At 53.1% G+C, this 136,385-nt stretch overlaps 8 protein-coding genes, 4 long non-coding RNA genes and 1 other non-coding gene across 26 annotated transcripts; 7 read left to right on the forward strand and 6 right to left on the reverse strand.

Moving 5' to 3' along the window:
* Positions 1-1,971: 1,971 nt before the first annotated feature.
* LOC144382135 (uncharacterized) lies at positions 1,972-4,535 on the reverse strand. The gene is made up of 3 exons (XR_013448560.1): positions 4,408-4,535; positions 3,826-3,929; positions 1,972-2,585 (listed from the first exon to the last, which is right to left on the reverse strand). It is a non-coding gene; the product is annotated as an uncharacterized LOC144382135 (long non-coding RNA).
* A 7,226-nt stretch (positions 4,536-11,761) lies between these two features.
* HOXC11 (homeobox C11) lies at positions 11,762-14,400 on the forward strand. The gene is made up of 2 exons (XM_036124184.2): positions 11,762-12,443; positions 13,698-14,400. The coding sequence occupies exons 1-2, from the start codon at positions 11,762-11,764 to the stop codon at positions 13,928-13,930; spliced, it is 915 nt and encodes a 304-aa protein (XP_035980077.1). The 3' UTR covers positions 13,931-14,400.
* A 9,435-nt stretch (positions 14,401-23,835) lies between these two features.
* HOXC10 (homeobox C10) lies at positions 23,836-28,990 on the forward strand. 2 transcript variants are annotated; one of them, XR_013449215.1, is made up of 4 exons: positions 23,836-24,676; positions 25,310-25,354; positions 27,127-27,307; positions 27,867-27,967. XR_013449215.1 is itself a non-coding variant. In XM_036124188.2 (2 exons), the coding sequence occupies exons 1-2, from the start codon at positions 23,926-23,928 to the stop codon at positions 28,142-28,144; spliced, it is 1,029 nt and encodes a 342-aa protein (XP_035980081.1). In that variant the 5' UTR covers positions 23,836-23,925; the 3' UTR covers positions 28,145-28,990. The 2 variants fall into 2 exon arrangements, 1 of the variants encoding a protein (XP_035980081.1); XM_036124188.2 differs by lacking the exons at positions 25,310-25,354; positions 27,127-27,307 and having other exon boundaries at positions 27,867-28,990.
* Positions 28,991-32,578: 3,588 nt separating this feature from the next.
* Positions 32,579-36,062, reverse strand: LOC118555808 (uncharacterized). 2 transcript variants are annotated; one of them, XR_013449216.1, is made up of 3 exons: positions 35,034-36,062; positions 34,608-34,683; positions 32,579-33,782 (listed from the first exon to the last, which is right to left on the reverse strand). XR_013449216.1 is itself a non-coding variant. In XM_078076069.1 (2 exons), exons 1-2 carry the CDS (start codon positions 33,878-33,880, stop codon positions 32,853-32,855), a joined length of 936 nt encoding a protein of 311 aa, XP_077932195.1. In that variant the 5' UTR covers positions 33,881-34,587; the 3' UTR covers positions 32,579-32,852. The 2 variants fall into 2 exon arrangements, 1 of the variants encoding a protein (XP_077932195.1); XM_078076069.1 differs by lacking the exons at positions 34,608-34,683; positions 35,034-36,062 and adding an exon at positions 33,875-34,587.
* Positions 36,063-37,797: 1,735 nt separating this feature from the next.
* LOC118555817 (uncharacterized) lies at positions 37,798-38,611 on the reverse strand. Its single transcript, XR_004927168.2, has 2 exons — positions 38,474-38,611; positions 37,798-38,039 (listed from the first exon to the last, which is right to left on the reverse strand). It is a non-coding gene; the product is annotated as an uncharacterized LOC118555817 (long non-coding RNA).
* Positions 38,612-38,954: 343 nt separating this feature from the next.
* Positions 38,955-42,114, forward strand: HOXC9 (homeobox C9). The gene is made up of 2 exons (XM_036124195.2): positions 38,955-39,501; positions 41,208-42,114. Exons 1-2 carry the CDS (start codon positions 38,964-38,966, stop codon positions 41,450-41,452), a joined length of 783 nt encoding a protein of 260 aa, XP_035980088.2. The 5' UTR covers positions 38,955-38,963; the 3' UTR covers positions 41,453-42,114.
* Positions 42,115-43,625: 1,511 nt separating this feature from the next.
* On the forward strand, positions 43,626-69,464 carry HOXC6 (homeobox C6). Of its 8 annotated transcripts, none has more exons than XM_078076083.1 (3): positions 43,626-44,083; positions 67,212-67,557; positions 68,264-69,464. In XM_078076083.1, exons 2-3 carry the CDS (start codon positions 67,404-67,406, stop codon positions 68,593-68,595), a joined length of 486 nt encoding a protein of 161 aa, XP_077932209.1. In that variant the 5' UTR covers positions 43,626-44,083; positions 67,212-67,403; the 3' UTR covers positions 68,596-69,464. The 8 variants fall into 8 exon arrangements, with proteins under 8 accessions (XP_077932209.1, XP_077932201.1, XP_077932206.1 ...); XM_078076075.1 differs by lacking the exon at positions 43,626-44,083 and adding an exon at positions 55,900-56,240 and having other exon boundaries at positions 67,258-67,557; XM_078076080.1 differs by lacking the exon at positions 43,626-44,083 and adding an exon at positions 55,900-56,240 and having other exon boundaries at positions 67,258-67,557; positions 68,288-69,464.
* On the forward strand, positions 48,102-51,712 carry HOXC8 (homeobox C8). Its single transcript, XM_036124196.2, has 2 exons — positions 48,102-48,617; positions 50,015-51,712. Exons 1-2 carry the CDS (start codon positions 48,182-48,184, stop codon positions 50,305-50,307), a joined length of 729 nt encoding a protein of 242 aa, XP_035980089.1. The 5' UTR covers positions 48,102-48,181; the 3' UTR covers positions 50,308-51,712.
* Positions 62,699-70,036, reverse strand: LOC118555816 (uncharacterized). Its single transcript, XR_004927167.2, has 2 exons — positions 69,686-70,036; positions 62,699-63,145 (listed from the first exon to the last, which is right to left on the reverse strand). It is a non-coding gene; the product is annotated as an uncharacterized LOC118555816 (long non-coding RNA).
* A 1,622-nt stretch (positions 70,037-71,658) lies between these two features.
* On the forward strand, positions 71,659-74,079 carry HOXC5 (homeobox C5). The gene is made up of 2 exons (XM_036124200.2): positions 71,659-72,253; positions 72,971-74,079. Exons 1-2 carry the CDS (start codon positions 71,800-71,802, stop codon positions 73,183-73,185), a joined length of 669 nt encoding a protein of 222 aa, XP_035980093.1. The 5' UTR covers positions 71,659-71,799; the 3' UTR covers positions 73,186-74,079.
* A 3,185-nt stretch (positions 74,080-77,264) lies between these two features.
* Positions 77,265-94,199, forward strand: HOXC4 (homeobox C4). Of its 5 annotated transcripts, none has more exons than XM_078076071.1 (4): positions 77,265-77,329; positions 91,306-91,423; positions 91,572-92,683; positions 93,015-94,199. In XM_078076071.1, the coding sequence occupies exons 3-4, from the start codon at positions 92,080-92,082 to the stop codon at positions 93,365-93,367; spliced, it is 957 nt and encodes a 318-aa protein (XP_077932197.1). In that variant the 5' UTR covers positions 77,265-77,329; positions 91,306-91,423; positions 91,572-92,079; the 3' UTR covers positions 93,368-94,199. The 5 variants fall into 5 exon arrangements, with proteins under 5 accessions (XP_077932197.1, XP_077932198.1, XP_077932199.1 ...); XM_078076072.1 differs by having other exon boundaries at positions 92,074-92,683; XM_078076073.1 differs by having other exon boundaries at positions 92,144-92,683.
* An 8,190-nt stretch (positions 94,200-102,389) lies between these two features.
* Positions 102,390-102,496, reverse strand: LOC118555846 (U6 spliceosomal RNA). The gene has a single exon (XR_004927184.1). It is a non-coding gene; the product is annotated as a U6 spliceosomal RNA (small nuclear RNA).
* A 12,849-nt stretch (positions 102,497-115,345) lies between these two features.
* On the reverse strand, positions 115,346-117,048 carry LOC118555822 (uncharacterized). Its single transcript, XR_004927174.2, has 2 exons — positions 116,572-117,048; positions 115,346-115,775 (listed from the first exon to the last, which is right to left on the reverse strand). It is a non-coding gene; the product is annotated as an uncharacterized LOC118555822 (long non-coding RNA).
* Between the last annotated feature and the right edge of the window lie 19,337 nt (positions 117,049-136,385).

Genomic DNA, 136,385 nt, shown 5'->3' on the forward strand with positions numbered 1-136,385 from the left:
CCCGCCCAGCCACTCGGCCCTGAGCACCCTGGGCCTGGGCGCGCCCCGCGAGTTTGTGGGAGACCTGGAAGAACAGCCCGAGTCTCAGGCGCTGCCACGCTGCGGGGACCAGGCCTCTCTGCTAAGTGCCCTCCCTCTGCTGGGCCCGTGGCGTCCCCACAGCGGCCGTCCGCCCTCCCGCTGGGCTTCTCACCGCCGGCGGCGCTGGCCCCTAAAGCCTGTGCCGCCTCCAGGAGCCCGACACCCGAGGCGAGGAACTGGGCTCACAGGCGACCAAACACAGCCGGACCTTCAGCCAGTGTGGCCCAGCCGGCTGCCAGTGGGTGATCCCTCCTCTCTGAGCCAGAGCCACTTCCTGGAGACCCGGAGACAAGGCTTCACTTTGTCAGTTTCCACGTCCCAGAGTGGAGAGCTTCCTTCGAGGACAGGTCTGCGCGGATGGAACTCGCCGGCGGTTCTTGCTAGGAAAGTTCCCTGTGAAAGATGCATGGTCCGTATGCGGGGCATGGGAAAGATGTTTCAGAAAACACACACTTGGCGGTACAGCCAACATAAGGGATACATTGAAACAGTCTAAAATGCACAGATATCTATATTACATGTACATACTGGGCATGGAAAATATATTTCTCTAGAAAACATACATACAGAGGCACTTTTATTTGTATGGGAAAGCAACCTTCCGGGAAAAGGTTACACATAGCATGGATAAACACCACTTGTAAAGATTCATTTACATAAACGGTACACTTGCATATATATCCTACACAGGGAATATACAGTCCTCATCGATTGAGCTACATAGATGTATCCATTCCATAGGGTGTATAAAATCATGCATGGAAAATGCATCCAGATATTAATGTGTCCACATAAAAAGTCCATGGAAAATACATCATATTATTATATATACACAAATTGAGTATCTACCCAATGTATGAAAAAATATGTTCTATAAATTAGTTTGTTTACATGGTGTGTGCGTACCAAATACATTGCAGTACATTCTTTGAGCTCACATATTATTGTATTTATAATACACATCTATTTGGCTATCTTACAAACAGTAGCAGGAGGAAGCTCAGGCATTGGCAATAACAATCTCCACCAGCTGAGCCTCTTTTCTGTCTTTCTGTTTTTCTATTATTTCCATCTTTTAAAAACCCCTTCTATGTCTATATGGATTATTTATATAAGTGGTCTCCTATCTCAGTTTCCCTAGTACATCTCTTGCCAAAGTCAGGGTCTATATTTAGAATCCCAAGTCCTGTTTGCAGCAGGGTCTGACTGCATAATCACAGGCTGTATGGAATGAGCATTATATAATTAGGTTACCCCTGTGTCTCAGGACTTGTTCTTCTAGACCTAAGATAAATATATTAGAGACTTACTCTAGGCTGCCAGTTAAGAAAGGGGGGGGTGGGGAGAAGAGGGAAGTGCAGTGACCTGGCAAGTTGTGTAACAGGCAGGTTAGGGGAAAGGCAAGTTCTAGGTGTATGCTGGGCACTCAGGGTTCCTGAAAGCCAAAGTTTGTTTAAATTTTTTAAAATTTATTTTTAAAATCTCCAGTGGAGAAAGACGCATGAAATAAAGGCTGGACCTGGTCTCCTACGTCCCTCTCAAACCCCAGAGCAGCCCCACTCCCTCTCAGCTAACCAGGAAGAGGATTCTAGCCCACCTAGCTCCTCAGCAGCGGTTAGCATCCTTAATGCTGGCCGGGTCTACACCGGCAGCAGGGGAAGTTTACCCTGGAACCCAAGTTTTTCTCAACAAAATCCACTAACACTTTTGGAGAGGCAATAATAGCCGAAAGCATTTTCTGACCCTGAGCGAACTCTGTTTTGGCCCCGGAAAAATGAGTCCCACTTGGGTCTTTCTTTAGTAGCTAAAAATCCGAGACTACCTGACACACGCCTATAGAAAAATTCTTTGAAAGACAATGCACTCACACCCCGCAGAGATATTGTTTATGGGTTCCGTGTAGACACTGCCATATTTTACTGTCCAAAGGAATCAATTAATTAGTGCCTCGCCAGTCCCCGCGCCGGCCGCTGCTTGGCTGAGCGTGAGCGGCTGAGATAGATGTGCGTGGCCAGCTCGCTGGTCTTGTTAACAAGCCTCGTCATAAAGATGGAGATGATAAGGAGAGCGCGGAAGCCCTGGCGGCCGCGAGGGGGGGCTCCGAGGGCCAGCCCACAGCGTGTGGGGCAGCGGCGGCCGGCCGAGTCGGAGCCAGAGCCCTCGCCGGGGGCTGCTCCGGCTTCCGCTGCTCGCTCGCGGTATCCAGTCTTCTCCCCTTCTGGGGCGTTCACGCTGGGACTCGGATAATTCCCTCTCTTCTCCGCTCTTCTGAATTTTCCCTTTGCTTCATCAAGCTCCAAATTAAAAAAAAAATTTTTAATAAAAATATGTAAACCTCTGTCTGTGAGTGCCTGTCTTGCTCTCTGCCACACTTGTTCCGAGACCGGCTGCCTCCTTTCCCTGCATTACTCCGCGTGGTTTCATCTCTGTCTGGAGCTCTCTTCCCTCTCTGGCTTCATGGTTGCTTTTTCTACCAGGTTGGTACTGGCTCAGGCCCCAGTGAGCTTGTAAAAAAAATAATAATACAAATAACCCCTGGTTATCTTGCGGCAGAGTTAACACCCCCTGATAAGCCAGACCCCATGATAAAAAAACCCAACCTTGGATGTAATTGCTGGTTTGGGTTGCAACACTTAATTCTGTTTATTCTCACCAATGTGCATACTTAACGAAGAGATATTGATATTAAAGGGCAGGGGGGAATTAATTTTACTTTTATGGTCATCTATTAAGAGCATAAGATGGTCTGAGTCTCCTTTAAAGGGACCCAAAAAGGGGGGAGGGAGAGAGAAGGAAAGGGAGGGGGAAGGGAGAAATATGACTGAAGGCGAACAAAGATCTTTGCCTGAAGACACAATGTAACACTAGACAGAACTATAAAGTCTGGGAATGTAACAACGCAGGACCCTCTCAACTTCCCCCATTTGGAATCCTGTCCCTTGCACTTCCTGCTGAAATCCCAATCCTGACTACACAGCAGTATTCAAGGAAGAATTCATGCAATTATCTGGATAATTGTAGGGAGAGAGAGAGAGAATGAGAGAGAGAGAGAAATCATTTCCCTTTTATTGTCTGATCCTCTCTGGTGTCAGTGCAGAGGAGGGCGGGTGTTATATGGGATATGGAGGAAAAGGAGGTAGTAGGGTCTCCCCATGTCACCCTAAGACCTACAAGATGGCTACTCCTGAACCAAGAAGGTCCAAGGCAGGAACTCATAGATTCTTAAGAGATTTTGAAAGCTTCAGAGATCCAGTTTCATTTTCCAAAATATTTGTTTGGTTTTACTTTGTCTGTATAGACCTGCCTCATCTAGTATTGTAATTATCAAATAATAGATAATTATAGGGGTGTCGATAATATCATTTATTTTATAGCCGCACAAGATATGATTAGAGTTAATGTCAGAGGCTCTGTTGGAGCCCGGAAGGCAGCAAGAGGTAAGGTAGAGAGAGAGGCCAGATTGTCTTTCTCTTTCCTATTTTTATGTGTGTGTGAATCTCCAGAAATCCCCAATTCTCTAAATCCCCTCCCCAGATGTGTTAAGGGAAATCTCTACAATTTTAGGGGTTGGGAGCTCAGAGAAGGGCAAACAATTTGGTACTTAAATCTCCCCCTTAGTCTCAGGGCCAGTAGTCTCTGCTCTCCCATGTTCCCCCACAATGAAGGGCTTCACCCTCAGTTCAAAACTACTAAGGTCACAGAGACTTGGCAATTTAGGCCAGTGAGAGGAAGACAGGGTCTTACCAAAACCAAGTTCATTGTCATCCTCAAGTGGGCACTGGGTCCAGAGTGAAGCCCCCTTTGATCCCAATTTGGCCTTCTTTCCTGGACTTCTTCCCCAGAGACACCTGGATGGGAGCAGAAATCAGGTTAGGGCCCTGGAGGTTGGTTGGGATGGGGATGGGGAAAAAACTGAAAATCTGCTTTCTTGTTTCTGGGATTCAGAACACCAGAAACCAGAAGCCTGGGCGGGGGCGGGGAAGGGAGAGAGAGAGAGAGATTGTGGTAGAGAGCCAGGCAAGAGAGAGTCAAGGGAAACCATGAAACAGGAAGACAAGAATAAAAGGAATGAGTGAAAGAAAAGGGGCAGGAGGAGAAACCACAGGGAATAAAGGAAGGAAGTAAAAAGGAAAAGCTAGAAAAGGAAATAAGAGAAGAAAAACGGAGGAACATTTAAAAAAGGAAAGAAAGATTTGAAAGCGGAGGAGAGGAAGGAGGGAGAACAGAGGCCAGGGTCTGCCGGCCGTGCGCTCTGCCAGGCTTCCTGCAGCAGTCTGGGTGGGCGGGGGGCGCCATGACAAAGTGAAGGTCAAGTTAGCATCGTACCTTATAAGGAAGGCGTAGGTCCTCCATTTCAGCCTTTCTTTCTGCCTGGACATGGCCGTAGCATTCCTAGGCTTGTAAACACTGGACTCTTTGGGGCCTTAGAAAAAAGTAAAGACCCCCTTCCTTCCTTTATTGGGGGTGAGCTCCACCAGCTGGGGGAAGCAGCGGACAGAGAAGTCAACTAATGAAGACTCTGGGAAACTTTTCTCTCCTTTTCTCTCTCTCTCTCTGGCTCCACTCCCGCCAGCTGGGGCTCCCTCCCTCCCTCCCTTTCTCCCTCCCTCCCTCCCTCCCTCTCTCCCTCCTCTTCCCAGCCTAACGCCTCTTTTGCTCTCTGTATCTCTGGGTCTTCCAGTGTCTCTCGCTACTGTGTGTAACTCTGGGCTCCGTCTTTCCACACTCCCCTCCCCTACTGGAGACTTCTAAATCCGTTCCATTCCACCAGGAAAAGGAGCAGGACATAAGAATTGGAAAGAAAATTAGCCATCACAAAGAAAAGTTCATTTACAGCCTAAATGTCTATTAAGATTTCCTTCTGAAAATAAGGCGGTACACTCGGTAAGGAGGAGAAGTGAGGCAGCGCCAGGGGGGAGGGCTGATGAGGTAGGAGGCTTGGATTTATTTATTTTTCAGATCAAGAGGCGGAGAGAAAGGGGGAGAAGCAGGAAAGCGAGAGAGAAGCGTTTCAACCCGGCAACTAGCAAAGGAGGCTGCAGCGGGTGGGACTGGGAGCAAAGCGCGCGGGCCGAGGACCCGGACCTGCCGCCGCGATCCTCGAGCACTGAGCGGGCTCAGCCTAGGCCCGGGGTGCGGAGAAAGGAGCATATCCGAAATCTGTTGGCCTGAGAAGTTGGGGAGAGGCAAGGACGGAGGGAGGCAGGGAGAGACAGAGGAAGACGGCGCCGCAGCGGGCCAGCCCGAGGGCAAGTGAGTTCCGGAGCTGCGGGGGCGGTGGCGACCCCGGCGGGCTGCGGGCTGGGGGCAGCGGGCGGCTCAGCCGAAAGCCAAGGCGCCAGAGAAAGGAACCTGAAGTGGAATCCTTGATCTTTTCCCTGCAGGGTGGCACTGGGGGAGAGAGGGAGGGAGGGAGAGAGAGAATATAGCGTAGGGGTGTCTGTGAAGGGCTCACCTCCTTTTTCCTGGCCCTGACAGCCTGTTTTCTCCTGCTCTGTGCCCACGGAGCCCTTTTTAGGCCTAATCGTTGCTTTTCTAATGGCGAGGGAAGGGAGAGATGCTCAGGGCAATTCTGGGGACTTCTGGTTCAATCTGATACTCCACAAAGCCCTCATTTTGTCACCTCCGCCCTTCTCAACTGGAAACCAGCCTCTAGGGTCAGTCCCCTCCCACTTTACCTACCAGGCTAAGGTGCCTAAGGGCTACTAGGGACCCGAAGGAAGACCTGACACCTAGGTGGGAGCAGCCGGGAGCACTGGGGGTGGTCAGTGGAGCTCCCAGGCCTCAGGGCCTAAGAGCCCTCCCACCCTGCATCCTGATAATGAAAAACAAAGGGGGAGGACTTGATTATTTCTGATGGTGTTAAAGGATCCAGGCTTAGAAAAACAGCATCTGACCCTGAGCTCTAAGGTGATAGGCGTCTCTCCCACAGACATTTAATCTGGGCAAATGTCCCACTGCCTGAGCTCCAGGGGCTGAGGAGGTGGCCAGGGTGAGGACATTTGCTGCCAGAAAGCCCCAGGGAGGGAGCGGCAGGCCCCTTTGGTATTATCTAGAGTTGTGTGGAGAGTATTTTAAAAGGTCAGAATGAAGTGGGGAGGCCCTTTCTGATGTCCCCCTCAGCTCTGAGAAGGGGAGCCCCAGGAAGTGAGGGAGTTTATGAGCTGGGACATTTCCCCCTAATGTGGGAAAGACAGAGATAGCCAGACCTCATCCTGAAAAAATGTGTTTTGTGCCTGTGACAGAAAATTGGTAGCTGCTTGGGAGATTTCTGGACTTTTAGGGAGTAGAGCAGGGCCAGACTCTGGGGCAAGGCAGAGGCTGAGGTGTGATTTAGGGTAAGTGGAGGAATCTAAGGAGTAAGACTAGAAAGGTATCACCCAAATCCGTTTCCTCGGAGAAGACACACACACACACACACACACACACACACACACACACACACACAATGGGCTCCAATATTGAAAAACACCAGATGATCTCCTTCGAAGGAACATAAATAGGCCAAGCGGATGCAGGTTAATAAAACCTGCAAAAACCCAGACAGGAATACTTAAAATGCCCCAGAAACAAAGCACACTGTGACAAATTCTCACCCAACACACAAATCCATGCACCAGAATGTTCCCAGGCACAGAGAGACCCTCCCCACCCTGCGCCTCCCCACTTGGACACTCAGGTGTACCTGCCCAGCTCCAGGAGCACACACAAATCTGTGCACTTTCCTAAACTTACACACAGAAACCCTTGGGGGCAAGGGGCAAGCGCTCGGCGGCGCACACACCCCCCACCGAGCCAGACCCGTGTCTCCTGAGCCTCAATAATGCACGATCCATACCCGGAGATAAAAGTCTAGACAATAGACGGCTGTTTATGACAACGGGGCTCTCCAAGTTTGGAGCCAGGCGATAAATCTCTGGTGAATCTTCCTGTAACTCAACTTCTGGCTGTAGTGACGAGAGAACCACGGAGACCACAGAGAGAAAAGCAGCAAAATGCGAGAGACTTTTAAATCGCGAGCAGAAGGCGACTTCCCCGCTGGGGCAGGAGAGGGCAGGCGGCCACACTTGCCCCACATGGCGCGTCCACACTGTGGAAGCTTTCGGATCAAGCTTCAGCACACAGGCGAGTCAGGTTTCCTGGCCCCCCAGAAATCGGGGCGAAGTGTACAGGCAGATGGTGGGGCATGGAGGCTGGAACAGACCCACAAACCATTCTTGCTGCAGGCAAAGGGTCTTTTTTTGTTGGTGGTGACCAGAATCTTCCTGCTATGCGTCACCTGAATTTTTTCATCCCAGTCCCCCTCTTCTCCCTAGTGTTCTCTCTCTTTCTCTCTCTCTCTCTCCACCCCCCCCTTTTCCTTTTTGGATTGATGGGCTGTTCCCTTTTGCATTTTCGACTCAGGCGTCTGATTACAAGTAAAGAGCCACTGAAGTTCATCTCATAAAAATGCCGCGAGCTCACTTTGATCTGCGCGGACTGGGTCCGAGCCTAAGTAGGCGCTAAAGCCAGGGAATGGCGGCTCGGGCCAACCGGCCTCCGCTTGGCGGCGGGGCGGCCAGAGATCCGGGTGGCCCAACAGGGCAATCCGGCCCAGAAAAGACATTTCTGTGCTGCTGCAACTGGGTTTGGACACCAAGGTCCAATAGTAGCGGCTCCAATTCAGACTGCTTTTAAGACATTTCCTTCATTTTAGAGCATTTGGTGAGGGGCCCAGTGAAACTGGCTCGTAAAATGGGACTTTTATGGGGAGAAATGGGGTCGCGTTGCTAGCCTCCTGGGACAATCCCTCAGCGGAGGAAGGTGGGTGGGGCTGTGGGGGTGGAGAAGCTGCCCTTCTCCCTCCCCCTGTCACTTCCAGGAGCCGAGGAACCTCAGAGCAGCATCCACTGGCTTGGGTGACCTGACTTGGGCCCTTGGGCTTGGGGCGATGGCCAGGGCTGAGGAGAGGTGGGGGCCAAGGACCAGCAGTCCCAACCCCCTCTAGTTCTTTGGCTGAAAGTGAGATGTGTCCTGGGATGCAAGGTAAACCGCTGGCCTAAAAATCCCCAAGCACACTATAGAGGGATTATTAAACACCCCCGATTGCTCTAAGGGGAGAGAAAGATGTGCAAGAAGGTGCGAGCTGATTTCTAATGAGGGTTCATCCTTGTGGGCCAAGCCTCCGAGCGCTGAGGTTGTCCACGCGCCTAATGCTTATCTCTTACTGACTCCACATGGGACTGAACTTAGAGTCCAAGCCTGGAGCTCTAATGGTCCCTCTTTCTCCTCTCTGGCTTTCCCTCTCGGTGCCTGGTCTGTGGGATGGGCCCCTTTCCCTGGTTACCCCAATCTGCTCTCTAGAATTGGGAGGTGGACAAGCTGCAAGGCCAGCCAGCGCTGTGTGTGGGGTCTCGCATGCGGGGATTCAGAATTCAGAAGATACTACCCCCTTCTGAAGCCGCCTCTGGTGTCCGCGTGTGGAAGGGAACGTCACTAGATCTGTTTTGGTCCTGGCCAGAGTACCGCATCAGCTGCTTGGACCGAAACGCAGCTGCCTGGAAGCGGCCAGGCAGGCAGGCGGGCTGGAGGTGCCGACTGAGGCCACCAAGAACCGGTGAGCTAGGCAGGATGGCCCTGCCCTGGAGGATTTCAGGTGAAAGATGGGACTCCAGGATTGTGGAAGGGCCACAGGCACCCATGAGATGGGGGAGGGGAAGCCACCTCCCGCCAGGGAGTGGGGCTTGCCACGGTTCTTAGGAACTGATTTGGGACCACAGTTGAGTCTCATGTTGGGGGGATGCACTGATGCCCTGGGGTGCAGCCTGGGGCAAGCGCCACAATCTATGCTTTGGAGTGGTCCTGGACTGAGGGTTGGGCAGGGAAGTGGCCAGCCCACACTGTGGGCATTTTTGCCCATCAATACCTTGCTGACCTCATTGTCCAGGGCCTTCTTTCCTTGACCCTGGCAGCAACCTCCAGTTGCTGGGATTTTAAAAAAGTTGTTGAAAAATTAAAAGTCGGACCAAAACTAGGAAAAAAAAATTGAACTTCATGCTTTACTTTTAGGGGGAAGAATATTAATTCTCAGAAGCCTCTGTTGGGAGACCTAGAGTTTCCTGGACATCAACTTCTTTGACATTCTTTCTTGCCTTCTTTTTTGTTTCAAGGAAATAAAGCCGCCCCTGGCTCCTTGCAGCCGCCTGGCTCACTTTTATGGTGGCCCTGGAATAAACTTTGGTGGTCAAATTCAAGTGCTCAGGCCCACAGCTGGCTCCTCACAGGAAGCGTACCCCTCCCCACTGTCGGCCCCTGCAGTACAGAATTTGCCTTGGGGGCTTAGGCCCCACATCGCCCTGGAGACCAGGATGGAGAAGGAAGCAGGGCCCTGGGGGAACTGGGAAAAGCCGAAGCCGAGACTCTGAGCTCTTATCCCCACCTCTGCAAGGGATAAGGGTACCTCTCTCTTCCCTCTTGCTGGTTCCTATCACTGTTTGGAGAACATTTTGCTTCCAATAAACTTGAGTTTAATGAGGTCAGCACGAACCCCATAAAAGCCATAGTCCATAGTTCCCTATCATTATAATTAAAAATGCTAGCCCCAGGTCACCCTATAAAAAGAGGTAGAGGAAGGAGGAAAGCAACAGATTTTTCTTCTTGCAGCTCCTCACTGACGGAGAAGTCCCATACTTGAGCAAAGCCGCAATCTATTTCCTCTTTGCCCTCATTTAAGATCTGGCCAGGACTAAAGAAGGGCTCAGGAAGTATGGCCCACCAAATAATGGGTAGAGGGGTATCCTTGGGTATTCCAGAGCCACCCCAAGAATGAGACCCGTGGCCATCGTGGCTCCACTCCAGGTGATGCTCTAAAGGCTGAGCAAATTTGGGAAGGCAGGAGGATTGAGAAGGAATGGATTTGGGGAGTTATATCTGGGGACATGAAAAAATTTTTTGTGTCTTCTCCATCTGGTTTTGGGGCCTCAGTACGTGTCACCAAGCTCAGCAAGGAAAATCAAATCCAAATAGTATTTGTAAAGTAGAAATCAATTTTAACCAAGAGTTAGGGGTTAAAAGAGGGTTTGGGCTATTTCTGGCTTTCCCTGAGTCCTTGCAGGGCTTCAGTCCTCCCCTCCTGCCTGAACAAATCATGCCCTGGTAGCTCCTCTTTGGATCCAAGGTTGCTTTCTGCTTATGGCGATTGCTCTGGCCGCTTGGATCCAGTCCAGAACCTTTCAATAAAGTGATTCTCAGCTGCCTAGATGTGTCCCATGGTGCCCAGAGGGATGAGAGGCGAAGGAGGGCAGAACCACTGAGTCCACCTCTTGGGCCACAGATGTCTAGGAGGCTGGTGGACATGGAAGAGGGCAGGGAAGGGCTGAGAAATGGGAAAGAGGCACCAAGGCCTGCCTACAGCCCCCTGGGAGCAGGGCTGGGGGCCTCCATTAGGGAGTGGTCCTTGGCCCTGCCCTGCCCACCCAGGTTCCTCAGCTCCCTTCCACTCCCCTGCTAGTCTGTCCAGCAGACCCACACCTGGCCCCACTGCCCACCTCCCAGCCCCCAAATCATTCAAGGATAGGAGCCCCAAACCCAGCCCCCCCATATCCTTCCTGGACCCTGACTCCAGGCTTCTTTTCGGCCCCCAAGCTGAGGCTGAGCCCCGAACCCAAAGGACCCAGACAGAGAAAATACATGGCTCTCATTCCGATCTTTATCTTTGGGGTTTGAGATTTCAAAATCCACAGTGGATGTAGCTTTCTGCACATTGATTGACAATAAAGGCAGGCATGAAATATTCACCCAGGGCCACTCTCTCATACTAAATATTTAACACAACATTAGAGAAGGTTTTTCCCAGACTTGGCCAGGCACCGGCTGGGCGGCTGGCGCACTGCTTACCACTCGTTTATGACTAATCTGAGTCCCTAGCCACGGGCAGCACAGCAGAGCCAGACGAAGTTGGGACCCTGGCTCCGTGCTGGGCTGCCTCACCTTTGGTAAACTTCCCATACTCTTCTGAGGAGTCTCTCCAAAGGGGAAGGGGAGTCCTGACACACAGCCCTGGCCAAGAAAAGAATGGACTTCTTCAAACTCTTGTAAAGAGGCGCTGGCCCTCTGCGGGTTGGCGGGGTAAGAGTCCTTGAGAGTTGGGAAGGATTCACATCTCCCGCGGAACCAGGCGGTGGGGAAAGAGGTCTTCATCCCCACCTCAGTCTTGGGCTCATCATCCCGAGGAGGCAAGACCCCCCAGAGGTGGGAGCCCTCCTCCTTCCCTCAATCCTGGGGTGGGGGGAGAAGCAGCTAGAAAAAAAATACAATTACCCCCTCCCCGCCACCACCGCCCCCCCACCGCCCATCCCACCGCCCACCCCACCCCAACCCTCTCTCTCCTCCTTTGCTCGCTCTGTGGAATGGAGAGGAGGGGAGTGACGAGAGAAAAACGAATACAAATCTGCAATTGATTTTCATAATGTTTCTGCGGTGTTTGCAAACCAATCGCCTGAACGTCCCCATCTTACCTAAGAGAGAACCCCTCCTACGTCTGCGAAGTGCTCCGAACTGATATATGACAATATCTACTTTGGATCACGTGCTCAGGGAGAGAGACTAAGACGGATAACGCGTCATCTCGCCTTCCCAAATTTTCCCCCCTCGCTAGATCGGGTCCAAAACCTCCATCTGGAGCCGGCAGGAGAAGAGAACGATGTTTAACTCGGTCAACCTGGGCAACTTCTGCTCGCCGTCGCGCAAGGAGAGGGGCGCTGATTTCGGCGAGCGAGGGAGCTGCGCCTCCAACCTCTATCTGCCCAGTTGCACTTACTACGTGCCCGAGTTCTCCACGGTCTCCTCCTTCCTGCCCCAGGCCCCCTCTCGTCAGATCTCCTATCCCTACTCAGCCCAAGTGCCCCCGGTCCGGGAGGTCTCCTACGGCCTGGAGCCATCCGGCAAGTGGCACCACCGGAACAGCTACTCCTCCTGCTATGCGGCGGCCGACGAGCTTATGCACCGGGAGTGCCTGCCTCCTTCCACGGTCACCGAGATCCTCATGAAAAACGAAGGCTCCTACGGCGGCCACCACCACCCCAGCGCCCCGCACGCAGCCCCCGCCGGCTTCTACTCCTCAGTCAACAAGAACAGCGTTCTGCCTCAAGCCTTCGACCGTTTCTTCGACAACGCCTACTGCGGGGGCGGCGACGCGCCCGCCGAGCCCCCCTGCCCAGGCAAGGGCGAGGCCAAGGGGGAGCCTGAGGCGACCCCGGCCTCGGCACTGGCGTCCCGGGCTGAGGCGGGGGCCGAGGCCGAGGCCGAGGAGGAAAACACGAATCCCAGCTCGTCCGGTTCAGCCCACTCGGCGGCCAAGGAGCCGGCCAAGGGAGCCGCCCCCAGTAGGTAGCAGCGGCCGGGACGCAGGCGGGCAGCGAGGGAGGGAGCGCGAGAGGGAGGGCGAGAGCAGGGGGGAGGCGAGGGGAGCGGGGACGGCCTCGTGTTTTGGGTCAGTCCGATTTTATGTGGAGTTTTATAAGCATTCAAAGGATTTTATTATAACCTACAAAGCCCTCTCTCCCAACGACTCGACTTTTTACGATGGAGAAGGGGTGGGGAGGGAGGGAAAAGGGCTCTTTGGAAAAGCCGGGTGAACCCCCCTCCCCGTTATCTCCCTCGGTCTGTGAAATTTTTAAAAGCGCCACCATCGCGAGCGATATTAACTTTGATCGTGAACTTAGAAGAGCATTTAAGGAAGGATGGGGAGCCGGGCTGCCGGGGGGTGGGACGGAGGGGAGGGGTGGAGGGGGAGAAAGGGGAGGGCGATGGAAAGACAGGGAGAAACTCAGAGAGGGGGAGTGGTAGGGGAGAGGCAATGGAGCAGAACCTGAGACCGGAGAGGCAAGCCAGGACTGCTCTGCTTCTTTTAAAAACTATTTTTGAAATGTTCAAACTATGTGTTCACGGGTCCTTGAGCAGAACCCCAGCAAGCCGGAAGTCATGGCGACAGGGGGTGGGGAGAGGCGGCTCAGGGCTCCGCGCGGCTCCAGGCCCGGGTCTCAGTGTTTCCCTGCGGTCCGCGGCCTCGGCGCCGGCCTAGCCCGGTAGCGTGGAAGGCGCGGCCCTCCGGGCGTCCCGGGGCGCCAGGGCCCCCGGAAGCGGCTCTCGGGTGTCTTTGGTGCCTGCTCGCTCGCTTCCTCCCCGTCTCCACACTGCTCTCGCCAGCTCTCACTTCTTCGCGCCTGTTCTCCGCGGTCCCCCCAGATTTCTGCGGGAGGGGTGGGTGGGTGCTCGGAGCCACTTGGAGGGCAGCGCAGGAAGGGGCCGAGGACAGCGGTTGAGCCGGCGGGTCCCCCGGACGCACTTGGCCCGGCTGGTTTCCTTCTTCCCCGGACTCCACCAGCCGGGGCTCTCGCCCGAGGGGAGGGGCGGTGACCCCGCGGTGGCCGGGGATCGGTCGAGCCGGACCTGGCGGGGGGTCCCGGGCTTGCCCCAGCACTGCGGCCCGAGCGGGGAAGGCAGGCCGGCCTGGCGGGAGGGCTGCCTGGCGGTGGGGCTGGGAGAAGGGCCGCTGAGCGCTCAGCGGGCTGGGGTCGCCCGGGTCTCACGTGTCTCTCTCCCCTCTCCTCGCACTTGTCCCCTCCCCTCCCCTCCAGACGCCCCCCGCACCCGCAAGAAGCGCTGCCCTTATTCGAAATTCCAGATCCGGGAACTGGAGCGAGAGTTTTTCTTCAACGTGTATATCAACAAAGAGAAGCGGCTGCAGCTGTCCCGCATGCTGAACCTGACGGACCGACAAGTGAAAATTTGGTTTCAGAACAGAAGGATGAAAGAAAAAAAACTAAGCAGAGACCGGCTGCAGTATTTCTCGGGAAATCCTCTGCTGTAACCGCAGACCGGGCCCTTTACGGGGAAGGGGGAGAGGGGGAAAATTATTTTATTTTATTTTTATTTTTTATTTTCTAACTCGCCTTCTTTCCGCGGGTGGAAAACTGGACTGTGGCCAGGGCTGGCTCCCACTGCCGTCGCCCGCACTTCTTTCTGGAACCTCCTTCACCTTCCTTCTGACTCGCTGTGGGACAGGGACCGGGCCTGGAAAGAAGGTGAAGGGAAGTGTCTAACCCACGGCGAGTGGACATCGTTGGCGCCGAGGCCAAGACTCTATTTAAAAGAAAACACACCTCGCGACAATGTCTTGCTGCTCGGATTGGGTGGGGGAGGGGCGACAGTAGTAGGCGCCTGAGCGAACAAATCCTTGAACTAAAAGCCTTCCCTTGCCCAAGTGATAAGATCTGCTAAGACACCGTGTCTGCGAGGGGAGACTTCTTGGGCTCCCCACCCCTACCCCACCTCGCCCCACTGCTAGGGGGCAGCTAAATGTGATCCTGCCTTGCTGTGAAATTTCTGTACCTTCGACCTGGTGTTAGGTGTGCAAAGTCCGTGTCCTACCTCCGTCTGCGCCCAGGCCCCGCCTGAGCCTAGTTGTTCTCCCCGTGAACGTGTAGAGCCCTCCTTTGAAATTTCTTAACTGGTGCATTGAGGTTTCCTAACCTATTTCCAAGCCGTGCCCCACTCCATGGATTTATAGCTATAGTCTATGCAGTTGTTACCTCCTTTTTTTTTTTTTTTTTTTTTTTAAGGCAGAAAAAAAAGATTAGGTTGGAGGAGGCAGGAGGGAGGTGGGATTGGGGGCCTCCCCCATGCTGGGGCCTGAATTTTTGTAAATAAATTTCACAAGCATTTCTTTCTACCCAGAGGGGATTGGGGTGGGGGGGAGGACTCGCCTGGAATGAGATTCAAATCACCCATCTCTCTCCATGAGCGTGAGTGTGCGTGTACGTGTGCAATCCCCACCCTGCTCCCGTCCCAGAGGGATTGCTGTGAATTTTTTTTTTTGGTGGCAAATAAAGATATTTCATTCTGTTCAGTATTATGATTTTATTTGACCCTTTTATTAGCCCCTCTCCTCTTAAAATCCTCAATGCTCCCAAGGCGGAGGAGGAGAATGGTGGGTAGAGCCCAGCTGGGGAGGACAGGCGTGTGAAGGTGAGGTAGGCCCGAGCTGGTGGGCCTGCACCCTCTCCTCGCTGGCAGGGGCAAGAGCGTGGCGGTAGCGTCGTCCTGCTCTCAAGCTGAGGACATTCCACGGCTACTCTGAACGCTCTCTTCTCTCACGTGCAGCTCGAGCTGCGTCCAAACGCCCAGCAACGCTTTCCGTTTAAGTACACGTTTGTTGTGGAGTTAATTGTAACCATCATCGAATTTAAATTTATAGGAATTTTCTTGGCTCCACCACCCTCCCGCCAGATGTCTCCGTCTGTCGCAGTTAAATGTGCAGGGTTGAGGGTAGGGCTTTCTTTTTTTTCTCTCTCTCTCTATGAGAAGACTGTATTGGAATTTTTATATACAGTTTTGAAGGAGGGAGGGGAGAGGAGGGGAAACCAGCCCCCTCCCTTTCCTCACCGAGGCTGGCCCCTGAGGGTGGGAAGGTGGGGCTGGGCCCCTTCCCCTCAAGCACAAATGGCCAGGTTCCTCCAGACACAACAAGACGCTAGACTGGGGCCACCCTGATGTTTGTACATTGGGTCTCCCAGAGTAGAAAGCCCCAGAGATTTGTTTTGTAAGGGGTTGGCATGCGGTGGGGCACTGGGTAACTGGGTGACCCTTGGGGACATTCGCCATACCCATCTATATTTGCTGCATGAGTTTTTGGTTTTTTTTTTCTGTAAAAAGATAACCATAGTCCTTTCAAGTGCTTTCAGCGAGGGCCCTCTGGCAGTCTCTGTTCCAAATTCGTTATTTAGGGGCAAAGATTTGGAACCGGTTTCTCTCATCTTTTCCCTCTCTTTGGAACTGTTCTTATATAATTCAAAGAAAATGTTTTTGTCAATAGGATTCTGTGGAATGACAGACAAAAGCACCCCGATAATGGGCAATCACATCCAGGCTCCGGCGTTGTTTTTGATGACAGGGATCCATGCAGCTCAGCTGTCTGAATCTGTAATTCGTAAATGTGAGTCTTGAGACAAAATCTGAAAGCTAAGGTGTATATAGAGCCCCACAATTCCCTTATGTGCTCCCACACAAGTATTTTAAGTTGGTGTGCCTCTGTGCACACGGGAAGGAATCTTATATGTATGTTTTCGGCCTGTGCTATGGAGTAAACCTGACCCCATGCACATCTAGGGCTTGTGGCCTCTGTGGTGTGTAAGCACCGGCAGTGTTCATGAGTGTCAGCAAGAACGCAGCTGAGGGCGCTGTGTGTGTGTGTGTGTGTGTGCGCGTGTGTGTGTGCACGCGCAAGACCTCTCTCGGTATGATATTTATCCCCTAGTCATATCAAGGAATATTGGCATGCTGGCCATGTTTCCTATAAAATAAGATGGGGATAACTCTATTAAGCAAACCTGTTTTTAGAGCAAAATGTTAATCTCCAAATGGATTAGGATTTTGGAGAAAAATATCTAAAACCCACAGCTATCACTTGCCCTGCAATATGCAGCCCAGAAAAGATCCCTGGCCCCAGAAGGGATTTCGGAAGGCCGGGGGTCATAGTGAAAGAAAAACAAAGGCTTCTATGACCCAGGCCCAGGAACCTGCCCGTCGTCGACGACCCTCTAAAAAGAGAAAAAAGGGGTCTCTGTCCCCCCAAACAAACCCATCTTCTGGCCCCTGGGATGTCCAACCCCCCTTGCACTCTGGGCTCAGCCTCTCTGGGTAATCCCTTCCAGCCAAGGCGCTGCCCTGGAACAAAAGAGCTTCGTCTAGACGCCGCCATAAAGCACCCCCCATGCCTCTAAACCCAGTTTCATTTCGCCCTTAACGACCCAGTCTGGCCTGTGTTAGAAAATGCTTCCGCTCTAAACAGTAAACAAACCCACAGTGGATAGTCTTGGCTCCCCCAACACACCCCAGACCCCCACGCCATTACCCTCTTGCCCCGCATTTTCCCCCTCTTCTCCTCCAGCTTTTCTCAGCTCCCAGTTCCCCAACCCCCTCCCCCCCCAGTAAATAAACCCGAGGCCGAGTTCAAAGTTTCTCGGAGCTAAGGAGGAATGTTGGTTGTAAAAATCCAAGTTTATAGCGCACGTGGGAGTTTACAAGGGTATTAAGTGGTGTGGGCTGAGAGAGAGCACTCTGGGCCCCTCCCCCTCTCACTATGGGCTTTAGGGGTACAGGGAGAACCTTGGGGACTTGAAAAGAGAAATGGCTTGGGGCCAGCCTTGTGTTTGGGGTTTCTTTGTCCCTTAGACCCCTGGGTTGCTGAGGAATGGGGATACAAGGGCCCCTTAGAAGTAAGCGCACACAGGCGCTTCTGAGAGCAAGCCCACAGGTTTTAGATGTCCCAGATGGAGAGGGTGGGCAGCTCTGCTTTGGGAAAGCAAGAAAGTTACAGACCAGGTGTCTGAAAGGTGCACAGACATGGGGATACCTAGAGCCTGTTCTCAACCAGAGGGAGAAAAACTACCTGGGGCTAATTTCTCGAGTGGGCTGAAGGCAGAGGGGGATTTTCTCACCCGAGCAAAGAAGAACTTTGAACTTCAAGAAGTCAAGGGCGCCACCTCTTCCCTTTCCCCGCCCCCTCTCAGGAATCTGTAGGGCAATTCGTTTCTGGGCCAATATTCCCTCAAGGGGGCAGTCCCTGGGGTTTCCTGGTGCCCCAGGGCTGGATAATACTGTTTGCTGAACCCTTCCTGCTCAGAGCCCGCCAGAACCCTGTGCACGCGACTACACTCTTTATTATTCATATAAACCTTTGGAAAAGGCAATGCCCGGGAAGTTTTTATAACTTTGTTTGGCATAAAAGTTTTACAAGATTCCTCCTCCTTTTTTAAAAAACTTTAAGTTTTGGTCTTGCCATGGAATGAAAGCTCAGGATCTTTAGGAGGTTGTGGGGAGAGAGGTTCTGGGGCCCTGGTGGGGGAGGTGGTGGCATCTGAAGCTGCCTCTCTCTGCCTAAGGCAAAGCAGGCTGAAGGCTGTTGTCACTCTTTTCCTGAGGCCCACCTTGGAGCGAGCTTTGGGGTCTACCAGCTCACAGAGGCCACAGGCCTGCAAGAGAGTCCTGGCCACTCTGTTCTTGAGACATACCCTTGCAGACCCCCAAAGTTGGGCAATGTCAGCAGGACCAGACCTTCCCCATCACTCCCTCTTGTTCTCCTGCAGGCATCATTCTCTCTCTCTCTCTCTCTCTTTCTCCACACACACACACACACACACACACACACACACACACACACACCAAACACTCCCTCAACCCACCACACAAAGTAGAGACCCATAACCTTGACTCAGACCGCCAATTTGAGAGAGTCTACACACACCGCCTTGCATCCCTATTTCTTGCAAAGTCCACAGTGGGTTTGAAGAAAGACAGAATTCAAAACGCCAAGAAATTCCTGCCCAGAGGTTCAGAGGACTGCAAGACTGCAGTCCGGAAGCACAGAGAACAAAGGTGCCCATGTGGGGACATGGCTTTGCGTTGCTAAGCCCACGGGTGACCCCCTCAGATCTTGACGCTCATCTGGGACTGACAGAGCCCCCACTCCTTCATTCCCCCTGACTCCAGCCTTGGGGATGCCACTTCGGCTCAAATTGAGCCTATTTTAATGTTCAGCTCTGGAGGTCAGGACAAAGATGGAGCAACTTGTCCAAAGACAGGCCTGGGGGACAAGCCTCCTTGGAGGTAATGGGACCGAAGGTACCTGAGCCCTGGGACCGCGTGCCTCAGGGAGCCATCGGGGCCGGTAGGAATGTGCCCCCGCACCAGGTTTTCCTTCCCTCTGATGGCAACTGCTGAGGCCTGGCCGCCGGCCACTGCAGGCCTACACTTCGCCTTGTGAGGAGCCGAGTTATTAAGGCTGAAGGCCGGAGAAGGTCAACTCCAAGCCTGAGCAGTGAGGCTGCGGAGAGATGCACCCGAGCCTGGGGCTTTCTCCTCCCTGAGCTCTGCACAACAGAGAAAAACAAGAAAGGCTAGGGGGGACCGAAAGTCAAGGGGGAAGGAAAGCAGTGAGGAGGAAAGAAAAGAGCCAAGAATAAATTGTGTCCTAAAGAAAAAAGGAAGAAGGAAATGAAGAAAACCATGAATTAAAAAAGAGAAAAGATCAGGGGAAAAAATGAAGGGAAAAATGAACTGCAGGAAAAGAGAGAAGGAAAGAGAAAGAGAAAGAAGCAAATAAAGAGAAAGAAGGATGAAGAAAAAAAAGGAAGGAAGGAAGAGAGAGAGAAAAAAGAAAGAGAGAAAGAGGGAAAAAAGATGCAAAACGGATCTTCGTCGAAAAGGCATTTAGCCGGTAAGGGAGGAGCGGGGGTTTTCTCCGAAGCCAGCCAGCCCAACCACAGCCCTGACTCCCCACTGGAAACCCAATCTACTGGGGCAACTTGGGAGCAAATCACTAAAGTGGGGGGCCAGGCTTCCCCCCACCAAGACATCCTCCCATCTGTTTCCTTCTCTCAGAGCTTCTTTCCGAAGTGTTTGCTGTCTGGTTTCAATTCAGGAGGCAAAGTTAAATAACTGGCCGCCCTTCGGCGGGGCAAGAATGGAGTTGGGCTGGCGCAGGTTTATCAGACTTCAGGATGCGGGGATCGTGGGGAGCACGTCTCTTAGGTAAAGGTGAATATTTGTGGCTGTGTGCGCACAATGAAGCGCAAGTTAGACAAGTACGGAAACGGTAAATTCCGTAGCATCTAGGGGCAAATGTGTACAGCGTCCAGATGTGAGAGGGACTCTGATGGCGGGGCTTCCAGGGAGGCTGAGAGATCCGGAGTAGACCAGAGGCCCTCCAAGGGTCCTGGGTCTCCCATGTCTCTCTTGTACCTGTTTGAAAATCTCTCTCTTGGGCTTCGGAGCATTCTGCAGTTTGCCTGGTATTTCCCTGTCCCAATTCAGTCCGGGCAGAGCCCGGTGTTAGTGAAGGAGAAAAGCAAAATTTTCCTTCAAGTTTTGGGTTGAGAATAATTTTTCTGGGCCTCCAAAACAAGAGGAAAAACGCCTGCAACTTTCCCCGCTGGTGTGATTTTATTTTCCATTTCACTTGAAGAGATAGATTTCAATACACCAACTTTACTATTATTTTATTTTATTATTTTACCCCAAAGGGAGAGATGCTCTTCCTTTTTTTCACTCCACCTTTGGAATTTTCCAGATGATTTCTTTAACCTGTTGGGGAAACTCTCACTTTCCTTGGAAAACTCGGGGTGTTTCTGGGGGCACGTTGAGGGCTGGCGCCAGGGAAACAGCCGTGGTTCCTTTCTGTTCGTTGAGCACTATATTTTCCTTTTTCTGTTTTCACATGGGGACCCCTAGTGCCCCAGCCCTCGGCCTGCCCTCTGGAACCACCGATCTCCTGGAATATGCAAGAAGCGAGCAAGGGGCACCCACCTCCGCTCTCTGGCTCACAGTTCTACAGGCAGCAGGAGGCCCAGTCCCCCGTCTCTGCTGTCCTTCCAGGTTCGGGGTACCAGGAAGAGTGCCAGGACACTTGGGGTGGGTGGGATTGGTCAAGATGTAGGTGCAGGCTGAGCCCTGTTTTGGCCTGCCGCCCCTGGATTTTCACAGCCCCAAGTTGAGGCAAGAAGGGAACCCCCGGAGCCAGGCATAAGCACAGGTCTCTCAGCACTCCCAGAAAGTTGGGAAAATGGTTTAACAGGCTGAGTGTAGCCATACAGACTTCTCTTGACCCCAACCCAGTTCCTCAGGGGCGCAGGCCTGAGCGTCTTGGCTCTGTGGGGTAGGACCGGTGGGTGCCTGGCAGCGGCAGCAGGCGGGATGGCCGTGGCAGCCCGAGTGCCTTTGAACGCCAGGCCGGGACAATAGGATGGAAACGGCCTTTGCTCGTGGCCTCGGGAAAGACCGAGCCCAAGGGGGCAGGGCTGGGACCCACATCCAACTGTACTTTCCTGGACCCGCTCAAATGCTCCCCTCGCCCCCTCCTCACCCTCACGTCTTCCTCTCTTTCGCCTCCACTGCGGCGGAATCCCAAAGTCTGCAAAAACCCAAGTTATTCAAGTCTGCGTCCGCTCTCCGCTCAGGGTCTTGTTTAACAGCTCCGGGTTTGCGTTTATCCTGCGTAATTAGAAGCAAACATTTGTCCCACCGGGGGTCCCACTTAGGCTGATGAATTTGATTTCTTTTTTCATTAATGGGCCGTGTTTATCATACTTCTAATTATTTCAACTTTAAACACTATTCGTTCTTGTGAGGAGGTGAGAGCCCAGGCGGGAGGCTCCTTCTCCCGGGGGGATTATTTCCATTAATAATGGCAAGAATTCTGAAGCTGCTCCAACCCCTCCCAGAACTGAGGTAAAGGAGTGAGTTTGGGATGGGGGTCGGGCTGGTAAGGAGAGACAAGTCCTGAGGCGGAGGGACTCTGCTCCTCTCCTGTTGGTTCCCCAGCTTAAGTCTTGGGGCTTGCTGTTTTTTGAGAGGTAATCTGGAGTTTGTCTTTTTCACCCTCCGCCACAGCCCTCGCCCCCTCCCAGGCTAGGCTCAGATCCTTCCCCTGTGAGGAGACTCTTGGTAATCTTCCACCCCCCCAGCCAGATCCCAGCCTGGCCCGGCAGAGGCTCCAGGAGCCCTGTCCCGGCCCCCAGCTGCTAACACCGAGAGAAAAGTCAGGAAAAGCTAGGGTTGACCAAGCGGTACCTGGGTGTGGAAGGGAGGGCCCAGCAGACCCCCAAACAGGGGGCAAGGGCAGGGGACTGGGATGCCAAACTCCACGGACAGGAACACCAGGCGGGAAAATAAAGGAGATGTGAAAGAGGGGGGAGGGAACCCCCCAAAGCCATATAATTCTCAATTGCTTTGGTCTTTAATTTCATCGCCCCATAAATGAGGAAATATCAGTTCCCATACTAAATTTTTATCCCCGGCTGATAAATATGACGGGGAATTTTCGTTGGGTCCTCGTAAAAGCGAACAGTTTCGATCAAACTGGTGGGGAAAGACTTATGCAGATAATACAAACAGAGTGGCCATAAAGTCTCTGCCGTTTCCCGCGGGGTGGGAGGTGGGACAAATGGCTCCCTGGATTGACGGCTGCCCGGGCTGTCCCAAGTCTTGTCTGGGGCCTAAACAGCCTAACCTTGCCCCGGCCAACCCCTGTGCCGAGCCCACGGCGACCCCTGCAAATGAAAACACAAAACCATTTCTAATCTCCCCTGGCTGGCCCTGCAAGTGAGTCACACATTACACATTTTCTGCCAGTGTTCCCAGGGTCCACGGACCCCCGTGCCTCATCTCTTGCCCCCTGGATGAGGGAGTTCCGTGGATTTCCTTCCGAAATCCTTTTCTAGCAGCCGCGGGCTTGGGCCTCTCTAGAAGCAATCCAGCCTCCGCACTCCTCCACGCCAGGGTGCCCGGAGCACCGGTCCTTTTCTGGCCAGGCTCCAGCCCTTTGGAAAATCGAAACCCGAGGCTTCGTCCATGGGAAAATGCGGGGCGACCGGAAAGACAAGTTATTTTCCAGATTCCGTTTCCTGAGGAAGGGGTGGAGAGTTTAGTTCGCTTTGGGAGAAAGGCGATGGAGAAACGGAAAGAACTATTTAAAACATACCTTGTCCCTTATTTCTCGTTTTTCTTTATTAAAAAAAAAAAAAAAACCACACAAACACGCTTGTTCCTCTTCTCCATTCACAAATGCTCCCCAGCTCATTCGCTCTGTAAAGGACACTGCTCCGGGTCGGATTTTGTCACATCTGGTGTCCTAGTTTCCCGTGTGATACGTGACTCCCACAAACCAGCCGAGGCCCTGCAGGTTCCCTCTTCCTCTCTGGGAATATTCCCTGTTTTAGTGGGGGCAAGGTCAATTGGAAAGCAAGGGCCGCCAAGGCCTGGAGCAAAAAAGCCGAACCGACTCCAAGGCCAAAGCCTTCCAAGCCCCTGAGATGGTGACCCAGGAGCCGCCCACTGCCAGGCCCAGACTGCATTCCCGGGTCGGGGAGCCGGCGCCTCTGGTCTCTGGCTTCCTCCTTCCTTGACCCCTAGATCCCCTGGAAACCTCCTTTAACCTCCTGGAGCAGCCCTGAAGTGATGGTGACCCCCTCCCTCGTCCATTCCAGACCCTGGAGATTCCCCCCTCAACCCCCACAGGGAACTTGTAACTCAACCAGCTTCCATGAAGGGAGGTCCCCGAACTGAGCTCCCAGGCCAAGCCCGGCGAACCCGGACGCAGGAGAGCAGAAAGTTTAGTTCTGTTTGGGATTCCTTAACTTTTTCCTCCCTTTCTCTGCCCACTGGAGCCCTCCCCACCCTCCGAACCTCACCCCACACCCATCCCAAGGAAGAAGCGAGGGCGAGGGCCAAGGAGAGGAAAAGAAGAGGTAAAAGAGAAGGGAAGAAGTACCTGAATCGTGTCTTGACCTTTTAATTTGAATTTGACTGTTTTGAGCCCCGAGTTGCCTTGCTCTCTCCCTCTCTCCGGCATGTCCCCCTCTCCGCCCCACTCTCCCCAACAGTTACAGGCTGGTTCCCGGATAAACAAACCCCATTCTCCCTAGAACCCCCCCACCCTCCTCCACCCCTCTCCTGCCCCTGCCGCCCGGGGGGCGCTTCCTTTGTTCGCGGGGAAGGGTTCCGGCGCCCCTACCCCGAGGCGGCTGCTAGGTGGCGCTGTTACTCCACGCTGCGCGCTCCGCCTGCCGACAACTTGACCCCGCTGACGTCACGGCCGTCTGAATCATCAAGGCCATTTTCAAATCCCATTGGTCTAGCCGTCACATGGTGAGGACCGAATGCGCGGATAATTATGGAGCTGATATTTCCCCCCCCTCCCCTTCTTTTCCCTCCCGCCCCTCCAACCGCCCCCCCTCCCGGATGGGGGAAAAAAAAAGATGTCAGCTCCTCCGCTGTAGTATTGCTCCTTAAAAACCCCTCTCTCTGAAAATGACATGCCCTCGCAATGTAACTCCGAACTCGTACGCTGAGCCCTTGGCTGCGCCGGGCGGAGGAGAGCGCTATAGCCGGAGCGCAGGCATGTATATGCAATCTGGGAGTGACTTCAACTGCGGGGTGATGAGGGGCTGCGGGCTCGCGCCCTCGCTCTCCAAGAGGGACGAGGGCAGCAGTCCCAACCTCGCCCTCAACACCTACCCGTCCTACCTCTCGCAGCTGGACTCCTGGGGCGACCCCAAAGCCACCTACCGCCTGGAACAACCTGTTGGCAGGCCGCTGTCCTCCTGCTCCTACCCACCTAGTGTCAAGGAGGAGAATGTCTGCTGCATGTACAGCGCAGAGAAGCGGGCGAAAAGTGGCCCCGAGGCAGCTCTCTACTCCCACCCCCTGCAGGAGTCCTGCCTCGGGGAGCACGAGGTGCCCGTGCCCAGCTACTACCGCGCCAGCCCGAGCTACTCCGCGCTGGACAAGCCGCCCCACTGTGCCGGGGCCAACGACTTCGAAGCCCCTTTTGAGCAGCGGGCCGGTCTCAACCCGCGCGCCGAACATCTGGAGTCGCCCCAGCTCGGGGGCAAAGTGAGTTTCCCTGAGACCCCCAAGTCCGACAGCCAGACCCCTAGCCCCAGTGAGATCAAGACCGAGCAGAGCCTGGCGGGCCCAAAAGGCAGCCCCTTGGAGAGAGAAAAGGAGCGGGCCAAAACCGCGGACTCCAGCCCAGACACCTCGGATAACGAAGCGAAAGGTAAGGCTGCCTGGGCCGCGGCGGCCCGGCTGGGACGCTCGGACACTTGGTCTGCGTGGCCGGGGCGGGGGCAGAGGGGAGGGTTGGGCCGAGGAGGCCCTGGACAGTCCAGGGAATGCGATCCCTGCTTGCGACTCGTGTCTGCTGAGCGCCAGGCTGGTGGCGCGTCATTTGGCTAAGGAAGGTAAGCGGCAGAGTGGAGGGGCCGGGCCGGCAGCGGCCGTGGGCGCCGAGACCCGGGAGTGGTGCGCACCGCGGCAGCCTGCGGGCGCCTGCTGCTGCCCAGGGCTGATGACGGCTCCCGGGCGCTTGCTGGCTTTGGTTTGCTTGCTCTATGGTGGTGACTTGGGGGGCTGGTGTCCCTCGTTCAGGTCAGAAGCTTGCAAAAAGCTTAAAATGGCGATCTTGGGCCAGGGACTAGGGAAGGCTTGGGAGAAGGGGGATTTCTCTTTACTGCGTTTTCCCAGTAGAAAATTGTTTCCTTCGAAGCGCGATTTGTTGTTGTGGGTCTGATTTGCGTGTGTGGTATGGGCTCCTGCGGTTTGGGCTCGGCCGGGGGGCCTCGGGCAGCGGGGGCTGGGGCGGAAAGAGGTGGAGGTGATGGGCTGACCGCCACGTCCCTCCCTCCCCCAGACGCCTGGCTTGGGGACGGCGTTGGAACAGGGCATTTGGAATGTTGTAAGTTTCTTGTCTCCCCTGTTAAATTTCTTCTTCTTTTTCTTTTTCTAGTTAAATTAAAAAAATATTTTTTCGTTCTTTTCCAAAAGCAGCTTACAAATGAGTGGTTGGGAAATTTCTGTGTGCGTGGCAAGCGGTTTTCTCCTGAAAGGGAGTGTTGCTTTAGTTGGATTTCATTGTGATTTTGCCTGGAAAGAGAAAGCCTAGCCAGAGTTCAAGCTCAGGGTTCAAGATTCATTTCTGTGGCAGGAACTGGGGGCCTCCAGGACCTTTCTCTGACGCCTGGAGAAAGAATGTGGAGGAAATGGGAGCAGTGGAGGGAGCCTGAGGGGACCGACTTCCCCTGAAAAGTTGGAGCAAAAAGCATCAAGAAAGGCCCAACTGGGAGGAGAGGAATAAACCTGTTTCCCATGGCACTGACTACTGGAGGCTGTATATAAGTGGGGCTCATTGGGTGTAGAGGCAGATGAGATCCTGAGAGCTGAGCAGACTGGGGGTGGCCTGGATCTTGTGGCGCTTTGTATATGGATGCGGCGCACACGCGTGCCTGGCGGCGACCTGTGTCACACTCACACACACGCCTCTCGCATGCTTCGCGCACACTCACGCATGCCCGCTCACACACACACACACACACACACACACACACACACGCACTGTTTTGGCGGGCAAGGGCAGAGCCTTGCTCTCTTGGGTCTCCTTTGCAAAGGTGGCCTTGGCAAATCAGCCCATAGAGAGCCCAGCCAGAAGATGAGCACGGGTGTGTTCATGAGGCTGAGAGAGAGAGTGAGCTACCCACACCCACGAAGCTTCCCTGTGACACATGTGCAGCAGGAAAGCTTTAGTTTTGTGCCCTCTCCGCAGACCCTGAGCTTTGTTGGGAAAGAATTTTAGGGTAGGAAAAGCTGCGTCCTAGCCCCACCACAAGCAAAGTCAAGGTTAACAAGCCTACCTCCCAACTCAAACTGCCCCCATTCCGGTAGGCTCCCTTTTCTCCCCTGCCCTCCCCACAACAACCTAAGCCCTTCCACCCCAACTAATCCCTCTCAGTCTGCACTTTGCCTGTGCCCTTCTTGCCTCCACTCCCCCCCATATGGTGTCTCCACCAGGCCAGAGGCAAGAGGGCTTTTGGCCAGACTTCCCAATTTGTAATTTCTCCCTTCCCCCAAAACCCAACAACCCCAATGAGAAAACGAGAACCTTTAAACAATTTGGCAAGAGGCTGCAGGTGCAGAGGCAGGAGCAGAAGTAAGAACATTCAGATGTCTTAAACTACAGCCTCAACTTTGCCTTTTTTTTTTTTTCCTGGTGCCTCTTGGTTCCCCTAGGGCCCCTGCCTCACTCCCCATCAAGATGAGATCCAGGAATCTGGCAGTTCCTTTTGGCAAAGGGGGGAGATAGAGTATAGAGCCACCAGCAGCCACCTTTGCAGGGTGCCCTTCTTGGGTCTCTGGACTCTGGTTTTTTTTTTTTCGTAGAAAGGATGGCCAAGGGTTCTCCTGCTGCTTGAGGAGCAAGGCTGGTCCATTTCAGCAAGAATGTGTACCAGGGAAAGAAGCTGTCAATAAGATAATGGGAAATACACACTAAATCCATAGCATCTCCTTCTATCAATAGACACATGTGTACATATGTGTGTGTGTACATTTGTGTAGGAGTGTGTATCTCTACAGGAATATACATGTACATACAGGCATTCATATCTATAGAGACTAGATGGAGATTTCCAGGAGGCTGCATTTCCTCAGGATATCTCTCTCCCTTGACCTTAGGTCCTATGGCTAGGGCAGTTGTCTGAGGACCCCTCAGCATGCCCCAGAGCTGTTGCCCCTGACCTCCGCTGCCTTCACAAGCAACCCGGCTTCAGCCACTCACACCTGGGGGAAATGGCCAGGAGAGGAAGAACTGGCAACGGGAGATTGAAAGGGGCAGAGTTGCTCTGTGGCACTTCAGGTGGGAACAAGGGCTGGGGGTCTGGTACAGGGACAACTGTAATGGCCTGTGGCCATAGGGACTAAGGCGACGTCCCTCTGTCCCTCCACTGAGTTGAAAGGGGTCAAAGCTCTCTGGGAATTGCTCTAGGCAGCAGGGTGCACTCTGCAACCCCGTCTGGGGCCTGGGAAGCGCTTTTCCTTCTAGTTGGATTTTTCCAGAACTGGAATGGAACAGAGAGGAGGGAGGGCCTGGTGAGGTTGAGAGCGCCCGCCAGGGTCAGGAAGCTGAGGGAGAGTGGGAGTACTCAGAATCTGCTAGGTCAAGGTGGATTTGGGTCATTTAATTAATAAATGCTTTGGAGGCAAGAGCTTTCTGTCTTTCCCCATGTAAGTCTAGACCCCAAAGAAATTCTAAGAGCCCTGAGCCCAAGAGGACCCCACCAGCCAGGCCTGTGGGGTGAGAACAGCTCCCCTGTGCTCCCTGAGCCGCCCCCACAGCAGGCCGGCCAAGGCTGCAGCATGCTGTGAGGGTTTGCCTCTTCGAGGGATACTTATGTAAATAATGTTATTTTTAACAGAGGAGATAAAGGCAGAAAACACCACAGGAAATTGGCTGACAGCAAAGAGCGGAAGGAAGAAGAGGTGCCCCTATACTAAACACCAGACGCTGGAATTGGAGAAAGAATTTCTGTTCAATATGTATTTGACGCGAGAGCGCCGCCTGGAGATTAGCAAGACCATTAACCTTACAGACAGACAAGTCAAAATCTGGTTTCAAAATCGCAGAATGAAACTCAAGAAAATGAACCGAGAGAATCGGATCCGGGAACTGACCTCCAATTTTAATTTCACCTGAGCGCGCGGCCTCCCCTCCCCCTCCCCTCTCTCCCCACTCCTTCCTTTCCCCGCCCCTCCTCCCTTTGTGCCTGGTGGTATATTTTTTTTTTCCTCCCTGAGTATAAATGCAACGCGCCTGCAAAAAAAGGCAAAGACCTCAGACTCTCCTTCCAAGGGACCTATGGTTTGTGCTGCGAAGATGCATCCACCTCAAGCATGAGAAATGGGGTGCCGGGGTGTGGGGTGTGATGTGCCCGCATAGATGAGGGTGGGAGTGTGGCTGGTGTGTGTGTCAACCCCTCACTCACCCACGCACTCACACACACCATCCTGTCCTCCATGCAAAGTTAAGGTCGAATCCACCCGATCATAGGGGGAAAAAGAGGGAAAAAATCAACCGGAGAAGGTCTGTAATCTCGCAGAGCACAGTCAGAATCGCTCCTTCCTTGCTGCATTTCCTCCTTAGGATAATAGACGTTTTGGAAAGTTCAGCTAGTGTTTGTGTGTTTGTCCTAGCGCCCAGCGCCTCCACCAAACCCTCTCCGTGTCTTTACCTCCCAGTTGCTCTGAGAATCTGCTTGAAGTCTCGTATTTGTACTGCTTTCTGCTTTTCTCCCATCCTCCCAACACCCCACACATTCCCCCCGCCACTGACACCTCAGAAATTCCATCCAGAGGAATACAAAAAATTTTAAAAATTAAAAATAGAACATAGTGAAGCAAAGACAGACTGCCCCTCCCCCTTTAAATATCGCCCTGTCCCTGTCTGGGAGTTGTGTTATTTAAAGATATTCTGTATGTTGTATCTTTTGCATGTAGCTTCCTTAATGGAAAAGAAAATCCTAATAAATTTCCAGAATCGTAATGTTCAAATGGGTGGTTTTTTGTTTTTAAGTGTTTTTTAGCAACACCCCCACCCCAAAAGAGACTGAGTGTGTGGATGTGTGTGTTTTGTGTTCGACTCATCTCCTAGAGCCTTTCTAGAATGTCTCTTGGCGGGTTTAATGTAAGTGAGAGACCATAACGTTGATTTAAATATTATCCAGGTGACCACAATAAGTCAAGGTCATAAAACAGTAATGTCAGGACGGTCTTGGTGCGCGCGAGAGGTGGATTTTATGATCTGCAAATATAATGTGGTGCTGCAGTAAAAGATGCATTTAAAGGTGACTGGAGGAGGGAAAGAGGCAGAGAGCAAACTGCAATCTTGAGGAGCAGACGGATCTGATTGCCTGGGGTGCTGGGCCAGGCGCACCCCACCGCGGCTGGGGGAACCCCAAGAGCCCCCCACCTATCCAAAGAGAGGAATAAACTTAACCGCCGGAGGGGGACGAGGAGCTCAGCCACCCCCCCCCCCACCTCGACAGCAGCAGCAGAAGCCCGGGCGGAGGCAGGAGGAGGAGGCGGCGACAAGGTAAGAGAAGCGGTTTCTTGTTCTTCTCTTGGCGGCGGAGTGGGGACCAGCGGCATCCCCAGGTGCCCGGCGGGCAGCGGGCACAACAGGGAGGAAGGTGTTTCGGGTGTCCGAGCCTGCTGAGAGCCCAGGCTTGCCTTGTGGCCGCTCGCAGCGGAGGGCAGTGGCCGGGAGCTCCTTCTCCTCCCCTCCCCGACCCGCTGCCGTGGGGTTCGGCGGTTAAAGGGGTAAATTGGTGGTTTTTGGCTTCTTTCTCTGCGCGGGCACTTAGGGTCGCCTCGAGGTCGACGCATGGATCTAGATGTCGCTCAGTCTGGTCGTCTGTTGGGGGAAGAAGAGGGAGGGTGGGCTTGAGAGGGCTAGAGCTTGAGGCTTAGGTTTCCTGCTTTCTGCTGGTTTGGATCTGAGCCTTATTCAGGCTCTCGGTCCCCACGCTCCCTGGCTGCGGGGCTTTGCCAGGCAAGTGGCCTGATTGGAAGAGGCTCTGAAGCACAGGCGCCTTGGTTCGGCCACCCATAGAGGCAGGGAAGCAAAGCAGAGCTGAGAGAGGGAGAGGATCAGAGGGAATCCAGGAGGAGAGCACAGGAGAGCCAGATGGACAAGACAGGGGACCCAGCTCAAGAGTGGAAGGACACTCCAGCTTCCCCCAGGGCCAGAGGCAGGGGAGTAACTCCACTGTGGTGCTGGGGGCGGGGCGGGGGTTTGGCAGCTGGAGGTCCCATTTCACCAGAGCTCCCCTGAGCAATTTGCTTAGACCAGAGGCTGTTGAGGCAGTCAGACCCCCTACCCACCCAGCCACCCAAAGTCGACTCTCTAGTCCTTAGGGAGGTTGTGGGGGCGGAAAGGGGGACGGGGCTGAATTTCTTCCTTCCCCAACCCCCTTCCCTTCTCCTCCCGATAGATGCAAAGCCGAATCTCCCGCCCTGCTCGCTCAGCTGATCTGTGGCTTAGGTAGTTTCATGTTGTTGGGATTGAGTTTTGAACTCGGCAACAAGAAACTGCCTGAGTTACATCAGTCGGTTTTCGTCGAGGGCCCCAACCCACCTACCCCGCTCCTTCCCTCCCTAGTGGGACTGCCCCACAGCCCCCTCCCAGATAGGGCAAAATGGGTACGGACTGAGGAGGGCAAGCTGTGACTGGGGCCGCAGGACAAGTTTGGGGAGCCCCGCTTTATACTGTCCACTCCTCAGCCTGTCCCAATCCCTGTGACTGAGGGAGAGGAGTTTTTCCTGCAGCTATTGTTTCCTGGGCCCAGCTGATGGAGACAGACAAAGAAAGTCTAGCCAATTCCAAGGAAATTGAGGAATTTGAGTAAGAGGTGGCCTAGTGGGCCAGCTCAGTTGGGCAGCAGGGTGGGGCAGGATCAGGAGAGAGGAGCACAGAAAGAGAAGGGAGTCTCTGGAAGGGCTAGCTTTTCTCACCTGCCAACCTCCAAAGACAAAAACCTGCCTCCAGTTGGCTGGGGCTGGAGCTTCCCCTTAGACAAGTGGAGTGCCTTGTGGGGGGGAGGGGTTTCCAAGAGTTGGGGAACTCAGAGCACCAGCTCAGCCACCTCCCCTTCCCTTTCTATAGCTCCATCCCCATGAGAAGGGCATATTTAGGGTATTAGTAGGTTAGAGGAAAGCCATCAAGTCCAAGTAGAACCCCCACCCCCCCACACACCCTACTGGGAAACATCAGGGCAGGAACCTGGCTCTAGTCTCTGTGTAGCTGTCTGTGGCCCATACGCCTTGGCCTGTTGTGTCTCTGGCTATCAGGCAGCTGCTTGTCTTTGCGCTGTGTGGAAATGTCTGGGTGAACGGAGGCTGCCAGCGCCCACCATTACCATATTTTGTTGGGAAGGTTGTTGGCTGATGCCAGGGGGAGGAGGGGAGGATAATGGAGTAAAGGAGAATCTGAGCAATGTGAAACTTCGCAAAGCTTCTTCCCCCCTCCTTTCCCCACCTGGTTCCTCAATTCTGGCCCTGGTTGCTAGAGAGAAGAGGCTTCTCTGCCTGCGGAGAAAAATGGGAGGGGGTCAGGGAGAATGGGGAGATACACCCCTGTTCTCAGAGAGACTGGGAAAGAGAAAGCCAAAAGAAGAAGGACAGGCTCCTGGTTCTCTTACTTTGGAATTATTATGATTATTAAAACATTATAAACTTTGAGACAGGGGAACAAAATGATGTCCCTGTTACAAAATATATACACAGAGTTATATATTTTCACAGTGGTCTGCTGGGGGGATGTATCTAACCTTGTATATGAGTGTGGGTCTCTGTTGCTCTATCTCTGTCTTCTCCAGACTCTCTCAAATTCCCAGTATATTTTTACAAGCATACTTTGTGTATTTTTTTCTCTCTCTCTTATACAAAGAGATTTCTTTTGACCCCAAGGAGGCTAGAGGAGAAAATGGGAATAGAGCCTTTCTTCTCCCTAGCTGAGTTTGTTAGTCTGTCTTTCTGTCTCTCCCCCAGCCCTTTGTGGGAGAAAATAATCTCTTCCCTTGAAGGGAAATGCTCAAATCTCTCTATGGCTCCCGGGGAAATAGGGAGGTTTTCAGAGAGGAAGGCCAGCTGGTGCGAGGCAGGCAGGGGCTCCCCTGGTTGGGGAGCCCCTAACAGTCTCTGAGTGTTCAAGCTGTCAGAATCACAGGGCCAGTTGGAGTGAAGGGAGTCCCAGGCAGGGGCGGGGTGTTCAGGAGTGCCTGGCTTGGAGAGAGTGTCCCTGATGGGCCGAAATTCACCAATGAACGACTTTTGAGCTTCGGGTCTCTCTCTGCCCCCATTTCCGTTTCAATGTCGGTGGGCTTCTGGGGGGGTGGCCACAGAGCCATGAGTCTGGGGTGTCCCCCTTCCCAGATCCTGGGGAATGGGGTGAGTTCTCATCGGGCCAAGGTGAGGGGCAGTCTGGTGGCCAGAGTCCACCCCGGGGCCCTGGGACCATAGATTATGGCTAAAGCGATGGTGATTATTTATTCGCTTCGCTGGAAGGGAGTCTTCAGAAGAAACAGCGTGAAGAGGAGGGAAAAAATTATCTCTCTCGTCTGCGGATATTAAGATGGATTTTTATTTCTTAAAGGACCCTCCCCGCCGAGAGCGCATAAGCGTAAACTTAATATATGCTCCGCAGCCCAACTCCAGAAATCGCAATAAAAGTTAAAACCTCCCCTACTGGTTTTTTTTAATTATGATATGGGAAAGAGGAGCAGGATTTATAGAGCTGAACTCCCGGCGTGTGTGTTTAAGACTTGCGGGAGACGGAGGAAAAGGCAAGAGCTCGCCAAGGAGAGCCTTGGTCTCTGAGATAACTCGCGGGCTGCTGGGGCTCCGGCTTAGCCCGGCCGATCCTCTGTGGCCTCCCCGGCACCTCGGCTCCCCGGCTCCCCGGCACCCTCCGCCCTTGCCCACGGCCTTGCCTCGGCTCGGAGATACAGCCTTTCTCGGGAACAGGTGAAGGGCAGCAGCGGCGGGGGACTGGGGGCTGCGGGTGGGCACTGGGCTTTGTGTGGGTCCCGTGCAGGGGAGGGGGTTTGCAGTCCGGGGCAGGGTCGCGGCCCGAGGGAGGCCCGGCGGGCGCCTTGGCTAGGAGGGGTGTCCGACCCGGCGCGAGGGCTCGGACAAGGTGGATTGTGTGTGGACTTTGGCCGCAGACGGAGCAGAGCGGGCTCCGGGGCGGAGGCCAGCCGCGAGGCGGGCAACCGGATGTTGAGTCTGTAGGAAGGACCTTGAGGTCTGTGTGGTGTTTGGGCTGCCGGGGGGCGGCGGCCCCGAGTGTGGAGCGCGCAGTGCGCGGGGCGCGGCGGTCCGCGTGGGCGAGGCAGCAGGCCCCGCACACCTCTGCCGCTGCAGGGCCGGGTCCTGGGCGTCTGCACAGAGGCCGGCCAGTGGTCAGAGCGTGGAAAATAAACGCGGTTAAGGGTCTTTCTTTCTTTCTTTCCCACATAAGAGGTCCTTTCTTTCTCTCTCTCTCTCTTTCGGAGATACCTGGATTTGGTCCAGAACAGGTTGCCCGCGGGAGGGCCCCGCGAGCGGCAGCGCGCGAGGGAGGGAGAGAGGGAGGGAGGGCGAGAAAGAGGGAGGGAGGGAGGGAAGGAGGGCGGGCAGCGGCGGCTGCGGTGGCCGGGGCTTCCCTCCCCCGGCGGGAGGCGGCTGCCCTGCATCTGTGGCCGTGGGGAGCCGAGGAGCAGGTAACGAAGGCGCTTCCCGAGGCGGGATTGGACCAAGCCAGAGGGACCGAGTCTTCCGGGTCTCTGCCCAGCGCCCTGGAGGGGAGAGAAGGTAGGGAGATCGGCGCCCGCCCGGCCTGGCAGAGAGGCCTCGGGAATGTTGAACCTGTATTTGATTTTAGGCTCACACTCATGTTGTGAGTCTGTCTGCCTCCGGAGACGCGGTTTGCCTGTCTGTCTGTCTGTCTGAGACGTCCCAAACCCTAGGCTCGCCTTCCAAAGGCTGAAAAAAATCGGGAAATTTCGTCGGAATGTGCACTTTCATTCATTGGATTCTCTGCAACTCAGCGGGGCTGGCTGCTGCGCCCCCAAGTTGGAAGGGAGCTTTCCTCCAGCTTTCTGGTTGCCGGATCCTCTGGTTCCCTCCGCCATGGACTGAGTTTCTGGCTCCAGGTTCGCGGGTTGCCCTGAGGTTTGAGGCCAGACAGCTCCTAGTCTGGCAGGGAGGGCGGGGGAGAGACTAGCGGCTCTGGCCCCTTAATTGTACTTCGGGCCCGTATTGTCTCTCCTTTCGCCACCTCGGCTTCCTCAGTCTGGGCTCCAAAGTCACTGCAAATTTCCTTGCGACACACACACATCACACAAAGATCAGGTAACAAGGCGCCCCGAGCCATGGGGGCTTCAGGCAGAGAGCACCCCCAGTTCTGGGGCCGCTCCTCCCTCAGCCACTCCCCAGGCTGGGAAACCAGACCGGGTTGGGGGAGCCGGAAATAGCCCCGTTTGCTGCGGGGCGGGAGGGCGGGGGGCCGGCGGGAATGCAGGCCGTGGCGTTGAGAGGGCCACGTTCACAGGCCCTAGGGGTTTCACTCCTGCTGGGCTTAGGGCCCTGACTCCTGGCGTGTAGGGATCCCGGATACCCACCTGGGGTGGGGGCAGGACGCGGTCTCCTCGCGGCGGGCCAGGAGAATTCAGTTTCTGCTTCCAGCGCAGGCCTTAGCTAGGAGGAGTTGTGTGTGGGTGTGTTTTTCCCAACAAAGAGGGATCAGGAGCGAGAAGGGGGGAAAGTAGAGGGGAACCGAGGAGGGGGCGGGGAGGGGGAGAGGGCAGCCGAGAGGTGAAATGAGCCCATTTCAGGGGGAGAAGGAAAATGAAAGCAAATGGAGCACGGCCTCCTCCGCGCGGGCGGGTGCTGACGAGCCCGGGGAGTGGGGCTCCCTGCCTGCGGCGGCTGGGGACCGGGAAAAGCCTGTTTTAAATTTAATCCGAACTTGACGGTGTGGATTGAACCGGAGGGAATTTAAATCACTAAGAGGGAGGCGCAGGGCAAGGGGAGGGGATGACTCTAACCTGTCTGTCTCTCTGTCTGTCTGTCCTTCGCATGATGGTGCTAGCTTGGTTGTGGTCGCAGCTGTGCAGGTCTGAGGTGATGGAGTAAGGGTGCCCCTCCCCCTTAGGGGGCTCTCCTGTGCCTAGTGAATTCTTCTGGGGTCGGAGGCAAGCTCTAAGAACCAGAGTGAATGCAGAGCTGCAAGCTAAAGCTGGGGTATCCGCCCCCCCTGCCAACAGGGACTCCCTGTGTCCTCCAGTCCCTCGGGTTTGCCCCATCGGTGCTGAGGAAAATTGAAGGGCGTGCTGGGGGGTGACAGGGAGTCTGGGAATCTGGCAGGAGATCCAGCAGGAGTAGGTGAGCCTGGAAAGACAAGCCCCTCCTTATTGATGCCCCCACATCCACAGGCCGGGGTTTGGGGCTAGCCTGAAGTTCTGCTTCAGAGCCCTGACCTGCCATCCCACCTCCAAATGCAGAGACGAGGGGTACAGCCCACATGCAGTTGTGGAACCCGAGGGACCTCGGCCTGGGGAACTCAGGGACGCCCAGCCCCTTCCAGCCCCCCTCCTCGGGACTGCTGCTCTCGGCAAGGCCTAGGCAAACCGGCGCATCGGTGGGGAGGGGGCTGTGGGCGAGGCCTGCTTCCTGATCCACAGCTGTGTCTGGGCCTGAGTGGGGAGGGTCTGAGTTCGCGCTCTCAAGCAAAGGCGACAATCTCCCCTCAGTTTCACGGGGAATTTGATGGCAGCAGGGAGCCTGGGCCGGGTGATCCGGGCTGCCCCGCTGCGGCTGCCTCTGCTGGGTGGGCAAGCAGGGTGGGCAGGCGGCTCAAGAGTTGAAAAAAAGGTAGTGGCCAAGGGGCGTAGGACAGAAAGGGGCATCTGTTTATAGCCACTATGTCTGAGGGGCTCTCCCAAATAGTAGAGACCCATAGGAAAGGGTCTTTAGGGGCGCCTTTCTTCTAGGAAAACTGAGGTTGGGGCAGATGGGCCCGGTCGACTGGCAAAGACGCAAAAGGAGGAGCGGGGCGTGAGACCTTCTCCTTCATCATGTCTTCTTTGCTCCTAGACTAGAGCGTGGCTCAGCCCCCAGACGCCTGGGTGGCTGCCTGGGCTGAGATGGGGTTCTACATCCTCCAGAGGCCTAGTGTACCCACCCCAGCAGGTCGCCCGGGAGGGGCAGGAGAGGAGGCCTCTTCCTCCTTTGTGTCCGGACAGAAGTGGCCGCCGCGCCCGGAGCCGGTCCCGCGGCAAAGGCCCGGCAAGCCAGCGGACTGCACAATGCCACGGCTGCTCCCAGCTCGCGCCCTGCCCCGTCCTGCCTGCCTATCGCCGCCCTTCCTCCCTCTCGCTCTCTGCACGCCTTCGTCTCCCTGCTCTCCCTTCTCTTTTCATCTTGCCCCCCCTCTTTCCTTTAATTCTCCCCTCTCCTTTTTTTTTTTTTTTTTTTTATCTCAATCCTCCGTTTTCTTCTCTCTTTCCCTCCTTCCTTCCTCTCCTTGGGCCTGGCGCCGTGTTTCAGTTGTTACGTTTCAGGCTCAGTCTCTCTCAGGCTCTGTCCCCTGATGTCCTCTAGGTCTCTGCCTGGCCCCGGGCCCGCTGAAGGCTACACGTCTCTGCTCAGTGCTGCCAGCAGCCGCCCAAGAGCCGGGCAGGGTCCCCAGCCGCCAGGGCTGGGGGAGGTGCGGACGGTGCTGGGGATTTGGAGAAAGCCTCGGTTCCCTCCCGTCTTTTCCTTGAACTAGTGAGGGAGAATTTTTGATTGACAGCTAACCTGACTCCATCAAGGCCAAAGAGATATTCTGTTTCTTGCTGTAATTTGGATTTCCCACACCAGTCCAGTCCGGGGGAGGGGAAGACAATCAGAGCTGAGGGCGAGGAGGCTGAGGCCCCGGGTTGTCTATCCCCAGCCAGGCACTTCTCACACACCCCCCGTGGGTCGAAATCCCAGCCCCGCTAGACCGAAAAGGAAAGAACCGGAGAGGGGGAGGAGCAGGGACTGGGGAGGGGACTTGGAAAGCTGGGGTCAGTGCTGCGAGCTGCAGATCTACCCTCCCCCCCAACTTTCCTCCCCCCCCCATAACACACATGCTACACTCTCTGGGACACCTCTCTCTAGCCCTCCTCCACCCCAGAGGAGAAAGGTCGACAGAGATGCAGGAGAAAACCATCCTCCACCCCGGCCCCCAGCGTTTGGTCCCCTCCTGGGGACAGGAGTGGGAAAGAAGGGCAGGCGTCTCCTGTCTGGGAATCCTTGTCCTTCCCTGCTGCCTCAGAACCTGTGTCTCAGCCTCAGCTCCTGCCTATTTCCCATAGCACAAACTGGGACTCTCCTCTTCTGACCCTGAAATTGCACCCCTCCTTCAAACTCACTCTGTCTTCCTTAGGGTGCATCGTGTCTCTGGGGGATGTCACCTGCCCTTCTCCCTACCCCCCAGCCAACCTCCCTGCCCCCCTCTCTTGCACCCACACTGAGAATTTCCTGCTTGCCAAAAGCCCACCTTTACTAAACCACCATGGGGCAGTCTGATGGAAAGCAGAGGGCTGGGCGACAAACCCCAAATTCAAGGAGGAGGGTAGCAACAAACTTATTGGGGGGAGGAATCGAAGTTGTCTGATCTTCCCTACAATCACACTGCCCCCTCCAGAATTCCTGCGTCCGACCCCAAAGAAATTGCTTTCTCCCATCCCTCCTGCTTTCTCCCATCCCTCCGTTGCTTTTTTTCCCGTTCCAAAAACAGCCTACAATTTTATTTAATGAAAGACACATTTATGAACAATCAAATGATCCTCATAAAAATTTTATTGAAGGACGTAAAAACAAGCTACTTGCCCACGACCGAGGTCGCTCTCTCTCGCCTTGCCCGCTCTCACCCTGGCTCTCTGCAGACAGAGCCCTGGAGTGACTTCTTTTGGGGGGGGGCAGGGTGTCGCAGAGATGGAGTTGGGGGCAAAGGAGGGTGAGCAGGAAGACAGGATGGGGACGCCCCACTTAACTTGTGCTGATCTCTCCTCCACTTCTTCAAGCTGGCAAAGAAAGATAAATAGATATAGACAATAAATTTAAAATAAAGGAGCTTGCATATCTGTGCCAAAGCAAAGAGAGGACTTCTGATGATAAAGGTGTATGAGGTCCTGAGGTCCTCCCCCTCCCACACGCAGACCACCTTCCCCAACCTGCCCTACCCCAGATTTGGGGGGCTGAGTTGGCCAGTGGCAGAAGGACGCTCCCCTTTCCCTCCTTCCCTCCCTCCACCCCAGCTTCCCCAGTCCCCTCCCACACCCTCCCTCCCTCGCTGCTGCTGCTCCTGAAAGAAATACATACATACACACTATTTAAAAACGCATTTTTAAAAGCCACGTTCCGAACTGACAATCGCTGATCTCGGCTCGCGCAGAGACTGCGGGAGCGTCGGGGCCGACAGAGACGGATTACGTCAAGAAATAGTTCCTCCACCTACCTCGGCCGGCCTCTCCGCCCCTGCGGGGCTCCCGCGCCCAGCTCGACCCTGGGGGTCCGGGAACCCTGGCTTCGGGGACTGGCATTTTCACCCCATTAAAAAATCCTCCAGGGTGGGGGGGCTGCGAGAGGCCATCTGCTTATGGGTGGACATGGGCAAGGGGGTGCTCTGATGAGATACGAGTTGTCCTGAGGGGGTGGCCGGTGCCTGGGGTCCAGAGTTCCGGACCCCCAGGAAAACATAGGTCGCGGGGATCAGCAGAGAGAAGGGGGTGGGAGAAGGGAAAAAAAAAAAAAGCAAGGAAAAAAAGCCCCTGCGCATTGATCCGCGCCGTATTTTTGGGTAAATACGATCACGTGGGGGCCGGGGAACCAATGAGCTGCGGGGAAAAGGCTGGAAAAATAATTACCTGCCTTGATTGTTCTGTGAGCAGATAAAAAGTACATATACAGTTCATACAATAATCTTATGTATGTAAAACCCTGTTACGATGTCGGCGACGGGGCCCATCAGTAACTATTACGTGGACTCGCTCATCTCTCACGACAATGAAGACCTCCTAGCGTCCAGGTTTCCGGCCACGGGGGCTCACCCCGCCGCCGCCAGACCCAGCGGTTTGGTGCCGGACTGTAGCGATTTTCCGTCCTGTAGCTTCGCGCCCAAGCCGGCAGTGTTCAGCACGTCGTGGGCGCCCGTGCCCTCGCAGTCGTCCGTGGTATACCACCCGTACGGCCCCCAGCCCCACCTCGGCGCCGACACGCGCTACATGCGGACTTGGCTCGAGCCGCTGTCCGGCGCCGTCTCCTTCCCCAGCTTCCCGGCCGGGGGCCGTCACTACGCCCTCAAGCCGGACGCCTACCCCGGGCGCCGCGCCGACTGCGGCCCGGGCGACGGCCGCAGCTACCCGGACTACATGTACGGCTCGCCCGGGGAGCTGCGCGACCGCGCCCCGCAGACACTGCCCTCGCCCGAGGCGGACGCGCTCGCCGGCAGCAAGCACAAAGAGGAGAAGGCCGACCTGGACCCCAGTAAGTTGGGAGCAATTTTCCTTTACAACCGGCGCGGGAGGGGAGGGGAGGCCGGGCGGGGGGAGCCAGATTACAGCCCCTCGGAGCAGCGCAGGGAGCGCGGGAGAGGGGCGAGGGCGAGGGGGCGAGGACTCAATAAAAGCGAATTACCTTGGGGAGCTTTCAGGGGCAGGAAGGTCTGAGAAGGGAGCCCAGGGAGCCAGGTTGGGAGAGGGCTGAGGGGGGCTCCTCTCCCTGGAGCTGGCTTTGACGAGAGACCCCCCCACCCCACCCCCAGCCCAGGCTTTTTGGCTCAGTCTCTACTTTCCAAGAAATGCAGACAGGGCCAGGGGATGGGGTGGGGGGCGAGGTTCATTTTATGGTTTGAGGTGGGATTGGGGGAGAGATGAGGAGGACACTGGGGACAGAGAGGAAATACCCCAGGGAGAAAAATCACCCCTACCTCCCAGCCAGCATGGGGGTTCTTACCCCGCCAGGGATTCATTAACCAGAAGGTGCATGGACTTCTTCTCCCCCCAGGAGCACTGGGTGAGGGGTCTGGGGGATTTCACAGCCTGGGAACTTGGAGAAATCAGGACTTCCAGAGTTGGGGAAGAGAAGTGGGGTCCCAGTCTCCTTAAACTTGAGAGCCCTCTTCTGAGGGTCTGCAGGAAAGAGGGTTGAGAACCGGGCTCAGGGATGAGGGATGGGGGGGGAGCATCTCCCCAGATTAGAGAATTATACACACACACACACTCTCTCTCTCCCATCAAGGAGACTGGAGCCTTCTGAGTATTGCAAAGAAGGGCAGGGGTAGGTGGGGGGGGGGGCAGGTGGGAGCTGCTGGGCCAGAGAAAGGGGAAAGAAGGGGAAACAGCAGGGGAGGGGGTGCAGCCCCTGGGTGTGAGGAAGTGTCTGGGGGAGTCCCAGGAGGCGGCTGCAGGAAATCCTTTCCTCCAGCCCCATAAGGGGCCAGGGCCTAATTATACCCCTCTGAAGGCTTCCCTCCTTGCCCTCAGCTACTCCCATAAACCTGAAATTGGAGGCTTGGCTCCTGCAGAGCCTGTCCTGGGGTTGGCAGGAGGAGGGCACTGGAAGCCTAACAGGGAAGCTAAGATATGGGGGAGCCTGTCCCAAGGCCAGTAGGTCTCTGGGGAGAGGAGAAAGGCTTTCCCCATTCTAGCATCACTCTGAGAATTCGCTTCAGCAGGGTTGAACTCTGAGAGCGGAGCCGGGCGCTGAAGAGGGTAGTGAGGGGCTTAGGGACTCTCAGGGTCAGGAAACAGAACTGCTGAAATTTCAGGACTTGGTCGTGGGCTGGGAGGATGGGAGGGGGCAGAGGAGGAGGGAAGTGGGGAGGAGAGAGACCTCGCTATAAAAATAAAAAACAAGAGAGAGAAGCGTTTATGGGCCTATGAAACGGTTGGGAATTTGGACTTTTTATGAGCATATTCTCGAATTACTACTCTTGAAGCTGAGGACCAGACTGGAGGGGCTTTGATAGCTTTGATTTCCTATAGTTTTAGGTGCTAGAAATTGAAGAGGGGGACAGTGGGGAGGGGGCAGAATGCAAAAGGAGTCAGGGAGAAAATTCCCAAAGCAAAACGTGTCCAAATTCAGGTTCAATTATTGCATTTGGGGAGCCTGGCTAAGTCTGGGGGTAGGGTGGCAGGGCTCCTGGGCTAGAAAGGGGCTCCACTGACCCCTGCCTGTGTTTGGCCCTCCAGGCAACCCCGTGGCCAACTGGATTCACGCCCGCTCCACGAGGAAGAAGCGCTGCCCCTACACCAAGTACCAGACGCTGGAACTGGAGAAGGAGTTTCTCTTCAATATGTATTTAACCAGGGACCGTCGGTACGAGGTGGCCCGGGTTCTCAACCTCACCGAGCGGCAGGTCAAAATCTGGTTTCAGAACCGGAGGATGAAGATGAAAAAGATGAATAAAGAGAAAACCGACAAGGAGCAATCCTAAACCCTGCCCCAGCCTGCTGCCTCGGCACAGCCAAGGGAAAAACAAAAAGCCCCACAAAAATACCCCAACCCAGGCGGGAGAGAGCACGAAAAGAAAAGGAAAGAGCAAGATAGAGAAAAGCCAATCAGCTTAAAAGAAAAAAAAAAGGAAGGGGAAAAGGAAAACTCTTGCGATTTGGGAGGGTTCAGTGTTGAGAAATTGGTGTTTTAGAATTAGTTCTACCCAGCGAGGAGCAGGAGGCGGGGAGAGAATCCGCTTTCTCTTCTCCCAGCGCAACTGAAATAAATAACACACACAAATGTGATTTTTTTCCCTCCTTTCTTCAGAGAAGCCAGTACTTGAATCGCTATATTTCTATTTTGTTTCTGTATCGTATTTGGTCCGGGCCATCCCTCCCCAGGCCTGGGGTGCTCTGCGTGCAGATTTTGTACAAAAAAAGACACCCACACCCACACAATAACAATTCCCAGCCCAGGAGCCGAGGGGCGAGGGCCCGGACCGTGCCGCAGGCTGGGTCGGGCGCGCAGGCCGGCGCCTCGGGCTTGTACATAGCGGTGTTTCTCCTCATCCCCAGCGTCCGTCCTGTAACGTGCTTCTGTTTGTTATGGTTAGAACAGCTCTGTGTTAATATATCGAAGTCACTTAAAAAACCAGAAACCCAACCGCATCCAGTTCTCGTTATTTCTCCTCCCTGTGGCTCCCAGGCTGCTGTCGTGGAGGAGGCAAGTGTTCAGTTCCTTTGGGGCAAGCCAGAGCCAGGGAAGGGGCTCCCTCTACCTCGGAAGGGCAAGTGCCTGCCGCTGCTCCCCACGCAGGGTGGGGTGGGCGTGAGGGCCCCAGGGCTGGAGTGGAGGCTGCTGAGGCCCGGGCCCAGCTTGTGCCTGCCCCGCCGGCTGCCTGTGAGTTTCCTGGTAGCTCGATGGAGTCCAGGGGGTGGGGGGTGGGGGCATGGCATGAATGGTTTTCCCTGGCTGTAATTAATTGTAATAATTTATGAGTACACGAGATCGGAGGGAAGAGATAGGTGAAGATGAAAGTTGGGTGCTGGGTGAGGGCCCGGGCTGGATACTTGCCTGCCTGCATTGGTGCTTCGAGGGATGGCTGGGAGGGAGGGAGGGTGTGCGGTGAGCGGTGAACGGTGAGGGAGAAGGCTGAGCAGGCCTCAGGGAGCCGAAGAGGCACTGGGGACTGCGTTGAGAGTAAAAGAAGGGAGAGAGAGAGAAGGGGGAGAGGGAGGGAGAGAGGGAGAGAAGGAAGGAGGGAGAGAGGAAGTAGGGAGGGAAGAAAGAAAGGGAAGGAAGGAAGGGGGAGAAGGAGGAAGGAGAAAGATGGCAAAACCAATACAATCTGAATTAGATTTTGTTTCAACTTCTCAATGCATTCTCAGCTTCTCTCTCTCTCTCTCTCTCTCTCCCCCTCTCCTAGTTCTCTTTCCTTCTCAGTCTCTCTCTCTCTCTCTCTCTCTCTCTCTCTGGTGGTTAGTTTGAATGTTGATTTGGGGGTAATAGGGTTATGCTGAGTGGCTGCAGCGTTTCTGGGGGATGACATGGCCAAGGCCTAAGGAAGCTGGTCAGGGATTAGCCTGGAGTGGGGTGTTCCCTGATGGTGGTGGGACCCCAGGCATAAGAGTAGAGGCCCATATGTGCAACAGCCCATTGGGGCTGGTCAGTGGCACTGCACCCCAGAGCGCCTTCCCCAGCGCCGGCAGTTTTCATCTGCTAATCAGAAGCAGACACAAGCTGCTGGGTATGCCTCGGCCCCGGTGCCCCCTTTCTCGGAAATCCCCCAATCTGGAAACTATTAAACTCAGACGACTTGAAATATAGCGCTTTAATATCTCAGACTGCCCATTCTGGCGAGGGTGCAGGGTGTTGTTCTGAGTACTTGGGGAATACCACCATAAAAGAAAATCATTGGGGATCCCAGTCCTTCTGCAGCTTCCTCCATCGCATGGCCTTACAGGATTGGTGAGGCACTTGGAGGGACCAGCCCCTTCCCCATCATTTGAATCTCCTACCCCCTCCTTCCATTCAACACTCCAATTTCGGGGACTGGAGGAAGGTGGGAAGGCACAAACATTTTGTTTCAATGATATTTTGAGGGGGGCAATCAAAAGTCGCAAACACTGGTTTTCCCAGTGGCTGAAGCACCCTCTCCTCTTTTCCCACTGAAGAGACCTCCTCCCTAATTCCAGAAGCAGTTGTTTCCTTGCTCCTTTTGAATGCTGCTTTGCCTGTAGTTTATCCTCGTTTCTCAATCCTCACTCCCCTCTTTGGCCATTTCGCTGTTCTGGGACCCTGGCCTCAGTTTCGCTCCGGGCAGAGGCCAGGGCACCCGTGTCCCTGGGTCCTGACTGCCAGTCCTGACTGCGGGGACTCAGGCTTTTCTCCCAGACCAGGCTCCGCCGCGTTTCCGGGCCTCCACCCCGCCCCTGCTCCAAGGCCCTGTCGCCTCCCCTCGTCCGTCAGCGCGGCCTGCTTCCTGCAGCCCGCCGGAGAGCGGCCTTACTCCGGACAGGAAGGAGGGCCGCAGGGCTCGGGGCTCCGAGGGCCCTGGCGAGAGCATGGGATCCAGAGCAGGCCCACCCGGCCCAGCCCACTGTTCAGTTCCAGCTCAGCCTCCAGCCTGCAGGTCAGGATTGGATTCCATTTTTTTTATTTATTACAATTTGTGAATTAAAACCATAACACAACACACATCTAGAAAGAAACGAAAGCTGGCGGGGTGGGGGGAAAGAGGGGCTAGCAAACGCCCTTCTGCCCTAATCTTCCCCTCCCACCTCTCCTCTGCTCCTTTGTCAGAATCACAAAACCCTAAAGGTTGTTCCACTTGGGAAGGCAGCGGATAGGTACATTTCCGCAGCCCCGAAATGCCACTTTTATGGCGTTGTTTGTCTCCCTGCGTTGGATTCTGAATGGGGCCGAACAAAACAGCAGCGCGGAGCTGGCTAGACGTCTGGGCTTAATTGTTTTATGGTTTAAATAAGGTGGACACTCTTTCCTTTGAAATCGGATTATAGGAATGTTTTGTCTATGGCCCACGGAGAACAGGACCTCACTGGCTGGGAGGGAGAGGTGGAGAGAGCGCGCGCATGAGAGAGAGAGAGAGGGAGAGAGGGAGAGGGGTGGGTTACAAACCAGGGGGCAAACAGTCGGGAGAAGTCAGCGTCCCACCCCAAAGTCCTGCAGGCGGCGGCGGAATAGGCGGTGCGGAACCAGCGGCAGGGTAAGAGGAGCGAGGAGTTTAGGGTGCGCGCCGCGGGCAGGAGGTCGCGGGAGCCTCGGAGCGTGCATCTGCGTGAGCGGAGATGTTCCGAGCCCAGAAATGCGCCTGAATAGGGGGGAGATCGCAGCAGGTCCTTTGCACAGTGTCTCTTAATGCGGGGAGGGAGGGTGAGAAAAAGAAAATAGTGTGAAACCTTTGAGAAGGTTTATTTGGAGAGCTTGGAAAACAAAAGGACAGCGGCCCCGGGGGAACTTCCTTCCAGGGACCCCTCTCTCTCTCGCACCCATTTGGAAACTCCTTCCTCTCACTTCCCACCTTTGGGCCAAGGCTGGGACCTGCTTGCTCTATCTGTTGGCTTTTTCCCGGCCGGACTGCATTGGAGCAAGTGGACGCGAGGTGGCGCTGTTGCTCAATGTTAGAGGCGGCGGCGGTGCCCCTGGCTGGCCTGGCGGCACTGACATTTGAGGCCGGGCCCGGAGGAGCAGCGGGGAGAAGGCCCCGCGCCCCGGCCCCAGCCCGGCCCCACTGGCTCTGAGCAAATCAATCCTCTCACCTGCGAGGTGTAAATAAATCGCGAGTGGCGGCGGGAGATGGGCCCTCGCTCTGGCAGCAGGCTCGAGAGGCTCAGGAGGGCGGGCGTCGAAAATAATCGCTTTGCGAAGGAGATAAGCACCAAGCAGGCAGCGCGTAATTAACACAAAAAGGCAGAATGACCCGGACAAACGAACATAAATCCGTGGTACCTAGGAGGGCGGAGCAGGCCTCGGGGCGAGGGGCAGAGACGCCCCAGCGAGGATGACTGCTTGCAGTTCCTTTATTTCCAAGCTCCGGGAGCGAAATCAACCAGATACGTGTAAAAGAAAAAAAGGCGATCAAATGAAAAAAAAAAAAAAGAAAGAAAGAAAGAAAGAAAGAAGGAAAGAAAAAGCGAGGGACCCCCAAAAGGGGAAATCGAGTCCAGCCAGGGGTTTCGGGACTGGTGGGCTCTCAGAGCAGACGGTGGTGGCGGCACACTCGGGACAGTCGCATTCCAAGACACAAAGGCCTGGAAGAATAGCTCTGTGGCAGGGTTTTCGCTGGACCATAAAATGTCGAGATATCCCCCCACCCTCTAAAAGATAAGGCACAGGCCCCAGAGCGGATCTGGCCTGCCGAGCCTCCTCTTTCCAGGCAGGGAAGGGAAAATATTTATGACAGTCCCCAATGACCCAGATGCTGGGAACCCAGAGCCCATCTCGTTCAGCTTGGTACTCTGAGCAGAGTAGGCTCAGAGAAGCCAGGGCTGAAACCAAGGCTGGAGCTTGCTCTGGTAGTGGAGGAGACCCCTGTCATGCCCCCCACTGTCCTGGACCCTAGGGAGGCCTGCAGCCCTGGCACAGTCCTCTTCTGATCCTCCCCTCCTGCTGCTCCAGGGCCAGAGTTCTGGACATTGCAGAGTTTGGGCAGTCCTTAATTCAGGTGGAGGTGGGTTCCTCCATATTCAGGGATCCTGGAAGTGTCCTTTGCTGGGGCACCAGTGACTCTTCTTTGGGAATTGGCTGAGAGTGGCCATCTTCCCAGCAATTATTTAGATAATAGAGGGACTGGGTGGAGGGTGTTATTCTACACCATCCTTTCCTGCACTACCATTCCTTCATCCATCCCCAGAGCTGGGCTCTGGCTGAGGAAGAAAACGATCTGGTTTTCTAACAGCCTCCTTCCTCATCCAACCCTGAAACCCCAGGATGTGGAAAGAAAATAGGTAGCAAAATTTTTTCATGATGCAAACAGCTAAAGAGGCACGTGTGTTTGTCAGGTATCAGTCCCCTGTGTGCCCGGGTTCACAGTGTCTGTGAGGTGACAGGGATGCTTCCGGGCATACATGATGGTTGAGGGAGCATGCATTCGACGTGTTTCAGGGTGGGAGGTGGCACATCCAGGATGTGTGTATCCCAAGTGTGCCCCACTATTGCCCTGTGTACAACAACCTCACACACCGCGGAAGGGGAGGACCGGAAAAATCCTTCTAATTCCTCTTCCTCATTCGTATGCACACAGCACACGTATTCACAGCTCTCTCACTTTCTCCCTTTTCTCTCTGTCTCTGTTCAGCCCCACATAACTGTACACACTTATGGCCAGAGAAGGGTGCTGATGGACTAAGGTTCTTTTATCCATTAGAATTACCTTGAATTTACCTAGTCTTGGGGATAGAGGAGGAACCCCCTAGAGAAACTGTGGGTAAATATTTAAAGAGGGTCTGTTGACAGTTCCCATCCACATCCTGGCCTGGGCAGCCTGCCTGGGGAAGTAGGGGGTGCAGTGAAGCCAGGGGGCCCCTCCAGGCTGAGCTGGCATTTCCTATAGGGCTTGAGTATGTGGGGACAAGTAAGAGGCCTGCTCCAGTCCCCTCCAACCCAGATACAAATAGTCTCCCGAGAAGAAACATCCTGGATCAGCCCAGCCGGAAACCAGGGACCCGCCAGCTGCCCTCTCCTCTGTCCCCATAAACTGCTTGGCTCTCAGAGCCCCCAGCCAAGCTGCAGGGCAGCCCCGCCTGGGTATGTGGAGTGCGCCCCACCTCCAGCCCTCTCCTCTACCCACGGCAGGCGGGCAAGAGAATCTTGGGGATGGGGGAAGATGGGGCAGCTTCCCACCCTGAGGAGGGGCAGGAGACGTGGAGGGTTGGGATGCCTGAGGTATTTGGGGATATGCTGTGCTGACATGCTTGCCCCTTCTGAGTCCCAGGCTTAAGGACGCCCTGGGGAGCCCATCTTTTGGGTTAGGGGACCTGCTCTCTTGCTGGCATTCAACTGCCTGGGGGGAGGGTCTTATACCTGTTGAGGTAACCTGAGTTGACCTGCTGGCTCAGGTGTCTCTGTCTGAGAGGAAGGGAAGGGGAAGAGGGGAGAGGCACCTTCAAATCTGAATGCGCACCTTGGAGAAGCTGGCCCCAACCGTTAGCTGGGGCTGGCTCACCGCTCCCCCCCACACACATATACCACACCCCCCTCCCTCCCCCTCCCTCTCCTCCCCTTCCTCCAGGTCCCCCCAGCCCTGAACCCCTCAACCCCCCGCCATCCCTCCTTCTCTCTCTCTCTCTCTCCCTCTCTCTCTCTCTCTCTCTCTCTCTCTCTCTCTCGCCTGTCTTCATGTCGTGGATTGATGAACGCGAATCGCGTGTAAGCGCCGCCACCGCCGGGAGTCTGAGGAATTCGCCTGGGCTGTTAAAGGAAAGAGCTAAGTGCGAGAGCGCGAGCTCTACCTACCGACAGTGAAGAGAGCCGCCGCCGCCGCCGCCGCCGCCGCCGCCGCCGCCCGCGCCCGCCGCCGCCCGCGCCCAGCCCCGGGAGCCGCGCCGAGCCGGCCGGGCCCGGCACCCAGGCGCCCCCCCACCTGCCCAGCCCGGCCCCGGGGAGCCGGCCGGCCCGGGGTTCGCTCCCGGGGGAGGGACTTTCGGGGGGTACCGGGCGGGGGGAGTCGCGAGCCAGAGGGGAGGGGGCGGCGGGTTTTCATGTGCCCAGCATGAGCTCCTACTTCGTCAACCCCCTGTTCTCCAAATACAAAGGCGGCGAGTCCCTGGAACCGGCCTATTACGACTGCCGGTTCCCTCAGAGCGTGGGCAGGAGCCATGCGCTGGTGTACGGGCCCGGCGGCTCGGCGCCCGGCTTCCAGCACGCCTCGCACCACGTCCAAGACTTCTTCCACCACGGCACCTCGGGCATCTCCAACTCGGGCTACCAGCAGAACCCGTGCTCGCTGAGCTGCCACGGAGACGCCTCCAAATTCTATGGCTACGAGGCGCTCCCCAGACAGTCCCTTTATGGGGCTCAGCAAGAGGCGAGCGTGGTGCAATATCCCGACTGTAAATCCTCCGCCAACACTAACAGTAGCGAAGGACAAGGCCACTTAAATCAAAACTCGTCTCCCAGCCTCATGTTTCCATGGATGAGACCCCACGGTGAGAAGCCTTTTCTCTTTCCCCCTTGGTCTCCCGCGCTCCGGGGTCTTCCCCCCCTCCCTTGCCTCCTTTTTGTCTGCCCTCGCTTTCCCTCCTGGCTTTGGGGTCTCTGCGGCCCCACCCCCGTGCCTGAGTGGGTTTCTCGAGGTTGGGAGGTTCAGCTGGGGGTGGGGCGCGGGGCTCGCCTGGGATATTTGGGGGACTGGGGTGAAGGTGGTGTCTGGGCGCAAAGGGTTAAAAATCGTTTTCTCCACCTACTGTCTGTCTGTCTGTCTGTCTGCCTGTCTCCCTGTCTGTCTCTCCCTCTTGCCATCTCTAAAGTCAAAGTTGGGGAGGTGGCTGGGCAGAGGCCCGAGGACCCTGAGGTTATCAGCCTTTGGAGCAAACCAGTCTTTCCAAAAGGCAGAAAGCCTCAGTCCAGAACAGTGGCCAGGCTGTCTTGGGGGCGAAGGGAGACCCCTGTTTCCCTCCCCTACCTGGACCAGAGGGTGACAAGACCCCAAGGACAGGTGCCTTGGCTCTCTGGGGTACCCACTGCCTCCTCTCAGAGAACTAGCCTTAAGGCCACCACCCCAACTTTGCTTTAGTTCCCTCAGTTGGAGAGAAGAGAGGGAGCCAGAGAGGAGAGAAAAGAGTGCAGGAAGGAGAGGGGCCATGCAGATTAGAGGGCTCTGGGGTCCAGAGGACCCAAGCATGAGCTGCCCCCAATCAAAGGTTTATGGGCTTTCCCTGAGACCTTCAGAGTGGCTCAGGCCATGAGCCCCTCCAAGGGTGGCCTCTCATGGCCCAATTTCGAAGTAAAAGGGGAAGCGAGAAAGCGACAAGTTCCAGCGGGGATGGCCCGTGATTTATTTGCTGGTCTCCAGTTAGCAATCAGGCCAAGCAGTGATACATTCCAGGAGATCAATTATTTTTCTTCCTGGCAAGGCATTAAGCAGAGAGATTTAAGGAGGGGGGCAGTGGGCAGAGCCCCTCTTCTTTACCCCCAGACCTTTTTCCTTTCTTTTGGAAACAGACTCTGTCCCCAGCTATGCTCACCAAATGCCACTCTGTACTTGTAAACAAAGCTGCAAGGGCCAGTTTCCTGAGACTGCAGGCCTGGGGGGGGGGCGGGTGGGAGAGGGGGAACTCTGCAGTGCTCCCCCTGCCCCTGCCATCCCCCAGTTTCCTGATAGACCCTAGTCCCTGCCCCCACCCCCACCCCACCTCCCAAGGTGAAGCCAAACCAAAACAAGCCCCCAAAGTTTCCTGCCCTTGCCTGCTCCCTGCTCTTGCCTGGTCTTCAGGAGGGAGGAGAACTGGGGAGATCACAGGGGAGACTTTAGGGGAGGAATAGTGGCAGGGGAAAGCCGAGCCCCCACCCAAACATAACCAGATTGGGGTTCTATTCTGTCCAGCTCCGGGGCGGCGCAGCGGAAGGCAAACTTACAGCCGGTATCAGACCTTGGAACTAGAAAAGGAGTTTCTCTTTAATCCTTATTTGACACGAAAGCGCCGGATTGAAGTCTCTCACGCCCTGGGACTGACTGAGAGACAAGTGAAGATCTGGTTCCAGAACCGAAGGATGAAGTGGAAAAAGGAGAACAACAAGGATAAACTGCCCGGAGCCCGAGATGAAGAGAAGGTGGAGGAAGAAGGAAACGAGGAAGAGGAGAAAGAAGAGGAGGAAAAGGAAGAAAACAAGGACTAAGCAAAAAAGAGAGACCCCCCCCCCTCCCTTAGCAACTCCCTTGAAGTTTCGTTTTATGGTAGCGGATAAATTGAGAAGTTTACGACTGTCATTTGCTTTTATAGAGAATAGAATGACACTCACAACTCTAACTACCTGTCAGATACTTGCAGCTCTGGTTTTATTACCTTTGGACTTCCCCCAATCTTTATTTGTTTGGGGGCTGGAGGGGGGGAGACCGAGACACAGCGAAAAGTTTGGACTCTGTCTCAGTCCTTGCCCCAACACACACACTTGTCCCTACCCCCACCCTTCGGAGTCCTGCCTGGATTTTAAGGTCTGAGACCTGGCCTCTTTGCCCCTCTCTCACCCCTTCTTGCCACACTCCCACCTCCCTGCTTCTCTGGTATTTATTTTAGAGGGGAGCCCTCTCAAAATGCGGACGAAGACTTGTGGCTTTGTTTTTATGCTAGGATTATGTATTAGATTTACTTCTTTTCCAAAAGAAAGGAAAGAAAAGTGAAGGAAGGAAGGAAGGGAAAGAAAGGGAGATGTTTAAAGAAATTTTTAAAATGATAGCAAGGAATATCCCTTCTCCCTCTCTGGGGCTCCCCCACTTAGAAAGACCCCCTTGACTTTCTCTAGAAACCTGGTGGAAACCTGAAAGAGATGCGGGTCTCTCCCCTGCCCCCCTCCCCACGGGGTAGATAGGAGCCTGCAGTCGCCGCTGAAATCCTACCTAGCCATCCCATGGTCACTCGGGCCCATGCCTTCCTCCCCTTCGCTGTCTGATTTCTGTTGTTGGGCCCAGCTTCCTCTGAGCTGCACTAGTATTAGCGCTCAGAAATCACCATAATCATGAAAATAATAAGAATGATAATAATAATACTGCTAATAAATCTTTAACATACTACCTAAAGGGAACCTGCAATAATCATGAAAAAATAAAAAAGAAATTTTTAAAAATCCTAATATGCAAGAAAAAAAGAGAAAAAGATTAAAATTTAAAAAAAAGAAAAAAACCTCCAACGTATTTTATCACTACCTATAGAAAGAAATCCTGCTTTGAGAGTATTCGTAATGCGGTTTTGTTGTCGTTTGTTGCTGCTTATTTCACTAAGAAAAACCCAACAACTAAGACTGCCTAGCCCGCCGGTCCTGTGCGCTTTTATTGTGCTTCTAACCCCAGTAGAGTAGAACTAAATTGCACTGAATGTATAGTTAACTCTGTCTTGAATTCTCTGTTTATGCAATGTGCTCGAAAGAAAAAAAAACGTTAAAATATATCTATAATAATAATTTTTGGTCATTTGTCTTTATGTCCAGCTATGAATGTAGATTTTGTGTCCTGGCAGCCCTGTTCCTGGTCCAAGTACTTTGTATTGTATACGTGAGTCATAATAAAAAAAAAAAAAAAGGAGAAAAAAATTTGAAGCTGGAATGACTTGCTTTTTCTCCAACGCCCCCCTCCCCCCCTCCAATTCTCTACTCCTCCTTTCCTCCTTATCCTTCTTTCCCAGCACTGTGGAAAAGGTCTCCGTCACTGATCTGACTTTGGCTGGAGGAACTCATGTGGAGAGGTCCCTAGGAGTTGAGAGGGCAGGCTGGGCAGGGAGGGCAGGTGAGAGGTGGGGGAGGTGTAGAGGAGGAGGAAGAAGAGCAGTATGCTCCAAGTATGCTCTTGGGAGAACCTTCGCTCCAAACAAAATGGGTTTCTAGATGCCAAGATCCCAATGGGAAGAAAGGGTCTCCCCACTTATTCACCTTCCTCCTCCTCAGCCTTGGGCTGGGCCCAGACAAAGAATCTGCCCCCATGCCCCTCCCACAACTAGGCCTTTTTCTTCCAAGGACTGAGGATGAGGCAATGGGGTTCTTTCTGATCTCCACATGCCCCTCGTGGTCAACCCTGGGCACCCAGCACCCAGCACTAGAACAGTGAACAGGGTGGGAAGAATGTGAGGCTCAAGGCAGCCTGGAGGACTTGGCTGGGGGGAAGATGGCTAGGGGTAGGGGATGAGGAAGCTTCAGCCTGGGGGAAAGGGAAGGAGGGGAAGGTGAGTGAGTTGGTACACCAAGCAGCCTGGGTCCATGTTCTGAAATTCAAATTCCGTCAGCACAGAGCCATCACTATCACCCAGGCCGCTAGCATCTACCCCAGCCTCTGTTCTGGCTGTTCCAAGCCGGCTCCCGGCTTCACCTTGGCAATTGGGCAGTCTGCCCTGCCCTCATAGTGTGGGCCATTGGCCTGGGGGTGAGGAGGATGGGCCTGCTGAGTGGACAGTCCTCCATCCCAGCCACAGTAGGGTAAAGAGAGTCTTCATTGGACTCCTCATTCCCCAAAATAAGGGGTTGAAGGCTCAGGGACTCAGGGGGCAAAGGGGTCTCTCACTCCTCCCCGGAGGGTCCTAGGCAGAGAAATCTGTTTATGCTAGTAAGATTCTGGTCAAATAATACCAAATTCCAGAGATAGGAGTTATCTGACTCAGTCAGGAGAAGGGGGAAACGCAAGGAGATGGGATCTTCTGGTCCTTAAAACCAGATCCCCCAAAGACTGAAATATTTTTGACGCCAGATCTCCCCCCCCCCACCCACTCCGTCAATGTTTTTCCCAGACTTAGGCCCAGGCTGATTCTTATTTTGTGTAATTTCACCCGCATCTGGGTCCCTGGCTCCCTCGCAAAGTGGTCGTGAATACAGGATTGGGTCAGGCATCCTTGATATGGGACTCCTGCGGTCGGAGAGAGGCTGCCGATTGGAAGCACAGGCTGCAGGCAGCCGGGAACAGCTTTGAACAGCTCTGGGGGAAATCTTTGGAAACCTGGGGTCCCTGCTGTGAGCCGTTGCGCCAGCCAGGTAACCCCGTTTGCTGCGGGAGGCACCCGCAACCCGCCAGGGAGGCCCGAAAAGAGAGCATTTCGCTCCGACCTCAGGCCTTCCCAGGGGCATCCCTCCAGACTCCGAGGGCCGGCCGCGGGCCGTTTCATTTTTTAATGTGGAATTATGATTGCTATTAATAAACATCGCCGACCCGTAGCCAAGTTGCTTGAACCCTACACTAAGTGGCTCCGAAGGACCTCGCCGAATTTCCCCCACACCCAATGCCCCATTCATCCCTGGCCCTGCTCAGCGATGCCCGTGGCCCCAAGCCGGGCGTCGGAGGGCGGGGTGCGTCTGGCGCCCGGCATCGCTTGAGATGCGAAGCCTCGGGTGGGCCACACCAAGAGAGCTCCAGCCGCCCCTTCCTGCAGCACCCGCTCCCCCACCCTTTCTGCCCACCGCCTCTTTTTTCTCGTTTGGAGAGAAAAGGAGGTAAAACCCGTTTTATGGGGGAACTTAATTGCGAGCGGGATGCGCTCTCTTTAGAAACGCGTCCTCCCAAGTGCTCCCGCCGTCCCATTACCGGAATGGGGACCATTCGGCTGCAGCAGATAGGACTTTCTCCCATTCTTTACTTTTTTATTAGCCAATCAAAGTGGCTTCCGAAAGCTATTTGTGATTTGTGAAAAATAGTATCTTTCAAAATGCTGAGTTGAAGCATCTCGCTCATTTCGCCTTGAATTTATTATTCTAATCTCAGCTGTAGAGACGGGATAATGCAGCTATTAAGTTGGGGGGCAAATTCGTTTCTCTGGATTTTTTTTTTTTAATTCTCGGCATTTTATCTCCCTCCCCACTTCATTGCAGAGGCCAAGGGAGGTGCGGGCCTGCAGGGGACCTGGGGGTGAGGGAGGTAGTGCGTGCTCTATAGGGCTTTGGGGGGGACCCTAGGATGGGAGAGTGGTTTGGCCTTCTCCAGCCTCATCTTCCTCAAATGAGATGTCCCACTGGCTGCCTGCCGGCTGCAGAAAGTTACCTCGCCCCAATTAGACCGAACTCGGGACAGGTTGTGCCACAGACGAGAAGTAAAATTTCCGGTGAGCAGCCCGCAGCGCTGTCCCATTCTCCCAGCAGCCCATTGTGAAAAGCTGCGCCAGAGCTTCCTTGTCGTAATTTTTAACTACCTGTTATAAAATTTATGGGTGGGTTTGTAAAAGAAACTAGGTCTCTGCATCCGGCTGAGGGAACTGCTTCCCTTACTGAGGGAGGAAGTTTGGGGAGGGGATGAGGGGCCCCCTATTGGTTGGGGTGGGGCACCCAGCCATGGATGTCCCCCGCACCAGCTCCGTGCGGGATCAAGGGGAGAGCTTTGGGCCTTCAGATCTCCAGCTGGTGACTCGGCTGGGCTGCGACTGGTTGGCAAATAGTCTCTATGGGGGGAATTTATTCTGGGGTCCCCCGCATTGGATTCATCGCCAAAATTATGGGTCTGGAAAAAGGTGGGAAACACCTCAAGTGCTCAGAATTTAGCACAGAAGGTGAAATTTGGGAAAAGATAAGTTTCTTTCTGGGGGGAGGGCCTCCAAGGTGTATCCCAGCTGCTTGGACACACAATTTTTCTGAAAAAGGCAGGTGGGTGCTGGTCACCTGACAAGATAGAAAAGGCTTCAAGCTGCCTTGCACCCAAAGCAAGGGGGTGGGGAGTAGGAACCAAGATCTTGGGCCTTAATTTTATTTTTATTTCTAAAAAGATTGGGAGTAATCTGCCATCTAAACCTAGGAATTGAGGAGACCTGAAACTGGAGATGGTCTAGGAGAAGGAAAAATGTCATTTTCTCTGAGAAAGGAGCCTGGGGATGATGGGCACTTTGGGGGTTCTGGTGGCTGCCCCCAACTCTCACCCCTCCTGCTGCATGGGCAGGGCTACCCAGTACGGGTCTAAGCCCTCTCCGTTCTTCAGACCACGGCCAGGTCAGGCTTGGTTATGAGGCTTCCAGCCGCGTGTCCCTCTTGTTCCTGTCTGGGGCTGAACGGGGCCTGCCAGGGCTCCCCACTGGGAAAGATGTAGTTCTCTTCCTAGAAAAAAGGGTAGGAGTTGGGAGCGCATCCCTTCTCAGTCCCTTCACCCCTCCAGCCGGCACTGCACCACCAGTGCCACAAACCTTTGCAAAGCCTCGCTTCCCCCAGATCCAACCTTAATACCTCATTTATATTAAGAAAAATATTTAAAATTCGGTATGGCAAAGGGAGGCGGCCGACTCAGCGCCAGAATCCTTCCTTTCCTCCTCTCGCGTCCCCCTTTTGCCCTTTCTGTGCTAGCCTGGAGCAGCCTGGCCCGTGGGGAGTGGGCGGTGGGTGAGGGTGGGGTGGGGGTCGGGGGATGCTCCCTCTCTGAGAGAATTGGGTAAACATGGCGACCGCGGCGCCCATTTGCACACGCTACACAAATGCATCGCATTCCCGGTTGTTTGCAGAAAATTTACAGCTGAGTAATAAAAGTTTACGATCGACTCACAAGTTGGATTGGCCACAAGAAGTCATGTGGATTCCATCCATGAACGTGAACTTTTTATTGTGGTTTGTCCGTTCGGAGCGCTCCGCAGAACAGTCCTCCCTGTAAGAGCCTAACCATTGCCAGGGAAACCTGCGCTGGGCGCTCCCTTCATTACCAGTATTTTTTTTTTTATTAATCTGATTAATAATTATTTTCTCCCCCCATTTAATTTTTTTCCTCCCAGGTGGAGTTGCCGGAAGCTGGGGGCACCCGGGGAGGGGGGATGTGGAGGAAGGGGCAGGAGTTGAGGGCACCTCTCTCTCCCTTCCCGATCCTCTAGCCCCCCAAGGGGCAGGAGGAATGCGGGAGCAGCAGTTGAGATAGGGAGCTGCAGATGCCTCCGCCCCTCCCCTCTCCCAGCCTCTCCCTCCTGCCCCCTTCTTGCAACTCTCCTTAATTTTATTTGGCTTTTTGATCATTGGGACTATTTTTTTTATTTTTAAATTTATATAAAGTATATATGTGTGTATGGAGCTGAGACAGGCTCGGCAGCGGCACAGAATAAGGGAAGACGAGAAAGAGAGTGGGAGAGAGAGAGAGAGGCAGAGAGAGAGAGGGAGAGGGAGAGTGACAGCAGCGCCCGGTAAGTGTTTCCTTATTGGTTCAAATATGTAACTAATGGTCCGTAGCTGGGTGGCGGTTTCAAGATAAGGACAGCAGCGGCTTGTCTTGGTTAGAGAGGAGAGGGGGGCTGGCGAGAGGGTGGGCGTGCGGGCAATTAAGGGGAGGAAAAGTGGGGGGAGGATTGGGTTAAGCTGTAATACGGTAGTGTGGGAAGTGTGTTGTCCTGATGTCACTGTGCGCCGAAGTTGGGGGTGGGGGGGGAAGAGGACTGCGCCTGTGGGGCTCAAGGCCGGGGTCTAGTGCGCTGACCCGCTGCCTGATGCCCACCCTGTCCTTACCTATTATAGATCTGCGGCCTCTTGGCTAATGGGACTGGGACGGAGGGGGCCCGGAAGCTCAAACTCCAGGGCAGGAGAGAGAACTGTAGGTTGTAACCATTGCCCCCTGAGCAAAGTCAGCCCCCCAACGCCCAAACAAACTTTCCAGAGCCCCCTCCTTGCCCGCCGCCCCCTCCCTCCCAGAGAGCGCCACCGCGAGAGCTCACACATGCGCAGTGCGGGCTCAGAGCCGGGCGGCTGAGCAGGAAGAGAGCGCAGCTAGGCTGGCGGCGGGGCCTGTTAATTGGCAATTAGGGGGGAGGCTGTTGGCTGGTGCGCGTCAGCGGAGGAGAGTGCGTCTGCCCACCCCCAGCTCCCGCCCCCACTCGAGCGGACGGAAAGATGGGAGGTGCCCTGCACTGCGGGTGGATGGGTGGATGGGTGGGGGTGGGGGACGCGGTACTCAAAAGCCATCTTGTGCTTGGAGAAAAGGGGCCAATCTGCCTTCTCTCACCCGGCCCAGCGTCCCCCACCCCCAGCCGCGGCCACCGTACCCGGGATACCCACTGGGCTGCTTCACCCGCCTCGCCTGGCTGCTCTGAGCTGGGATCTGCCTTGTCTGGGGCGGAGGTGGGAATTGGGGAGGCCCCAGGCTGGCTGGGGACAGGCCCAGGCCTCGCTGGCGGGGGCCTCTTGGGTGAGTGGAGGCAGTGAGGACTCAAGGCGTGGCTCGCTCGTGGGGTAGGGACGTCAGAATCGGGCGGCCCGGAGGGTCCTGGGCGCTCGGGATCTTCCTAATAATTGGTGCTAATGGCGTGTTGTATGGTCTTAACCCGACACATATGGTTTCATAACACAGTGGCTTAATTTCTTCCAAATGTACGTGGCCCTGAATGTGTTGCAGTTTGATATATGACCCCGCCCTGCTCCCTGGCCTGGGTCCGAGGCGGCCCCTATATGTGTGAGCTTCTGTTTATAAAGGGCGATGCACACACAAACGCTTACACACCCAGGCAGACACACCCCAGAGCTGGGGGAGGGGAGCGCATATTCCTGGAGAGGTCTGAGAGTCTGGGGGCCAGACTCACCTTCAATCCGAGCTAAGAGCTGCCCCCCACCTCCAATCCTCTCTGGAGGCGCGACTGGGCTTCTCCGCCAAGCCCGAGTGGGGGAGGGGAACGCTCCTCGATTTCCTGTTTAAACCCTGACCCGTCGCCTGGGGGTGGCGGGGGGGGGGGGGGGGAGGAGGTTGGGAGGGAGAACCTTTTTTTATCAAATTCTTAAAAACATAATTCGACTGCATTCAAATCAAACCCCTTGGGTCCGAGTTGATGGTGAATCTTCTGTCCCCTCCCCCCCACAATCCCCTTCCCTTCCTCTCCTGCCCCCCCAAAATTCCCGTTTCATATCCGACATAAAGGCCTCTGAGGTATTGTCCCGGGGGAAGAAATGGCATTTTCTCTCCCCCTTCCACTCCCCCCCCAATAGGACTTGTGTGTCGGCAGAGGCGTCTGCCGAGGGGCTAATTTCGCGTTCCTTGTTTACGATCGAGAAAAGCGCTTGGCTCTCCCCAAATGGGCCCAGCCCGCCGCCTGCTCAGGCTGCCGCGCGCTCTCCCGCCGCTCCAGTGCGGCCCAGGGCCTGACGCCCCGGGTAGCCATGCCGCGGCCACCGAGACCCCGAGGCTGTGGGACCTGAGAAGGGCAAGGGGAGTGCAGTGGGCCAGTGGAGGGGCCCCCGGAGGCCTGAAAATGGGAGCCTTTCTCCTGGCGTAATGTGGGAACCGCCGACCGGTGAGGCCTCTATTTCTCTCTTTCGCCTGTATTTTGTCTGCCCCCGTTGTCTGCCTACCCCCCCCCCGCCCCTGCAGATGGCCGCACTGACTAGAGGGGGGACACAAGTCTCCTTTGTTCACCCCCCCAAAAAACAGCTTTCGGTGAAGGCCACTCAGGAGAGTGGGGATTCACCTGGGGTATTAGAGGGGGCCCCCTCCCTTCGGAGGGGTGGGCCTGGGTAAGGCTGGGGTATTTATCTCAGCCTACAGGGATCTGAACAGATGTGCTGCCGCCGAAATTTCAGGGTGCTAGGGTTCATGGGTGACGGGTTAACAGCACCATCCTGAGGTGTCCTTATATAATATTTTTATCAATTGATTTTCTGTCCCTTCCTGGCTAGGGTCCTGCAGGCCCCCACGTCCTTCACCCCCTAGATCCTCCTCATGAGGCAAGAGGGATGCAGAGAAAGAATAAAAGCAGTGACTGACCCTGGTTTTCCAGTTTTCTAGTCTGGCCAGGGGATAAATCCAGCCCCAAACGCCAGCCCCTTCCTTCTCTCCTTACTTTCGATTTTCTTTCCCTTCTTCCTCTCCCACTCTGGTGCGCAAACAGACGCAACAAGAGGGGCCACCAGTGAGAATCCTCAGCCTCCTTGTAGGCCAGATTCCCTGTAAACGTGGTCCTTAGTGCAGGAAAGCACTGGTGTGTATATCTAATAATAGCCAGAGCGGCTGAAAATAGAATCTGGCCCGAGGACTCTGCACGCCCAGGACTAAGTCTGGGCAGAGGCACTGAATCTGTGGGTCAGGTTCTGGCAATATTCCTTGGAGCCCAGGGTTCCCCTCTGAGTCCACTCTTTGGGCACCTCAGGCCTGCCCCTTACAGGCTTTGTCAGCCCTGCCACGCACTGTATTCTATGCGCCAGTTCCTAGCTAAGGAGAAATGGGCAGAGCAAACCCTTTCTCTCCCTGGTCTGACAGTTGTGATCCCTGGGAAGAATGCGAGCTTGTTTGGAGAAGGCGGCCTTGTTGGGTTGGCTGTTGTGTTCTGAAACCAGGCTTGGTAGCTTTATACACTTATTATATACGGGCTCAAATGTACAGGCTCCGACTTATGCATGAATATATATAGACTCATATTTCCTCGGTGGTTAATTGTATATTACCATGCTTGTATTCGCTCAAACACCTTTTTATGTGCATGCAAAATTTTGTTAGATGGGATCGGGCTCAAGGAGGCATTGGGTGCACCGAGAAGGCCCTCTGTGCATGCTGTCCTGGAAATGTGTGCGTGCTGGAATCGGAGTATGCGGGTTCCAGTAACCGACGGATGCCACAAAGGCTTTCTCAGACCTTATTGCCTTCACTGTCCAAGCAGCTGGGCTGGGGAAATATTGAATCCCTTCTGCTTTCTCTCCACACCTCCCCCCAGACTTCCTCAACTCAGAGGCTGTTTACCAGAGGAACACTGTGGTGTTGAAAGTGAGTTTTGTGGGAAACTCTTTTTGTGGGTAAGGTAGACCTTTGGAGCAGTTCTGAGCAGTTGGCTAGGCCCTGGTGCTTGCAGCCTTGCTGGGACAGTGAAGGAGATCTGAGTGGTTAATAAGGTGGCCTCTGAGCAGTGGTCTGAGGCAGCTGTTGGAAGAGGCCGGTGGAGAAGGCCAGACGGAATGCGTAGGGGTACAGTGAACATCTATCCCCACTCCCGCCCCTGCTCAGCGGACCCCAGATTTGCCTGTGTCCTCTGTGGGGCAGATTAGGGGCTCTCTAAGCTCGCCAAATACCTAGATTTGGTTACTGGTGGGACTTCGTTTTAATTCTGTCTCTGCTACCGAAGAAGCTGGGGAGAAGGCTGACAGGGCAGCGCCGGAGAAGCTGGGTCTAGCTGCCTGTGGGCCTGGAGCACTGAATGTGCGCCGCGGCTGGGAATTCCCAGCCTCCCTTCCTAGGCTTTCTCCCTGCCGGTGCCAGGAGAAGACAGAGCAGGGGAGAATATGAATGTCCGTGAACCGCTCCTGAAAGAAAGTGAGGACAGGAAAGGGGCTAGTGGGGTTTTCCTTCACTCCCTAGGCAATCAGGTTCCTCCCAAGACTTTCCTGTCCAGACACGCTGCTGCGGGTGCGGAGACGTGCAGCTTTCTTCCAGCTTCTCCTGCCCGCACTGGGGGCAGCCTCGGGCTTTTGGACCGCGGCCACGCCTGGGTGCTGGGGTGACACTACCCCCAAATTGTGCCCCTCACCCGGCCCACGGCCTCTGCCACGGTGGCTGCGGCCGCCCCTGTTTATTGTGTCTGTGAGTTGTTTACTTGTTTTGTCTACTGCCACCCTGCGTCAGAAACCCGCCAAACCAGCAAACTCACCCAGGAGAACAAAGTGCGGCGCTATCCTGTGCTCCCTCCCCTTTCCGGCACCCTGCTCCCGCCATTACCTCCTCCCTCACTCTTCCTTTCCCAGGGGAGGAAGCAGAACTCGTCCTAAAATAGGGCAGCTGTTTATAGGGTTGGGGGAATTATGGGGACACCATAAACCTCCGGGTGTCCTGGCGGTAGAGAGACTTAGAACCGCCCTCCCCTTGCCTCGGGCTTTTCTTCCTTCCCCCTGGCAACTGCTTGGTTAAGGGGGCCACAGTCATTGAGAAAGCTGAGTCCCCCTCACCCCACTCCTCCACTCCTTTCTGCAGGAGTTTTCCCTGAGACACAGGTTGTTGGGTTTTAAATCAGGGTAATGTTGGCAGATTCATAAAACTAGATAAAGCATGTCGTTCTCCCCTCACCCTCCCTTCTCCTCAGCCCCCCAAAATAGCAGTGAATTTAAGCAAATCCTACAAAATTAAATTGCCCCTTCGCTAAAGATCCTATAAATCTCCAATCCCGCCAGGTGTAGAGTCGGAGAGGCTGCTGTTCGCCTCTAATTTTGCTCCTGGCTATCAAATCTAAAAGAGTATCATCGAAGTAAGTAATATTCTTGTTTCTGAAATTAATTCCCCCCTCCCCGTCTCTCTCTCTCTTTTCGCCAGTGCAGATTAAATGGTTCTCTCAGATCCGCAAACAATAAAGGATAAAATTATTTATAGGGAAATGAGGACGATGTTTCATTGTTGGCTTATTGTTCCAGAACGTAGTAACATTTTATTTTCAAGGGAGAGAACTTAGGCCAGGGGAAAAAGAAAAAAAGTGAGGAGAGGCAGGGCACCCCCACACAAAACTCCTACTGTATATAACTTAATATGACGTTTACCATTTCCTCATGACAACTCACTGTGACGTCATAAATGCCGTGCTCCTGAATTTTACAATTCTCTTAAACCTCCAAAGTGGGTCCAAGCAGTGCTTAGTGTGGAGGAGTATAAGAAAAGCCAGGAAGTTGGGGATCCTTTGGCCCCATTCTGGGGACCAAAAATATTCTAGATTTTCATTTTTCCTCCTGGGCCAACCAGGGCCACTTGCTTTTCCTCCCTGAAATGTTACTCAGCATCTGAGTTCCCTCCCCATTCCCAGTGGGGATGAGATACTCGTCTGAGGTTCTCTTCAGCTGATATTCAGCTGCGTGGGACAGAGGTGGGACGCTTGGGGGCCAAGCCCCCAAAAGCCAGAAATGATTTCTTCCAATGATGAGCCCAAAGGGGCTCAGGGCTGAGTGGGACGGGACAGAGATGCTCGGGATCTATTTTACTTTTGAACCTTCAGTTAGTGAAGTGAATTGAGAAGCTAAACAAATAACATTGTGGGAGTGTGCGTGCTGATGGGAGCAGCATCAACTGGAGTGGTGGTAAAGAAAGGTCAGGCAGAAGTCTGGAAAGAGAGAAGGAGGAGAGAAAATGTGACGGGAGTTAGCAGAACCTCCCCATGTACCTTTCTTCTCTGTTTAATTGCAAATAAAGCAAACGCAGCTTGGGCAGCCTCTCAACGTCTTAGGTCAAAAGAGAATTTGCCAGCCCAGGCCTCAGAGGTGTTTGGGGCAGTTCTCAGGCGTTTGACATACCCCATCTGGCCTTGTCCTCCTTCCCCCTCCCCGACCCCCAACTCCATTTAGCTGGCCAGCCTGGGCCCTGTCCCCAGAATATAAGCACCCCCAAATGGGATCCATTTCCGGGTTGGATGTGTTAAATTTCACCTTCTCCAAGTGTCTCCATGCCTGAACTTTGAAAGGAGGAGGAACATTCTGTTTTGGAATGCAATGTGTGTATGGGGAGGTATGTGCTCAGACTACTTCCGCCACCGTATCTATGAGAAACTGGAGGCTCCTTGGGTGAGCTATGCTTTGGTGTCCCCAAGCAGACCCAGTTCCCCGCATTCAGGTTCTCTGGCGGATTTGGAGACTCTCTTTGCAATCCTTTTACTCCGGATTCTATGGAGATCAAAGGAACTCCTACACAAAACACTGGGCATTTGGAGTAGGATTTATTTTTTAATTTTTAAGTTAAAAAATTCTAATCATAAGCCAGTCGGGCCAACTGAGCAATCGCTCTAGAACAGCAAAGCCTTAACCAAACAGTGCGGTTGTAAGGTGAGCTGAACAATTATTGAAACTGGGCTTTCTCTCTAAGAGGGGTTTCAGCCCTTGCCCAGTGGCACAAAAGGGGCTGGTGGAGCCACCGCCCTTCCCCTGCTCTCAAAATCAAGAATTGGCAGGGGTGAGTGGGGCAGCTGCAGCGGCTTCCAGGCAGCCAAGTGCCCAGGCCGAGCGCTGAGTCCTGCGGCTCCGGTGTCCAGGTCCTTGAGCAGCCTCCGGAGGTGCCGAGCAGTAGTTGGTGGCGCCGGCAGCCAGAAATGGAGTGTGTGTATCTGTGTGCAAGGCTGGGTGAGTCACAGACATCTGCGCAGAGTTGGGGGACCTAGGAAAAGAGAGAAGACTGGCAGAACACAAACTAGCCAGGACCTCTGGAAAAGATTGTCCCCCAGTAACCATTCCAGATCTCATCCCTCTCACTTCAGATACCCTTCCCCAAGAAATTAATATATTTTCCAGGGCAGAGTGGAAAGCAAAGGCAGACAAGAGGAGGCCTGCCCACGAACCCCTTCCCAGCCAGAGTCCAGTCACACCCACCTTCTCCCCAGTTCAGAGCGACACAGGCTCCCAGCCCCTGGCCTGGAGCAGGCTAAGGCTGGGGTAGGAGCGCTTGACTCATTCTGGGAAACCTTCGAGTGCCCAGCCTCCAAAGCACCCCTTAGCCTTGGGGACTCCAGGCCAGTGACTACCCCCCCTCCCCGCCCGCCGTGCAGGCCCATGGCGCCTGCAGTAAGTTCCTCTCCTATAATTAGCGCTCATGAGAAGCATGTGTTTTGGACTGGGGAGATGGGGGGACTGGAGCAGCGAATGGCAACTTTCCCCCTTTATTCCTTTTCTGTGTTTTCTTTTTGAATTCTGTTTTCGAATCCACTAATTACAGCTCCGAAAGCGAAAATCTGCTCTCGCCGCCAAACCCCCTCGGAATGCCTGATTCTGGAGGCCCAAGGGGCAGAGCTACTCGGAGACCTGCGGGCCTGATGGGGGTGTTCTCTGATTGCTCTAGGCTTGTTTTATAGAAACAAAGAACAAGTCCCCCCCTTCCCAGGACTTGTGCATATTTACAGAGCTCAACTGCAGTTTTAATAAAACATCTGTTCTTGCTTCTGCTGATGAGTTTCCATAATTGTTTTCAGACAAATTTAACCGGAAAATATAAATATATTTAGAAAAACCCAAGTCCCAGCTATCCCCCCATAGACACTCGTTCTTTCGCCAAAAAAATAAAATTAACATAAAATGAGAAAAGGAAAATACAATCCAATGGAGGGAAGATCAGGCTCATCTGACCTGCTCTCCCCCCTTGGAGCGAATCCTTCCAGCAAATTTCAGCTGCATAATTAAAGATCTGACTGAAAGAAGGAGGCTTCTTTTTTTCAGGAATGGAAGGTGATGGGGGAGAGTATGATGGAAATTAATTTTGCCAAAAATCTTTAAGCAGTGGGGGAATTTATTTGTATTTCTGCTTCCCCTTCTCTCCCCCTTCCAGCATTTCTGCCTTTTTCCCCCAGCAGCTGGTTTCTGTTCATTATAAATCGGCGAGACCTTTCAGTCTCTGCCCTCTGTTTAGGGACATAATAAAACACTTAACTTTCCGGGGCTGAGACTTACATTCGGCTCCTCAGGTCGCCCACCCCCGCGCCCACTACTTTCAGGCCCCAAAGGAGACTATCCCCAATTTTGGGTCCCCCTTTCCCCTCCAGACTTTGTTTAGGAGGGGCTCAAGGAAACCCAGGCATCCTTGCTGGGGGGGCTGCAGCACATGCTTCCCCAGAAGCCCCTTCTTTCTCCTAAGGTCCTTCCTTTCCCCAGCCCCCAAAAGAGATCTAAAAATACATAGAAAATCAACACTCATTGAAAGTGAAACCTCATTAAGACATCCTATCTTCCATCATTCAATTTGTTGTACATTGCAACATTTAATATCTTGAAGGAAATATCACTGACATGATTTATCCCTCTAGCAATCTCTCTGAAATGGGGGGGGGGATGGAGGGAATTTACTCTCTCTTCCGGCCTGTTCTACGTGTTACACTGCTACCCTTAGGGCAGAAGTGAGGCTGGGAACTCTGAGAGCGGCTACTTGTGTCCAGGGGTGCGCTGACTTGTTTCTTAGCTCAGCCCCCTGGGTCTTCCCCCCCTCCCCCTAGTTCCTTCTCGCTCTACCTCTTGCCCTCCAGGGGGCCTGGAGCCCCAGCCAGCTGTTGAAAACCTCTGTCCAGGCATGCCATGAATTGGAGGACAGCTGGATTCTAGAGCAAAAGGCAAGTCACGCTAGTGTCTCTGTTCATATACCTGCCATGTCACCCCCTAACCAGACGACTCATCTCCAAATTTCTTTCTTAATTTGGAACCCTCCTCTACCCTTTCACTTTTATCTCCTTGAGCAGAAGAAAGTATGGTCCAAGAGGGGGAACATTTACAATGATAGGGGTCTTCCCCCGCCCTTTTAAATACCAACAAATTTCCCTCCTTTCTGAAGGACTGGGGCTGTATTTTTAAAAGCCAACACAAATTGTCCAGCAGGAAGACTCTTCAGTCCCCTAACGAGGTTCATGTATTAACTAACATGTTGTCTCCACCAGCTCCTACACACTGTCTGCTTTTGGGTTCGAAACTTTATTTTTCCCCCCTAGCGACACTCCAGGGAAACCTTAACGTTACAGAAGATGAATAAACGAGTTTTTTCCCAGCGTAGTCCCGTTTATGGCTTTATTGCTACCCATTGATTACTCCGCTTTGTTACACAGAAGGAAAAGATCATAAAATCCGGAGACATCCGGGTTCTTGTTATAGTCAGCCCCCCCCCAAAATGGTGAGGAGAAAATATGAGCTTCCACTGCTCCCTTCGCTAACCCCACTGCCCCCTCTTTGTCAGCTCAAAGCATTTTCAGCTTATGTCACGATATCAAATTAAGTTTGGATTAATCAGGAGAAAAACTCCATCTGCACACCTTCCGCTGTTTCAGTTTGCCCACTGCGGCTCCCTCAGAAGCCTGGAACTCAGCTGCCTTTTCCTAACCTTCTCTTCCTTTTTCTCAGCCCCAATGTGGAGAGAAAATGGGGGTAGGGGTTGCTGAGAGGCCCGGCTCCACCAGGTGTGGCTGGCCCTTGAGTGAGAGCTCCCCAGGAGCCCTTTGCTGGAATCTCCCAAGCCCCAGAGCTCAGGTCCAGGGTGCCTCCCTTGGCGGGGCAGAGTCCGGAGGGGCCTGGGGGCTTCTGACTTGTGCAGGGGCTTGAGCCTGCCAGACGCTCACTGTCCTTCAGAGCCCCACCAGCCTTCTCTTTCTGCCTGGATCCTATGTGAATTACCCCACCGGCCCTCGCTGGCTCCAAATCATAAATTCTCACCAACATAAACAGGAGTTGATGTGTCTAGAAAGACTCTCAGAGTTCTTTCTTCTTCCTTTCTTTCTTCCTTTTCCTCTCTCTCTCCCACCTTTTACTTCTTTCTCTCTCTTTTCTATTGTATTTTTATACATTTTTCCCTTTTAGGCAAAAGTGCTGCAAGAGTTTCCCCCAAAAGGGTGTTCTGAGAGGCAGAAGGGGGCTAAGAGGATGAAGAAGCAAATGCATGGCCCCTTTGCCCACTTCAGCTCTGCCACTGTGTCCTGAAGTCTCATCCTTACTCCTTTAGACCTCCTTGCTCCCTACATTTCCCTTCCACCTAAGACTATCAGCCACACTCTCCTTCCTCTGAGCACCATGTTTTATGCAGTTTCTTTCTACTTTTGATTTTTTTTTTTAATTTTGGGGGGGGAAAAATACTGGTTTAGTGATGAGGACTCACTCCATGAGGGTCAAACTAGGATTTCCTGTAGGATTTCTGGGGATTCCCCCTGAGCTGGGAAGGGGCTCTTCCCATAGAGAAATCAGGATGTAATTTTAGAAGGGGGGGGAGATATAAAAGATGAAATCAGATTGAAAATAGAGGGATTTCTCCAGACCTGGCTCTGGCCACAGCACAGCAAAGTTAGCAGGGGCTGAGAGATTTCCTAGCAGTGCAGCTCTTCTTCCCTGGGCCCCAAGGCCCTGCTAATGCATATTCACCCTTCTTCACCTCCAAATCAGTTCCCTAACATATATATTTTAAAAAGAAATCTAAGTCTTACTTTCAAAGCACACACTTAGTCTCAACTAGGGAATCAACAGAAGCAGAAGCGATTTTTTTCCCCCTTCTTGACATCTGGCTTGCGATTGGCTGGAAGGGGGTCAGCTGACTTTGTCATTTTGTCTGTCCTGGATTGGAGCCGTCCCTATAACCATCTAGTTCCGAGTACAAACTGGAGACAGAAATAAATATTAAAGAAATCATAGCCCGACCAGGTAAAGGCAAAGGGATGAATTCCTACTTCACTAACCCTTCCTTATCCTGCCACCTCGCCGGGGGCCAGGACGTCCTCCCCAACGTCGCCCTCAATTCCACCGCCTATGATCCAGTGAGGCATTTCTCGACCTATGGAGCAGCCGTTGCCCAGAACCGGATCTACTCGACTCCCTTTTATTCGCCACAGGAGAATGTCGTGTTCAGTTCCAGCCGGGGGCCGTATGACTATGGATCTAATTCCTTTTACCAGGAGAAAGACATGCTCTCAAACTGCAGACAAAACACCTTAGGACATAACACACAGACCTCAATCGCTCAGGATTTTAGTTCTGAGCAGGGCAGGACTGCGCCCCAGGACCAGAAAGCCAGTATCCAGATTTACCCCTGGATGCAGCGAATGAATTCGCACAGTGGTGAGTTTTACAGCTCCGAGATATAAATTAAATAAACTGAACTGGCTTTATGACCGGCTTCCCTAGAAGAACGGGCGGAGAGAGTTTTTTATGGCCCCATAAAAACAATCACGCTCGTCTCCTCGCCGACGCCGAGACAGGGCCCCCTCTTCTGCCCCCTCTGCTCGCCTCCCGCTTGCTCGCAGGGGCCTGGCCCCCTCGGCCCCTGACGGATTAGAGGGCTCCAAGGCAAACTGAGGGGGCAGGAACAGGGCAGGGTATGAGGGGAGGGGGCAGGGGGTGGGGGAGCCCACCCAAAGTCGAGTCAGGCTGAGAAGAAGGGAGGAGGGAGAATAGGGGGCAGAGAAGTGGGGAGAAGTTTCCAAGGAGCTAGGGTGCTTGGGGAGGTGGGGGAGCCCAGTTGTTGAGAAATGGGGCCCTCATCCCCAGTGTTTGGGATTTTTCAAAAACCAGTTTTTAGACTTACAGCTTTCTGCCTGGTTCTTGCCCCCCCCCCCCCACCTTTCTTTGGGACACTCACCTACCAACATATGGTGGGGGACTGAATGAAGTTGGGCTCCTGGCTGTACCCCCAGTGGGGGTGGGGCAGGGCAAAAGGGAGAAGGCTGAGGTCCGAGGGGGCCCGTGAGCTGCTGGCCAAGTTGGGAGGGTCAGGACTTTGCTAGGCTAAATCGTCTACGGAGGATGCCTCGCTGATTGTTTTTAGTGTGTTTTGTGCCCGGATCTCTAGGGGTCGGCTATGGAGCGGACAGGAGGCGCGGTCGCCAGATCTACTCGCGGTACCAGACCCTGGAACTGGAGAAGGAATTTCACTTCAACCGCTACCTAACGCGGCGCCGGCGCATCGAGATCGCCAACGCGCTCTGCCTGACCGAGCGACAGATCAAAATCTGGTTCCAGAACCGCCGGATGAAGTGGAAAAAAGAATCTAATCTCACGTCCACGCTCTCAGGGGGCGGCGGAGGGGCCGCGGCCGACAGCCTGGGCGGAAAAGAGGAAAAGCGGGAAGAGACAGAAGAGGAGAAGCAGAAAGAGTGACCAGGACTGTCCCTGCCACCCCTCTCTCTCCTTCTCCCTTGCTACCCCCCCCCATTCCCTCCTAATCACACACTCTATATTTATCACTGGCACAACTGATGTGTTTTGACTCCCTAAAACAAAATTAGGGAGTCAAATATGGACCTGAAAGTCAACTCTGGACCCCCTCCCTCACCGCACAAACTCTCTTTCACCACGCGCCTCCTCCTCCTTGCTCCCTCGCTAGCTCGTTCTCGGCTCGTCTGCAGGCCCCTTCCCCCGCCCAGGCCTTGGGGGCTCCGTCCCTGAACCTCGCTTCAGACTCCACAGATCTCCCTCCAAATGAGACTTGGCCTCCCACCCCCTCGGCGCCTCCACCCCCGCCCCTGCGCAGAGAGCCGGCTCCCGGGCCGGGGCCTCCGCTCCGGGGCCTCAGGGCCCGGCCTGGCAGCCGCGGAGAGCGGGAGGCCCAAGGAGGGCGCGTCGTGGCCCCACAGCAACCCCCAGGGCCTCCCCGCAGCCCCTGCCCGGCCCCTCTGCCCCAGCAAATGCCCAGCCCAGGCAAATTGTATTTAAAGAATCGTGGGGGTCATTATGGCATATTACAAACTGTGACCGTTTCTGTGTGAATATTTTTAGCTGTATTTGTGGTCTCTGTATTTATATTTATGTTTAGCACCGTCCGTGTTCCACTCCCATCTTAAAAGGGGGAAAAAAAAAAAGAGGGAAAATTACAAAAAGAGAGAAAAAAAAGTGAATGACGTTTGTTTAGCCAGTAGGAGAAAAAAATAAATTAAAAAAATCCCCCTCGTGTTACCCTCCTGTTTAAATCCGACCTCTGGATCCGTTCTCGAATATTTAATAAAACTGATATTATTTTTAAAAGTTTATATCGGGATTTCTGTTAATTCGCTCGTCCGCCGGCCTGGGGTGAAAGTTGGAGCAGGCTCCGAGCGCTCCCGCGTCTGCCCGCCGCCTGCAAGCCCCCAGCCCCCTGCGCTCGTCTTTCCCGGGAGCCCGGCGCAGAGCCGGGGCCTCCCCGTTCTCCTGGTGAACGCGCTAGGGGGGCTGGGAGGCCTCTCTGGGCTTCCCAGCGGAGCAACACACTCACCCCGCAAAAAAGGCCGCATAGGATCTCGTTGGGGGTGGGGGGTGGGAAGCCTGGCTTGCTCGGATTGGTCTCCAGCCCCACACAGGCCTTTCTTCCTGCCTGTGGTAGTCTGGGGTCCTCGGCTTCTGAACCCCGAGCCCCCAAGGGCCAGAAAAGAAGCATTCTCCAGGCACCGGGGTCTCCCCCGTCTACTCCCCGGAGTGAGGAGGGGGGCGCCGCGTGAGCAGCCCCCAGCCAGCGCCAGGCCGACTGTTGCGAAACGTGGCGGAGGCGGAGAGCCGAGGGGAAAGAGAAGACCGCGGGATTTGAGCCCTTCCGCAGGGATTGAGCGATTCAAGGACATCTCGAAAAAGAAAGCCTGGAAACTGAGCCTGCTCTGGGACTCCTGACAGGGCTGGGACAAAATTCCTTCTTCCTTACAGCCCCAGTCCCAGTCTGGTTCCTTACTCCTTCGCCTCTCAAACTCGGCGGGTGAGGAGCTCAGCCAGACCCTAACCCTTCCCCAGCTCAGGCCTTCTCTCCTTAAGCCCAGCCAGAGAAACCTGAGTGGACCTAGGGAGTGAGGTAGTGAGGGGGGTCTCCCGGAGGGAAAAAATCCGCCAGAGTTTTCCAGACCTTCCAGATCCCCGCCAGCGCCCCCTCCAGCGCCTCCGCCAGCGGGGGTGGGGGGTGGGTGGGGGGGTCTGGAGGGGGGCGTCTCCTGGCAGGGGCGGGGATTTCCTGGGGAGAGGCAGGCAGGAAAGAATAAGACTTGGGGCTAGGGGAGGGGGCTCGGAAAGGGGCCGAATGGCTGCGGAGCCCCTGGCCGCAGGCTGTGAAGGTTGCCCAGGCGCCTGCCCTGCCCACCTCCTCCATCCCCCACCCCCAGCCAGGTCCTTTCCACGCCTCCAAATAGCTCAGAAATTGCTCTCCTGCGGACCTTCTGTATCTAGGTCCCTGAAAACCTGTTCCAGAGGCCTTTTCCAAAAAGGGCACAAAACAGGCCTTTTCCTCTGCCCTGCTCATATAATATTTGTGGAGGCTTCAATCTTGCTTCTCCATGCCCTCAATTAACATCTATTTTCTATCCCAAATATCTGGCATAGAATACACAGGGATGCAGAGCAGTCCTCCAAGCCCATTGTGTCTGGTTCTATACACACACACACACACACACACACACACACACACACAATTGCCTAGTTGCCACTCTGGGATCCCAGCATGGTGAGGTCTACTCAACTCCCCCCGGATCCTCACCTCCAGGCTCATCCCAGAGTTCCCAGCACTTTCAGCTTCCTGACCCTCCCCCCCTATCTAGTTCTGTCCACCCAGGACCCCTCCTCCTCTGAGCATCCTGTCCACCTCTCCAGGGGTTGGATTCGCTTCCCCAAGCTGACAGTCACCTCCTCAGCAGTAGCAGGGCCTTGGGGCCTCCAAGGAGAGGGACCTCGAAGCTTGGTTTAGAGAACCTGAGGTAAATCCCTTGGGATCTCCAACTTGGCCAGGGGCCCCCCTACCTAAATCTCCTTTCCTCAGCCATTTTTGAAGATTGAAAGGCTCTGGGGGTGGGGAGGCAAGGCTATCCGTTAGTTTTTGTATCCTAAACAAGACCTCATCTTTCCTTAAAATTAAATACCGTTTAAAAGGCCATTTCAAGGGTTTGTTGCAGCAACAACCAGCTTCTCTACAGGGTAGAGAATCCAGCGGTCTGAAGGCGGGCCGACAAGCCAGGCTGCAATTCCTCCAAGTAGGCACCAGGTGTCGCTGTGGGCTCGTTGTCCCGGCTACCCCCCAATTTCAAGAACCATTTTTTTTTCTCCCCCTTCTCTCTCTCTTTCTCTCTCACTCCCTCTCCCCCTTGCTTGGGCTTTGCCAACATATCAAGATGCGTTTCGCCGGCTTCCATCACTAACCTCCCGGAGGTCATCAAGCCAAATTTATGAGTGGCCGCTTGAGTCACGTGACTCTATTTAAGGCTCCCTTATTTGGGAAGAGCGCATAGGATAAAGAAAGAGATATCTCCACCTATAAATTGTGCACTTTGGAGAACAAAAAACCCCTCAACTTCAAAGAGTCACAAATCACCCTTAATCAAAAAGGGTGCAGAAATTTTTTTTTGGGCCCTCCCCGCCATGAGCTCCTACGTAGCCAATTCATTCTATAAGCAGAGCCCCAATATCCCTGCCTATAACATGCAAACTTGTGGGAACTATGGATCGGCCTCAGAGGTGCAGGCATCCAGGTACTGCTACGGTGGATTGGACTTAAGCATCACTTTCCCACCGCCTGCGCCTTCCAACTCTCTCCACGGGGTAGACATGGCTGCCAACCCCCGGGCTCACCCCGACCGCCCCGCCTGCAGCGCCGCGGCCGCTCCGGGACACGCTCTGGGCAGAGATGAAGCGGCTCCTCTGAACCCCGGGATGTACAGTCAGAAGGCGGCTCGCCCAGCGCTGGAGGAGCGAGCTAAGAGCAGTGGGGAGATCAAAGAGGAGCAGGCGCAGACAGGGCAGCCCGCCGGACTGAGCCAGCCACCGGCCCCGCCACAGATTTACCCGTGGATGACCAAACTGCACATGAGCCACGGTAAACTTTAGGACTTCATTTTGCGCGCTCGGGTCCGCCTGGGTTTTATAGGCCATGCGGGGCAAATAAAGAAAAAAAACCTGCGGCCATAAATTTTACGATCCAGGCATCAATGGCTCGTAAAACTGTCCACTAAAAGGCTTAGAGGCTGTGTGCGCCCAAATTTACGACGACATAATTGGATCATAGGAACAAAACGTGTATAAAAGGCAATATTCAATTTTTGGGGGAGAGGGAGGGAGTTAAAAAAATAGAGGGATCTGAAGGGTGAGGAGCGCGGGGCTCCAGAGCGGGGATCCCCCCGCGGCTCCCTCCCTCCCTCCCCTGTGGAGCCGGCTCGGCCGGCGCTAGCCGCTCCGGAGGATTCCAGCGACTCGGGAGGGGCGGGAGGGGGGTCCCCGGTGCTCGGATCTCGAGGGTGCTTATTGTTCGGTCCGAGCCTGGGTCTCCCTCTCCCCCCCACCCCCTCGGCCTCTCCGGCTGCTGAGTGAAGGCTGCGGCGGAAAGTTTCCTGCCAGGGCAGAGGCGCCTCTCCCGGGGCTAGGCTGGGCTAGGCTGGGCTGGGCCGGGCCGGGCCCGCCTGCGGCCCGCTGGGCCTGTCCTGCCCTGCTCGCCTCCTCTCCCTCCGGCGGCGGGTGGGGGCCTGGGCTGGGGTCGGGACGCTGGGGCGCTGCACGCTATTCACCCCTTCCTGGCTTGGGGGGCTTTATATTCCAGAGACGGACGGCAAGCGGTCCCGAACCAGTTACACGCGCTACCAGACCCTGGAACTGGAAAAAGAATTCCACTTTAACCGCTACCTCACTCGCCGCAGGCGCATAGAGATCGCCAACAACTTGTGTCTCAACGAGAGACAGATCAAGATCTGGTTCCAGAACCGCAGGATGAAGTGGAAGAAAGATTCCAAAATGAAAAGCAAAGAGGCTCTTTAGAGGCAGCAGGGAGGCCCGCAGATAGCGCCCCAAGCCCGCTTTGGTCCCCGCGCCTTTCCTTTTCGGTTTTCCTCTCTCTATATTTTGGGGAAGGGCGGGGGCTGCAGCACCGGCTCGGGGCCTCACAGACAAAAGCGCTTTCCCTTGGCATTCCGCATCCCCACCGACCCCAGGTTCCTGCGGGGCTGTCCGCGCCGCGCGGACTCCCCTCAGTTCTGCTCAGCACCGGGGGGGCCCAGGGCAAGCTCCGCAGGGGCTCCCCAGAGGGCTGCGGGAGACGGGCTGGTGCTGAACGAACCGGGCCTGGGCTGCCTCTCAGGCTCGCAGCCCCAGAGCGGCCTGCGGGAATTAAGGTGGGCCCTGCAGGGGCTCCAGGCCCCACGCCCCGACCCTCCGGCCTCCCCTGTCCTTTGTTCCCGGCTTAGGCTGGCCAGGCGGCTGAGGGCTGGTGAGAGTGGCTATGCTTGGGGGAGTCCGGCGCCAGACTCGGGGTGCTTCGTTGTAGCGACTAAACTCCATGTTCGGTTTTTTAATGATTTGCATATGAAAGGGGGAGATGACTGAAGGTCTGCCTAGGGCCCCCTTGGTTGCCCTAGGCTCTCCAAACCTTCTCACCCATCCCTAAGCCCGGTAACCTCTCCAGCCTGCGCCCTCTGCATGCCCTCTCAGGCCCCTCCGCCTCAGACCACTAGCTAGCTCAACCATGGGGGTTCCCTGCCACTGGACCCCAGCAAGCAGTCCTACAGGTTCCTGGCTGCCCACTAGTCCCTGCCACGACTCTCTGTGCCCTCCTGCCCCATCGCTGTTGTCCAACTATTTATTGACTCCAGGTCTTTCCTGAAACTATATTTTGTCATATCAAATAAAGACAGAGAACAGGACTAAAGATGCAGCGGTGCCTCTCTGTTTGGGGCATGTATTGGGTAAAAGTGTCTAAATGGGCTATGGAGTATAGGGGAGGCCCATAGCCTCTCAGCCTCTTTTTAAAAAGAATTTTTAGGAGCTTCTAGAGGGATTGAGAAGAGGGAGGTGAAATTGAGCTCCTTTCCAGATCCCTGGTTCCCAGATGGGCCTTTGGGGAAAGGGGAGGGCACCTAGGCAGTCTGTACTGGCTTTTCCCATGCTGTGGCTCTCCAAGGCTTTCAGGCCTCTGCACCCCATTCCCACCTTGGCTGGGTGGATCTGAGGCCTCTAGACTGGCAAGCAGCCCCCACTGCATGCCAGAGCTAATCTGCAGGGCCTGGGGTCTCCGTGGCGCTCATACTCTCCGGCCCCGGACTCTGAAGATCTTTCCCAGAGCTCGGTGAGGGGCCGTGCTGGACATAGAGGGAGAGCTGAGCCCTCAGCCTAGAAGCCCACTTGGTCCCAAGAAGGATCCTCAGAAAGAGTTGGTACTGCTTGGTAAAGGGGTCTGGGGGAGTTGGAGGAAGTGTGTCTCAGCTTTTTAAGATCCTGGGGGAGATGGGAGCAAGGAGGGCAGCCTACAGCGTACCTGCCTGGCAAGAAATGCGCAGACTGTTTCCCCCACTTCTAGGGCCTACGGCTATGCAGGACAATTAGCTGGGAAAGGAGCTGCATAGACGGGTCCCTGAGTCCTGTCTGTTTGCCATCATTTGTCTCAGTCTCTGGGATTTTGTGTGGAGGGGGAGGGTGGGCTAAAGGGAAAGGGGAAAAGGCAGATAATTCAGGTGGTGCCGAGGCTGGCTGAGGCCCACGCTCTGCTCTGCTCCAGGCTCCTGGGATGGGATGGGGGAGGAAGTACTTTATAGGAGAAACAAATGTGGGAAGGGTCCATAAAACTTTACTGCATTTCCTCTCTCGCCTCCCACAACGGGGGTGATTTCCTGGAGCCAAGCCTAGGCCCCCCACACTGGAGGAGGGTGCGGTTCAGGAGCTGGGCTAGAAGGCTGCTCTTACAGCCAAGAGGGAAAGGGAGCAGAGAGACTCTGGGGAGGGGCAAGGGGAATATTTATGATTATTAATGCTGATGCTCCTTGGATTTATTATAAGGACTGACTTCTCTGCATCCCACTGCCTAAGCTATCCATCTGTCATTTTTTTTTTTTTAAACCCAGGAGTCTTTCCTCACCCCGTGCCTAGCACGTAGGAGGTCTCAACAAATGTTTATTGATCTGTGCCCATTGCTACACCCTTCCTTTCGGACGGCACTCAGGCCAGGTTAGGGCACTCGTTGCGTCTCTCCCTGACTAGCACACAGCAGTCTGCCCAACCTAGCAGCACCTCGGCTCCCCTCTCAATCTCTCTCTCTCAAATAAAATGTGTAATTTTCTTCAGGGAGTTATTTTAATTTTTTCTCCATGCTGAGTAAAACTATTGGGCAAGCGGTGAAGCGTGGAGAAGCACTGGCGTCTCCAGTGGGTAACAGTTAACTAAGAAAGAGGCCGTGGCGCCCGCCATCACGCACTCCAGCATCCCTGGCTGCCGAGGCCCGGAGCCTCCTCCCCAGGGGACGCACCGCCCCAGGGGTAGAACCAAGGGCTTGGCCGGGGCCCGGGGCAAAGTTGCTCATACCGGCCCTGCAGGGCACACCAGCCCCACCTGGCACGGAACGCCTCCTTCCTGCAGTGTTAAGGCCTCTTTCCCTGGAGGAGCTGGAGGATTGACTCAAGTTGGCCAGGCTTGGGTAGACGCAGCCTCGCCTGCCTGCCCCCGCCCCTCCTGTCAGTCTGCAGGCCTGCCCCAGGCCGCAGCCTCTGCTTCCCCGGCCTCAGCGGCCACAACCTAGCCAAAGGCCTCGGACGCACTCCCCGACGCTGGGGCTAGGTACACCCCACACCCTTGCTTTCTCCCTGAGCGGAGGATTCTGCTTTGAAGCCTGGGGGGGGGGGCGGGGCAGGAGGGGGTTCTCCCACCGGCCAGCTTCCTGGAACAATCTCCAAGCACCAGGATTTGACATTGCTCTGGGAAAGTTAGTGGAGGGGCTTCTGGGTCCCCAGCAGAGACCATGGAGCCTGCCTCCCCACTTTGCCCTGAAGCCCACCCCCTCTGGCAGCCAGAAAAAAAAAAGGGGAAGAAGCATGACTTACCTTCCCGGGGGAGTGGGAAGAGGGGGACACGACCCACTCTGAGCAATTAGAGGAGAGAGGAGGAAAAAAAAATAGGAGGAAAAAATATCAACACGACCTCGAAGGCGACAGGTCCTTATGGAAATAAGTAAGTAAGTAAATAAATAAATAAGGATCCACCCTCTCCCCCCTCCCCACCCTGCAAGGGGGGTGTGGGGGTGGGGCAAAGGAGCAGCACAAGGGCTTTTTAGTGTAACTGAGCATTAGAGAAATACGCACGGCTTCTATGTGAATTTAGGAGTTTGAAACTTTTGGAGGTTATTTATGTGAATGGCCCGAAGGCAAGCCCGTGAGTGGCTCTTGGGGGACCACGTGATGTCATTAAACCAAGTTTTATGGTGTAGGGAGAGCTGACAAACCCACAATATATTTACATCATATATAATCTTAACTGTCCAGCCACGCAGCTGCTGGTGAGGTTTAATGCTAGGACAGAGGGCCTGGCAGTTAGAGGGGATTACGGCGCTGGGGATGATGGTGAGGGGTTACATCTTCGCAAATGAATCCCAGGCGAACGCTGTAAGTTAATTTTCTCTCTCTCTGACCCTTTCTCCCGTTTACCTAATCCCCCTGCCCCATGATAGAAGGCTGTTCCCACTCAGTAAGGGGAGGGGAAGAAGGCCTCCCTGGGCATTCCCAGGCTAGGGTGGAAGAAGAAGAGTAGAAGCCGCTGGGAGGTAGGAGGATGGGGGAGCTTGTCCCCTCTGACCAGCTCTCCCCTCCCTGCCCTTTATTCCCTCCAGCTGCAAGTCAACTGCGGTAAAGAGAGGTCTGGGTTCTTTAGAGCTTTGCCAGGTCTCCCTGACCCCCTCTCCCTCCTCAGTTGGGAAGAAAGACTGCGGCAGACACATGGGTGTTTGGTGTTTTGTAAGAGTGTGCAAACTGTAGGCGCAAGCGCAAAGTGCCTCTGGGGCCCCCCAGCCTAGGGAGGGGCCAGTTCAGCCCTTGGGCCAGTGGTTCAGAGTCCAGGCAGCTGCAGAGGGAGGCCAGGAAGGAAGGCTTTGGGACTTCTGGCCCCCAGGCTGCGACCTGAAATGGCAGAAAGAAGCATCTTAAAGGTAGCTGGTTGAGCCCAGAGAGTCCCAAAGCATTTTCTCTTTCCTCACCACCAGGCCTGGTGGGCAGCTGTCCCAGCGTCTGTAGTCTGGGGTCTTAGTCCGCCTGGGGCCAGTGTGGTTTCATGCCTCCCTCTAGCTGTTGGGGTCTTTCCTGGCATTCCCAAGCCCTTGCCTGAGGTAAAAGTAGGCCCCAGAGACCCAGAGGTTCCCGCTGTGAGTGGAGTATAAATGGGTGGGAGAGTGGAGGCAATGTCTTTACTAGGCTGACCAGGAAAGCCCCCCAGCTCTGGGGAGAGAGTGGCCTGGGGGTGGTGGTGGAGCCATCAGGGCCCAGTATGGGCATGGAGTTCTTCAGCCAGTCTCAAGCTCGGCCTCCCTAAAGGTTTCTAGGAAGGAGCAGCCCAGCGTCAGGCACGGGAGGCACGTGTCCTCCACACCTGCAAGGCACCCCCCTCCCCATGCGCCACCCAGAGCTAAGCCAGGACAGGACGATGTAGAAACTCAGCCTCCTTGAAGGGGCCGACCGAATGAACTGAATCTGACGGGATTGCAAATCAGGGCGGAAGGCAGGCCCATGGAGAGCGACTGGTCCAGGCCAAGGGAAAGGGGAGGAGAGCGGCGGGGGCGAGCCAGGTCTGCGCCTTCCCAGAAGGGAGAAGGGAGGCCTGCCCTGGGGCGCGAGGGGGTCTGGACGCCCGCTTCTTGGAGAAGTGCTGTTGGGGGACGGGGGGTAGGACGCGGTTAGTGTGCCCCTGCCGCCCAAGGGGACTGAGGAAGAAGCAGGACTCAAGCAGAGACGGAGAGCCCAGGCCGACTCTGGGAGGGTGAAGGGGAACAGAGACCCAGAGACATGGGCGCGTGAGCCGATCTCCAAGCCCGGCTCTAGCCGGCTCTCGCTTTCGTGAGGAGCGCTGGCGCGGGACCCGGGCGGGGCCGGCTGGGCGGGGGGGGGGGGGGGGGGGGGGGAACTCCCCGATGCCATCCCTCTGGGGACCCCTGTTCCGCACCAACATTGGGCCTCCCCACCGTCGTCCTCCCCACTCCTTTATTTCCCGGGGAAGCGTGAGGATCCTAGAGGATCTCCCCAGGAGCCCATTCCAAAAGTTAACTCTCAGTTTCTCCCTTTCTCATAATCAGCCCTCTCCACTCTCCCCTCCCCATCAGTCTGTGATTTGGGGGGTTTCTGGAAACTTTCCATTCAAGCCTCAGGGAGATGGGAGTTTTCCTTGCTCTCTAACTTGACTCTTCCCCTCCCGCCGGCTCCCCAGGGCTTTAGGGAGCGAGTCTAATGGTCTTCAACCAAGAATTTAGCCATCCCACACCCAGGCAAACTCGGCCTTCCCGTACTCCTGGCCAAAGCGCAGTCCCATGGAGAGGGGTGTGTGTTTCTGTTTTACAGATTTACACAGCGTCTCTTGGGGGGTTCTATGACTTCCTCATCTCCTTTTCTGTTTCTTAGGCTCAAAAGTTCCATTTAAATATCACCCCCTCTTCCTGCCTCAGTAATAATAGATCGTCCTTCCTCTCAAATAATGTCTGGGCCAGTTTTTTACTGTTTTGTAGGACAAATACATAAATGGAAGAAAGAAAATATAAATTGGGCCTGAGACTCTTGGTTTTCCATCCCGCCCCCCCCCCGCACTCGATTTTGGGGTCTTCCTGGAGCGGGAGATGGGCGATCAATCAAGTGCCAAGGTGCCCCAGTCAACCCGGGAAGCTTTTAATTTTGTTCCTAGGTCTTTAACCCTGGAAAAGGTCAAACAACCAATCAGAAATGGGCTAAGCAGGGTCACATGACCCCCACCAACCAATCAGCCAAAAAGTACTTGGGTCTCTGTCTCGCCCTTCCCCTCAATTCCTCTTCCTCCATCCCTCCCTTACCATCCACTTTAGCTCCTGGGTCCGCCCTATCTCAGATACACGAATGGGAAAAGCTATGCTGAGAATATTCTAGCCCCTCCCTTTGTCCCTGAACTAGTTCTGGGGAGTCTTTGGCTTGCGCCCTCTGGTTCTAACAATGTGCCTCGCGGTCAGTCTCAGTTGTACAGGGATCTGAAGTTGTGGGGGTGTCCTCTGGATCATTCCCATATTCGCCGCTGAGATCCTACCCAATTCACTGGGCTTTATAGATGTGGACTCTAGATCAGGGTGTACAGTAGGTGTGGATATGAACTCCAGACCCGAATTCAAATTCTGACGGTCATCATTCCCTAAACACCTACCTTGTACCAGTTTTCATTCTCTTCTGATCCTCCTGGGGGCAGGTGGGGGCGATTAGAAGAGACCTTTTTTGATTTATCTTTCTGGAAGTGCCCAGGAGCCATTAGCTTTATCAAACGACCTCTGATGTGGTGGGGGAAGGGAGCAGAAGTGGAGACTTTTTGAAAGTTGTGTTTGGTACCTTTAGTTTGTTGAATAACTTTGAGCCAGTTGACAAAGGGATTTGGAAAAAAGAGTGAGCACAGAAAATCAGGACCCTCCCCCGATATATTATAAACAGTTGATGAATTTAAGTCCCTTTCCTTTACATCATCATCATCATCATAAACAACTAAGTGATGATCCTGTGTTCTGGCCAGTAGCTACCAAAGGACACAGCCACTGAAGGTGTGGATTCCTGTGTTTGTGTTTATATGGGTTAAGTCAGAACAAGCAGTGGGTGAGAAACTATTTCTGAGCAAGAGCATCTGATGGCACAGAAGCCGTGCATGTAGGACAGATGTGCCTGTGTTTCCTGAACACCTGGGCTGGGCCCTGAGCCAATCCACCCGTGGGTCCAGACCCAGACATTTCTCCTTCCAGTACCCTCAGGTCTCCAGGGTTTTGTTCCATGGTTAATTTTATGGTTGAGTTCCCCTTCCCTCCCCTTCTCCTCTTGATCTTCTACCTCCTTGAGATGACTGAAGGGCAGGAGCTCTGATGGCCTATGTCACCCAGACCTCTAAATTCTTTTTGGGGGCATCAAGTATGCAAGGGTGGAAGGAATAAGCCAGTATGAGCTGGGCTTTGTCAGTACCCCTCTGCTCGTTAATCTGCTGAGTGGGCCTGATTTGGGGACAATGCCACAGGACAGATGGGAAGGATTGGGATGAGAAGTCAGAGGAAGGGCAGCTCTTCTCAGAAGCCAGGGAGCCCCCACTTCCCAAGTCAACTTCAACCACACTGCACCACTGACCTCTTTCATGAGTTAGAATTAAAGCACGCACGTTTATTTTTCCCTGGTAGATGGTGTGGTAGTCTTTGAGACCAACCTTCACCTCCAGTGTGGATTTCTCACACTGGAGTTTCCAGATCTCATGAAGGGTGGAAAAAGAAAGATGGGAGCTTACTTCTGTCCAAACAGACACTGGGAAGAGAGATTGTATTGCCTCAATCCCTCCTAATCCCCATGTGAACTTTATCTGTCCCTTTGACTCTCCCTTTCTGTGTACAAATGATTTGGGCTGAGTTTTTGAGCTGAAACATCGTGATCCTAGGCTTCAATTCTCTGTTTTCTTTTGCTGGGGATGCAGAGTTATTCTGAGCCTCCTGCTCATGGGACTGGAGACCCTGGAACTCTTTGAGATGGAGAAGAGGGACAATCCAGATTTAAGACCCCAAAGCTAAGGCTTTCTGGGTTAGAGATTCAATTTAAGGAAGGAACTAGACCACTGGAGGGCCAAGAAAATCGCATTCCCTTTTATTGGGTCCTTGTAACCCAGACTAGTGTGTCTTTATATAACTCTTGGCTGCTTTGATGGGACTCCAGAAACTCAAGGTGTCTAGACTGAGGAACTGGGGTGATAGAGATCTCTTTGTCTTTGAGTCCTACAGAACCCTGGGATCCATCTTCCTCTGCCATTCCTCAGGGTCACCGAGGGGCAAAAGGAAAACAGATACCCAGGAGGATTCACTCTGTGTGTGTGTGTGTGTGAGAGAGAGAGAGAGAGATGGGGGTGGGTGGGTGGGATGCAATCTGGGACTTGGGAAAGTTGGGCAAGGTAATCCAGGACCTTGTTCAGTCTCTGATGACTAGGCCTTAAGATCTACAATGAGAAGTTGAATAGGAGACTTATGCAGGAAGGCAGCTTTTTCTCTACACCTGACACACATACAGAGAAAGTTCTACCATGATCTGCAGCCCCACATGGGCTGGGTAGAATGTGTGGGCTCAGCTACCTGGTGTTCCTTCAGGACTGCAGGTGTCACAGCTCTCAGAGAGGTAGGGCAGGCTGGGTTCTGCCCTTGAAAGATCCCTACATCTCCCAGCCCCTTCCCCCAGACCAGAACACCACACCGGAACACACAGAAGTATATATATGTGTGTCCAAGTATGGTATGAAAGAGAAGCCCAGGCAGAGTACAGTAAACCAATTGACTTGAACCAGCTTCCCACTCATTGTCCTGCCCCATTCTTCCCATCGATTCAGCCTGGAGACCATTTGTCCTCCCCGGCCCACCCCTGCCTCCTCAAGCCCTGTGTAACTGTTAAGTTTCCTCTCTTCTGCCTCCCTGGAAAACCAAGACCCTGGAGCAGCCCCCACAGATGGTGACAGCCAGGCTCTTGATGACCTTTAGTGTCCTGTTGGCCTGTTAGTTTGGGGGGGTTGGAAAGCAATGTGGGACTATAAGACCAAAGCCCTTATCTGATCCAATCCTCCTTTTACTTGCTATTCTAGGCTCAAACTCAAACTCAGGGCTGCTTTTTTGCTCAGTGGGGGAATTTTTCATCTAGTAAATACTTCTTTAAAAAGTCAACTTTCTGGAAAATCCAGTGTGTGTGTGTGTGTGTGTGTGTGGTATGAATGAAGGGAGTAAGGGTCAGGTCCCTCATTTTAGATTGTGTCTCTCCCCCTCCTCTGGGTGGAGGATGGGGGCGTGGGCTGAGGTTTTATTGAGGGTGCTTTTCCTGTTAGGAGTAGAGACGGGGTCATAAAAGCCTAGAGGAGGCTGTTTTGATCTGGTGACTTCTCAGGAAGTAGCATCTGAGGTTTTGCTTTGTAAATCACTCTCCCCCAAGCTGGCCAGACAGATTGGATTGCACTTCCCCAAGCCCACCTGGGGCCCTTCCTTACCTCCCTTTCCCCAGTAAACCAAAGGAGAAAAATTAAAGGAAGTCCAGAGCTTTCCAGATCCTATGCCTCCAATAAGAAAAGGACTCGTTGGTGATTTTTCCTGCTCAAAGTTCCAGATTTAAAAACCATGCAACCTTGCATTTTTCTTTTTGCCCACACCGACCTCGGTCCCCCCAACCGTTCGATTAAAAAAGAACTAACATAGAAGGCAATCAGCTTCTGAGCCTGGTGGTTAATACTATGACTCCTGGGGACTCTACCATGACTTCTGAGTCTGCTATTCCCCTGTGACCCCATTCCTGAGCCCCAAACCCTTTCTTGGGAAGATGAGACTTCAGGTGTATAGAGAGCTTTTGAGAAGAGGCATTGGGAGTGAGGCGTATAGAAGAACCCATGTAGCACCGAATGAATGGAGGAAACTCTCTACAGTCTGTGACCGGGTTTTATGTAATTAAGATGGGTGCAGGTGTGTGTGTGAAAGCCCACAGCCTTCTCACATCTCACAACTCACTGCCCTAACGCTGTAACCGAGCTGTCTCCAAACAAAACCGCATTTTACCTGAATAGCTCCATTTTGTAATGTTAATGAGCCTTGCCCCAAAGACACCCCAACCTCCCACGGGTCCCTCCATCCCCAGCCTTGGGCTAGGGAGCTGAAAGGAAAGCAAGTAAAGAGCTCTCTACCTCCATCTCAGTTAGGGACGCTTTCAGGCCCAGGGATCAGGGCTCTTATCCATCTCCGGAGAAATGCCCCCATACGCTGGAAATGAGGCCATAGATTATATGAAGTCCTGGGCCTCTTAGCACTTGCACAGGCTCTAGTTTACCCTCATTTGTTTCTCAGAGAAGTCTGGGCTGGGACATCCCAAGTCCACAAGCACTAGAGAATCTCCCTCATTCCTAGGACTCAATGCAAATACACATATCATTATAGAGAGCTGAGCAGTTCAATAGCTACCCACGTGAAAATGTATTTATAGATCAATCTATGTCTATATAACAGGATGTATGTTTTATATCACTCTCTACTCCACATTTAAATGCAGGTATATAGATCTTTAGATTTATAGATCCACAGTGAACATACCAGTCCTCTGTCGAATTCCTGTGTGCGCATTACCAATCTTTCTGTAGTGGTTGGATGTATACGCTGGGATGTATTGGTACAGCTCTCTCTAAACATCTAGATGAATATTTGAGGTTTTTTTTTCTCGATCGGAAAGAACTATGTGTGTATTGCTCAATCTCTATTTTGAAAATTTTATCTAGATTTATGCAAGGGCCTTAACCCATAAAATAGCTACATATCGAAGCTACATATTTGGAGATCTTTATGGTCTTTGCAGTTTTGCTGCAAACTTAAACATTTGAGCATATGTTTAGAGATGGTTCCATAATACATATATCTATATGTAGGGGCATAGATCTCCCTCTGGAAGGATTTAAACTTACTACATCTCTCTGTCTATCTCTGTGATCAATAGAGACATCAGGCAGGTGGGGATGGAGAACAAATATCTCTTGGATGTTTTGCTTATTAAAGTGAGCAATTCTGTTGCTATCTCTAAGGCTATCTCCAAATCTAGTCCAACTGAGCCATCTGCCCCCTCGAAAACCCACTGTGGGGACAACAGCCTCTCTCTCCAGGCTGTCCTGTGCCCTGAAGTCCCAGCCAGGCTCCCCATCCTGCAGGATCCCTCAAGACAGCCACGAAGGAGAAGGGGAGAGAAGAAGGGGAGGATCCTTCAGCTCGGCTCCTCTTGGCTCTCAGGGTGGAGAGGCTGACAGGGGCATGAGAGTCTTCCCCAACCCCAACTGGGCCTTTGGATTTTGGGGGAAAGGGTGCTTAAGTCCTTGACGGTTTTTGTGGGGTGCCCAAATGGTGCCAGGGTCTCTGCCCGACCCCTAGGTGCCCCCTCCCCAATTGTTCTTGGTGCCCAGGGCCCAATTAAGCGGCCGCAGCGCTGCCTGCAGCCCGCGCTCTTACGGGCGGGGATTGATGCCTCCGCGGCTCCTGTATATCATTTCCAAGATTTTTTCTGTCCAACTCCTCGGCTCCTTTGGCTTCCGCGGCTTTGACTAATGATTGCTACAGATGCCAACGTCTCCAGAATCCTAATAACCAGGCAGGCGGACTCTTATTTACCCGGCAACATTGCTGCGTGGGGGTGGGGGGCGAAGGGGGTTGGGGTGCAGGGGTTGGGGTGTTGTAGGTCGGAGGACAGGGAGAAGGTTGTGACCAACTCAAGTTTCACCGAACTCCTTCCCCAGTGAGAAAGACATTCCCAAGTCCCTCCTCTCCCTGAGGGGGTAAAATATAATCAGAAAATGCTGCTAATAGTAACTCATGGCTTGCCTCATTGGAAGGGCTCAAAGAATGAACCGGACGTGGGAGAATAATCAGAGAAGTGTTTATTAGTTGTAAATAGATGAGAGAGTAAGCGGAAAACCAGCGGTTTGGGGAGGAAAGAGAGTGTTTTCTTCCGGAGAGAGAGACGGGGAAAGAGGTCCCCCACGGTGGGCGCAGGGGCTCCTTTTCTTTATTCCATGGCTCCCCCTTGCTCTCCCCACCCCAGATCCACACTTGTCTTAAATGCAAGTTCCTTCCCTCTTCCCCGTCCTTCACCTCACCTTCAGTCCCTCCGGCGCAGGGGCCGCTGCCCCGCGTGCTGCCGGACGCAGGTGCCCGCAGCCGGGCGCGCTGGGGCTGCCAGGGCGATGGGCCTCGGTCTGGGGCTGGGAGGCAAAAGCAGACTCCGCGGCCAACTGCGGGCTGGGGGCCGCCCGCCCTGCGCTCCCGCTGGCGCTCAGTGGCGGAAAGTTGTGGCCGAATTTGCTCGTCCCGGCGCTTCTGGCCCTCCCTCCGGCGCGGGGCGGCTCTTTGGGGGAAGCGGTTGGAGCTCCCCGCCGAGCCTGGAGCCAGGCGTGGTGCTGCCTCGGGTCCCAATCCAGACCTTCCAACACACGCCACATTCGGGTGAAGAGAAAACACAAAAACGCGGAGCAGCCCAGCTCCGGGCCCAGGCATGGAGTGATAACTCACACATGGAACATTTTTCTATCAGAGGATAATGGAGCACAAAATAATTCAGGAAGGCGAATGGGCAGGGCCCGAGTGGCAGAGCCCGGCGGCGTGGGGCGGCTGCAGCCCGGGCCGCGCCGAGAACCGTGGGAGGACCATTTCGTTGGAGTGTAGGGCGAGGCAGCAGCCCGGACCGGACCCAGGCCACCCGAGGGGCAGTCTCTAAATTACAGCCCGTCAGGAGGACTCGGAAACACAAAAAGAGAGCCGAAAGATTTAAACAGTCGGAGGCAGAGGCGTCCCGACGCGACCAAAGCGAAAATCAATCACGTAATTAAACCGGGGAGAGGGCGAGGCCCGAGGCTGGGGGGTCCAGGGTTCGGAGGAGGAGTCCAAGGTGCGGGGCCGAGGCGGGCGAGCGGCCCGGGGATGCGGGCTCGCCCGCCGGGGCCAGAGCGCGGAGGGGCTGCGGGCAAGTTAGAGCAGATCGCAACTGATTCCCGCTTGGCTGGGAAGAACAGGCCGCCTGTCCTCTCCCAGGCCCGATCCAGAAGCCACCGATGGCCCCTTCTCGGGCCCCCCATTTTTATGGAGCTGTGGTTCGGGGTTAAAGGCTGCTCCCCATGGTCCAGTGGTGCCAGGGATGTGTCTAGGGAAGTTTGTCGGGGAGCCCAGGGGGCACCAAGATGCTGCCTCTGGGTTTGAGGAGATGGAGGGAGGTGGCACCCCGGTTTCAGGCCCTTACATAGTGGCCTGGGCCTTGATTCCCCCAACCCAGGAGTCAAAGCAAGGCTCTGGAATGACTCCCCTCTCTGGGCCAAGGCTGGGAAAGGGAGTAGGAGGCAGGTGGGCTTTATTAAAGGAGAAACTTGGGGCTGAGCAAACTGGACCCCTTTGGGCAGGGAAGGAGAAGGGACAGTTCCTGGAAGAAGAAAATGAGGCACACTGGGAGCTCTGTGTCGTGAGGGAATGATGCTCTTGTTATTATAGAGGTTAATAATGGTAATGATCTTGCATGGCTGGGTCAGCCCGGAGAGACCAAGCTCTCCACAATCCTTTCTCACAGAGGTTTTTCTGGACAAGTCAACGGGGCCCCAACTTGGTTGTGGTTGGGGAGAATAAAATAAAGACCTTCCCTCCCCTCCCCTGCCCTTTCCTCTCTGACTCCTTGAGGACTCCAGAAAACAAGGGAATCTTATAAAAAAAAAAATCTCCATCACCCCCCCCCATTATTTTTCTCTGTTCTTTCCAGTTCACTAAAATGCACTGTCTTTGGGCGGTGGGCTTTCCTGGAGTGCCCTTCTCATGAAACAAGCAGTTACAGATCCTGTCTCTGACCCTGGAGGAGAGAGACCCAGGATTCTCTTGCCTGCTCCACAGAATTCTCCTTCTATCCTTAGCCTTTCCCAGTATCTGCCTTCCTTGGTCCTGGGTGCCTGATCCCATGGGTCTCTGGCAGCTCAGAGGCCAAGAACAGATTGAGCCATTTTGAGATGCCCTCATCAAGCCCCCAAAGGGTTCCCAGCCTCCTATCATTTCCTTAATTCTGGAAGCACCAGGCCAAGGAACCCACCATAAGCTACCCTAAAGCCAGCCTAATTCCTAGAACTTTCAAAACTGCATTTCGCCTCCTTTAAAAGTAAGTCCTTTCCCCCCTCTAACAGGAAAGTTTAGGTTACAAATCTCCAGCAGCGCAAGCTTCCTGCAGCAGCAAGTCAGAATTTTCAGCAGTAACAACAAAAATATTAATAATAAAAAGAATTAAAGCTTGCATCAAAGGCAGAAAGGGACACCCCAGCTCAAGTTTTAAAGGGGATATAATCCAGCAGCCTTGGATGAGAGTGGGGGTCAGTGAGGCCAGGAGGAGCAAGGAAGGGGGTGGGGAACCCAACCTCTAACTAACAATTTCTCCAGCATAAAAATGAAACATCAAATTCGTTAGCCCAGGGCCTTCATTTTTCCCCTTCCACATTATAACTAGTTATTGAACTCGCTGGAAGATCTAAAGGCCATTTGCGAAGAGACAAATTTCAATGGAGTTTCCCCATCAATAACCCCATGGCAGTGACCTATTGGAACAAGTCAAACACCCGAGGTGAAATGCAGGTCACTCTGTCTAACCAATATTAAAATGCGGCCACTTTTTAAAAAGCCACTTTAAACGAGATTTGAGGAAAATTGAATTCCAAGGAAGGCAAGGCAAGGAGGGGGAAATCCACTAGAGGACCTTGCCTATGGTCTCCAAACAAACAAGAGAAATCCATCTTTAATATTTTAAAGGGGGGCAAATTAACATTCCATGATTGCTTTTTTTTTTTTTTTTTGAGACTATAAGCGATTCCAGGAGGAAAAAAAAGGTTTAGTATTTTCTGGTGACACGTCCGGGTTATTAAAATCATTTTAGACCAATTCATTACTTTTACTGACAAGAGATTTAAGAAAAAATCAATTAAGCATTTGCATATTCTTTTGCATACATTACCTCTGCCTGCTGGCATTAGAAAGGGACAAAAACACACATATATACAAACACACACGGCAAAAAATGAGATAAGGGTCTTGCTGTAGTTTGGGGTTTTCAAGTTGCTTGGAGAAAAAATAAAAATGAAGTGAATTACTTGATTGCATACCATCTAAAAGTCAATTTATTTGAGGAGAGGGAAAGAGAGGTGTTGCGATTTTTAATCTCTAAAACAACAATAACAAAACCACATCATACACACACACAAAATCCTGCACTTCTGAGAGTGGGAAAAGGAATGACCCTCATTTTCCTTCTCTTTGCCCTCCAAATCCTGAGTTGGTTCTCCCATTTCTTTTTCTCCCTAGGAAAATCCAGGGAGTCTGAGAGGTGAGAATTTAATGCAGCACAGAATGTGCGGAGCCGCTGAGGTCCCTCAGCCGGCAGCTTGTTACTGGGGAGGGGAGGAATATGGGTTATCCAACGGTCAGTATGGTAATCCGGGCACAATAAGGCCTCGCACACAATGGACACATATTTTTCTTCAGCGGTGTCAGAAGGGAAGCGCTTTGTACTGAAACATGTTTCCGAAAGAGAAACCAGATCGAGATTTAGAAAGGAGATGGGGAGGGTGGCATTCAGAGAGCGCTTGGAAGCTGGCAAAGGGTGGTCAGAAAAAATAAAAAATAGAACTGGGGCAGAGAGAGGTGGAGGGCAGAGCGGGAGTGGAGATCCTTAGGCTGGCAAGACAGGAGCAGGAGGGCAAAGCACAAAAGGAGAGAGGACCAGATACAAGGACTCATCACAGGCAAGAGCTGCTTGAGTGCCCCCCCCCATTAAGCCAATGCTAAGTGCATGAGCTCTCCAGAGGGATTTTATTTCTGTGCTTGTAATAATATCCAGGTGAAAATGTTTGCATGTACGTGTGTGGTAGAGTCTGGCTGGCTTGCTATTTTCCCCTTGTGATAGGCAACTTCCTTGCTATTAAGGTACAGGCACCCAAAAAGAGTTTTATGGCAAATGATGTAGATGAATGTGGCAAATTTGGAGGATCTCCCAGATTTCATTTTCTGGAGGTGCATGTTGAATTAGCTGTGCAAACCTGGGATGAGAACCCCACCTATTTATGGCTGCATAAGGAGGCATTTAATGTATTAATAAGTATTAACAGTATGTATGCATATATATTTGTTAGCTGTGATAACCAAAGACAGACTTGACATTCAGCTGGAGGCAACTGAACTCTCTGAATCTACTTACACATATTGGCCCAAAGTGGGTTTCCTGCTCCGGCTCCCTTGACCCACCTGCAGGAGCTCAGAATCCTGGGGAGTGGGGGCGTAGGATGGGCGACGCCTTGGGAAGAACTCCCTAACAAGCCCAAGAAGGTGAAGAGATGGAAGAAAAGAGGGTTGTCACGGGGCGGGGGGTGGGCAGGACTGGTAGAAGGTGAGTGTGAGGGCTGGGAGCGGAGGAGCCAGGCCAACACCTCACCTTTCCAAGGTGAGAAAGAGAATATTCTGGGCCAGGATTGGGTGGGGCAGCCTGATCCAGGGGCTGGCCTGAAGGGAGGTTGGGGGTGGGGCTGGAAGGCTTTCTCCTCCTTCAGCAACCCTCCCCCCACCCTACCTGAGCTCTCCAGAGCTTTGGCCCTCCCTGGGGGGGCAGTCTGGGGACTGTGGTTCAGACTCTTTATGTAGGGCAGCATTCAACATTGGTTTCCCTTTGCCCTCTTCCAGCAACTTATAATTAACCCACCCCTACCACCAATAATTACAACAAATAAAACCCTCCCAGGCTCCAAACCACTATCAACCAAGCAGCAGCCTTCCCCTCCCCACAGTTTCACGTTCCTCTTCCGACCCAATTGGCCAGTCCTCAAATGCAGACGATCCCAGACAGGAATGGGCAGGGACCCACTGGGAAATTTGGGACTCTCTTCTGAGAGACGGTGGCCCTCCAGGGAATTCCTGTTCCCTCACCCGCCTGGTGGTAGGGGGACAGGGCATTGTCCTCCTGGGGAGAGGGTATCCAGGGCCCCCAAGCCTGGCTCCCAGTGAGCCTGGGGTGAGGAGAGACTCGGCACTGGGGGATAGAGAATGGCCAGCGGGCCCAGGCGGTTCTCATTCCTGCCCTCAGGGTGAGCCCTCATTTGAACATGGGGACCCCCTCTCCCACATCCCTAAGGTGGTGAAAGACAGGTGGGGAATCTCCTGCCTTCAGTCTCCCTCTCACGAGGGCTTTATTTTTTTTTTCCTTTCCCCTCCTCATTCCCTTAATTGCAGATGTTCTAATTAAACCCTCAAATAGTTGTTATGCCGTTTTAAAAGGTACTTATTCAAGTGTCAACCAGGCTGGGCTGGTAGGAGGCAGCGTAGGGCGGCGAATTAAAGGTAGATTGACTAATCACGGCGGCGATCATAATAATAAAATCAGAGGGAAAAAAATCACATTACGACTTTTCGTGGAAAGGAGGGAGCAGGCAGCCAGCGGCCGCCAGCCCTGCGCCGCCGCCGACACAAAGAGTGCGGGCGATTCCGCGAGACTGATTTATGACGTTTTACAGCCCTATAAAAGCTGTAGCGACGAGGCAAGCGCTCCTACCACCGCTGGCAGATTTAGTCTAATAAATAAAACATAAACAGTTAACTTTATGTGTCACTTTTATTGTTATCAAGTAAAATATAGCCGAGCCCCGGCAAGCTATGATTTTAAACTATAATTGTTATCAAGTACAACAAGGGGACCCAGCTCTCTCCCTGGGCTCTCCCTTCTGCCACCCCCCAACTCTGAGTTATGGGATCAGCTAACTGGAATTAGTGGCACGACGTGGCCACCCCTGGTTGGGGGGGGGGGCGTCAGAAAAAGCAGCCCTTTCTTGCCCCCTCCCTTCTCCATGGCCCTGCCACCCCGCCATCAGGGTATTCCTGTGGGTGGGTGGCAGAGAGAGGGGAGCGGGTAGGAATGGACTGGAGACCCCCAAGGCCTGCCCAGCCTCCCCAGCTTGGTGAGCTCACCCCTCAGCTTTTGGAAAGCAGCCTGGAGCCGGCCCCTGGGAATGTGTGTTTACGTGTAAACACATGTGTTACATGGATACAATCCCTGGCCGGAAGCAGGCTCTGCCCACACAGGCCTCCCGCTTAGCTAGGTCGGCGCTCTGTGGGGATGAAGAAAGAAGAGCTCCCAGGGCCTTGGCTGGGCACCGTCGCAGGGCACTGACCCCTGGCAATCCCTCTCCTCCTTGCCGCAGGTCCTTAGGAACCAGCCCTGGAGGTAGTTGTCAGAAAGCAGCAGGCCCAACGGAATGAGAGTGGAAACAGCAGTGAGCAGAAGAGATCCTCCGCTCTGGGGCCGGGGCAGGGAGGGTCATTGGGTACTAGGGGAGGAGGGCAAGGCTTCTGAACTCTGCTTTTGCCAACCACTTCCTGTCTCTCTTCAGCGGGGGGCTCAACCCCCAGACCTCCAGAAATGACGTCAGAATCCTTTGCATCCCGCTGCCTCTACCTGCCCCGTCCGGCTGGGACCCTGCCTCGCCGGCCCCATGGCCAGAGGGTTGGGTGAGTGTGTATGGGGAAGGGGGCTGGACTCTGGTATCCTTGGATGGGGGGCACCCCAGGCTCTCCAGCCTCCTGGGCTCAGCCTGGGCCCCTCCCCATCCAACCTCCACTCCAGTCCTCCTCATTCAACTTCCTCTTCCTGCAAAAGAGGGGCGCTGCCCGGTGACCTACACAGACTGAGACAGGATCAGGATCGCCATGAATGGAGACCTCTGGAAAAGCTCTGGAGCCGAGGCCCAGGGGGCCCACCGGAGGCCCACGGGGAGACCCTGGGAGGGGGCTGAACCGCAGCCTCCCCACAGCCCCCCAAAGCCCAGGCTTTGGAAGGGAGCTGAGGGCTTCCCATCTCCTTTTGCAGGGGAGGGCTGTCAGTCGGCGGGGTGCGCACTGGGGGCACCTCAGCCCCCGCCGGCTAGCCCCACATCACCACCCCCACCCCCCCCAGCACCACCACCACCACCACCACACACAAAAAAAATTGGATACATTTTGAATAAAGCGATTCGGTTCCTTATCCGGGGACTGGGTTGCTCCGTGTGATTGGCCGGCGGAGTCACATGGTGAAAGTAACTTTACAGGGTCGCTAGCTAGTAGGAGGGCTTTATGGAGCAGAAAAACGACAAAGCGAGAAAAATTATTTTCCACTCCAGAAATTAATGATCATGAGCTCGTATTTGATGGACTCTAACTACATCGATCCGAAATTTCCTCCATGCGAAGAATATTCGCAAAATAGCTACATCCCTGAACACAGTCCGGAATATTACGGCCGGACCAGGGAATCGGGATTCCAGCATCACCACCAGGAGCTGTACCCACCACCGCCTCCGCGCCCTAGCTACCCCGAGCGCCAGTATAGCTGCACCAGTCTCCAGGGGCCGGGCAATTCGCGAGGCCACGGGCCGGCCCAGGCGGGCCACCACCAGCCCGAGAAATCACAGCCGCTCTGCGAGCCGGCGCCTCTGTCAGGCGCCTCCGCCTCCCCGTCCCCAGCCCCGCCAGCCTGCAGCCAGCCAGCCCCTGACCATCCCTCCAGCGCCGCCAGCAAGCAACCCATAGTCTACCCATGGATGAAAAAAATCCACGTTAGCACGGGTAGGCAACTTTGCTTTTTGCTCTCCCCCTCCCTCCCCTCTTCCCAAGCGCTCCCCACCCTCCCCGGCCCCCTCCGGCCCCCGTCCTCCTTTCTCTCCTTCCCCCTCTCTCTCCAGGAGCGACTCTGGGTTAGCACAATTGAACTGGATTTACGAGCGAGAATGGGTAATTACATCCCCCATAAATTTTATGGCTTAGCTACTCTGGGCAGTCCGAGCCATGTGCTACGATCTGTTATGTATGTGTGAAAACTATGCTCGCTTTCTAAGGGCGCATAAATAATTCAGTGTCGTTACAATGAGGATTCCCCTCTTATTACACTACAAAGTCTCCAGCTTCCTTCAACTTCTTTATAACCCATTTAGCTTGATGACTTTATTTCCACCACCCCTCCTCCTGTTCCACAGAGCTGAGGATGGGGTGAGGGTGGGGGGGGGGCGGGAGCCTGCTGCCTCTGAACCCCACTATTTGCTTTTCGCCCTCCTCCTCCCCCCAGTGAACCCCAATTATAACGGAGGGGAACCCAAGCGCTCGAGGACAGCCTACACCCGGCAGCAAGTCCTGGAATTAGAGAAAGAGTTTCATTACAATCGCTACCTGACCCGAAGGAGAAGGATCGAGATCGCCCATTCGCTGTGCCTCTCTGAGAGGCAGATCAAAATCTGGTTCCAAAACCGTCGCATGAAATGGAAGAAGGACCACCGACTCCCCAACACCAAAGTCAGGTCAGCGCCCCCGGCCGGTGCTGCGCCCAGCACCCTCTCGGCAGCCACCCCGGGCACTTCTGAAGACCACTCCCAGAGCGCCACGCCGCCAGAGCAACGGGCAGAGGACATTACCAGGTTATAAAACATAACTCACACCCTGCCCCCACCCCGTGCCCCCCGTCCTCCCCTCACACACAAATTGACTCTTATTTATAGAATTTAATATATATATATTTTTTGGTTCTTTTCTCTCTTCCTCCCACCTTGTCCCTTGTCAATTCCAAACTGACAAAACAGATAAACAAGCCCTCTGCCCTTGTCTCCCTTCCACTGTTAAGGACCCTTTTAAGCATGTGATGTTGTCTTAGCATGGTACCTGCTGGGGGTTTTTTGTTGTTGTTGTTGTTTTTATTTTTTTTTAAGGCCATTTTGGGGGGTTATTTATTTTTTAAGGAAAAAGCTGCAAAAATTATATATTGTAAGGTGCGATGGTCTGGTTTGGGTGAATTTCAGGGGAAATGAGGAAAAGAAAAAAGGAAAGAGAGATTTTTAAGCCAATTCTCATCCTTCTCCTCCTCCTCCTTCCCCCCTCTTTCCTTAGGCCTTTTGCATTGAAAATGCACCAGGGGAGGTTAGTGAGGGGGAAGTCATTTTAAGGAGAACAAAGCTATGAAGTTCTTTTGTATTATTGTTGGGGGGGGCTGGGAGGAGAGGGGGGACGACAGCAGACAAAGCTAAATGCATCTGAAGAGCCTCTCAGAGCTGTTCAGTTTGAGGAGCCAAAAGAAAATAAAAATGAACTTTCAGTTCAGAGAGGCAGTCTATAGGTAGAAACCCCCCCACCCCACCATCGTGGTTATTGTGTTTTTGGACTGAATTTACTTGATTATTGTAAAACTTGCAATAAAGAATTTTAGTGTCGATGTGAAATGCCCCGTGATCAATAATAAACCAGTGGATGTGAATTAGTTTTACGTCAATGTCTGATGGTTTCTTTTTATCCCCCTCCTCCTTCTGGCCTGGTAACATCCCACCTTCTCTATAGTTGCCTGAGTTTAAGCAAACACACAAATCTTAACTCTCAACTCAGTTTTCCAGTGTCCTTAGACGAACCAGCAAGGGGGTTGGGGCAGGGGATCCTCAAAAGAGGGGATATGGAAGATTAGTGCTGATTTCTCCCGTCCCTTCCCTGAGTCTGCAGAGAGGGACATAGAGTGTGGAGCTGGGAGGGTCTCACTTTTCTGTAGTTCGGCACAGTGTCTTCTTTTTGTTGATTCCTCTCTCCCCTCTTCTCTTTTCTCTCTGCTGAGTAGGCCTGCCTGATTTGCAGACAAGAAGGCAAGTTTAAGGAGTGGGGGGGGGGTGGGTGGGAGACAAGAGTTTTCATCTTTTAGGACTCTTCTGGGATGAGGGATTAAGGAAGACGCCCCCTCAATGCGCCTGTGCTTCTTAAAAGAAGGAAGATTTTTGAGCTGATGATTCTGGAGCAGCAAAGTGACCTGTCAGGGTGGCTTCTCTGTTTGTTTAGACTTGGAAAGAAGGGTGAAGTGGAGGCCAGAGGCCCAGGAGGCCCCCTTGCATGGGTAGGCCTCAAAGCCTGATGCCTAGAGATAATGAAGAACTTTTATTTTTTTCCCTAACTTTTATCATGGACCTGCCAGGTGTTGAGAAAAGACACAGGGAGAGGCAGGGACCACCCCTCTTCCTATAAGCTCCCAGGTCCTGGCAGGGCTTGGGGATAGCTGGAACAAGGCTCTCAGGCTGTTTAAAAAAAAAAAAAAAAATTCAATTGTTTCCTTAGTGATAAAAAAAGAGAGAGAGAGAGAGAGGGAGAAACAACAACAACAAAAACTGACCTGGATTACCTGAATAATTAATTTAAGCCAAAGGCTCCCAAATAATCCTGATCCTGAAGACCAGGCCCTAACCAGGGTCTGCTCAAATCTTTTCTTGTTTGTTGGGAGGAGGTGGGGGTGGGTACTTGGTGGGCTTCTCAGACAATTTATCCAAATTTCAGAATAGAGAGCTACCAGAAGTAGAAGAGAGAGGGCGAAGAGATCTGGGATTTGTAGAGGAGCCAGGGATACCCCTCTCCCCTCTCCCCAAATTCTGGAGTGAAAGGTAACAATGGGGCCAATTGTGAAAATGTGTTGTTCGGCAGTGCTTTGGATTTGTTTCCTCTTGAACCACTCGCTGGCTGGTACTTGGAGTGGAGTGCATATGGGTGCATGCATGTGTATGTGTGTGTGTGTGTGTGTGTGTGTGTGTGTGTGTGTGTGTGTTTTGGGGGGAATCACTTGGTCCTGTAGGTCTACTTTCTCCTCCCTCAATGGTGCCCTGGAGATAGCAAAACATGATGCCTACAGTGTGAGGAAGCAGGGCCAACAATTATCTGGAGTTATTTTATGTAATCAAGTGAATTAGGGGCCAAATCTGACTGTTGCTCCTAGCATCTTGAGGCAATTGACTTTGGGGCAGGAAAAGGGGGTCTAACCGTGCTTGGGAAAAGGGAAGGAAGGTCTGAGGGGTGGACTTGGGTGTCTTTTCAACCCTGTAAGGAAGTTTAAATGGAAAAAGAGGTGGGGGGGAGAAAGAAAAGGAACTTAAGATCCATAGGCTTATTCTAACTTTGCTCCTTTGGTTTTTTAGAGGAATTTATTCCCCTCTCTTCCCCAAAGCTGAAGAGATGAAAGCGAGGAGGAGAAAAATGACTATCTTTTCTTTCTTAAGCTTCTCCCTGAACTTGCCGAAGGGACGCTCTAGCTCAGGAAAGCAGTAGCAAAGGGTTGGGACAGTTCTTTTATTGGCCTTCTTTAGGGGCTTCAGGTTCTCCTCCTCTCACACATATACACACATAGTTGTTCTCTGTCCCTCTTGGTGTGACCAGGGGAAACATCAGAAATCCCTAATTCTTGACAAATGAAACAAAACTAAACCCCCTTACATTTGAGTTTTTGAAGATTTTGGCCTCTGGCCTTCCCTCCAGTGGGCTCCATTCTCTCCTCTTTGCCCCAAACTCTCCTTTCCTTGGGCCTGACCACCCCAGAATGGGATCAGGGTCCCAGAGAGGGAGTGAGGGGCGTGGAGGGCCGACCTGGGCCCCTAGCTCCAACAGTCTGGGTCCCCGCTGCCGCTCCCCGCGATGCTGCCACCGCCTCACTGGGAAGGGCTGGAGCTTTTATTGAAGTTGGGTTGAGCAGAGGGGAAAGGCTGGGGGGGAGGGCGGGGAGGACGCAGCCCAGGTTCACGGGGAGGACACAGCATTTTCTCTCCCATCGCCTTTATACTCGGCAGCGCCTCTGACCTCTCCCCCACCCCCATCTCCGACCCTCCCAAGCCAGCCCTTGCTCAGCCCCTGGTCTCCAGATAGGATGCCACTGCTTTTGTAGGGCTGGGGATTTCTTGCCCAGAGTAATGGGAGAGGCAAGGCGCATGAATGCCTGCTAGCGCATTGTATCTCTCTCGCCAATGGCTAAGTTAAAAGAAGACGGGGTGAAAGCGGCAACGCCAATCTTCCAAGATCCTTCTCTCCAAGCACCTGGAGATCCCCACAGGTCACAAACCCCCTTGCCATGTAAGTAGTTAGCACTCGATCTGCTCAGGGCGAGGAGCACAGCAGTTACAACTCTGCCTCTGTGTGCATTTCCATTTTTAGCTCAATTCCCGATCTTGGGGAGGGAAGGCGGGAAATCCAATCATGAACAGAGGGCTTCTGCTGGGGGAAAATGGAGTTTCTGTGCTGAGTCGTGTACCTGGGGAGTGAAGAAACTAGGCTCAGAAAGGAGAAGGTGGGGAGGGAAAGTGAGCCTGGGGTGGGGGAAGGCCTGGGGAACTCGATTTCTCTGAGGGCGTCTTGCGGCTGCTCGTATGAAGTTTCCTACAAAGTTTTCTCTGCAATCTGTGCATCAGCTTTTTTTTTTTTTTTTTTCATGCGTGGACTTAGCGGATTGCAGTTCAGAGCTGCCTTCCCGCTGTTAGATGGATGTGTACGTGTGTGTTTGGGGGAGTGGAACGGAAGATAAAACAAGGGGCTTCTCCAGAGCTTGGGACCAGGGTACCCTCTGCTAGGCACCATTTGTCTACTTGTCCAAGATCAGGGAAAACAGACTCTGAAGGGGGCCCTCGAGACTGAGGGTGCTATGACGGGGAGGAGCAGCGTGCTGGGGCAATTCCACCATCTTTTCCTCTGCCTTTTGCCCAGTCCTGGGGGAGCATGCTATTGCTCTCACAGAGCTCCTTCTCATAGTTTTCCACAGCTTCTATTTGGTACCCCTCTTTCAGAGAGCTAATTCTGAGACCCTTCCCAGGCTTGGAAAAAGAGACAGAGGATTCCCCCCAACTCCAGCGGCCACCAGAGCAGAAGGAATATTTATTACCTCTCTGGATATCATTATCTAAGAATACAATTTTATGCACTTCCTAATCTGTTAGCCTGATTTATCTGGATGGGCAGGAACCCAAAATAAATATTTGGGGGATTTGGAAGGAAAAAAGTCTTTGCTTCTGACCAGTCTTTCTGATTGAACTGATCACCGCCCCCCCCCCCCCCCGCCACCAACTTGGTCTGCTTTTTCTACACCCCATATAGCTAGCCCCATTCAAATTTTTTCTCTGCAGCTTGTGGCTGTTTGGGGAATCGGAGTTTTAGTTGCCTCTTGAGAATTAAAAATGGCCAGGTACACTGTTTGAACCAGAGACCTGAAGGGGTCCCTCAGCCACCTTAAAATCCGTGTAGCTCTCGATGTTCAGATCCCTTTTGGATTTGGTAGCAGAGAGAAACCAAGGTTTGCTCATCTGCCCTCCAGGTCCAGGAGCCCCTTCTCAGACCTGGCTCTGTCTCCATGGCTTAGGATTTGTCTTCTCTTCTCTCTCTGGGATCAGCTCAGTAGCTTCTTGAACCACAGGGTCCATCCAGAAGCGGAGCCCACAGCCATGCAGACAGGGGCAAGGGCCTCTGCAGCTCCATCTTCCTGCTCCCGGTTCCTGCAGACCCGCCTAGCTGATAAATTAGGAGGCACCGAAGACAAGGATGGGTAGGGAGGATCTCCCATGTTTGAGGGTGAATAGGGTGATGGAGTCTAATAAATGGAAAGGGCTATTTTAAATTTCCAGTCCCCATGAGCAGTTGCCAGATTTCCTAAGATGTAGGGTCCTCTAGGGTCTCTCCTGCCAGTCAGGATGGGGTAGGGGTCAGACCCAAAGAAGTGTCACCTCTACTCACTCCTCCTTTCTGACCCTCTGCCCAGCCTCGGAGATTGGGAGAGGGAAGGATATTTGAACTTCTGGGGGACAAGCCTTAAGACGGAGCGTGGAGGAGGCACCGCCGAGCCTAGGCTCCCGCTGCCGGCCTCTGGCTTCCCAGGCAGCCGGGGCCAGAGAACCGGGCACAAAGCGGCCGCTGTCTCCGGGGGTCCCGGCTCCCTTCTGGAGCGACCAGGGTCCTGAGGATGGCGAACTGGGGCCCGCCCGGGCAAAGGTGAGGTGCGAGAGGGCGCTGCCGGAGGCCCCTCCGGGTTCCACGCCACGGCCGCTCCGGGCTCCGTGTCGCCTTCAGCTGGGTCACGACCCCGGGCTCGGCCCGCGGACAATAGGGCTCTGGGCGGGGGCCGCGGGCTGCGCGACCGGCCGAGCGGGTTCACTGCGCGGTGAACTCCGCTCCACCTCCGGGTCTCGGGTCTCGCCCTTTAAGAGCCCAAGCTCTCTTTTCTTTGCCCTATTCCGCCTTCATTTTTTTTTCGTGGAAAATTGAGCACACTCTCCATTGCTCCTCGGCCGAGCAATACCTCACCGTTACCGCCACCAAATCGGATTCCATTTTCTTTAGAAATGAAAGCAGAGTTTTCTCCCGAGTTACAAGAGCGGGGAATGGGACCCAATGTGGGCACGCAGAGAAGAGAAGAATCCCAGGCCATCAAACCAACAAATGGTCTCCTCCATCATAGGAATTCCAGGCCCAGAATGGGTCCTCTCTGCACCTCCACCCCAAATCATAGGAAGAATTGCTTCCCTCTTCCGCTGCCCTTTGTCTCTGGGCACTAGATTAGGATCCCGGCTCTTATAAAAGAGGAGACGTGCTCTCAAATCTGATGGGCAGGGACTGGACTGGGTTATCCATGGTGGGGGGGAGTGTGAGTGGGGAGTGAGTAACTTGGGAGATGTCCCCCAACCAGTTTGTTCTTGTTCCTCGATCTCTCCCCATCCCAGTGATTGCCTGGCCCCTATTTGTGACTCTGTCCCTTTGGGCAGTGGCACAGTGTTTGTAACTTCGTCCATGTGGAGTCTTTCCACTCAGCTAGAATAGACCTTGGAAAATAAGATTGCAGAATACGGTTGGTTCTAGCTGGAGGCAAAAAAGGCAGGCAGTTTGGGGAGAGGAGAAAATGGGGGAGGTATGGAATATTCCCCATGGACATTTGCTTCCTGCCTTTCCCCGGCTCCCCACCTCAGCCCTATCTTGCCTGACCAAGCTCAAAGATGAGATGGAGAGATGCCCCCCCCCACCTTGGGAACCTTTCTTCTTGGACCCCATCGGACCATTTCAACCCATTTTGGAATGTGACTGCCTATAGCCCTGCCTGTCTTTACTTGGCTGTTTCAAGGTCTCTGCCTGGCATTTCTGTTGCTTTCTGTGCTCTGTGTTTCCTCACATCCTTGCTCCTCTGCCCCTCTCATCCTGCAGCAATCCTCTGGGATGATCCCCAGCCCCAGTGCTCCTCCTAGAACTCCCCTCCAACTGAGAAAGCAGAGAAGAGGAACCAAAAGGTGGGGGCAGCAATCTGGGAGGGACAGCTGAGGTTCAAAAGTTCCTGGCTGAGTCTCCAGTCCAGGCCACCTCAGGGGCCGATTGGACCGACAGCTCCAGGGCCAGCAGCAAATAGAACAAGGTTTTACAGCCTGGGCAGATGTCGGCTTAGCCAACTCACCCGGATTCCCCTTTATCTCCTCCACCAAAGAGGCTCCAATCCCCACCATACCTTTGTTCTCTTTCCTTCCCCCCACCTCCCCCTTCTCTTCCTCCGTTTGATCCTGCCTTTACCCCTCAAATTATTTCTTTAGATCTGGAAGCATCTGTTCCTGCCTGCCCCTCCCCCCTTCCCTCCTTTCCTCCTTTTCCTCCTTTTCCTCCTCCCTCCACTTCTGGGAGTCAAAGAAGCCCCCAAATGGAGGGCTTCTGGCATCTAGCCGGCTCTGCTACCCCAGGGCCCAGAGACCAGTGAGGCCAACCCTTGAGAACCCTCCGCAACCCCCGTCACAGGCATTTTATTCTCCCAGCTGGTTGAGGGCCCTGGAATTGCAGAGTCTGAGTCTTGGCTCCCAGGGACCAGTCTCTTCTCTCACTGGGACAGTTACGCATTAAATTCAGGTGAAAGCGAGAAATGGGAGGTGGAAGGGTTTGGTGAAGAATTACTTAGGTAATTGCCCCAGTTCTCTGGGGACTGTTTTGGGCTCCAGAGTTTGAACATGTCTTCATATCCCGACCATAGAGGGGAGATGGCCTTGGCAGGAGAGCCTGCCCCTTCCCTTGATGGCAAAGTCATTTTCTGAGCAATTAGAAAGCCCTCCAAGCCCTCCCAGAATTCCATAACCCTAACTGAGGAGACCAAGACAGTATCCACACTATGCACATTAGAGGGCCTGTTTTCTCTCTCCTCCAAAGAATAAAAAGAAACATATCCAGGAATATGTGGTCTCCAAAGCTTAAGGAGAGGGTGGTAAACCCAGTCCGGGTAAACAATAGAATGTCTTTTCCTCTCCTAGTCAATCCAGTTCAGTCTGAGTCCAGATAATGCAGGCTAAGACTCTTGAACTCAGCCTGGTAGACCGGCTTTAGCAAAAGCCCACTTCCTATCCCAGAGCACCAGACTGGAATAATGCCGAGGTCCTCGCCCTACTGCCCACCATTGAAAACTGGTAGAAACGAATAAGTCCTCTCTTCCCTCCCCTTCCTCCAGCTCCATCCTGAGATTTCACCCTGCCTGGCATCCTGCTCCCTCTTCTGTCCTTGAAGACCGGTGGTTGGCCAAAAGCCCCAGATTCATGCTCCCTGTGGCTCTGCCACTCAGTTTCCATGGCAATGAGAGGCAACTGAACTATTCCCCTGCCCTTCAGCTGGTTGGATAGACCTGTATCAGCCAAGATGTTCCTTGGGGGAACCTGACCGAGGAAAGATACAGGAGACGGGAGTCTGTATTTTGTTATGGCATCTTTGCTAATTAGTCAGGATGGAAGAGGGAAGACTGGGGCCTAGAGTCCCTCCCTCCAGCCTCTAATTTCACACAGTCCTTTCTCTCTGCACACATGTTTACCTAGGAACACACCCTCAAAACACGCATGATGGATTCATGCTAGGACCTCAACATATCCACTTCTTCTGTTCATACCTGCATGGGTAGGTGACTTTGCTGAAGGCGTGTGTGTATGTGTGTGTACGTGCGTGTGCGTGTGAGTAGGGGTAATGTGTGACAGAAAATAACATCCCAGCTAGAGCTCCTGTGAAGTAGGCTCTTTGACCTATCACTAACGTCCCTGGTAACAGAGGCTTCTGCTGCCCCCTCTCTCCCACACACTGCTCTCCAAAGCTTGCCCTTTGGCCAAAGACTGTGGGGCCTGAGGACTCACCCTGATCCTGCAACTTGGCTCCTTAGGCCTGGGGTGGCTCTAGAAGAAGGAGGCGGAGTCAGAGGCCTCTGGAAGACCAGATTCTTCACTTAATACTCTGACTTTTTCAAAGTTAGATCAAAACCACGAACATTTCTCTAACCCTCCAGTCTGTACGACTCCGCCAGCAGGCAGGACCTAGGAAACCACCATCACCACCACAGCAGCAGCAACAGGGACAGCAACGTGATGATCTCCTGGGGACGCTAACTGCCTTACGGTAGTGTTGGAGGAGTCAGGGGACTAATGTAGGAAAAGCATTTCGATGAGTGCTCGGCATACAGTAAACTTTCAATAAGCGCTATTTCTTCTTCTTCTTCTTCTTCTTCTTCTTCTTCTTCTTCTTCTTTCTTCTTCTTCTTCCTATTACTATTAACAATAACAGGCATTTTCTTAAGTGCTTACTATGGACCAGGCACTGTGCTAAATTTGCTATCTCATTCGAGCCTACAATAATGCTGGAAGGAAGTTGTTGTGGATCTGCATTTTTTTTTTTTTTGTGGTTCAAAAATATGGAACGCTTCACGAATTTGCGTGTCATCCTTGCACAGGGGCCATGCTAATCTTCTCTGTATCGTTCCAATTTTAGTATATGTGCTGCCGAAGCGAGCACGTGGATCTGCATTTTACCCAAGAGGAAGCTGAGGGAGGCCCAGAAGGCTAGCGATAGGCCCCATTGGCAGAGCCAGGGTGCCAGTCAGACTGGCCTGACTCCAGAATGGGTGCTCTGAACCCCTCCAACAATTCTTTGCTGGTGATGGACGGGGCGCTGGCTGTCAGGATGGGCTGAGTTTAGCAGGGAGTGGGGGGCCACGCCAGCCTGAGCCCAAGCAGGACCTACAGTAACCTGAGTTTTGCTACGGGGCTTGCCTGGGCAGGTTCTTGTCCTCATCAACAACAGGCTGTAACCCAGTGGTTCTCAAACTTTTTGGTCTCAGGATCCCTTTACACTCTTAACAATTATCAAAATCTCAAAGAACTTTTAAAATATGAGTTATAGCTATCAATATTTACCTTATTAGAAATTAAAACTGAAACCTTCTAAAAATCTTTTAAAATAATAATAATGAATCCATTACATGTTAACGTAACTAACTTTTCAGGAAAAATAACTATATTTTCCAAAACAATTTAGTGAGAAGAATGTCACTGTTTCACATGGAGGCAAATCTCTTTAATGTCTAGCTTCAGAGAAGACGAATGGATTCTCGTACCTGTTTCCGCATTCAATTTGTTGCAATACCTTGTTTTGGTTGAAGTATATGAAGTACATAGCCTCATGCAGATAAGTAGCAGGGAGAGGAAAGACCTCTCGCAGAGCTCCTGAAAGGATCTTCAAGAACTCCCAGGGATCCTTGGACCACATTTTAAGAACCACTAATCTAACCGACTGAGCTAACCAGCAGAAGCCAACCCATTGGCTTATATTGGATACTGTTTTAGCTCATTAGTGGTGCTTCTGACTCCAAAACCTATCATCATTTCGCTATTCTATGCTGTATTTGGAATGTGTCATCTTCGGCAACTTATTCAATTTTTCTATCCCATGGATAGATTAACAGACAGAAAGACAGACATATACATACATATATGCTATGTATGTCATAGATATATATTCATCGTTTTTTAGTACCAAAATGTAGAATAAAATACAAATTTATAGATAAAATGGCCTTCCTATGTTTAACATTGTTTGAGATGGCAGCTTAGCTATTAATATCAGTCTTGTGTTTCAGGAGGGGAAACTGAGCCAAAGAGGGTGATGTGACTTGCTGAAGATGACATGCTCAGCAAGTGGTGGACAGTAGACTCGAACTCCTGTCCTCTAACTCCTAGACCTGTATTTACTCACTCAGAACCCCTTTCTCTAGAGACGTAGGTGTATAACATGAGTATGGAAGGTAGATGTGTGCCATGCACAAACTCTTTCTGGAAGTATATGTGATGGTTGTTTATCTGAACATATCTATGTGTGAGAGGAGAAAACTGTCTTGTACCTGCATGCAAAGGTATAGTTTTGTTAAGAGGTACAAAGCACCAGCCTGACAGTGTTTTTCCCTCCTCACCAAACTCTCCACGTGTCTGTGGTCCTGGGCTTGATCTGTCCATTGTCAGGAACATTTCTTCCTTCCAGGTCTCCTGCTGGTACATTCTCACTGAGAGTGTGTAAATTGCCCACATCTTCCCATGAGCACACAGAACAGGTGTAACAATCTAATATGCCCTTCTTTTTCTTCCCCCGAACATAATGTCTGACACATCTTTTCAAAATAAGTGATCTACAAGTGTCCAACCAAGGAAAGCATAGCTGTGTGAACCGAGGTGTGTATCTGTCTGCGTAAATGCAAATATGGAGCCCTTGGGTGTCCATATACTTGTCTGGGTAATCCCCATGTAAATGTATGAGCAACTGGAGTCTCAGTTCTTTCATTAATCTGATAAGTATTTATTCACAAATTCTATGTTTTATGGCTGCGTGAGGCTCATGTTTATGCAGGATCCAATGAGAAGAACCTTCGGTAGGAAGTCAGGCTGCCTGAATTCTAGTCAGAGCTTTCTGCTCCCCCTTGCTGTAAGCAAATCCCTTAACCAGTGAGAGCCTCCACTCCCTCATCCACATAATGGGGGGAAACAATTATAGTCTCAGCTACATCTCTGGATGGGGAGTGTAGTGAGGCAGTCGTAAGAGATGCCTGAGTGAACATGATTCTTTTTTTGTTATCAAAAATTTCAAACACAATAGTAGAGAAAATAATATAATCAAACACTCATATACCCATCACCTCACTTTAACATTGATCAACCCATGACCAATCTAATTTTATCTACATTAAACCCAATACTACCTCATATATTTTGAAACAAATCTCAGAAGTCATGTCACTTCTCCTGTGAACAATTCAACAAATACCTCTAAAAGATAAAGACTTTTTAAAATAACATGACCACAATATTATTATCATACCCACCTAAATATTTTTTAGTAAAATTTGTTAGCTTTTTTAAAGAATGGAGAAAGGTCTTTAACAACGCAGAGCTGCTGACTCCCTTGTGCCTCATGCTCAGAGTTGATGAATGTCAATAAGAGAAAATGAGTAGAATGGGGAGGAAAAGATGAAGTTTCCTTTTTTATTTCCATCTTAGAATCCCAGTTCACCTCCAGACACTCCCCTCAACTCATTAGGTCCATTAAAAATGGGCTGACAGGGGACCCTGGAGGTCTAGAGCTGGTGGAAGCAGCCAGAAGGGGCCCTTGGAAGACACTGCAGACCTCATTTTGGAAGAAAATATTTGTTGAGCCAGAAGGAATCTGAGCAGAGGGTCTGCCCAACCATTCTCCAGCATCAGATTTCATCCTTGGCTTGCCGGGCAGACCTCACAATATCTGAAGTCTCACTGGAGTTACTGATCTCCAAAGACATGCAGATGTGTACATCTCATAGCATCCGCCTACAGACACCCAAAAGGAGATATGCACAGAGGCCCAGGCAAATCCACCTGCCCATACACAGGCCGTGTACAAACACACGCAAACGCTCAGAGACAGATGCAAATGTACAAGTACGTAGCAGCAAACTTAGCCGTGTGAGAAACACAGAGACACAAATCCAAACACTCAGACGTATGTGAATATGCAGGGATACAAACGAAGTTCTGGAACAAAAATACAAAAAGCCAAATACAAAAGCCTGGATGCGTGTAAATATACATTGGGCCACTTTTACTCATGACCAGTTAACATGGCCAAGGTCCCTTCTAGCTGGCTTTTTCCCTCTCTTCTCATCAAACGGGTCAAATATCAGCCAAAGCTACATTCTGTGTCACCTTCATGCAGATATGCACCAAAGACAAGTCATCGCAAGGTCTTCCCAGTGCTGCTGACAGCACAAGATCTCAGTCCCCCCGGTCCTCTGTCCCCAAAAGACAAGGCTAGGAGTACTGTGGCATGGTATGTATGCGTGTGTGGGACCATACGGACACTCATTTCTTTGTCCTAAGAAGTCTGCTCAGTGTGAAGGGGAAGAACACTGGCCACGTACAGACTCTAAGTCAGCTCAGACCGACGGGAATGTCGCTTTGCCTACACTGTCCTACAGGGATAGGTGGACTGATTTCTCACTAAATTGGTTAGCCCAGGTGGGCGTTTTGGCATCTCACAGACATGACCTGAGAGTGCTTTCTGTGGGCCCGAGTGAGGCTGTGCCAATCGTCTGGGTTTGACTCTTTTTAATGAACTTACCAATCCATTCAAAGAATAAAGGTGATGCTGCTGAGTAGATCAGATGGTGGTTGGCTACGCCTTGCATGGCCGCAGGGTGATTCTGAAGCAAAAAGGATGGCCGGAATCTGACAATTTTAAAATAAAATCCATCAATTAAGTAGAGAGAAACCAGTGGGGCTATTTGGCACTATGTTCGCCAAAACCAGTCAACTGACTAAAATGTCCTCATTTCAACCAATTTTTGCGAGATGCATCCGCAGCGACAGCATCTGAGTCAGGGGACGCAAATATGTGTGCCTTCAAAGCTGAATTGACGCTGGCGTTTAGGGTAGGGAACGGGCTGTGTAAGTGACTGTACATTTTGGGAAGGACAAAGCAGTGGTGCAGGGCTGTGTGCGTGATTAGATGAGGACATGTGTCTGTGCCCATTTACAGCCAACATCGCTGACGAGAAAGTAAAAATCGTGTAGTATAACTGGGGCTCTCCCTTTACAGGGGATCACAGGATGTTAGGTATCGAAGGGACCTTTGAGCTCATGTGGAGACTGAGGCTTGGACAATTTTAAATGTCCAAGATCACCCAGCAAATAAATGGCTGAGACATACTTAGATACTATATTAGTTTGCTAGAAACGCCATAATAAAGTACCACAGACCAGGTGGCTTAAACAATAGAAATTTATTTTTTCAAAGTTTGGAAGGTTTAAGAGTCCAAGATCAAGGTGTTGACAGGGTTGGTTTCTTTCTTTCTTTTTTTTTTTTTTAAGATTTTATTTATTTGAGACAGTGTGTGCGTGCGCCGGGGGAGGGGCAGAGGGAGAGGGAGGAGCAGACTCCCTGCTGAGCAGGGAGCCTGATGTGGGACTCCATCCCAGGACCCTGGGATCATGACCTGAGCTGAAGGCAGACGCTCAACCGACTGAGCCACCCAGGCACACAGGGTTGGTTTCTTTGGGGTTCTCTTTCCTCAGCTTGTAGATGGGGTCTTGGCTTCACATGGTCTTTCCTCTGTGTCTGTGTCCTAATCTCCTCTTCTTACAAGCAGACCAGTCGGACTGGATTAGGGCCCACCCGTATGACTGCATTTTACTCAGTTACTTCTTCAAACGCCCTATCTCTAAATACAGTCGCCTTCTGTGGTACTGGGGGTTAGGACATCAACATATGAATTTGGGGAGGAACATAATTGAGACCATACTGTTATGGTCTCTAAGACTCTAGACTCCAAGTCCAGTGCTGTTGTGCCCACATCAGACTAATAAGAGATCTGGTGGGTTTTGTTCCTGAATTGGTTCAATTGTGTTTTGTTTCTTAGGGATGGAGAAGTTGTTTAGGGCCAGCAGGAGATTTAAAAATGTTTCCCAGGGCCAAGGCCCAATGGGAACCTGAGTGAGCACTGCCTGAGGAATCTAGGATTAGCCAGACCACCAAATACAGGGAAAAGTAACCAGAATCTTTGGCCTGGAAGGAACCCTGTGAGGTTAACTTGACAATATCAGGGGGATGAGAATTTACCTGGTACGTTCTGGAGTTGACAGTTGTCTGAAGACTCTCAGGGCTGGCAAGTTCTTTCTTATGCGTAATCAGCATTCCTCATGCTAATTAAGCTCAACGCCCTTCCCTGGCCTTCAGTCCTCAGAATTAGACAATAAGACAGGTTTTTTTCCTTTGAAGCTTGAAGAAGGCTTGACAGCATATTAAGGAAACTTCTCCATTCAGGACAGCCTCTTTCCTCATAGGAGGCTGGGGGGTGGGGAAACCAGAGGTAAAAAAGTTGTGCTTACCCCTTTGCTCTCCGTCAGAGGCCTTCAGCCCCTCTCCAGGCCCTGGCCAGCTCTAGGGGGTGGTGCAGAAACGGGGAGAACAGAGAGGCCCTCTGACTTCACAGAATTCACAGGTGGGCTCTAGTGGGATTATGGAGCATGGTGTGGGTATGATGTAGCCTGTGCCCAAAAGGGGCCACGACCAGGCAGGAGGGCCTACATCATTGTGGTGGCTGTTGGCGCCTGTGCTCTCTGCCAGGGAAAGCCAGCTGGGATCCTGGGGTTTAGAGGGAGCAAGTTAAAAGGATCCAGCTGAAGTGCAAAGAGAGCCAGAGGCAGCATGGCCTAGGGATCAAAACACCTGGGTTCTGGTCTCTGTCTGAGCCTCAGTTTCCCTTCCTTCACAGTGAAGTCGTTCGATTAGGTCATCACTAAGATCCTTCCAGCTCTGAGCAAAAACTAGAGGATGCTGGGGGGGGGGGGCAGGGAAGGAATACTCTTTGCAGAAAATCAGATGATGGACTATGTGTCTCCGTGAACCAAACCAGGCACAGAAAACTCTCCATCTTCATTCCAGAGTTGGTGGGGGGTGGGGGAGAGGGGGTGTTCGCTCTGGTGTCTCCTCATTTGACAACTCAACCTTTTCTACAGGGCCCCTGCAGGCTCGTGGTGGGGAGCTGTTTCCCTGAGGGACCCTGCCCCTGAGGGGAGGGAGGCAAAGACAAGATGGGGGCAGGACAATGGGCGGGTATCTGCCTGATGCCAGCAGTCAGGTAAAAGCAGCGGAATTAGCCCCCTATCTGCTTAGTTTCAAATATCAGAATAAAGGGATCCAATTTTACAGCTTTCATCTGAAGTTAATGGATAATGAGATGCAGGATCAGCCTTATGCAGTGATGCAGTTTAAAGCCCCTGGGAAGACTCTGTTTCCCCCTCCCCAATTATCTTGCCACTGAAATGCCACGAGTCCCACCATTAGAGCACATGGTGTTAAGTGCAGTCCTCTGCAGATCACATTCTTTCAAATACAAAAGCACCACTGGGATACTTTATCAAACAGCGCTTGGTGGGGGATGCTCAGGGATTGAGGGGTTCTGAAGATTAATCTCTAGATACTTCTCAGTTTCACGTTGGCCAACCCTTGTGAGAAAGCTAGATTCTGCCTGCGAAAGTGCAAACTCAAGGACTCCCCTAGAACCCAGAGGCCTGAACTATGGGGATATTTCTAGTCTTAGGAAAGGGGTGGACTCCAAGTGGTGAGAGTAGTCATTATGTGAGAGATCACAGGGGCTGCCAGGAAAACTGAATTCAGAGAGATGAAAATGCCAAGAGTGTACATGCACTTGGATTGGCCACTGTGGAAGCCAGTGTAGAAGTGATATGTCCACAGGATGTAAAACTATTTCAGAAAAAAAAAAACAAAAAAAAAACCACAGTTTCATTTCCTTGATTATCTGCTGTTTATCTAACCCAGGAGGCATGACTTGGAAGTGTTAAAACATAGCAGATGGGGAAACCTGGTTCAGACCTGGCTTTGTGACCTTGGGCAGGTGACTTAACCTTTCTGAGATTACATTTCCTCATCAAATTTAGTATAAAGCACCTGGCATATAGTCATCTTCTATAAACAGAAGTGATTATAGTTATGAGTATTGAGGGGGCTTCAAGACACTATCCATAAATTGGAACTAAGTCATGGAATGAACGACCACCATGTTCAGAACAAGTCGGAAGCCCACATCCTGACAATTCATGCGTAATGTTCTTTTTACCTGGATGAATCCAGTTTCTTTCCAACCTCATTTTATCTCTCAAGATCTGGTAATAAAAAGTGCACAAAATGTTCTGGACTCCTCTAAGCAACCTGGAAACCTTAGGTTTGGGGTGAGGATAGCCTTATACACAGATAGGATGGATGGCTGCCTCCATGATAAGGATTAAGAAAAATCATAAACTACCCACACAAAAATCTATATCATGCCACCTGCCATGGGTCTGAGATTCCATCATTGGGGTGCCTGGGTGGCTCAGTCGTTAAGCGTCTGCCTTCGGCTCAGGTCATGATCCCAGGGTCCTGGGATCGAGCCCGGCATTGGGCTCCCTGCTCCGCGGGAAGCCTCCTTCTCCCTCTCCCACTCCCCCTGCTTGTGTTCCCTCTCTCGGTATCTCTCTCGTCAAATAAATAAATAAAATCTTTTAAAAAAATGAAATTCCAGGGACGCCTGTGTGGCTCAGTCGGTTAAGCGGCTGCCTTCGGCCCAGGTCATGATCCCAGGGTCCTGGGATTGAGTCCCACATCAGGCTCCTTGCCCAGCAGGGAGCCTGCTTCTCCCTCTCTCTCCTTCTGCTTGTGCTGTCAAATAAATAAAATCTTTAAAAAAAAAAAAATGAAATTCCATCATTATAGCTATTTCCTTCCATCTGGGCAGTGGCTCCCAAAGACCTACACAAAAAGCAGAGTTTCCCGGGAGAATGTACATGTCCACACACTGATGGCTTCCTAATCTGGCAATCTGGTTGTTGCCCAGTAGAGATTAGCATGGGACTCCAGACAAGTAAGTTTTGATAGGACTGGGGACATGAAAGGGCCAGGGGCAGACAGCGGAGAGTATGGGCAACAGAAAAGCATGAGGATTATAGAAAGAGGAAAAGACACCGAATGTGTTAGGGGACCCACCAAATGTGTTATGGGACCCACCAAAAATGTCAACTATGCCAACTATGGTTTAGAGAGCTAAGAAGCAGATTCAATGCTAACACTTTGTATTGACTCTTGATATTCCGTTCATCTTCATATTGACTCTACCTGGCTCTTGTGTTCTCCAGCCTAGACTTGCTTCTTCCCAGGAGCGACTGTGTACTTGGGCAGAGAGGTGGAGAGCTGAGCTCAGTGTCTACGTAGTCTGAGCTGCAACATCCAGGATCTCAATGACAGGCCGAGCGGCTCCGTCTGTGATTAAGCCTGTTAGGACATCAGCTGTAGTTCTCTGCCCTGGGTTGGGGCTCAGGAAATGAGCAACTAAGAGTGTGCTCTGCAGATCATTGGGACTCCAGGGGGCTTTTTAGGTGGTCCGAGAGACCACTTAGAGTCTGTCATCCGAAAACATGTGTCTGGTTTGTGTTTTCATTATAATCTCTGAGAAGATAACGGATTTTTCTTTAAAAGTGAAAAGGAATGAATATTTTAAAAAGTATAGCCATCATCATGATTATTCACTCAGGGAAAAATACATGTGTGAGTATGTATGCATCTGGAAATTTATATATATACATATATACACACATGCACATGTCTTCCTTCCTTCCTTCTTTTCTATTCTTTTCTCATTGCCAAAAGAGGCCAATGGGATATCCGAGGCCCGGCATCCCTAAGATCTGGCCCAAACAACCTGAAAGCCCCCGGTAAGGATGTTACTTTGCAGGACCCGCCATACTCCTACACGTGACTCTGATGTTCTGGCATCATGGCGGCACTGTCCCCTCTCTAAGCCGTCTGCCTCTAACCCCGTCTGCAGGCAATTTCTGCCCCCAAAACAGCAATCAGAGAAGTCTGGTTCCTCCCACATCATCCTCATCACTGCTGTAATGTCAGGGAAACAGTATAATACCTAGAACTCTGTGGGGCTCAGCTACTCTCCTCCCCAAACTTTCCTCCCCCAAATGATGGGGAAGCTTCTTTAACAGGGATGGACAAAACTGCGAATGGGAGAGGAGAAGTGGGGAAGGGGAGACTGTGCTAAACAGGTGTAAACACAGGGAGGGGCTGTGTAAATGCTCCGTCTGTAAGAGGGCGACTTTGTGGATGGGAGGAGGAGGAGGAGCTGAAGGGTGGTAATTAGCTTATTATTGTTTCCCCGGGGTGTTGTGAGAATTCCTTAGGAGACACTTGGAAAAAAGCAGAGGGAAGACAGTAAATACACATCTAATGATATGCTAAATAAATTATTATTGTTATTATTATGACTATTATTATAGCAATTGCAACTTGCTCCTTGCATCCAAGTTTCCACTAGAGATGGGAATTGGTCCCCCTACAGCCAGGCCTGTGTGCTGCCAATATGCCCCCAGTCTCCCCCCACCCCCAGAGATTGGTGGAGTAGCAGGGCAGTGTAGACCAGGCTTCAGTGAACTGACACTCTCCTGGTTTCTGCAGGAGAGCAGATCAGGGGCTCAGCCCAAGCAAGGCCTCTGCCTGGTGCCTGCTCTAGTAAAGGAAAGGAGAAGGACAGCGAACTGCCTGACCCCCTAAGCAAAGGCACTCAGGGAGGGCCAAAGCAAAGGGAGACCACTGGAGATGGGTCACAGAAAGAAGGGGGAAATATCCAAATTAGGGATACTCAACCCAGAGGTCTCGGGCTTCCTGGGCCCTGTATCATCCCAGCACCCGTCAACAACGCTGTGTGTGTGTACGTTTTGCTGGGGAGAGGGCAGATTGTTTTTGTCTGCTTCTCAAAGGGGGTTTGGGACCCAGAAACAGCTAAGAGCCATTACAGCTCAGATAAAGGGACCCAGGACTCTTTAGGATCAATGATGTATGGTCAGGGTTTCTCCATTTTCTGTCTTTTGGCTAAGGACAATCATTATCTGAACCTACAGGTTCTGAGGTTTATAGCAGCTACTCTCACCCTACCCCTATCCTGGCCAGAGCCCAGACACCTGCCCAGAGTCCCGCTTAGGTGAACACATGTAAATGCTGGCCCCAGGGTTCTCCCTCTCAGCACTTCTTTAGGGAAAGCACCCATCATCTCTGTGGGCATTACATATCCTGGGGAGGGAAGGGCTGGGTGTCTCAGGAGGAAACTATCAGAGTTTGGGGGACTAGAAATGAGGTTCTAGGTTTAACTTAGCCCCCTCTCTGGACCTTGGATCATCACCCAGACACAGGGCAGATTGCCCCTAAAGACTCTTATGGAAAAAAGGAATCAAATCTGGGAGAGCCTTCCCTGCTCCAAGCCTGGCAGGAGAGGGGAGGCCAAGCCTTCCCTGCAGACCAAGACCCTCACTAGATAGAGAAACTGCCTATTTCACCCCATTCACTGCTGGTGACCCACCCGTCCCCAAACTCTGGGACCTATTCTACAGGGACCAAATCTACAGGGAATGATGACAATTTTAAAAAGAACTGTATGAAACAACCTGATTAAGAGATATTACTGAATCAGGAAATTTGTAAGCTTGTTAAAGTTAAAAATTTTTCTTAGAACCCTCAGTCATTCTGATGCACTTGGTAGTATCCCTGGAGCCCGGCTGAGGCATAACAAGGCCTTTCCTTCTGCCAGGGTGGCTGTCTCATGCTGATTTATTTTTGTTTTATTTATGTATTTCTTAATGGACCAAGTGGTGGTTCCTCTTTGGGCCCCTCAGGCTGACAGGCAGCTTCTTTCCAGCCCAGGGCCTGGCTCTGGTTTAGTTTTCATATACTTGGGGGTCTGGGGAGCCAGGAGGCTGGGGTGGGGGGCTGAGGCACTCTGGGGAGGCAGAGCCTGGCTCTGGTGCCCCATTCCGCCCCTCACTCCCCATCTCAGCTCCGGCCCATCTCTGCTGGGCACTAACCACTGGCCCCGCCAGAGCCTGCTGCCTCCAGTCGCCACGGGCTCCCGGCCTGGCTCCCACCAGGGCGCCCAGGGGCCTGCTAGCTTGCAGCGGTGGCCACAGAAGGGGAGATGCCCTCTGCCAAAAGCTGTTGCTTTGATCGCCATTCAGTTTATCTCAACAAGCATATATCAGGCTACCCTTCTGTGCCAGGCAGCAGAGTCCCTGTCCTGGAGAAGCTCCGATTCCATGGGCAGGGGTGTGTGGAGGGTGGCACTTGGCATTTAACCCCAGCCCAGTGGTCTTCACTCCCTTCCCAGCGTCCTAGAGATCTTGGAAGCCTGGCGGGCCACTGACACGGAGTGCAGGGAAACCCCTGCAAACAAACCATTGAGCAAAGAGGTCTGTGACTCCCTGGTTTTTAAAACAAACAAACTGGGGCCAGGAGAAAAATATCTTTTCTCCTGGGATGGTTGGTGGCAGGGGAAGAATTGCAGAGCCTGGGCCCAGTGGTGCCTGGAAGGAGGCTGGTGGGAGAGCCAGGTAGATGTGTGTGTGGGGGAGGGCGGGGGGGATGAGATCTAGAGGTGCCGATCCATGTTCCCCACTTATTAAAGTCAAATTCTCCCATAAAGGCTCAGGGCAGTGCTGTTAGGGAGCTGGAGGGTATAACTTTCTGTACCCAGAGGGGAGGGAACCCCAAGCTGGGGAGCAACAGAGAAGGAGTGGCCCAGTGGAGCAAAATTAGGCGCCTGAGGCCCGCACCTCGGGCCTCAAGGAAAGGGGGTTGAGGAAGGCCTCATGAAGCTCCCATCAGAATAAGCCCAACACTTGAAAATTCACCCCTCAATCCACCAGGCTCCTACCACACAGCCCCCCAGGGGCACGGGCGGGCGGCCCAGGTGAAAGCAAACTTTATTTGGCCACATTACCTGGCTTTCCTGGCCCTATTGCCAGAGAGCTGCGCCAGTGAAAGTGCACCCCCTCCCTGCCCTGTCCCTAAACCTCCTCACCTCTGAAGCCTACTCTTTGAGACGCCGAAACCAGGGTCCAAGAGCAATGCGCCAAGAATGCGGAAGCGGCAAGATGGCCGCTGACCTTTAGTGCACTGAAGCCCAACTGAGGGGGTGCTCCCTCAGGGGAGAGCTAGAGTGGAGCTCCAGGTTGTAGTACTGTTCACCACCTCCCCTTCCATAAGACCCAGTGACCATCTACACCTGCCCCTCACAAAACCAGTCCCCCATCTTCAGGTGGGTGCCCTGTGCTTACCCCTTTCCCGCCTGTCTGTTCCAGCCACGCCCCGAGCACATTCCATTCGCCTCCTCTCCTTGAGGCTTCCCATGTTCTGTTTACCCTTTGGTAAACTCCATCCCTCCACCAATAGAGAACTCTGCTAGCTAATTTCCTAGATGGCCAGATCCCACTTTCTAGTTGGTTCTCTGGAAATATTTCCGTGAACACGTCTCTCTCAGCCCCTACGTATAAATATGTCTGTACAGAGATAGACTGGCCTAAGCCCCAATACACACACATCACGAGGTAATTACACCCTTATATACATACAGATATCTCCACAGAGTTATATTCACAAGTGTCTATAACTCTACAGAGAGATAGCAGCATGTACATATAGGACTATAATTACTTATGTGTATTTTTATAACTATGTAGTTATAAATAGATATGCCTATATATAGTGATAATAATATAGAAATATCTCCATAGCCATATATGGCTCTAAGTGAATGTTCTAACTACTCTATATCACAATCAATAAGTATATATCTCCTGATACATAATTCCAACGATACACATTTATCTATATAGCTGCTCAGAGCTATAAATCTGTCAGGATCTCAAATGTCCATAAAACTGGATGGCTATAAGAGAGTCGTATATTTTCTCGTATATAAATCTGCTTCTATAACTATTGTATATGCACAAATACAATGGAAATAATTATATTTTCCCCAAGCATAAATCTGTAAATACAAGCACAGCATATTTAGGTATGGTTAGAGATAGAGCAATATTTTCTAGACATCAGTCTGTCAATAGACCCACCAGTGCCTCCAAACAGAGAGAGTTATAGTGGGGTTATAAATAAAGTCTCCAGATGTGAACAGATCAGTAGAACTAGATGTAAACACGGCTCTAAGCCGGCCTGCCGCCTTCTTCTTCTTCAAGATATTCCCGAAGTGAGCACGCTCACAGATGACAGGGTGCAGAGGTGTCTGGGCACGGATATTCCCCCCCCCCAGGAGGGTTGGAGGTCTCTAGGCTTTGGGAAACCATATGGAGTGGATGGGGGGCAGTCCACAAGCCCCCGCCGTGTCAGTGTCCGGGTGGCTGAGAGCTCCCGCAAGTGGAGAGGCCTAGGGGAGAAAAATGGAGAGTCCGGCTTGAGTCACTTTGCCCCTTCTTAGGCCCCAAATCCTCGCACCAGGGAAGCCCGGCCAGACATCCGAGCGCGGCGAGGCAGGAGGGGCACGGAGGCCCGGGAGAAGGGGGCCGCGGGCCGGTTGGGGAGGCCGAGACCGAGCCCGGCCCGCCCGGCGCCCCATCGCCCGGGGCAGCTGCCTCGCACGGCGGCCGCCTGGAACCCGAGATCTGGGCTCTCGCCGCTCGCCCTGCGCGCAGCGCTCCGACCGGGTGTATTTTATTTTATTAGTATTTTGTCCGACTGGTTATCACAGTGCTCCCCCCTCCTCGTGTGGTGTTCAAATGCAAGGCTGCCCGGGGTTCCCTTTTGAATCTTTGTGTGTGCACCGGTCTTAAAGAAGTGACTCAGTGGAAAGTGTAGTTCTCCGTCCCTTTCAGACCAGATGGGTCACCGGCTGTTGAAAAAGAATCAAACCCTCTGAAAAGGTTTGTGACTTAAATCTTTTGAAAGTTCTCACGCTTGTTTGTTATGGTCATTTTTTTTTTCTTTTCTTCTTCTTTTAAAAAGTTGGCTAATTGGTGTTTTTATTTTTACTCTTTGATTTCTTTCTTTCTTTTCTTTTTTTTTTCTTTTTCTTTTGGTACAATTGTTTTTAAAGGGGGGTATTTCGTTAGACCCGAAACTGTGGGGCGGCTTTCTCTTCAGCGAGCGTCCTAGCCCTACACATCTGCCTCTCCCCCCACCCCCGCCACAATAAATACATTAATATGATTATCAGAAAATTGTACCTGGAGAGAATGAGGCGGACGTGGAAGGATCCGGGATCGTGGTCCTCTCTTCCTTTATGGCGATCCGCTCGCTCCAAGCCCGCGAAGGAAAATTCAGCGCGCCTCAACCCCTCCCTTCTTCTCCTCCTTTTTTGTTGTTGTTGTTGTTGTTGTTTTTGTTTGTTTGTGTGTTTGAAAATCCCCTAGGAAGGGAACTTTCCCTGGGCCTACCGGAAACCCGGCCTTGCTCTCCCCTCTCTCGGGCAGCCATAAATGTTTGTCTGCTTCCGTCCAACCCGGCGTTGCGTCCTCCCGGGCACCTCTGTTGCCCGAATGGCCAGGACCCCGGCTCTGGCCATCGCCTCATCCATCTCTGCCCCCTCCCCCCGCCTGACCCTGTTTGCTTGCCCTCCTCTTTAAAACAGGGGCTTCAGAGACTCCCCAAAGCCACTAATCACCCCCATATGTGGGATCCCTCCCCGATGGCACAAAGCAAAAGCCGGAGAAAAAGAAGCAGGAAAGAGCGGCCTCCCGGCTCTCCCTATCCTCCTCTGGCCGGAGGACCTTGTCTGGAGAGGGGGGTTCCCAAACCCAGCCCCCCAAGGGCATAGGAAGAAGCTAACTTCCTTCCTTCCTCCCTTGTCTTCCCTCAGATGCTGTGATCCTGACTCCTACCCCCGGCCCCTCCTCAGAATATCTCCTCTTGCATTTTATTGTTATCCTGCTAGGGAGGGACTGTTAACTACTGTTTTATTGTTCTTTATTATTTATTGTTACTACGATTGTTGTTAGAGATTGGTTCGCAGGGTTCAGGGGCCAGCAGCCAGGCCCAGAGGGAGGGCTGCTTGTCACACATGCACGCAGGCACACACACACACACACACACAGCACAGTGTGCACACTCACAGGTAGGTGCCCCCAGATGCCTGCTACACGCAGGTCCCTGCACAGCAGTTCGGAGGCGGCAGGCATCCTCCCACCCCCGCGCGCACATAGCGCGCTGCCCACGCACACCAGCATCCAGACGCTACCACCGCCCCAGCCCCAGCCCAAGGCCAAAACCCACGCACACCGAGCTGGTAAGGAAAGCAAAATACGTAGGAATCCACTTGCAGAGATCCCTTCTCTCCCACAATCTGGAGGGGTGAGTCAGGCCTCTGTCTCTTTCCCCCAGTCTCCCTCTCTCTCTCTTTCTCTTTTTTTTCTCCTTGTTTACAGCTTCAGAGAGCTCAAGGCCCATAAATCTTGAGGGGCCTACAGAGCGCAGAGCACATTTGTATGCATCGTTAGGACTCGCTAATACCTAAGCCCATTAACGAGCGTGTATGCGCGTGGTTTCCGGTGTGTATTAACTTATAGTTAAATTCTGGAGGAAAGGGCATTGTGAATTAACATATACCAAATCCATCACCGGCTTTTGTCATATCATATTAGTCAGCCATGGGTTTGGGGGAGCGGGTTGCCTGAGTTAGGGTGTACCCACCCTCCAAACTTTCTGGAGCAAGTCTGGGGGTGGGTTTAGGGGAAGAGGAGACACCTCTGCCTCAGCCCCGGTCCTTCAGATGCCCCAGGCCAGCGGCCGCACACCTGCGGGATGGTGGAGGGGCCGGGGACCAGTCCAGGAGGCCATCCGCGGTGGAGGGAGGCGGGCGAGGGGAAGGCCCTGCCGGCGGCAGGCCGGGATTGTGCTGGGGCCGCTTGGGCCCTCTGGTTTCTGCTTCCGAAGAGAAAGGAGAGAAAAGGCAAGTGGAGTCGCTAAACTTTAATTAAACCGAAGAGGAGACAGTGGGGGGAGGGAAAAAAACCCCAAAAACGATCCCAGGAGGAGGAGGTCGAAGGCCAAGGAAAGGAAGCGAGGCCGGCGGGCGCGGGAAGCCTGGAGATTTCTGCGAGGGGTTGAAAGCTGGGCCTTTTCCCCACCCCGCTTACCCCGCCCCCGTCGAGGAGGTTAATTGTAGCCCTCTGATAAATAGACAAATACATAAAATTTAAAACAAAAGATTTTTTAAGAGAAAGGGGGAGAAAAGGAAAAGAAAGAAAAGATTTAAAAAAAAAAGAAAAAGAAGAAGAAATCCTAATTGTATGGCATGTTTCAGCCAGGTGTTCGTGATCCCAGCGACTCAGATCCTATTGGAACCCCAAGGATCTGTATAATTGGGCCCGTATAGACAGAGATGAAAGATGCCAGTTCTAGAGAGAAAAGGGAGAGTGGAAAGTCCATCTCTTGGGGTCCTGTAGAAAATGCCAAAGACAAGCTAAATTATTGTGTCCGTGTGGATCCCGTTGCCTATTTAAATACAGCAAGCGGGGCGGGGTGGGGGCGCCGGGCTGGAGCGGCCGACCCCGAGCGGGCGGCGGGAGAGAGTACGCCCCACCCCCCCCCAGCCCCGCCTGCGGCCGGGGGCCGGGGGCCGGGGGCCGGGGGGCCGGGGGAGGGGAGGCGGGGGCGGGGGCGGGCCCTCCCCGGGCGCTGTGAACTTTAGCTGGGCCGCCGCCTGTCAGCCCCAGAAAGCGTTAAAGGTGCAGCAGCCCGCGCCAGCCTCCGCAGCCGCCTTTGTACGCGTGATTTATGACTTCAATCTTGGTTCACCGAGAGTTCACACGGCTTTCGCTGCTGTTGAAGGTTAAAAGATGGTCTTCGCTTGACAAGTGGGACTATTGAAAATTCCTTCTTCTTCGGTTTTTTTTTTTTTTTTTTTTTTAAGAAGCGAAGAGCGGAGACTCAGAAGAGAGAAAATTTGGGGGGAGGGGACAGGAGTTGCAGGTGGGGGAAAATAGATCAGGAAAGTTTGTCCCCCTACATTTAGGATTTTTTCATAGGTAGGATTTGGGAGTATGTTGGGGAGGCGGGTAGAGAATAGGAGGAGCTAGGGAAGGGATTTAATGATCTCTGGAGGCCAAAGGAGTGGCATTCTAAAAAACACAAGTCGTGTTTCCACAATTAATTATCTGGATAATTTGGATCACACCTAACCGATCCTCCTCTTGAGACCAGAAGGGGGGCCAGGGAAGGAGCTTGGAGTGAAGGGCGGATATGTGGTCCCCATGGCAGTAGGTGCCCACCAGCTATGCTGCACTGACCATCCACCTAGCCTGCTAGCAAGCTTTCAAGTGCACCCTTGTACCCACAGGTTTGGAAGAGAGTGCTTTAGGTCCCCACTGTTCCAACTCCCTTCATCCTGAGATGTCCATGTCCATATCGCCTGACATGCAGATTTGATGCAACTGCTGAGACTGATGGGAAAACCATAGAATTGGGACTGGAAGTTCTTTCTAATGCCAGATCCCCTTGGTTACTGGCCACTTGTTCCTTCTTCCTTCTAGCATTTTGAAGAAAGTGGTTCCACAGCAGAGATGGTGGTCAAAGATCTCCCAGAGGCCAGAAGATAAGGCCCCTTTCCTCTACGGCTTTGAGTATTTGAAGGAACAAGAATCTCTCCTCCTTTTCAGATTGCCTGAGCGAGAGAAGGAGATCTCCTGGAGCTGTGAGGGTCCGAGTGGCTCTTTGAAGTTCCTTTAAGATCTTTAAAAATCCCACTGGGGTGGGAATTTGGGATTATGGGTGTTGGGGAGGAGAGCAGCAGAGAGCTGGGTCTGGTGTTGGGCATGCCTGCTTAGCCCTGTTTAGACCCCACCACCAAGACTGATGAAGTCAGAGTCAGCCCCTCAAATCCAGATTCTGGAACCAATGGCATCCACACTAGAAGGGGTGCTCCCTGTTTCTCTTCCCCCCTAGAGTTAGAAGGCCTTCCACCACTACAGTATGAGGGCTCCTAGGCAATCCCCGGGAGAACGGAGGAGGCAGGGGGAGAAGAATCAGAAAGATGGGGCCCCCATCTCTCCGGGACACCCAGTACCAGCTCCTCCCGCAGGACACCCCGCAGACAGGCAGCAGGGAGCAGAGAGACCCCAGAAACCCAGAGTCCAGGTTCTGAGGTCTCTTTGGCAGGGATGACCCTCTGGCATCAGGAAGAACAGAGAAGAAGCATGGCCCTGTGTTTAGAACCCCCTGTGGGGGTTAGCTGTTAGGAGGAATCAGCCAAGGAAGCTAATGAATCTCTTCCATATTCTGGTTGGAATGCAGAAGAATGAACTTAAGGGCCTCTAGAAGTAATGGCTGCAATGATGTCCCCTTCCCACCCCCTTTAACCGAATTCCTCCCTGGGAAATAATTTCAGCAGGCTTGTGCTTATCTGCAAGTCTGCAATAATTATGAATTATTAATTCATAATTAAGACTGTTGATTGTGACCATTGCTCTCCAGTGGGCTCATTTATTTCCTTCTCCTCTGTGAAGCACAGGGCAGCCTCTGCTAGCCCCTGCCCTCAGAATAAGCAAACTGAGGCCTGGTCCTCTGGAAAGCAGCCCTTGAACTCAGCCCCTATGTGGAAGAGTTGCCTCACTACCAGTCAGGTCCTGTTGCACCCCCACAGAGTATTTGCACTCAATAAACCACCTCCCACTAACGTCAGATTTCAAAGCGCTTTGTGGGCTTGGCTCCTAGAAAGGTAGAGTGAGGACTGCTAGTGAGACTCCAGCGAGGGAAACAGCTTAGCCAAGCTCTGGGTGGAGACAGGAGATCAGGCCTCTTGGCAGGACTCCCAGGCGCAAGAACCCAAGTGATCTGGCATCAGGGGTGGGCCCTCTGCCTTCCCCTGCCGCAGAAGATGCTGGTCTCCCTCAGCCCTCTGGAGACCCCCCAATACACACCTGGCTCCTTTTCCTGACCTCCCTTTCCCCCCACCCCACTCCCTTGAGGAGGCAAAGGCTTCAAGATACACCACACTCTGGGAGGTTTGGGGGCGGGGAAGTGGGATCTGCCAGTTGTTTCACATCTGTAAGGGCCTAGAGAGGGAGAAAATTGTATCCTGTGAGATAATTTCCATCTGAATCCCCGCCTGCAGCTCACCTCCCCCTGCGCTGAGACATTCTCTTCATCCCCTCTTCCCTCCTTCCCTGCCCTCTGAAAATGCTGACCCGGACTGGAGGCCGAGGCCGCTCCCACAGCTGCATCTAGAGAGAGAGACAGAAGTAGAAAATGAGGGAGGGGGTTCAAACCTCCTACTTCCCCTACTATTCCTCAAACCCACATCAACCCCCCAGTCCAGGGCCCTCCCTCCTCCTTCCCCCAACTCGGCCTCATGGAAATGGAGCCCTTCCCCCCTCCCTGAGGCTGTGACTGCTCTAAGATTTTGCTCTAAGAACACCACCACCTTGCATAGGACATGTGGGGACCCAGCCCCCATCTCCCAGTGCCTGTCTGGTCCGAGGGAACCAGTGGCCCAGCCGGCACATGGCCACTTCATGCCACAGGAGAGCAGTCCATGGAGACACCTCAACCGCCATCCCAAACCTTACTGGCTCTTCCCCTGAGTCACTCCAGCACCCTTGTTCTCCCCCAGGCCAGAAGGCAGGTAGGAAGCCCATCTAGAGAGTCCCCTGGAGTTGGCGAGCATATTTTAATTTACTGTTTGATGGCAAATAAAGAGACCTTGGGAAAAAGGGAAGGAGCAACTGTGCCTGGCGACCTCCCCACCCGCCCCTCCTCTGGACATTGGCTTTCTCCATGAAACAGTGCGCTGTTGTTCTTGGACAACCATTCCCCACCATCTCCGTTCGAAGGGTTTGAGTTTCACCCTCCGTTCACCCCCATTAATCACCCCAGCAGCTAAACATCACCCAGCCCCCTCTGGCCCTTTCTCTTCTTCTTGCCCTTAGTATTCATGGCGGGCATTCCTCACTGCTGCGTGCCTCACAAAGACCCCTCCTCCGACACAAGGTCCCTCCCCCTCTCCAGCTACCCCGTCCTCAGTGGGCACTACTCACCTTTCCCGAACTTCTGACTGCCAGCTCCCATTCCTGAACCCCGTTCCTCAGCTTTCACCCCTGCCACTGCCCATTCCCTCACCACACCCTCCTCCAGGTACCTCATGCCATCCCCACACCCCTCTGCCGTCTCTCCCACCCACCAGCCTCTTTCCTCCATGCTCCATCCACATGTATCTTTCTCCTTACCTCTCTAGTCCTTCCCCTCCGCAAGGCGTTCCCTAGGCCCTTGCCAGCCTAGCCCTGAAGCACTTCCCTTCCAGCCTGGAGAAGCTGAGAGGTAGTGTAGCCCAGTGGTTAAAACCGCGGGCTTGGAATTCAAATCCCAGATCTGTCACTTGCTAGTTTGTACAACCTTCCGCAGATGACTTAACCTCTCTGAGCCATCCATAAAATGGACATACCCACTGACCTTATAGAGTTGTTGTGTAGATCAGATTAAATTTTATTTGCATAGATCCGAGCATTCAGCAGGGGCTTGATAAATGGTAGTTATTAATATTAGAAGCTTCTTGTAAGGAGAATAAAGGATGCTCTTCAGATTCCAATAAAAGCGAAGGGATTGCCCCCTCCACCAGCTGAAAGGGAGGGATAAAAGTTACATAGCCTTGCAGATAAGCAGGGCCCCTTTACCAGGCGGCCATACTCTTCTGTTAGCCCTGGGGGTGGGGGTGGGGGTCTTATATTTTGCTGCACATTGGAACCCCCTGGAGAGCTTTAAAAAACACTGATGCCTGGATCCCACCTCCAGAGGTTCTAATTTGGTTGGTCTGGGGTAGTGCCCAGGCATCTGGAGTTGTAAAAAACCCCTCAGGTGACGCTAATGTGCAGCCTGGGGTTGAAGTACGGGCCCGAGGAGGCGATATGAGGGGCCAAGAGGCTGCCACCCTGCCCTTCTCTTGTGCGCCCGCAGGATGCTCAGCCTAGAGCTGCTTCGCAGTGTGGGCACTCCCTTGGCCTCAGCCCGCCTGGCTTCAGTGGGGGAGGGTGTCACTTAGGATTGGCTTCCCTGGACACCTCAGAATTTTAGAGACTCATCTTTTCCATTTCTTACCATTGCTAGGATTTTGAAAGGGGCCACCCCAAGAGCAAACAGGGGACTGGACAAATTGACCCTCTCAGAAGCCCCTCTCCTCAGAACAGCGTATGATCCCAGACCACCAGTGACAGGGGCAGAGGCAGCGAGTAGGAAAATTTGTAGTTACATAGTAAATGGAATTTCTACCTGGTTGCTACAATAATAGGCCAAGCAATTAGGATACAAGTTTCCAGGATCTTTTCCTATATTTCCAAAAAGATAAATCACCCCCAGGAACATAATCTGCATATTGTAATTAACTGATAAATATTTCATGCCTGGTTCAAACTTTCTCCTCTTCTATTTAATGGCCACAAACTTGAGCACAGAGGAAACAGGGGAGTGAGGAGAGGGAGGGAAGGGAGGCTCCACATTGGCTTTGGGGGAGGGAGAGACTGTCTCTGCTTCTTTATTTACTTTCCTCCTGTTCCTTTAAGGAAACATTGCTCACCTGGAGAAAATCGGGTCCCAGGTGGTAGAGGGTGTGACTTGGGCTTGTTGGCCTCAGCCCCACCCCCCCACCCCACCCCCACCTCCCCCAGGAGAGGCCAGTCTCTGGTGACCCTGGGGGCACTGGGAGCCGCAGGCTTTGGAGTCCAAGGGCCCACTGTTTGAATATAAGCGCTGCTCTGCCATTTATTAACCAGTTGGCTTAAGGCAATTTACTTAATTTATCTGGAACTCAGTTTCCTCGTCTGTGAAACCGGCATAGCAATCTTTTCCTTGTAGGATTGCCTGTGCCCAGCACATTCTCCAGTACACGCTATTACTATCAGTGGGAACGATTTATAATAAGTAGTCACCCCATTGCCTTGCACCCCTTCCCTTGCCCTGCTCCACCCCAGTGTTTAGGGCACTTAAGCGATTGAATGCTACTGTGAATATGATGAATGCCTAGCTCATTTAATCACCAGAACTGGCCCTCTGAAAGAAGTGTATTATTATCCTCATTTATTGTTTGTGTTATGCAAATGAGGGGGCTGGGGCCTTAGAACCTCAGTATCTTCCCAGTGTTCCCCAGCTAAGTGGTGAAGAGCACAGACTGTGTAGTTTTATTTCTGGGCTCTGCCATTTCATGTCTAGCTGTAGATGCAGCGTAAGCTACTTAAATTAACCAAAGTCTCAGTTTCTACATCTGTAAATTGGAAATATTCAGGGTGCCTACCTGGAAGGTCACTGTGAGAAATGCACGTACAGGGCCCAGCTCAGTACTGGCACAGGTAGGCGCCCAACCAATATTAGTTGGCATCCCCATCACCCCCATCATCATCACCATCACCATTATACCACCAGTGGTTCTCAGGGCTGTGGTGGCTCCTGCCCTTTGGTGGCGTTGGGAGGTTAAGTGTGTGTGAGGGTTCTTCTCCACAGGCCACAGAGCAACTCTCTCATTAACTCCCCCCCCCCCCACTTCAGTACCCAGGACTTGGGAAAAAGGACACTAAACAGATTATGACTCCATTTCGGGAATTAAATCAAAACTCAAGACTAACTCAATTTGGCTTCTGACGAGAGAGAAAGGTTAAAAGGGAGTGAGGAGGCGTCTGGGTGTGCTCTCAGAATTGTAATTGGTTCTGGATCCTTGCCCCTGGCCCCTTTGCAGGGCCAGCGCCCAAAGGGGATCCCTTGGGGCGGAGGAGTGGAGGAGCCTTAGAACTCTGTGTCACCCGGAAGTGGGTGAGGGGGTTGGGAACATTTCCCCAAGAAGGATCCTCTCCTCACAGCCCTGAGTCAGCCTAGCCCCGGATTGAAGGGGATCCCAAGACGGGATGGGGAATGAGGCTTAGGCGGCGGGGCGGGCCTCAGTAGAGCGGAGGAGGAGTCTGGCTGGAGGCAGTCCCCTCCCTGGTGACTCTCTTTAAGAAAGACGCTAAGCAACGCTGACATTGCCATCTCTCACGTTCAGATATATTTATTAGACGCCCCCAAAACATTATGACATGCGTCCCTGCATAAACATATATTCTGTGTCTGCATATCCACCCAGCTGTCATTCAGCTCGGTACCTTAGCCCGGATTATTCTGAGCACTGTGAACTAAAAGTGAAAATCGATTTCAACTTGAGGGAGAGGGTAATTAAACCTCAGTATTTCTGCCTTGGCTGCTAACACTCTCCATCCGCGCGTAGACTATTATTTCCCATTATACAGAAGGGGAAACTGAGGCTCGAGAAGATGAGCGAGTAGCTTGCTCGGAATCACAGTTGCAGTGTAGGATCCAAGGATGATTCCAGAACGGAAACCGAGGTCTCCGAGGGAAGGAAGGCAGGGAAAGCCCCCACCTCAGTCCTGACCCCGAGGCCTCAGGCCTCCCCAAAGCCGGCTGCGTTGGGGGCAGCGCTGTTGAGGGAGGGACTCCCGGGCTCGCCGGACAGCGGGGCCTGGGGCGAGAGCGTCGCCAGCGCGTCCTCATTCCGCGATTACTGTCAGGGGACCATCCATCAGCGCCGCCCGGGACGCTCGGCCCAGACTGCCCGCCGCCCGCCGGGGTCTCTCCAGATCACATTAGCGAGGGGCGAGGGCGCGCGGCGGCACCACCGCGGGGCGGGGGACCCGGGCAGGCCCGGGGCTGCTCTGGGACGCTCCCCTCCTCCCAGCTCCCACCCTGGCGTCCAAGGGCGCGGAGGGGGGCGCTAGGTCCGGAAACCTCCCCCCGGGGGCTCCAGGGAGGGGGCCGGGGGCGTGCGGGGAGGAACCGCCAGAAGCAGAAAGAGAAACACCTGTAAAGGGGGAAACAGGAGCAAGTTGGCTGGCGCGGGGTGGCGGGGAGGCGCTGAACAGAGGGTGCAGAGAACGGGGCTGCTTGGGAGAGAAGGGTTTCCGGGGCGGGGGGGGGGGGAGAAAAGAGAGGATGCAGGAGGAGAAGATTTGGAAGAAACAGAGGAGAGCAACCAAACGGGTTGGAGGGAACCTTAGAGATAAGCTCGTGCAGCCCCCTCACTTGACACGGAGAAACTGAGGCCCAGGCAGGGGAAGCCCTCATCCAAGACCCACTCCAGCTGCTGGCCGGCTTAGCTTTTGGCCCCCAGGCTCATTTATTCAGTCAACGCCTGGGGGTTGAGTGCCTGCTCTGCGCTGGGCCCCAGGGCTGCCTACAGTGTGCGAGACCAGCTCCTGCCTTCCAGAAGCTGCTGTCTTTTCTGGGCCTGGGGAGGGGGTCCCAGCATCCAGAGGAGTTCAGGAGGGGTTCCAGGAGCCCCACTTCTTCCAGCCACTCAACTCCCCTTGCCCTCTGCTGTTCTGCTTCCATCCTCGTGGCATGTGGCCGCTCCATAGAAGAACCCCCTTTTTCACGTTCCGTGGGACTCCCCAGGAGCTTGAGAGTTTGGCCAACTTGCTCTGCCTCCCATGGCCCACAGGCTAGACCTGAAAGTCAGGTCCTTATTGCTGGCTCAGTTAGTCTTCTGGGGATGGGCAACCCCACACACTGCAGTGAGATCAAAGCAAGCTGGTAGGCAGGATGGAGGTCTGTACCTGATGCACTTCGGGGCTCCACAGCCTGGAGTCATTCCTTTGCTGGTGCCTAAAGCAGCCGTCCTTCCTGAGGACCCCAGGAGGGTGGAGCGGGCACCATCTTCCAGGGAAGGACTGGTTCTCTTTGGTCAGATTCTCCAGTGCCCTGTGTGAGGCTTTGTGCCGGGCATGCTAGCAGTTTCAGAGAGCCTTTCCCCATCCAGGGGGTTCGTGCTCTAGACACAGATGAATTGACACCTCTCTGGCTTCCCCCAGTCCCTGCCAGCATCATGGAATCCCCAAATCCTTTGCCACCCTGGATCATCTCCTTCTTCCTACCTCTGGGAGAACTGAGTGGTTCCCTCTAATACCCCCAACCTCTCTCCTTAAGCCTGTTCCCGACACACAGGAAGTGCCTCCTTATGTCTAAACTTGGTCCCTCCTTCCCCATTGTCCATCATCATCACTTTGACTTCACTTAGCATTTTGTCATGACCAAGGCCGAAGTAGTGTGGCTTTTCTACAAACACCCCACCCTCCCAGTGATACTCGCCCAATCCTCAGTGTCCAGGCAGGGAGTGGGGACAACCTCCCTCCAAGGGCTCTGGAAACTTCTTTTCCCTCTGTCTGAAACAGGCTCCTAAATGCTCCGAGGCTGTGGTGGTTGTTTTAAAGAAGGGAGCGGGGTGCCTGAGTGGTGCAGTTGGGTAAGTGTCCCACTCTTGGTTTCGGCTCAGGGCGTGATTTCGGGGTCATGAGATAGAGCCCCACCTCGGGCTTCATGCTCAGCATAGAGTCTGCTTGAGATTCTTTCTCCCTCTCTCTCTGCCCCGCCCACTCGTTCTCTCTCTCTCTCTCTCAAATAAATAAATAAATCTTAAAAAAAAAAAAAATGAAGGTACCAGCTTTCATACACAGCCCAGGTTCTATTTAGAGGGATGAAAATGTGAGTTTCCAATCCCAGAATCTTAGCCTCTGTGCCAGTCCCCAGAGTGGTGTGGGGCTCAGGAAGGGAGAGACATAAGCAGAGCAGTACATGAGCAGATTCTCAGGGATGGGTCCCCCAGAGGGCAAGACACTCCTGAAGTTCCAGATCAGAGACCCACAGACAGATTTCAGCATTATTCCTTCTTGCCGGCAAAGTGATGCCCTCAGGATCTAGTCTAGTGGAAAAGCCTGGCTCCCTCCACAGCCCCTGACACTTTATCCAGAGGAGGATGTCAGGAGCGGTGCTGGAAGCTGAGAGGCTGGGAGTAGACAAGAAATTCTTCCAAGGGCATGTAGATGAGGGGGTGGAGGACCCAGCCTAGCAAAGCATCCAAGGAAGGAGGCCTTGGCAATAACTCTCTGTGTCTCTGTACTAATTCCACATACATTGTCTTGTGTGATCCTCCGTGCTGGGTTCGGCGCTTGGCACAGAATACAGGCTTGTTGTACAAATGGATGAATGAAGAGCCGTGGGAGGAAGGTCATGATCCTCGATTATACATGAAGAAACAGAGGCACTGAAAGGTTAAATGACTTGCTCAAGGTCACATGTCTTGTCAGGGACAGGGCCAAATTGCAGTGGAGAGCCTCTTTGGTGGTGGATGGAGGTAGAAAGGAGGGAGGCCGGGAGGGGGGAATAAACTATCAGGTATACCCGGGGCAGGAGGGGTGGACAGAGAACTCCCTGAAGACGAGACTCTCTGAGAAAGATGACATTTAAGACCATGCACCTTTTAAGATGCCTCTTTGAACGGTGATTTGTTGCATATACAGAGGCCTGCAAATAACATGGACGGGTCAAGGGGGAGAACAGACCATTGAGGACCAGGAGAGAAAGCCGACTCTGAGAGTCTGGATACCCCGCCCCAGACCTTTGCTAGCCCCTAAACGCTGCATGACATCAGACCAGCCACACCCCTCTCTGCACCTGAATGAAGATACCAGATGAGGAGGAGGGTGCACAGGGGCCAGAAGGGCCCGGTCATTGTCTTCAGGGTAGCTACGACTGCGGGCGTCGGGTTCCTGCTTCCCTGGATCTATTCTTTGTTGTCATTATTGTTGTTGGTTTTGTTTGATTTCAGTTATTTTATGTTTTTTTGAATAGGAAATACATGTACCTGGTTGAAAACTCAAAAGGTACCAAAAGTTATACAGTGACAAGTAAGTCTCCCTCCCGTCCTCAGGACTCCTAGGCCACCTGGGTCCTCTCTTCATTATAACCGCACTAACCACTATCTCATATCAGCCTCCAAAGATATTTTCTACTTCTCCCAGCTTGTCCCCTGAAGTCACCACGACGCTGAGTTGAGCACTGAGGTTTTGGAGAGAAGTGGTAAAGGGACACACCTGGACTGGTGGGGCTCTGGAGTACCAAATACTGTCAGTGTCCCCTCCCACCCTGGTGAGAGGGCAGCCCACCCTAGGAGCTCAGAAGCCCTGCAGGGAATGGGGCGGGGTGGGGCGGGCCAGGCAGGGGAGGAAAGCTGCTCAAGGTGCTATCATCCCAGGGTCTCGCTGACCCACAGGGCCCTCAGCGTTAGCCTGGCTGAGGTCCTGCTCGGGATCTCCAGTGTACAAGGCTCCACACCTTCCCTCTACTACCTGTTGCACTGTTGGGAAGTCTTTCTTGATGCCTAGCTCCAATCCCTTCTACTTTGGGTGCAGCCCAGGACTTTTTATTCTGCCCTCCGTGAAGGTGGACTTGATTCCCTCCCTTGCCCTACATACACCATCAGTCCCCCTCTCCCCACGTTGAAGTCTCTGAATTCCTGGTGCAGCCTTCATTTCCAACTGCTTCATGCTTGCCTGGCTCATCCCTTTGGTATTATTAGCCCAAAGTACACTTTGGCCATGGAGATGATGAAATCCCAACCTAAAGCCAAGTCTTCTACCAGAGTCAGGGGGTAAATCCAGGCCAGTCCCTTTGGCAACTGAATCTCCCCCCTTTTGGTGATGCCCTAGCCCAATCCTGCACGTGGGCTCATCACCTTGACTCCCAGATCCTCACATGTGGCCTTAGTGAGATAAGGCACAAGTTAACCCCACACCTGGGATGGCCTCCCCCTGTCCTCCTCTCCAAACTCTCCCCTGGTTAACCTCATCCTTTGCATTTACTCATTAAGCAATTATTATTGAGCACTATTGCAGGTTCTTGGGATGCATCAGTGAACAAAACAGAGAAAGACCCCTGCCCACATGGAGTTTACATTTTAGCAGGAAGAGACAGATAATAAACAATATATGTATTAAATAAGCAAACTATACTGTATATTAAAAGATGATAAGGGTTATAGAAAAAACAGATCCAGGAAAGAGGGATCGGAATGATGGAGAAGTCTGCAATTTTATTTATTTACTTATTCATTTATTAAAGATTCATTTATTTATTTTAGAGGGTGTGTGTGAGCTAGGGGAAGAGGCAGAGGGAGAGGGCAAGCAGACTCCCCACTGAGCACGGAGCCTGACATGGGGTGGGGGGTCAATCTCCAGACCCAGAGATCATGACCTGAGCTGAAACCAAGAGTCAGTCACTTAACGGATTGAGCCACCCAGGCGCCCCGAGATGTCTGCAATTTTAAGTATGTCAGTCAGCAAGATCTCATTGAGAGTATAGTATTTGAACAAAGACTTAGAGGTGAAGGGGTAAATAAGCCCTACAGATATTCAGGGAAGAGTATTCCAAGTGCCAGGAACAACTGGTGCAAAGGCCCTGGGGCAGGTGCATGCCTGGCAAGTTTGTGGAACCTGGAGGCCAGCGTGGCTGGAGTGGAGTAAGCAAGGAGAGTGGGAGAGGATGACAGAGGCAATGAGGGGCCAGATGATGCAGGGCCTTATATGCTATCTTAAGGACTTTGATCTTCATTCACTCAGTGAAGCAGGGAGGAAAGACCTGGCGGGACTTAAGTTTTAAATGGCCCTTCTGCCTTTTGTATTGGGAATGGTTTGCATGGGGCAAGGGAAGATGCAAGGAGACTTGTGGAAAAGGTATTGCACAAGTGTACCTGAGAGGCAAGTGGCTCGGACCAGGTGGCAGCAGTGGACGTGGGGACAAGGACCTGGATTCTGGATTTGGTGACCGTTCTCTAGAGCTTCCTCGGCTTCCATCCCTTTGCTCTCTTCACGTTCTCTCTTTTTTTCTAGGTTGTGTGTTTCCTCTTTCCTTGCCTACCGAGAGCTCCCTGAGGGCGGGGCTCCATTCCCGCCCCAGGACCTGCCCCAGCTCCCAGGGCAGGGCCCGCTCAAGGGCAGAGCGCCCAGTGCTGCCTAGGAACAGGCTGAGAGCAGGGCAGCCTGGCAGCGGTCCCGGTCGCGGGCTCCCGGAGCCGAGGGGAGGACGCTGCTGTCTTTAAAGAGGATGTGATGGACAGTTATTGAAGGCGCTCAGCTGGGGGGCTCTACTCTAGTCTTCATCTGCGCTGCCCTCAAGGAAATCATAACCAGCTCTTAAAAACATGTTAAGACCAAAGCTGGTGTGTGTGTTTGAGCAGAGCTTCAGACAGCTACTTAACACTCGGGGCCTCCGGGCCTTTGATTCCTCTACCCCTCGCCTTGCCCTCTCCCCCCATCTGGCTGGTGTTTATCGGCCAAGACGTTGTTTAAATCACACTCGTTTCCTATAAACATTTCACTTGAAATGCCATCCGCTGCTCCAGAAATTCATCTATCACCAGCTCAGGGCGGCAGTGGGCGGGGCGGGGGGGCACTTGAGGAGCCTCAGGGCGATGGCTCCCCATCTCTCTCCTGTCCCCCATCATCCCTCCTCCCCTGACCCATATTCTCAGATTTCACACCGTAAGAACAACTTCCCCTCCGTGTAACAGGGCACTTAGTGCCAGGATTATTTATAACAGCTTTGATGGCAGCAGGCTGTGGGGAGCGGCCAGGCCCATGGATACTTCCTCTTGCAAAGCTCAATAAACGGACCTGGAACGCTGTTTACCACCCGATGCCTCGGCTTCTTGTGTGTGTCATTTTGGCTTCGGGGGGGACATGGAGTTTGGGGAACAGGCGTCTGGGGATCAGGTCAAGGCTGCCCTCAGAGTTGAAGGGGTTTATAAGCCAGGTACCTGTATTCCCTGTCTGTCATCTCTGGCCAGGCTCTTCCCCTTGGAAGTGAGCTGCTCGTGGGGCTCGTTCTCCGGCAGGGGGCTGCGCCCTCCCCGCACAGCGTAGTGCCCGGAGCCAAGCTGAGGAAGGTGCCTGGACTGGAATGGAGGTGCAGGCGGCTCCAGGGCTTCTGCTGAGGAAAGGTTTGAATTGGCTCAACTCGGGCTAGCGTGGAGGCAGGGGGACGGATGAATTCATTTCCTGAGGACTGAAAGCTCTCTGACCATCTGACCATCCTCCTCCTCCCCAGCCATAGCAATTCACTCGTCCTAAGTGAAGGCTCTGCCGGGCTGGGGTGGGAGGATGGTAACCCATGTAATGGCTCCTCACCCCATCCCACTTATTGGCCAGGGTCACATCGACGAAGGGTGCCATCCGACCTCCTAAGTCCTTCCCAAAGGCCCGATCCAACCCTCCCCAGACACTGGGGCACTTCTACCTCCTTCCTGTGCCCGCTCGCTGCATGCCAGGCGCTTCCTGGGTGAGTTCAGGGAGAGGCCTGATGAGAGACTTCTAGAAGGTAGAGAGGGATCAGGGTGAAGCCTAAGGTGGGACAGGCAGGGGAGCAGCCTTCATCTTTGGGGGTCAAGTAATGCTCCCTTTACAAGCCAAATGAAGAGAAAAAGTTCTTAGGGGAACATATGACTCCATAAAATAAAGGGACATAATTGGGAGCGATATCTAATTTATCTATTGAATCCCTCCTACGTACTCTTTTATCACTTAGATGGACAGAATATAATTGGTGTGCTGAACGCCATCAATCTCAGGGCCTGGGCTTCCTGTGCTGGCTACACCTATTACTGTCAGATTATGACACTGTAATACCAAGATCAATGACATTTTAAATGTGCTCCAGTTATGGGCAATTGCTGACAATAAAAACAGTGACAAATTGATGAAACTTGGGCAGCGATGATCTGGTGTCAAAAATAAACCATAAATAATCTGCTTTCCAAACTGGGAGAGGTGCCTGGGATGCCGGCTGAGGGGGGGAAGGCCCAGGGGAAGAGAGTTTATCCCCCCGCAGCGTCTTGGCCACTCAGGAAGCCCCGCTTGCTTTGGGAAACTCCCTCCAGGCTGGGCTGCAGGGGCCTAACAGGGAGATGGAGAGGTGGTCTTTGGTCAAGGCCCGGCATCCCTTCAGAGAACGTCCATTGCTAAGACTTGGGGAAGCACCTGCGGGTGGTTCCCAAGACAGGGGCCACACAAGTCCACCGAGATGCTGGAGGGTGGTCTTCTGGGATGCTGGCCAAACTGACGAACTTGGGCTCGGCCGAGTCACAGAGTGGACCTAGCCAACATTAAAGCCGGGACCATGAGAGTCTCTCTTCGCGGCGGGACTGGCTCTGTCCGCCAAACTGGCTGCCCCCAACTCTGCCTGCCCCAGCCGGCCTTTCCAGGCCATCTGGCTGTCCCCTCCCCCACCCCTTTCCAGGAGATACTTAGTGTCTCTCCTCATTTCCTGAGGACTGAAAGCTCTCTGACCATCTGACCATCCTCCTCCTCCCCAGCCATAGCAGTTCACTCGTTGTCCTAAGTGAAGGCTCTGCCGGGCTGGGGTGGGAGGATGGTAACCCATGTAATGGCTCCTCACCCCATCCCACTTATTGGCCAGGGTCACATTGACGAAGGGATGTGGATAGGACTTCCCATAGATGAAGTGTTCTGGGTGCTGGGCACCAGTGCAGGTGGGAATGAGTTGGAGGCAATGTTCATCTGGGGATCATGGAGAAGAGATAGGAAAAAGAACATGAAAAGTAAAAAAGAACATGAGCTATGGCTCCTTCTCTAGTTTTGACTCGTATTAGAGGTTTCGCAGTGAAAGGGAGTTCCAGGCCTTCAACCAGCTGAACTATTTTGGGGTGTGTTAAGGTAGACCCTCCTCCAGTTTCATATTTTTAAGCTCTGGCCATCCTTCATAGTTTTGCTCTTACACATTTCCCTCATTTTAATAATTACAATTTCTGAATATGGGTAACCCTGCTGATACTACTATTACAAGGGTTACTACCAATGGGAAGCATTTCTTGAGCAACCATTACATGCCAGACTCTGTCCCAGATGTTTTGCACACATTACTTTTTAATCTCCATAACAGCCCTGTGAGGCATTATTTTCCACATTCTAGAAGGGAGGAAACGGGGGCGCCTGGGTGGCTCAGTCGGTTAAGCATCTGACTCTTGATCTCGGCTCAGCTCTTGATCTCAGGGTGTTGAGTTCAAGCCCCTGCGTTGGGCTCCATGCTGGACGTGGAGCCTACTAAAAAAATAAATAAAATAGAAAGGAGACTCGGTGAACCCCTAAGGTGGCACAGCTGGTAAGCAGGAGAGCAGGAGAGGGGTGTAAGACGTTGGCTCTAAGGTTCATCTTTATTCCAGTCCCTCTCACAGACCTTCTGGTCCTCTTTTATAGATGAGAACCCAGAGGCCAAGGAGCTCCCTCGAGAACCTAGAGCTAGTCAGGGACAGAGCCAGACCTAAGCCTAGCTTTTCTGACACTTCCGATCTACATCATACCCACGCTCTTTCTAGATGTACGGCAACAATCTCCTTCCCAGGGAGGCCACTACTCCCTTAGCCAGGGGCTCCAGCCTTGAGCCCTGAGGCAGCAGGGGCTGCAGTTAGCTTGCAGTCAAACAGCCTGTGGTAATACTCACTTTGCCTCTTGACAGCCTTGGGGCCTTAGGCAAGCACCTCCCCTCTCTGAGTTTCAGGGGGCTGTGACAATTTAAGGACAATGCATACACAGCAACTGGCACGGAGCCTGGCACATGGTAAGTGCTCACTAAATGGCAGTCATTAGAGATGTAACCCGCGACAGTGGCAGAGAAGTTTGGCGAATTAAAAAATCCAACAGAGAAGAAACGTAGGGGGCCACACGCTGACGCACTGCTCACTTAGGGGGCAGGTGCCCCAGGGCCACACGACGGTGGCTGCCTGGTGGAAGTGTCAAAGGACGCGTAAGAAGCCTGAGTACCATAGACGTTTCGATGGCAAATAGTTTAAAACATCATTTTTATATTAACACATGCAAAATAGGCTATTAATAAAATGGCAAGTTTGCATAATTTTAAAGCTAAAACTTAAGGCCTCAAGAGAATTTGGTCCTTGGTCAGGGCCCTTCAAGCTGAGCCCCCAGACTGCTGGCGTCCATTCACTCTCCTCTCTCTGATATCAAAGGGACTTTGGCAGAAAAGTTGGAGAATCTTTATGTTAGGGACAGAGCCTGGACAAGAGCCAGGATTTCTAACTTTGTCACCCTTTAAAAGCAAAACATACAGATCGCACTGCTGTTCCCACCTCCCCACTGTTTAACCTTCAAGTTTAGCATTCAGAACATGAAGCATTCCGTGTAAATTTACACCAACTAATTCCTGATTCCTTCCTGTTTAATAATTACTAGCCGAACCACTAATCATCAACCTGATGACCAGCATACTTTATAGAAGGCTGCAAAGCATAACACTTACAATTGGTTGGACTCTTACGGAAAAACCCCAAGGCTTCCTGTCACTTAGATCATTTAAGTTTTACGGCTGTGGAAGGAATTTGACCATCCAGGTCCTGTTGACCCTTCCTCCCTTTACCTGCGTTCTCATCCTCTGCAGGTGCCTCTGTTGGCCCAGGCGGGGGCTGCCCAGGGTTCAAGGCTGCCATGCTCTCGAAGGGCCCTGGGGGAGTGGCCCGTCGCTCATTGGACATCCACAGGACACGCACGTAGCTGGGGCTGTGTGACCAGCTCAGCAGCAGCCGCCACCATGCCCTCTGTAGCTGCGCTTCCTAACTCCTGGTCTTTCTAAAGTTTTACTTTCTTCTTTTTTTTTTAAGATTTATTTATTTGATGGGGGTGGGGGTTGCAGAGGGAGAGAAAATCTTAAGCAGATTCCACGCTGAGCCCAGAGGCTGACACAGGGCTCGATCTCAGAACCCTGAGATCACAACCTGAGCCGGAACCAAGAGTCGGACGCTCAACCAACCGCGCCACCCACGCGCCCCCTTAAAGTTTTACTTTCTTCTTAATGGCACAACTAATATATGTTGATTGCAGAGAAATTTAACAGTCCAGATAGTGAAAAGGAGGGGGAAAAAGTCTGAGTAGTTTCCCCACCAAGGAAGAGATTTGGTTAGCTGGGCAAGTCACGTGACTTGGGGTAGCCATGTTGAGTCTCTACCTGTTTAAGTCACACAGTGTGACCCCCTGATGGTTTAGAGCTCTGCTCAGTGTGGGGGTTGAGGGAGGTGGTATTTTGCAGGGCATACTGCTCTGATAAAGTCAGAAGCCTTCCCAAGTTCAAGGTGGGAGGGGACTGGTCACAGCCTGGTTTGAGGATCGTTAGGTTGGTCCTTTGATGACTCTAGGACTTGGATCCAGAGGACAAAAGG

The sequence above is a fragment of the Halichoerus grypus genome, chromosome 6 (genome assembly GCF_964656455.1).
Source record: "Halichoerus grypus chromosome 6, mHalGry1.hap1.1, whole genome shotgun sequence".
Lineage (NCBI taxonomy): Eukaryota > Metazoa > Chordata > Mammalia > Carnivora > Phocidae > Halichoerus > Halichoerus grypus.

Coding starts and splice junctions, on each gene's coding strand:
- HOXC8 (XM_036124196.2), top strand. CDS start 48,182: ATGAGCTCCTACTTCGTCAACCCCCTGTTCTCCAAATACAAAGGCGGC. Junction 48,618..50,014: donor TCCATGGATGAGACCCCACG/GTGAGAAGCCTT, acceptor TATTCTGTCCAG/CTCCGGGGCGGCGCAGCGGA.
- HOXC9 (XM_036124195.2), top strand. CDS start 38,964: ATGTCGGCGACGGGGCCCATCAGTAACTATTACGTGGACTCGCTCATC. Junction 39,502..41,207: donor GAAGGCCGACCTGGACCCCA/GTAAGTTGGGAG, acceptor TTGGCCCTCCAG/GCAACCCCGTGGCCAACTGG.
- HOXC5 (XM_036124200.2), top strand. CDS start 71,800: ATGAGCTCCTACGTAGCCAATTCATTCTATAAGCAGAGCCCCAATATC. Junction 72,254..72,970: donor CAAACTGCACATGAGCCACG/GTAAACTTTAGG, acceptor TTTATATTCCAG/AGACGGACGGCAAGCGGTCC.
- HOXC11 (XM_036124184.2), top strand. CDS start 11,762: ATGTTTAACTCGGTCAACCTGGGCAACTTCTGCTCGCCGTCGCGCAAG. Junction 12,444..13,697: donor GGCCAAGGGAGCCGCCCCCA/GTAGGTAGCAGC, acceptor CCTCCCCTCCAG/ACGCCCCCCGCACCCGCAAG.
- HOXC4 (XM_078076070.1), top strand. CDS start 92,080: ATGATCATGAGCTCGTATTTGATGGACTCTAACTACATCGATCCGAAA. Junction 92,684..93,014: donor GGATTTACGAGCGAGAATGG/GTAATTACATCC, acceptor TCCTCCCCCCAG/TGAACCCCAATTATAACGGA.
- HOXC6 (XM_078076075.1), top strand. CDS start 56,126: ATGGAGCTGAGACAGGCTCGGCAGCGGCACAGAATAAGGGAAGACGAG. Junction 56,241..67,257: donor GAGAGTGACAGCAGCGCCCG/GTAAGTGTTTCC, acceptor CCTATGATCCAG/TGAGGCATTTCTCGACCTAT. Junction 67,558..68,263: donor GCGAATGAATTCGCACAGTG/GTGAGTTTTACA, acceptor GATTGTTTTTAG/TGTGTTTTGTGCCCGGATCT.
- HOXC10 (XM_036124188.2), top strand. CDS start 23,926: ATGACATGCCCTCGCAATGTAACTCCGAACTCGTACGCTGAGCCCTTG. Junction 24,677..27,866: donor CTCGGATAACGAAGCGAAAG/GTAAGGCTGCCT, acceptor TATTTTTAACAG/AGGAGATAAAGGCAGAAAAC.